The 106,595-nt window shown below is 49.3% G+C and overlaps 1 protein-coding gene across 3 annotated transcripts; it reads left to right on the top strand.

Annotated features, from left to right (window-relative positions):
* The first annotated feature begins 47,474 nt into the window (after positions 1 to 47,474).
* On the top strand, positions 47,475 to 105,046 carry NRTN (neurturin). 3 transcript variants are annotated; one of them, XM_077921838.1, is made up of 3 exons: positions 47,475 to 48,369; positions 97,504 to 97,741; positions 102,654 to 105,046. In XM_077921838.1, the coding sequence occupies exons 2-3, from the start codon at positions 97,531 to 97,533 to the stop codon at positions 103,100 to 103,102; spliced, it is 660 nt and encodes a 219-aa protein (XP_077777964.1). In that variant the 5' UTR covers positions 47,475 to 48,369; positions 97,504 to 97,530; the 3' UTR covers positions 103,103 to 105,046. The 3 variants fall into 3 exon arrangements, with proteins under 3 accessions (XP_077777964.1, XP_077777965.1, XP_028569762.2); XM_077921839.1 differs by having other exon boundaries at positions 47,475 to 48,522; positions 97,602 to 97,741; XM_028713929.2 differs by having other exon boundaries at positions 47,476 to 48,522.
* The last annotated feature ends 1,549 nt before the right edge of the window (positions 105,047 to 106,595 follow it).

Here is a 106,595-nt window from a genome sequence, read left to right as displayed (position 1 = left end):
CCACCTTAGATCAAGAACAGGACGCTAGACTAGATGGGTCTTTGGCCTGATCCTGCAAGTCTTCCTTATATCCTTATGGATACTGTGGTTGCCAATTGGAGCGCTCGCAAGCCAGTGTTTCCCGGTTGTTAGTGTTTACACTACATTTTAAAAGATTTGCCTTGAGAGAGTCTTTGAACCTCTTTTGTTGACCACCAGCATTACGCTTTCCATTTTTAAGTTCGGAATAGAGTACCGTATTTTTTGCCCTATAGGACGCACTGGCCCATAGGACACACCTAGTTTTCAGGGGGGAAATTAAGGAAAAAAATATGATCCCCCCCCCCTGCAGCTCTGGGAGCAGTGGACAGGCTGCACGCAGCCTGTGCGCTACTCCAAGACCTTCTCCCTGCTTTTGCAGGAGGTGGCGGAATTCCCCCACCTCGCGCAAAAGCCCGCAGGAGGGAGAAGGGACTGACTCTGCCAGTCAGTCCCTTCTCCCTCCTTGGGGAAAAGCCCCCAAGAGCCGCTCGCTCTTTAAAGGGTGCGCGGCTCCTGCGGGCTTTTCTAGGAGGGGGGGAACCCCCCCTCGTAGAAAAGCCAGCAGAAGCCGCGGAGCCCCTTTAAAGAGCGTGCGGCTTTTGCCTGCTTTTGCGGGAGGTGGGGGAATTCCAGTATAACGTAACTGTAACAACTTTCTAAAACTGTCCAATCACTGAACGTCACTTTCGATCCCTTAATTTGCATAGCTATCTACAGTATCCCCCTGCTGGCCGAGGGTGAGAACTTCAGTACATAACAGGGAATGAGAACCAGGGGACAGACGGAATGGAGTACTCTGGATGGAGGACATGGCCGGCTGACACTCTGAACAGAAACATGCCTTTTGAACCTCCCTTCTTGCCTCTGAAGAAAGAGGGACCTGTCCACATCGCTTGTGCAACAGTCCATCAGCTCTGCCTTCCCAGGGGCCAGGGGTTTTTGCTGCACAACATCCCAGCTGGTCCTCTGGGGGTTATTACTCCCTTGTCGTGTCAACTCTTTGCCAGATCCATCCTTCTTCCTTAGCCAGGCCTGGCTTTGCAATTCCTGCTTCCCTAGAATGCACTTAAGGGCTTTCCCCTGTTTGGAACAGCCTACTTAATCTCCTCTTCCGTGGTCCTTTCCACCTCTTCTGCTGAAATGGCCTTCGCTTCTTTTCCCACGCTTAGGACTCATCCATTCCTCAAAATGTTTACAGTCTTAAAAGCCTGCTTCTGCTCGCTTGCTTACTCTATCCTGGGCCTCCCTGCCTGAGCCATCGTGGCCGCCATTAATCCATAGCTGCCAACGTTTCCCTTTTTTAAAGGGGAATTCCCTTACTCCGAATAGGATTCCTTGCACGAAAAGGGAAAAGTTGACAGCTACGCATTGATCATTGAATTCTGGTGCTGGAGGAGACTCTTGAGAGTCCCATGGACTGCAAGAAGATCAAACCTCTCCATTCGGAAGGAAATCAGCCCTGAGCGCTCACTGGAAGGACAGATCCTGAAGCTGAGGCTCCAAGACTTTGGCCACCTCATGAGAAGAGAAGACTCCCTGGAAAAGACCCTGATGCTGGGAAAGACGGAGGGCACAAGGAGAAGGGGACGACAGAGGACGAGATGGTTGGAAAGTGTTCTGGAAGCTACCAGCATGAGTTTGACCAAACTGCGGGAGGCAGTGGAAGACAGGAGGGCCTGGCGTGCTCTGGTCCAGGGGGTCACGAAGAGTCGGACACGACTAAACAACTAAACACAACAACATGTATTGATCTCCCCTCTTTTCTGGCTCATCAGGTACAAACCACGCCCCTCATCCCCAAGTTCCCAGCTGGTTTGGCCAGTGCTCCCCGCACTCTTCGTTCCAGGACTTTGAAGCCACTGGTTCGAGTCCTACCCTCCGGCGGCAATTTTTCAGTGCGGACTCAGCAGCAAGGGCAGGAAGCTGCAAGAGAAATAAAGGAGCTGAAATATGGAGCCAGCTGTGTTCACCCTCCGAGTCTGGAGCTGATATTAATTAGCTGTTTTAATTTTAATGTTTTTACGCTGCTGCCTTCTGTGTTTGATTTTGGGGATATTATCGGAATTTATTGTTTTGGATTTTAGACGGGGTGTTTCATATGTTTGGGTTTTATCTGATGCAGGCCACCTCCAGCTTACATTTTTTGTGCTTAGAAGATCAGTAACTTGCCTTCTAGGACAATGTCCAATTTGGAAAGGAAAGCAGGGTGCAGATTATTATTAAAGTTACTATCTCGGTTGAGTCAGGATTCAGGCAGGGCTGAGATGCAGAGGCAGAAAACTAATTCTGTTTAACAAATTTCACTCGATAAGTTCAAAAACCTCTGGAAAAACCCAGAAGCAGTTCCCATAAAGCCGTGACACAGTCGTTCATGTGTTGCTTGCTTTACGGATAGACTACTGCAAGCCCCTTCATGTGGGGCTTCCCTCGCCATTGATCCAGAACTGGCAGAATGCTGCAGCACAATTGCTGACAGAAGTGAGGCCTTGTTTGAATGCAATGCCTGTGCTCAGAGATCTGCACTGCTTGTCGATTTGCTGCTGGACCAGTTTCGTGGTTTCGCTAGCAGTATATAAAGCCCTTAACAACTTGGGACCAGTTCACTTACGAGATCATAGAATCATAGAATTGTAGAGGGACCCCAAGGGCCATCTAGTCCAACCCCCTGCAAAGCAGGGATCTCAGCTAAAACATTCAGCCCAGCTGTGGGACGAGACTGCTTTAAATGTTAGGGATGCTACTGAAATACATCCCTAGAGGGCAGCATTTCTCAATCAGATTCAAAACAGGTGAGATCCCCCGAAGGACCCAGGTGCGCAGCCTGTGGGTCATTCTGTACTCACAGCTGTCCATGGAGGCGCAAGTCAATTCTGTGTCCAGGGCAGCTCCATCTGGTACGCAGGATGAGACCCTCCCTGCCCAGAGACTGCCTTGCCAGAGTGGTGCATGTTCTAGTTATCTCCTGCTTGGACTACTGCAATGCACTCTATGTAGGGCTACCTTTGAAGGTGACCCGGAAACTGCAACTAATCCAGAATATGGCAGCTAGACTGGTGGCTGGGAGTGGCCACAGAGACCACATAACACCGGTCCTGAAAGACCTACATTGGCTCCCAGTACATTTCATTATTATTTTTTTCTATCCCAGCCTTGACTCCTCCCCAAGGAGCTTGGGGGGGGGGGGAGGGAGTTAAGACCTCAAAACTGTCACCTCTGTGTCAATTTTTATTTTAACCCACTTTTAAACATTTTTGGTGCGTTGTAAATGACAGAAGGAGCACTGCTTGTGCACATTCCGTGGCAAGACAGCGCTATTCCAGAGCTCACGAAAGTCCCATAAATGGGAAGGTAAATCTGGTTTTATCCAGTATGCATCTGAAGGCAGCCCTGTATTGGGAATTTTTTGACGTCTGGCGTTTTATTACGTTTTTATATATATAAATTTCAGTTTCATTGTTCTAGTTGGGACAATGACAATAAAGATATCGTATTGTATCGTATAAGAAGACCTTAGAATTCCTATAACAGTTACCAACAGAGGCGTGACGGAAAGCACTTTTGTCCAAGAAACGGACGCTGGCCCATTCCCCTCCTCATTCGTGAGTCAAACCCTCCACAGCTGCCCCCTCCTTTCTGGCCGGCGTTGGGAGATAAGCGCTCGGCTTTGCTGAAGTGGAAGCTGGATGGAAGAAGCATGTGGCCTGGCTGCCTCTCACCCGTCACTCTCCTGCTCCAGCTTCCAGGCCTATCGCTTCACCACCTTGTAAATGTCAGCAACTCGCTCACATGTGCTTTCATTATTTCTCTCTCTCTCTCTCTCTGTGTGTGTGTGTGTGTGTGTGGTTAACTTTCCAAAATAGGCCTTGCTGCTCTGAAAGCAGAGATAGATGTGCGAAAGCCCAGCCTGTGCCAGAATGTGGCAAAGGAATTCCGGCCGCTGCCCAGCCGCATCACAGGTCAAGGTTCGGATCCGAGCTTTGTTGCTCTGGTGGCTCCCGGACAACCAAGGTGGAATCTACATGCCTATTGAAAAAAACACTGTGAAAATGTTTTGTTTTTTTAAAAAAAGTTTTGAAAAATACATCAAAATATGCGTAGCTCACTGCCGCCATCTAGTGCCAAATTTGTATATTGCACATCACATTTAGAACATTTTACTGGCTGCTGTATAGCTGAGTCCCCATTTACGGAGCATGTGACTCCACCTGTTTCATACCATCCAACATTTCTCCAATGAAAATAGGGACATCTTATTCTATTAATATATTAATATATTAATATATTAATATATTAATATATTAATATATTAATATATTAATATATTAATATATTAATATATTAATATATTAATATATTAATATATTAATATTATACCCCACCCACCTGATTGGGTTGCCCCAGCCACTCTGGGCAGATCCCAACATAGATAAAAATATAATGAGACATAAAGCATTAAAAATACTTTTCTGTACCTGGCTGCCTTCAGGTGTCTTTTACAGGTTACTTATAGTTATGTATCTCCTTGGCTTGGGGGTTGCATAATTCAGGGCTTTTTTTCAGCTGGAAGTCACCAGAACTCAGTTCCGGCACCTCTCTATGCCCTCCAACATTTATGTGATGAAAATAGTAACATCCTAAGGAAAAGGGGATGCGGGTGGCGGAGCTGGGACCGAGGAATGGGAGCTCACACCATCGCGGGGATTCGAACCGCTGACCTTCTGATCGGCAAGTCCATTTCTTCCCCTTCTATTTGCCAGGAGGTGATGGACCCAGTGGCCATGATCTTCGTTTTTTTGATGTTGAGCTTTAGACCATATTTTGCGCTCACCTCTTTCACCCTCATTAAAAGGTTCTTTAATTCCTCCTCACTTTCTGCCACCAAGGTTGTGTCATCTGCATATCTGAGGTTGTTGATATTTCTTCCGGCAATCTTAATTCCGGCTAGGGATTCAAACTTGCCCCAAACTTGGGCCTTGGCTTCCAGGATTTCCAACACGAAGAGCGCAGCTGCCCGTGTTCCCAAATGTTCCTATTATGTTATGGTTTCCTATTAGGAGCTGGCAAGTCCAGCCACTTTCCCCTGGGAGCGGACTCTGGTGTCCAGGCCTCCCACAGCGCCCTAAACAACTGCTGCCCCTTGGCAGACCTGCTGCCCCTTCATCATCTCGCTCTGGTTAATGGATTTCCCCCTTTCAAGGCTCAGAACTAAGGTTTCGCTTTCCAGATCAGAAGCCCACAAAGCAAAGCTCTCCACCCACGTCGGTTTCAGCTAGGGGTCAGCGCTGGTTGAAGACAGCTGGGGAAGGCCGGCGCTATCGTGTCCTGGGTCTCAGTGACAGGACAAGACAGAAAGCAGACAGGGCACTTGAGAATCAAAGAAGCTTCATTCATCAATGCTTATCTCCATCAGCACGTAGAGGGGGGAAGAAGTCATGTGACCCTTAATGGGATGGCGGTCAAAGATTTCCATTAGAAGCTCCTCTGAGATCTTCCATCCCAACGGCTGCTGCAGTGAGCTTTTCTCCTTGACTGACCTCCAAGGCTTATCTTGACAAGGTGATGACTGAAGTCTGGCTGGAGATCGAGGGAGGCTTCCCCGGTACATCGAAACCACACCGTGTGTGGCCTCCCCAGCACCAGCACCCATGTTCAACACAAGGCCTGATTAGATAACGTCAACATCAGAGCAAAGCCATGCTTGCTTTGACCAGCGTGGAGACAGGGCGGGATCAAGGGAGCTGCCTTGGGCTGTGGTGGAAGAAAATGTTGAAAGCAATTATTTCTATTACTATTAGAATCATAGAGTTGACAGCAAGAAGATCAAACCTCTCCATTCTGAAGGAAATCAGCCCTGAGCGCTCACTGGAAGGACAGATCCTGAAGCTGAGGCTCTAAGACTTTGGCCACCTCATGAGAAGAGAAGACTCCCTGGAAAAGATCCTGATGTTGAGAAAGATTGAGGGCACAAGGAGAAGGGGACGACAGAGGACGAGATGGTTGGACAGTCTTCTCGAAGCTTCCAGCATGAGTTTGACCAAACTGCGGGAGGCAGTGGAAGACAGGAGGGCCTGGCGTACTCTGGTCCAGGGGGTCACGAGAGGCGGACACGACTAAACGACTAAACAAAGAACTCATAACCCACCTACTTTCAGCAGCCAGAAACACCATAAGCAGACACTGGAGAGACCTGTCAGGAGTAAGCATGGACCAATGATACCAAATAGTATAGGAAACAGCCCTACTAGAAAAATTAACCAATAATCTGAAACTGACACGGGGACAAACAGAAGAAGACACCTTCCATGGAGGCTTTTAAGCAGAGGTTGGATGGCCATCTGTCTTGAATGCTTTAGCTGAGATTCCTGCATTGCAGAGGATTGGACTAGATTCCCGTTGGGTCCCTTCCAATTAAGACTGTATGATTCTTTTTAATGCTTAAGGAACAACTCTGCCCCCAAACACTCGGTAGATGTGTGTGGTGTTGTCGGCCCATCACCAACGACATTTTTAACACCCTCCATTAAAATTGTTGTTGTTTAGTCGTTTAGTCGTGTCCGCCTCTTCGTGACCCCCTGGACCAGAGCACGCCAGGCACTCCTGTCTTCCACCGCCTCCCGCAGTTTGGTCAAACTCATGCTGGTAGCTTCGAGAACACTGTCCCACCATCTCGTCCTCTGTCGTCCCCTTCTCCTTGCGCCCTCCATCTTTCCCAACATCAGGGTCTTTTCCAGGGAGTCTTCTCTTCTCATGAGGTGGCCAAAGTATTGGAGCCTCAACTTCATGACCTGTCCTTCTAGTGAGCACTCAGGGCTGATTTCCTTAAGAATGGATACGTTTGATCTTCTTGCAGTCCATGGGACTCTCAAGAGTCTCCTTCAGCACCAGAATTCAAAAGCATCAATTCTAATTAGATGTGTCTATTTTTAGATCCGCTGTGGCTGCCATCTTGTTGTGCGGAGGGGAGAGAGAAAGAGAGAGAAAATTATGACATCAGAAGTGTGTGAGCCAACGGTACGAATGAGCAAATGTTTCCGTTGTCGCCCAGTTCTAAGGCAATAACCATCGCTATTCTAACTCCGTATTTCAAAAGGGCCAATTTAATAATTCAGGGTGTTGATGGCAGGGCAGTGGCCGAAAACTCTCTTACTTCACTTTTTCGCAACATCTGTCTGGAAGGAGTGCCAAACAGACAATACAGTGGTACCTCGGGTTAAGAACTTAATTCGTTCCGGAGGTCCGTTCTTAACCTGAAACTGTTCTTAACCTGAAGCACCACTTTAGCTAATGGGGCCTCCTGCTGCTGCCGCGCCGCAGGAGCACGATTTCTGTTCTCATCCTGAAGCAAAGTCCTTAACCTGAAGCACTATTTCTGGGTTAGCGGAGTCTGTAACCTGAAGCGTCTGTAACCCGAGGTACCACTGTATATGTGGGTTGTATCCATCTAATTCAGCTTCAGAACTGAGCCCTGCCCATGGATTCCACAGGGTGAATTTGGGCAACTGGATCTAGCGACAGTCCCAGATTTACAGAAGCTGTCCTGGTTTCCGATTTGATCCCAGAATGTCCTGCTTTTCCTTAGGTAAAGGTAAAGGTAAAGGGACCCCTGACCATTAGGTCCAGTCGTGACCGACTCTGGGGTTGCGGCGCTCATCTCGCTTTATTGGTCGAGGGAGCCGGCGTACAGCTTCCAGGTCATGTGGCCAGCAGGACTAAGCTGCTTCTGGCAAACCAGAGCAGCGCACGGAAACACTGTTTACCTTTCCGCCGGAGCGGTACCTATTTATCTACTTGCACTTTGAGGTGCTTTCGAACTGCTAGGTTGGCAGGAGCAGGGACCGAGCAATGGGAGCTCACCCCGTCACGGGGATTCGAACTGCCGACCTTCTGAACGGCAAGTCCTAGGCTCTGTAGTTTAACCCACGGCATCCCTGTTGCTACTCAGCTTTAAAAAATAAAAAAAAAAGTGTCCCTGGATTCATCGAAGAAAATCTGGTAACAGCTTTGAGCCACCAGAGATCTTCAACACCCTCCAGGTGTCCCTATTTCCCAGGGACGTCTCTGATTTAGAGAAGCCGTCCCGGTTTCTGATTTGATCCCGGAAGGTCCCACTTTTCCTTAGAATGTCCCTATTTTCATCAGAGAAATGTTGGAAGGGATGGAGTTATCCGACCCCCGAGCCATCTCAAGGCAATCCTGCGTAGGGAAGCTGCTTAATGTTTTGTTAAGTTGCACTGTGGAGAGTGTATTAACTTATGGTCTGTATGTGTGCTTTGGGAGCTGCACGGCCAGGGAAAAAACAATGCTGTCTAGGGTTGCAAAGACTGCAGAGAGAATAACTGGGTGCGCTCTTCCCACCTTGGATCAAATCTATGCTTCCAGGTGCCATAAGAAAGCGGCAGAGATAGCGCAGGATAGTGTGCACCCCAGAAATGATCTCTTTCAGCTTCTGCCTTCTGGAAGAAGGTACAGGGTTATAAAGACCAAGACTAACCGCCTGAGAAACAGTTTCTACGGAAATGCAATTCTGGTTCTAAAAGCAGCATAAGGAGTCTCTATAGTATATTGTATTTTAAAATGGGGTTTCAGAGTTTTTAGGGGTTTTTGAATATCTTATGTAGATTTTTTTAATTTCATTGTTCTGTATGGGACAATGACAATAAAGATATCGCATTGTACAGTGGTGCCTCGCAAGACGAAATTAATTCGTTCCGCGAGTTTTGTCGTCTTGCGATTTTTTTCGTCTTGCGAAGCACGGTGTCGGGAAAGCTTTGGAAAAGCTTCAAAAATCACCAAATTCTTTAAAAACCTCAAAAAAGGCTACCACACCGCGTGCTATGAGTTGCTCCTCGAAGTCAAGTCGCAACTGTATTAACGGTGTTACGAAAAAGGAAACAAACTTGCAAGACGTTTCCGTCTTGCAAAGCAACTCAAAAAACAAAAAACTCTTTCGTCTAGCGAGTTTTTTGTCTTGCGAGGCATTCGTCTTGCGAGGTACCACTGTACACATTTTCTAATTTTAATATTGCATTTTATATACCCATTCTATCTCTCAAGATATCGCATTTTATTGTATATATGTTGGAAGCTGCCCAGAGCGGCTGAGGCAACCCAGTCAGATGGGCATAAATAGTAAAATAATCCTCATGGAATGGGGCATCCCTATTTTCATCGGAGAAATGTTGGAGGGTACGGTCTCCTGGTGTTCTTTACGGGCCTTGCAGGGGTGGGGGTGGGGGAAGCAGCAGGAGGAATGACGTGGCGGTAGGGTGGGGGTGTTACGCTCCCAGTCGCGAATCTTGACATCTGCCGTCCAGATGGGCGAGGGACCAGCTGAGCCGAGAGGAATTTGGCAGAAAGCGAAGGCCACTCAGCCTTCTGGGTGAAGGCAGTGATGCCCTGGTCATCTGTCCAGCTCAGTGTATGCCAGTGACATTGAGCAGTAGCCCAGAGGTGGGAGTTGGGGGGTGGGCTGTCTCAACCAGCAGGCCAGTTTTGGCCCAACAGGGCTATTGGCAAAACCTATTTGGTGTTTCGCAACTTTCTGACTTGTTGCAGGACCTTAGCCAGACCTAGCAGAGTAGACGCAGAATCCACGGAAGCAATTGGCGACTTGGCTGCAGACAGGATAGACGAAGCAGGAACCAGGAACTTGTAGTTAGGTGTTTATTATATACAGTGGACTATCTACAGGGGCATCAGGGACGCGGGTGGCGCTGTGGGTTAAACCACAGAGCCTAGGACTTGCCGATCAGAAGGTCAGCAGTTCGAATCCCCGTGACGGGGTAAGCTCCCGTTGCTCGGTCCCTGCTCCTGCCAACCTAGCAGTTCGAAAGCACGTCATGTGCAAGTAGATAAATAGGTACCGCTCCGGCAGGAAGGTAAACAGTGTTTCCGTGCATTGCTCTGGTTCGCCAGAAGTGATTTAGTCATGCTGGCCACATGACCCGGAAGCTGTCTGCGGACAAACGCCAGCTCCCTCGGCCTATAGAGCGAGATGAGCGCGCAACCCCAGAGTCGGTCACGACTGGACCTAATGGTCAGGGTTCCCTTTACCTTTTATCTACAGGAGCAGAACACAGATCTTTTGCTAGCTCTCTCTGACACGACTCACAACTCCTACACTGACACACCGAACTCTGAACACTGAAATACTGGACACTGAACTAACACATTCCACTTAGTAGGCCATTAATTATCACTCCCTTGAGAGAGCTTGACCAATCAGGGAGTTGTCTCCATGTCTCTGTTATCACCAGGCAGACTTACTCCTTCACGTGACCTTCTGGCTGTCTGCCAAACCTTAATTGACTCTATGTGAGTAGGGTGAGCCTGAAGGGACGCGGGTGGCGCTGTGGGTTAAACCGCAGAGCCTAGGACTTGCCAATCAGAAGGTTGGTGGTTTGAATCCTGCGATGGGGTGAGCTCCCGTTGCTTGGTCCCTGCTCCTGCCCACCTAGCAGTTCGAAAGCACGTCAGAGTGCAAGTAGATAAATAGGTACCGCTCCGACAGGAAGGCAAATGGCATTTCCGTGTGCTGCTCTGGTTCGCCAGAAGCGGCTTCGTCATGCTGGCCACATGACCCAGAAGCTGTACGCCGGCTCCCTTGGCCAGTAAAGCAAGATGAGCGCCGCAACCCCAGAGTGGGTCACGACTGGACCTAATGGTCAGGGGTTCCTTTACCTTTACTAGGGTGAGCCTATGACCTGGACTCAGGAACTAAAAGATTAACCATCACAGCAGACTGGCCAGGCTTCTTTTGGCTTCACGCTGGATAGGATGACTGGGCGCCATGGCAACGGTAGCACCCGAAAGGCCCTCAATCAACATCCCTGATGGTGGGTTACAACTTCTTAAGACACGTTTCTCAATTGTTATGGGAATTTTAAGGTCTCAAATATAGAACAGATATTCACAAATGCACACATATCTAAGTATATGAACCATGTGTCTGAAATAGTTTGGGAGAGCAATCCTGAAGCCATTTTGACTCTTATCAATGACCTCAAATATTCCTCTGCAAGGAGGAAGGAAATGGGAAAAGCCTTTCCATTGTCTGTTGCTTACCAGTCTTAGGTGCATATTTGTGAGCCTGGATTCAAGAACTAAAGGATTAACCATCACAGAAGAATGGCTGGGCTGCCCAGGCAATGCAATCAGTGACCATTATCGGGTATCCTGGCAGGCAGGATTTCTGCTGTAGACCGCCTCCTTCTGTGATGTATGTATGATGTTTCGGGGGGTGGTTTTGGGCGACAGGGTGGGCAATTTCAAAAGTCTATATAAGGGCTTGCTCGCCATTGTTCAGGGTTCTACTCCCTCCTGAGTGTGGGGAGTGGGGACCCTGTTGCAACAGTTAATAAAGATCAGGCTTACTGGCCGCTTTGCTTCTCAATGTTCTCTGGTTGGCCTCTGCTATTTCCTCCTACCAATAGGGAACCCACTTAAGGACTCTATACTGGCTCCGGAATACCCCATAAGGGAAAATGGAGCAGTTTTTTTCTTATAACAGTTGAATCAGGCAACAAGAGGATGCTGGACTAAGTGGACCTAATCCGACAGGCTTTTTCTCACGTTTTTAAGGGATCTCCACTGTCATTCCAGACTGTGGATCAACCAGGAGCCTCTTAGCGCGAGATCAGTTTTGTGTGGAAGATCCCTGTTGCAGAGACGCCAGGGCAGATGGTAGCTTGTAAGAGAAGACCTGTCGATCAGTTGCTGGGGACTTTTCTTCCACCCCTGTCCTCCCCTCCTGGCTCTTTTCCTCTTCAGCCGCAGATTCGTCCAATTACCAAAAAATAAACACCCCATTATAGCTGCTTCGTGCTCGCTCGCAGCTGGCTTTCATCTATGTAATCTAAACAGTTGCCGGAGCGTAAGCACACAGATAGACCAGGGCTTATTTTGAGAACCCACACTGAGAGCCAACCCTCTGGCCTCTGCAGCGTACGGGTCCCATCTCAAGCCTCCAATGTCTAAATTGCTAAACAGCCTGAGCAGGGAAGCTCACCATCTAAGTTTCTCCCTGGATTTCAGTTGATTTCTCCTCTCCGCTGCTCATTCCGAGCGAAGGTGCGTTTGCTTGGTTGCTAGCTAGCAGCCACCAGCCATCAAGGGCCGTCGATGCCCGTTGGTTGCGCTGTTGGGCATTGCCCTAAAGTGGAGCCGAGGAACTGGGATCCCTCTGTTGTTCTGCGAAAAGCAGAAAAGGAGGTCAGGCGGAAGGCTCTCCTCTGTTTTCGCAACAACTGGCTGCTTGCGAGCAGCTGTTGCGAAGCGGAAAAAACAAGGGCCCTTCCAGAATGTTCCAGCAGGGCCTCCCCAAGAAAATGCCGTCATGTTGCTTGCGGGGAAAACAACTGTTTGGAGCTGCTCTTTTGCTGTTTCAAAACCAGGAGAAATTTGACATGTGCTGGGCGGAGGAAGGGCTCAGCGTAGGGCTACTGAGGCTGGTCAGAGCCAGTGTGGTGTAGTGGTTAAGAGCAGTAGACTCGTAATCTGGTGAACCGGGTTCGCTTCCCCGCTCCTCCACCTGCAGCTGCTGGGTGACCTTGGGCCAGTCACACTTCTCTGAAGACTCTCAGCCCCACTCACCTCACAGAGTGTTTGTTGTGGGGGAGGAAGGGAAAGGAGAATGTTAGCCGCTTTGAGACTCCTTCGGGTAGTGATAAAGCGGGATATCAAATCCAAACTCTTCTTCTTCTTCTTGGCAGAGATGTGCCCCACATCCGGTGGCAATCCTGGTTCTGGGGTCCTCTTGATTGACGTGGGTCTTTTGGCTCAAGGATAAGAAGCCTTTTCACCTTCTCTTCTTATGCAGCGTGTCACACCCTTCGATTTGCGGCCTGCCTCAGAGCCAGTGTGGTGTAGTGGTTAAGAGTGATAGACTCGTAATCTGGTGAACTGGGTTCGCTTCCCTGCTCCTCCACATGCAGCTGCTGGGTGACCTTGGGCCAGTCACACTTCTCTGAAGTCTCTCAGCCCCACTCACCTCACAGAGTGTTTGTTGTGGGGGAGGAAGGGAAAGGAGAATGCTAGCCGCTTTGAGACTCCTTTGGGTAGTGATAAAGCGGGATATCAAATTCAAACTCTTCTTCTTCTTCTGCTAAACTCCTTGGCGTTAATTTGGTAAGCAAATCAAAGGTTCTTTTATGACAAGTGACAACACAACCATCTTTGCATTACCCCACAGCAGGGCAAGAACTTATTGCCTCTATTAAGACCCTAATGAACAGTACGGAATAAATAGTAAAGGTAAAGGGACACCTGACCATTAGGTCCAGTCGTGGCCGACTCTGGGGTTGTGGCGCTCATCTCGCTTTATTGGCCGAGGGAGCCAGCGTACAGCTTCCAGGTCATGTGGCCAGCAGGACGAAGCCGCTTCTGGCGAACCAGAGCAGCGCACAGAAATGCCGTTTACCTTCCTGCTATAAAGCGGTACCTATTTATCTACTTGCACTTTGACGTGCTTTTGAACTGCTAGGTTGGCAGGAGCAGGGACCGAGCAATGGGAGCTCACCCCGTTGCGGGGATTCGAACCTTCAACCTTCTCATCGGCAAGCTCTAGGCTTTGTGGTTTAGACCACAGCGCCATCCACGTCCCTTTCCACTCGCAGAGTTCAGGCAATACTGGATTTCGGCCTCAGTGTCGGCCCTTGTGGAAAGTAACTGCCCAGGTAAAAGAAGTGATTGACATTTTCCAACGTTACACCATTGAGTTGGATTTGTGGCGCTGCAGGGGGGTTGTTTTGTGCTTGTTGGAGCAGCACTAACCATTGCTCTAACCATTGCACCACCCCACCTCTAGGCACCTGCCCTCCCAGCCCCTCCTCCCTTTATTGGAGAGCAACTCCTCCAGCCCAAACACTTTGACTCCATTCCTCCGTTTGTGCGCTTCTCTCCAAAAAATAAATACAAGGGACTGTTATCCGAGACCCTTCGAGTTGCTTTTGGCAGGAGCTCTGCGCGTGAGAGAGAGCGTGTGAGCCAAAGCAAGCGTTTCTTTGCGTAATTATATCTTATTACCGCTGTGCAAATAAACAATCAAGGTTTGCGGCGGGTTGAATGACACGTGGGGGTTTTCTGGAGCGCTTGTGTGTGTTTTGCCGTCTCTGGAGATCTGTCAGCCTGAGTCTCAGAGTGGGGCAGGCTGGCTGGTGTTCGGGAAAATACCCTCCAACATTTCTCCGATGAAAACAGGGACATCCTATTCCACAACAACGGCAATATTAATTGTATTATTTCTACCTGGCCCATCTGACTGGGTTGCCCCAGCCAGTCTGGGTGGCTACCAAAATAATGAAACATTAAACATTTAAAAACCTCCTTATACAGGGCTGTCTTCTGAAGGTTGTATAATTCTTTATCTCCTTGACTTGGGGAGTGGAGAGGGTTTACATAAATCTTTGCTTTGCTTTTCAACTTTATACATTTCAATAGTTTTAACATTTGAAAACTCCACTTCCTTCCCCCCCTTTCTGCAGTTCCTTAAATTTATTTTTAACATTTTCTGCATAGCCAAATTAACTTAATTTGCTCGTATATTCATCTGCTTTAAATAAATGATCTTATAAAACTGCAGGTTGTTACAATAACCCTGCCAAGGTTCTTATCTGTTTACAGTTTGTTTGCAAATATTCTACAAACCCTTTCCGTTCTTTTATTTTAAAAGTTTGCTATCTTGATTTCTTATCTTTCCGGTGAGTTTTTCGCCATTTCTGCGTATTCCATGAGTTTCTTTTAATCTATTCTTCTTTCGCTGGGACTTCTTCTTCTTTCCATTTTTGGGCAAGTAACATTCGGGGGGGGGGGGCGTCACATAACTCCGTACCCTCCAACATTTCTCCGATGAAAATAGGGACATCCTAAGGTCCATATTGTTAAAGCTATGGTTTTCCCAGTAGTGATGTTTGGAAGTGAGAGCTGGACCATAAAGAAGGCTGATCGCCGAAGAATGGATGCTTTTGAATTCTGGTGCTGGAGGAGACTCTTGAGAGTCCCATGGACTGCAAGAAGATCAAACCTCTCCATTTGGAAGGAAATCAGCCCTGAGTGCTCACTGGAAGGACAGATCCTGAAGCTGAGGCTCCAAGACTTTAGCCACCTCATGAGAAGAGAAGACTCCCCGGAAAAGACCCTGATTCTGGGAAAGATGGAGGGCACAAGGAGAAGGGGACGACAGAGGACGAGATGGTGGGACAGTGTTCTCAAAGCGACCAACATGAGTTTGACCCAACTGCGGGAGGCAGTGGAAGACAGGAGTGCCTGGCGTGCTCTGGTCCAGGGCGTCACGAAGTGTCGGACACGACTAAATGACTAAACAACAACAAAGGACATTTTAAAGAAAAGCAGGACATTCCATGATCAAATCAGAAACCGGGATGGCTTCTGTAAATCCAGGACTGTCCTTGGAAAATAGAGAATTTTGGAGGGTCTGGGCTACTCACCACAGCTTCTCTGCTCTGCTTCCAGAGTGATGCATCTGAATATGAGTTGCTGGAAACCACAAGAAAGGACAGGGCTTTTATGCTCAAATTCTGCTTCTGGGTTTCCTACAGGTTGACATCTGGAGGTAAAGGTAAGAAGGTAAAAGACCCCGGACGGTGAAGTCCAGTCAAAGGTGACTATGGGGTTGCAGCGCTCATCTCGCTTTCAGGCCAAGGGACCCGGCATTTGTCCGCAGAAAGCTTTCCAGGTCATGTGGCCAGCAGGACTAAATCCAGGCATGTCCAAAGTCCATTTCAGGGGCCTAATCCGGCCCGCTGGTCGATTTAATCCAGCCCCTGTGGCAGTTTAGTTCCTGAGGTAAAATAATAAAAAAAACTCAACAACTTCAATCCTGAAAAAACGCTCAATAACTTTGGGTTGGGGTAAAATCATAAAAAAACCTCAACAACTTCAATCCTAAACTTCAAGCCCTTCACTTCATCCGATCTGGCCATCTTTGAAAAAAGTTTGGACGCCACTGACTAAATCGCTTGACAGGACACCATTATGGAAACCAGAGCGCATGGAAATGCTGTTTACCTTCCTGCCACAGCAGTACCTATTTATCTACTTGCACTGGTGTGCTTTCGAACTGCTAGGTTGGCAGGAGCTGGGACGGAGCAACGGGAGCTCACTTCGTCATGGGGATTCGAACCGCCGACCTTCAGATCGGTAAGCCCAAGAGGCTGAGTTGTTTAGACCACAGCGCCACTCATGCACCTAACATCTGGAGGACTGGATGCTGAACTCGATGGACCACTGGCCTGATCCTTCATGACTGTTTGATGTTTCGAAGTCACGTCCTCCTGGATGTTCCCAACCAACGTTACGACAACATTGCATAAAATCATCCTGGTTCTTAAGTCCCCTTCGTAGGAAAATGCCTGGACTTGTTGCGACACTCGGGACCTGCCGTCGGCTCTGAGCAGTCTTAGCTGGCTTGCTTGCAACGCTTTGCAGAGAGACACCTAGGAGCATTCATCGCGAGCCAAAAAGTTTCCAGGAAACGTTTTTTTAATTGCTTGGCGATTAGGGGATGCTTAATTTCTTCCTGTCAAATTTAATCCTATTTGTGATGGGTTATGTGTTCTCTTGCCCCCTCCAGACATCGCCCTGCTCTTGCCCATCTCTGCCTCCCAATATTTAATTGCTCACCTTTTCCTACAATTATCTATGGGGAATACAGACTGCCAGTTAACATATTACCTTCTTTTGGCTTCACACTGGGTAGGATGAATGGGCGCCGTGGCAACGGTAGCATCCGAAAGGCCCTCAATCAACATCCCTGGTGGTGGGTTACGACTTCTTAAGACACGTGAGAGCTGGACCATGGAAGTGAGAGCTGGACCATCAAGAAGGCTGATCGCTGAAGAATTGATGCTTTTGAATTCTGGAGCTGGAGGAGACTCTTGAGAGTCCCATGGACTGCAAGAAGATCAAACCTCTCCATTCTGAAGGAAATCAGCCCTGAGTGCTCACTGGAAGGTCAGATCCTGAAGCTGAGGCTCCAAGACTTTGGCCACCTCATGAGAAGAGAAGACTCCCTGGAAAAGACCCTGATGTTGGGAAAGATGGAGGGCACAAGGAGAAGGGGACAACAGAGGACGAGATGGTGGGACAGTGTTCTCGAAGCTACCAGCATGAGTTTGACCCAACTACGGGAGGCAGTGGAAGACAGGAGTGCCTGGCGTGCTCTGGTCCAGGGGGTCACGAAGAGGCGGACACCACTAAACAACAGCAAAGACACATTACTCAATTGTTATGGCAATTTTAAGGTCTCAAATATAGACTAAATATTCACAAATGCGCACATATCTAAGTATATGAACTATGTGTCTGAAATAGTTTGGGAGAGCAATCCTGAAGCCATTTTGACTCTCCCAGTGACCTCATATTTTCCTCTGCAGTAAGGGAGGCGCATGGGGAAAGCCTTCCCATTGTCTTTTTGCTTTTGCAAATCCTGTCCTAAGGGCGTATTTGTGAATAGTTAGGGTGAGCCTGTGACCTGGACTCAGGAACTAAAAGTATTTACCATCACAAAAGAATGGCCAGGCTGCCCAGGCAATGCAATCAGCGACCATTATCAGGTATCCTGGCAGTCAGGATTTCTGCTATAGACCGTCTCCTTCTGTGATGTATGTATGATGCTTTTGGGGGGTGGTCTTGGGTTAAACCACAGAGCCTAGGACTTGCTGATCGGAAGGTCGGTGGTTCGAATCCTCGCGACAGGGTGAGCTCCCATTGCTGGGTCCCTGCTCCTGCCAACCTAGCAGTTCAAAAGCACGTCAAAGTGCAAGTAGATAATTAGGTACCACTCCAGCGGGAAGGTAAACGGCGTTTCCATGCACTGCTCTGCTTCGCCAGAAGTGGCTTAGTCCTGCTGGCCACATACCCGGAAGCTGTACGCCGGCTCCCTCGGCCAATAAAGCAAGATGAGCGCCGCAACCCCAGAGTCGGCCACGACTGGACCTAATGGTCAGGGGTCCCTTTACCTTTACTTGGGCTCCAGGGTGGGCAATTTCAAAAGTCTATTATAAGGGCTTGCGCACCATTGTTCAGGGTCCCTCCTTCCTCCTGCGTGTGGGGAGTAGGGACCCTGTTGCAACAGTTAATAAAAATCAGGCTTAAGAGCCGCTTTGTTTTTCAATATTCTCTGGTTGGCCTCTGTTATTTTCTCCTACCGATAGGGAACCCACTTAAGGACTCCCAAATACCCCACAAGGGAAAGGGAGCAGTTTTTCTTATGGCGCAATTATCTTTCCTGGCGCAGAAGGCAGACAAGTCGGAATAGCCCGTGGCGCTGAATCCTGCCACCGTGGCTTGGAAGTTGGCACAACTTCTGTGACCTCTCTGCTTAGCTGCTTTCGCTTCCAGGGGTGGCATTTCTCGACACTGCTATCTTCATAGATCATTCTCCCATATCCCCAGTATTCAGACTGTGAGTGTAGTTGTTGATTATTATTATTACTAATTTATGTCCTGTCTTTTCCCCTGACAGGAAGTCAAGGTGGCTTACAGGTAAAAACAAAAACAACTAAAAATATGGGGGTGGAGGAAAGCATCATTAAAAAACAATTAAATATTGCTAGCAGGGGGACATCGCTATCCCTGACAACAAGTCCTAATTATTGGATTATTGCATAGATTATTGTATTTTAATATTCTGTTGGAAGGCGCCCAGAGTGGCTGGGGAAACCCAGCCAGATGGGCGGGGTATAAATAATAAATTATTAAATTATTATTCTTTTGCCCCATCTTTTTGTGCCTGCCAAACAGCCGTGTCACGCTTATGATAATATTTTATTCTCTTGTTAATTATGCTGTTTTAAATGTGCATTTTATATTTGACTTCACTTAGCAATGGTGCTGTTGTTTTTTGAAATGTATAAGTTTTTTATAACTTTGTATTCTGCAGTTGACCTTTGCAATATTTTATTTTGAAATCTTTAAGATAATATTTTAGTTTTCTGTCAATTATGTTGCTTTGACTGTATACAGTGGTACCTCGGGTTAAGTACTTAATTCGTTCAGGAGGTCCGTTCTTAACCTGAAACTGTTCTTAACCTGAAGCACCACTTTAGCTAATGGGGCCTCCTCCTGCTGCTGCGCCGCCGCTGCACAATTTCTGTTCTCATCCTGAAGCAAAGTTCTTAACCTGAAGCACTATTTCTGGGTTAGCGGAGTCTGTAACCTGAAGCGTATGTAACCTGAGGTACCACTGTACTCTATACAGAAATGTTTGATTCTGAATTGTTTTATTGATGTTTGAATGTGCCGTAAACCGCTTTGCGATGTTTCTTAAATATATTAAGTGCTATAAAAGTGAAATATAATAATAATACATATATACAGGGCTTTTTTTCAGCCAGAAGTTGCCAGAAATCAGTTCCGGCGCCTCTCAGGTGGACGCCGTTGCCATTCTAAGACAACGAGGGACACGTTCATGGTGATTTCTGGCGCCTCTTTTTCCAGAAAAACAGCTCTGCATCTATATACAGATACACACGCATTAAATCTATTAAACCCATGCGGAGAATTGCAATGAAAAGAACATGTCACCAGGCCTTTAATTGGAAGCAGTCAGTTCCCAGAAGCCCACCGGAACGAAAAAGCCTTAGAATCGTAGAATTGGGGGGCTGGGACCCCTAGATTCATCTAGTCCAGCCCTCTGCAATGAAGGAATCTCAGCTCAAGCATCCATGACAGGCGGCAAATATATATATATATATATTTGGGGGTCCGAAACTGCCTCAGCCCCTAGGAGACGGTGACTATGGCTCCTATCTTCTCGGCGTTGGTTGAGAGGGCTGCAGAATCTCTGTTTCATGTGACTCTCATCCAAGAATTTTTATTACTCCTCGCTGTTTGTAAGTATGATTGTCCCGGAATGGGCAGGGATTAATCATGACATCCTGTTAGTTCTCTGGGATTTTCTTAATGCCTTTGCTTTGATTCATCTGTTTGCGTCGCGATGTGGAGCCCGTGGGCTGATGGACATTTCAGAAGACTCAATTGCTTCATCTCTCCCTCCCCTTTTCAATGCTTGTGGACATTTGTTCCCTCCCCGTTTTGGGCGTGATAAAATGCCCTGAGCTTTTCTGACCCCCCCTTCCACCTCTTTACATACATACATACATACATACATACATACACACACAATTTTATTTGTATGTGGCCTTAGGTAAAAAGTAAAGGACCCCTGGATGGTTAAGTCCAGGCAAAGGTGACTATGGAGTTGCAACGTTCATCTCACTTTTAGACTGAGGGAGCCGGTGTTCAGAAGGTCAGAAGGTCGGTGGTTCGAATCCCCGCAACGGAGTGAGCTCCCATTGCTCGGTCCCAGCTCCTGCCAACCTAGCAGTTCTAAAGCACATCAAAGTGCAAGTAGATAAATAGGTACCACTGCGGCGGGAAGGTAAACGGCGTTTCCGTGTGTTTTGGTTTCTGTCACGGTGTCCTGTTGCACCAGAAGTGGTTTAGTCCTGCTGGCCACATGACCCAGAAAGCTGTCTGTGGACAAACGCCGGCTCCCTCGGCCCGAAAGCGAGATGAGCGCCAGAACCCCATAGTCACCTTTGGCTGGACTTAAACGTCCAGGGGTCTTTTAAAAGGTAAAGGGACCCCTGACCATTAGGTCCAGTCGTGGCCGACTTTGGAGTTGTGGTGCTCATCTTGCTTTATTGGCCGAGGGAGCCGGTGTACAGCTTCCGGGTCATGTGGCCAGCAGGACTAAGCCGCTTCTGGTGAACCAGAGCAGCGCACGGAAACGCCGTTTACCTTCCCGCCCGAGCAGTACCTATTTATCTGCTTGCACTTTGACGTGCTTTCGAACTGCTAGGTTGGCAGGAGCAGGGACCGAGCAACGGGAGCTCACCCTGTCATTGGGGGGATTCGAACCGCCGACCTTCTGATTGGCAAGTCCTAGGCTCTGTGGTTTAACCCACAGCGCCACCCGCGTCTCTCCCAGGGGTCCTTTACCTTTACCTTATTGGGGCAGATGGGAAGCAGAAGGGACACAGCTCAATTCTGGCCCATGCTGTTGACACGCCAGTAAATGGGAAAGTTGGCCTCAGTGTGGTATTTTCCATATCCCACACGATTCTCCCTCTCTCGTCTGCATCTGAGCGACATCCTCCAGGGGCAGAAAAACGTGATGTTTGGGCATCTCCTCCTTGGCCCACGCCGAAGTCTCGAAGATGCTGGCAGAGAGATGCCCCCAATGGGCAGGGGTGTGCGCATGGAGGGCGGGGCGCATGTTCCACTCGGGGCCTGTCACTTGAGCTTGCGAAAATCCGCCCTGACAACGTGTGGGAAAAGGGGCCTCCGGTTTCTTCCAGGCTCTGCGAGGGGATCAGAAAAACGTCAAGGTCAGCCGTGCTCTTCTCAGGCTCCCAGTTGGTCCTGGAAGATGCGAAGGAGACGGAATTAGACGAGGAGGCAGCGTGATTTGGGGATCAGTCACGACCAGAGCGGCAGGAAGGGAAGGTCACGCCCGCTGCCACCAGGAGATCAGACTGATAAGGGCTGGGGGGCTTTCAATATTCCGAGCTCTCTCTCACAATATAGGAGTTGGGCTGCGCCGCCGAGCCAGGCAAAAGCTTGGCTGACGGGCCGTGAGAAAGAAAACCAAATATTTCTAAACGTTCCTGCGAACCAAAGGGAGTGGGAGAGGCTTGAGTACAGTGGCAAGGGCACCTGCTTTTATTGTGGGTGGGGAATCAATGAATCTGACAGTACAATTGACTTTTGAAGATGATTACATGAATTCTGCTCCTTTAGAAGAACTTCTAAGTGTCCCTATTTTCCAGGGACAGTCCCGGATTTATAGAAGCCATCCCGGTTTCTGATTTGGTCACGGAATGTCCCTCTTTCCCTTAGGACATCTCTATTTTCACTGGAGAAATGTTGGAGGATATGGAGTTATCCGATGCCTGAGCCATCTGAAGGCAGCCCTGTATAGGGAAGTTTTTCAAAGTTATAATAATAATGTTGTTGTTGTTGTTGAATAAGGTAAAGGTAAAGGGACCCCTTTACCTGTGGGAGCCAGTGGAAGGCAGGAGTGCCTGGTGTGCTCTGGTCCATGGGGTCATGAAGAGTCGGACACGACTAAACGACTAAACAACAACAACAACAAAGGGACCCCTGGCCATTAGGTCCAGTCGTGGCCGACTCTGGGGTTGCGACGCTCATCTCGCTTTATTGGCCAAGGGAGCTGGTGCACAGCTTCCGGGTCATGTGGCCAGCATGACTAAGCCGCTTCTGGCGAACCAGAGCAGCGCACGGAAACGTCGTTTACCTTTCCGCCGCAGCGGTACCTATTTATCTACTTGCACTGGTGTGCTTTTGAACTGCTAGGTTGGCAGGAGCTGGGACCGAGCAACAGGAGCTCACCCCATCACGGGGATTCGAACCGCCGACCTTCTGATAGGCAAACCCTAGGCTCTGTGGTTTAACAGTGCCACCCGCGTCCCCTTGCTTTTCCTTAGGACGTCCCAATTTGCATCAGAGAAATGTTGGAGGGGATGGAGTTATGCGACCCCCAAGCTTAGGAGATAAGGAACTATACAACCTTTAGAAGACATCTGAAGGCAGCGCTGTATAGGGAAGGGTTTTTAATGTTCAGTGTTCATTATTTTATTATGGGCGGGGAATCAATCAATCTATCTATCTATCTATCTATCAATCTGGCAGTACAATTGACTTTTGAAGATGATTACATGAATTCCACTCCATTAGAAGAAGTTCCAAGTGTCCCTGTTTAACAGGGACAGTCCTGGATTTACAGAAGCCATCCCGGTTTCTGATTTGATCATGGAGTGTCCCGCTTTCCCTTAGGACATCTCTAATTTCACTGGAGAAATGTTGAAGGGTATGGAGTTATCTGATGCCTGAGTCATCTGAAGGCAGCCCTGCATAGGGAAGTTTCAAAGTTATACTAATAAAGTTGTTGTTGTTGTTGAATAGGACCTCCCTATTTTAATCAGAGAAATGTCGGAGGGTATGCACTTTAAAGCTGCATCGGAGCAAATGGCAAAACACCAGAAGACCAAATTGCTGTTTGTTCCAATTCAGCATTAGAGAATAGGTTTTCCTAGGGGGAAAAGGCAGTGGGGGAAGGGAAAGCACTCAGACACGGGGCTTTAAAGCACTGACCTATGCCAAAAAAATACAGGGCAAAAGGTTAAGTGTGGATGAGCCCTTTATTCTATTTTATTTTTTGCTTGGGAGAGGGCTGCAACTCAGTAATGCCGAAAACACAAATGATTCCAAGGCAAGGAGCCCTGTGCCAAACCGAGCACGCTTCAATTTTGGAAATGGATTTTCGAAATTCTTGTGGCTGAATTCAAATCTGGGAGGCGCGGAATGCAGGACAGATGCAGAGGAGCCGAAGCAATGGATTTGTCGTGGAGCAACAGGGCCTGTTGGTCAACCCTCTGTTGACCACGCTGCATAGCAGGGCCAGTGTGCTGGTCCTGGGGGGGGGGCATGGTCTGTGTCCGGTCTGAGACTGAAGCGGGGTCCAAGGCAGGGAGTCGGGCGTGGTCAGGAACTCAGGCCGAAAGCAGGACAGGGTCCGGCAGGAACAGGTAACCAACGATGTTGCTTCAGCAACCTGGGCGGCCCCGGTCCACAGGTGACTCGCCTCTCGTGGCCTGGAGGCGAGCACTCCTCCTGCAGGAACTTAGTTCCCTCTGCCTCTCTGCCCTGAGCCTCTGCAGCTCAGGAGAGGCTGGAGGGTTCCTGGACCCAGAGGCAACCTCACCTTCCCCTGACGGGGCTGAGAGTGGAGCACCTGCAGGCAATGGGTCCTCCATCCCCTCAGGAGCCAGAGCAGACTCAGCTGATGCCTGCACCTGAGGATCCAGCACAGGTGAGGACCCTTCGGGCTCAGGCCCCAGCCCCGGCTCAGCTGGTTCTGGAGGTGGGGACTCCTGTGCAGGCTGGGATTCCTCAGGTTCAGCCTCTGAATCAGATTCCCAGGCCATCACAGCCGGGCCGTTATGTGCCTCATGCACACAGAATGAAAGCCGCACGGGGCCAGCTTACGGCTTTCTCCTCTGTGCGGCATGTTCTCCCGCAGCTCAGTTTGGAGTTAGCACTCGTGGCCCCTCTGACTTTCAACATCTGCACCGAAAACATCTGGGAGTTGGTGTAGGAACTGTGGCAACACGTGTCGACATGGCTCCGATTTCCTGGCTGCGACCAGCGGCACTATAAGGGCGGGTGCGGACAGAAATCCATTGTTAACTCCCGACTTGCGGTCGCACTGCACATCGTCGGGTAGCTTTTGCAGGTGCTCAAGTTCAGAATCTGCGGCTCCGATGCTCGGCTGAACCAGGGGGACAATATTAACTCCGGTCCCCACGCTTTCATCAGGACAGGAAAGCTGCCCCCAACTACTGCTGAAAGTTCATAGAATCAGAGTTGGAATAGACCACAAGGGCCATCGAGTCCAACCCCCTGCCAAGCAGGAAGTTGTGGGTATAAATACCAGCCGGCCCAAATCTTCCTTCGCCTGGTCAGCAAAAATGGACTTAGGTCTCCAAGGATGCAAAACGTTTTCTGTGATGCATCTCATTGAAAGAAATGAGCAAACAGGATCCTCTCTCCCTTTAGGGAGAGAGCAGGGAGACCGAAAGAGAGAGAGAGAGAGAGAGAGGGGGGGGGGGGAGAGAAAGAGAGAAAGAAAGAGAGAAAGAGAGAGAGAGAGAGAGAGAGAGAGAGAGAGAGAGAAGGAGAGAGGGAGAGAAAGTCCTGCCTTGCATTGCCAAGACTCTAGTTAATTTGTGATCATGTTCCATTTAACAAGACAGCCTAAATATTTAAAATAGATTTGCGAGCGCGGGGGACGCGAGATCTGAGCGAAAGCGCGCTTTGCGAGGTCCCCCGGCTGATCGGGTTACAGCGTGCTGCAGATGGAAATTATTACGGGTCCAAGCCGGGAAAGGAGGAGAGGCACGTAGATTTTATACACTGGTGTGACAACAACAACAACAACAACATCCGGACCGTCAGGGCCCAGGCAGCTGTTTTGAAGCCTGATAATTTAATTCTGCTTCTAAAACAAAACTAATTCTGAGCAGGTGTGGTGAGTTGAGGATCATATCTCCATTGGCAAAACGACGGTCTTGGATGCTGGGAATGCTCAGAGCGCTCCCAGGCAACTGTTCCACTGAGCATCCATCCTGATTTGTTTGCAGGGAGGTTAGACGACGTTGGCAATAAATATATTGTCGGACTGTGTTATCCAGCTGCTAGTCCTGGGGCAACGTGGTGTCAGAAGTGGGATCCCTCTCTGGCCAGGCATTTTCCCCTGGTAATCTGGAGGAGCCAAACAGCAGACTCAATAAACAAATGTAACCCCCAGTTCTCCCTGTGGACGACCTCTTGTTATTAGTTATGGTGGTTGTCTGGGATCTCCCTGTACAGGAGCAGTCTACCTGTAAATGCCAAACAATGGGGGAAAGGCCAGTAGCTCAGCAGTGGAACATCTGCTTTGTGTGCAGAAGTCCTCAGGTTCAATCCTTTGCATTTTTGGGTAGGGCCAGAAAAGACTCCCTAGCAAGAAGAAGAAGAGTTTGGATTTGATATCTCGCTTTATCACTACCCGAAGGAGTCTCAAAGCGGCTAACATTCTCCTTTCCCTTCCTCCCCCACAACAAACACTCTGTGAGGTGAGTGGGGCTGAGAGACTTCAGAGAAGTGTGGGTGGCCCAAGGTCACCCAGCAGCTGCATGTGGAGGAGCGGAGACGCGAACCCAGTTCACCAGATTACGAGTCCACCGCTCTTAACCACTACACCACACTGGCTCTAAGATGCTACCAGTTGGTGCAGACAACACTCGGCTAGATGAGCAACTTCATATGTTAGTAAGAAGACTGTTGCCTTGATATTCTGGCAATGGGCTTCCCAAAAGGCATCTGATAAGCTACGGTGGTAAGCAAGGTGATAGGGTGGATCACTTGCTCTGATCCAGCAGCTCTTCACTCAGGGAGCCAATCCAGGCTCTGCTGTATGGAACCCTTTAAGCTGGAAGGAGGGGAAGTGTTTTAACCCGGGACCTTCTGCATTTCGTAGAATCATAGACAATTAGGGGTCATCTTGTCAAACCCTCTGCAATGCAAGAATCTCAGCTAAAGCATCCATGACAGATGACCATCCAACCTCTGCTTAAAAACCTCCAAGGAAGGAGAGTCCACCACTTCCCGAGGGAGACTGTTCCATTGTCATACATCTCTCACCATCAGAAAGTTCTTCTGAATGTTTAGTCAGAATCTCCTTTCTTGTAACTTGAAGCCATGGGTTCGAGTCCTACCCTCCAGAGCAGAATAAAACAAGCTTGTTCCCTCTGACAGCCCTTGAGATATTTGAAGATGGCTCTTATATCTCCTCTCAGTCTCCTCTTTTCCAGGCTAAACATACCAAACAGGCTTGGTTTCCAGACCCTTGATCATCTTGGTCACCCTCCTCTGCACACCTTCCAGCTTGTCAACATCTTAAGGGATGTTGCTGTAACACTCATAAGATCCAAGGAGTCTTTGCCCCCCAATAAAATATTTTAGGGGGCCAGGACCCCCTCCCAAGTTAATGGGCATTGCCATCCAAATGGTGTCTGTGCACGGCCTAGGACCCTTGTACCTACGGGACCGCCTCTCCTGGTATGTCCCACAGAGGAACTTATGCTCTTCAAACAAAAACATCCTGAAAGTCCCAGGTCACAGAGAGGTTAGGCTGGCCTCAACTAGAGCCAGGGCTTTTTCGGCTGTGGCTCCAATATGGTGGAACGCTCTGGTACAAGAGACTAGGGCCCTGCGGGACTTGACATCTTTCCGCAGGGCCTGCAAGACAGAGCTGTTCCACCAGGCCTTTGGCCAGGGCACAGCCTGACTCCCTCCTTTGGCAATCTTCGCAGATCTCTGGCCCAGTCATTGCCATCAGTTTGATTTGAGTTAATTTTATAATGAATGATTTTGGTATGTTGTACTATTTTATTGGGGACGCGGGTGGCGCTGTGGGTAAAAGCCTCAGCGCCTAGGGCTTGCTGATTGAAAGGTTGGCGGTTCAAATCCCCACGGCGGGGTGCACTCCCGTTGTTCAGTCCCAGCGCCTGCCAACCTAGCAGTTCGAAAGCACCCCCGGGTGCAAGTAGATAAATAGGGACTGCTTACTAGCGGGAAGGTAAACAGCGTTTCCGTGTGTGGCTCTGGCTCGCCAGAGCAGCGATGTCATGCTGGCCACGTGACCCGGAAGTGTCTCCGGACAGCGCTAGCCCCCGGCCTCTTGAGTGAGATGGGCGCACAACCCTAGAGTCTGTCAAGACTGGCCCGTACGGGCAGGGGTACCTTTACCTTTACTTACTATTTTATTGTTAGCCGCCCTGAGCCCGGCTTCGGCTGGGGAGGGCGGGATATAAATAAAATTATTATTATTATCACATCATGTGATTGATTATGCAAGACAGGGCTTACTTGCCCCAAAAATATTTTTTTCAAGTTGGCACCCCTGGTAACACTGAACAGCTTTCAGTTCCCAGTTGAAGGGAACTCTATGCTTTTCTCTATGGGGAAAAGCAACAGATTTGGCTTGGTAATAATTTAGAAAGCTTTAGATACAGAAGAACTTGGAGAACTTCCATGTTCTGAAGCAGTCTACCTCCAAACACTTGTTGTTAGGGACAAACAGCAGGGGAGAGGTGTTGCTTTCATGCTTTCCCCAGAAGCACATGCTTGGTTGCTGTGAGAAACAGGAGGCTGGGACTTAGGGTAATTCTTCAGTCATATCCAATAAGGGTCTTCTTCTGTGCTTAAGCTTGGTGGGCCATTTTTGTGGCACAGAGAACTTGTAACTGACTACTGTGGCATGTTGTGGTGGCCTGGGATTCGGACTCGGATGCTGAACCTGAGGGATCCCAGCCTGCACAGGAGTCCCCGCCTCCAGAACCAGCTGAGCCGGGGCTGGGGCTTGAGCCTGAAGGGTCCTCACCTGTGCTGGGTCCTCAGGTGAGTCTGCTCTGGCTCCTGAGGTGATGGAGGACCCATTGCCTGCAGGTGCTCCACTCTCAGCCCCATCAGAGGAAGGTGAGCCTCCCCCTGGGTCCGGTGACCCTCCAGCCTCTCCTGAGCTGCAGAGGCTCAGGGCAGAGAGGCGGAGGGAACTAAGTTCCCGCAGGAGGAGTGCTCGCCTCTAGGCCAGGAGAGGCGAGTCACCAGAGGATCAGGGCCGCCATATGCCTCAGGGCAGATAAAAGCCAGCCAGTCCTAGGTTGCGGGAGCAACATTGTTGGTTGCCAGTTCCTGCCTGAACCCTGTCCTGCTCTCCTGCCTGAGCTCCTGACCTGCCCTGGCTCCCTGCTTGCAAGCCTGTTCCTGACTTCACCCGACTCCCTGCCCTGCACCCAGCTTCAGCTACTACGGACTGCCTCCACGTTGCACCTTCGACCTCGGACTGGACTCGGACCTCGCCTCAAGGAAACCCTGGGACCAGCACACATGTAATACTTGGTCCTAATCAGTCAGTCCTTTGAAATTCAAAATTCTCTGAATTTTGCATTTCTGCCATTCACAGAATAATGGAATTGTAGAGGGGACCCGAGGGTCATCTAGTCCAACCCCCTGCAATGCAGGAACCTTTTATCTAACATGGGACTCGAACCCACAACCCTTAAGAGTACAGTGGTGCCTCGCAAGACGAAAAGACTCCGTTCCGCGAGTCTCTTCGTCTTGCGGTTTTTCGTCTTGCGAAGCAAGCCCATTAGCGGCTTAGCGGATTAGCGCTATTAGCGGCTTCGCGGGCTTAGTGATCAGCTGATAAGTGGCTTAGCGGATCAGCTGATAAGCGGCTTAGTGGATCAGCTGATAAGCGGCTTAGCGGATCAGCTGTTAAGCGGCTTAGCGGATCAGCTGATAAGCGACTTAGCGATCAGCTGTTAAACGGCTTAGCGATCAGCTGATAAGCGACTTAGCGATCAGCTGTTAAGCGGCTTAGCAGATCAGCTGATAAGCGGCTTAGTGAGTTGGGAAAAAGGGGGGGGGGAACCCTGCAGGAACTCGCAAGACATTTTTGTCTTGCGAAGCAAGCCCATAGGAAATTTGTTTTGCGAAGCACCTCCAAAACGGAAAACCCTTTCGTCTAGCGGGTTTTCCGTCTTGCGAGGCATTCGTCTTGCGGGGCACCACTGTATCACGCTCTACCGACCGAACCCTTAAGAGACTGTTAAGCAGTGTGTATAGAAACACATATTTTATTTTATTTTAATATTTAATTTAATTTAATTTAAAGAAAAGAAGGATCTATTTATCACATGTGGTGGGAATGTAAGAAAGTGAAAAGCTTCTGGGAAATGGTATATAATGAGATGAAAAAGATGTTGAAATATAACTTTATTAAAAAACCCAGAAGCATTTCTACTTGGCATTGTAGGGGAGGATATTAATAGACAGGATAATAAACTGTTTTTATATGCAATAACGGCAGCAAGAGTACTATCGGCACAGAAATGCAAACAAGAAGAACTACCGACGAAAGAGGAATGGCAGACAAAATTAATGGACTATGCAGAATTAGACAAGGTGACAGGAAGGATTCGAAACCTGCGGGATCAAAGATTTTCAGAGGACTGGAGTAAATATGTGAACTATTTGAAAAGCAATTGCAATCAGCAGATTACGCTAGTAGGACTGCAAGAAGTTTTGTAAGGAGGACTATGTGAAATATTGCAGAGAAAAGTATGAAGAGAATTAGTGAAGGACTATTAAAAGTAATAGAGGAATTAATGAAATGCAGATTAAGTGATAAAGACTGAAAAATCTTCAGATGTGTTTGATGTCCAAAACACTGAATAAGATGAGAAAATATGTTGTATTTTTTTTTTGAAATTTCATGCATAAATTAATAAATATATATATATTTTTAAAAAGAAACACTTATTTTAAATGTTCACAAAATGCATACACATTCTCACGAAAACAGCATGCCGTTTGGGGAGACCACATGCGAAAATATGTACGGCAGGACGAATCTCCACTAAAATGTTGGGGAATTTCCTTGAGGATTTGGGGGTGTGTGTATGAATTGCAAATGCGGAGAACCGAATTTCAGATCAGAAAAATGAAAAAATGGTATCATTCATATGCGTGGGATATTTGTTGGGGGTTTATTATATGCATTTTGAATTATGGTGCTGGAGGAGACTCTTGAGAGTCCCATGGACTGCAAGAAGATCAAACACATCCATTCTTAAGGAAATCAGCCCTGAGTGCTCACTGGAAGGACAGATCCTGACGCTGAGGCTCCAAGACTTTGGCCACCTCATGAGAAGAGAAGACTCCCTGGAAAAGACCCTGATGTTGGGAAAGATGGAGGGCACAAGGAGAAGGGGACGACAGAGGACCTGATGGTGGGACAGTGTTCTCGAAGCTACGAACATGAGTTTGACCAAACTGCGGGAGGCAGTGGAAGACAGGAGTGCCTGGCGTGCTCTGGTCCAGGGGGTCACGAAGAGGCGGACACAACTAAACAACAACAACAACATTATATGCATTTTCTGAAACTTGAAAAATAAGTTTTAGAAAGGAAAAAAAGAATAAAATAAATAAAATAAATAAAATAAAATAAAAATAATGAGCATGCGCCCATTTCCTTTGCCCATCCGTCAACTCTGGAGGTGCCGCAACAAAGACTTGCGAAATCTGTTTGCCAGAGGCAATATGGTGTGTACACAGCCCATGATGTCTCTATCATAGTCCTTTCAGCGCTATGAATATAAACCCGTCATCTGTCTCCAGCCATACAGATCACTCCCATGGCAGCGGACCCCATCCCCTTGCTCTCTCACGCATGCACTCCCCTCTCCTGAAAATTTATTGTCCGGCACAACTGCCCCCCCCCCCAATGCTAAGCCATCGCTTCCCAGGTTGGATTCCCCGCCCCCTTTGCTTTCTTCGTACCAATAACTCAGAGGAAATAGCAAAAAGCTTTCAAGTTTCTGTTGCTAAGGGCAACTCTTTTTATTGGGGTAGCCACATGTTGGGCACATGTGTCCAAAGCCGTGACGGTTCTCTTTGCAAAAGGAGGAAAGGAAAAGGATTGCCTTCCAGCCAAGGCCTCGTTCCCCCAGCAAAACGCCGCGGAATCGCAGGAATCTTGAGCGGCGGGGCACCTAAGGGTTCCTCTAGTCCACCCCATGGAAGACGACAAGAGAGGAACCCTGACAGACGCCCGCCAAGCCTCTACCTAGATGGGGGGCACCTGGCGTGCTAGTGGTAGACGTGAAAAGGACTTGGTGGACCACAAGATGAGTCAAGAGTGTTGATGCAACAGGAAAAAAGGCTAATGCTATTCCACGAAGATCATGGCCCCTGGTCCCATCACCTCCTGGCAAATAGAAGGGGAAGAAATGGAGGCAGTGAGAGATTTTACTTTCTTGGGCTCCATGATCACTGCAGATGGTGACAGCAGCCACGAAATTAAAAGACGCCTGCTTCTTGGGAGAAAAGCAATGACAAACCTAGACAGCATCTTAAAAAAGCAGAGACATCACCTTGCCAACAAAGGTCCGTATAGTTAAAGCTATGGTTTTCCCAGTAGTGATGTATGGAAGTGAGAGCTGGACCATAAAGAAGGGTGATCGCCGAAGAATCAATGCTTTTGAATTCTGGTGCTGGAGGAGACTCTTGAGAGTCCCATGGACTGCAAGAAGATCCAACCTCTCCATTCTTAAGGAAATCAGCCCTGAGTGCTCACGGGAAGGACAGATTGTGAAGCTGAGGCTCCAAGACTTTGGCCACCTCATGAGAAGAGAAGACTCTCTGGGAAAGACCCTGATGTTGGGAAAGATGGAGGGCACAAGGAGAAGGGGAGGACAGAGGACAAGATGGTTGCTGCGTCCAATTCTGGGCACCACAATTTAAGAAGGATGTTGACAAGCTGGAAGGTGGGCAGAGGATTAAGACCAAGATTATCAAGGGTCTGGAAAGCAAGCCTGATGAGGAACGGTTGAAGGAGCTGGGTATGTTTAGCCTGGAAAAGAGGAGACATGATAGCCTTCTTCAAATATCCGAAGGGCTGCCACATAGAAGATGGAGCAAGTTTGTTTTCTCCTGCTCTGGAGGGTAGGACTCGAACTCATGGCTTCAAGAAAGGAGATTCCGACTCAACATCAGGAAGAACTTTCTGATGGTGAGAGCCGTTTGACAGTGGAACGGTCTCCCTCAGGGGGTGAAGGACTCTCCTTCCTTGAGGTTTTTAAGCAGAGGTTGGGTGGCCATCTGTCATGGATGCTTTAGCTGAGATCCCTGCATTGCAGGGGTTGGACTAGATGGCCCTTGGGGTCCCTCTACAATTCTATGATTCTATGATCTCGTAAGTGAACTGGTCCCAAGTTGTTAAGGGCTTTATATACTGCTAGCAAAACCACGAACCTGGTCCAGCAGCAAATCGGCAAGCGGTGAAGATCTCTGAGCACAGGTATTGCATTCTAACAAGGCCTCACTTCTGTCAGCAATTGTGCTGCAGCATTCTGCCAGTTCTGGATCAGCGGCGAGGGAAGCCCCACATGAAGGGCATTGCAGTAGTCTATCCGTAAAGCAAGCAACACATGAACGACTGTGTCACGGCTTTATGGGAACTGCTTCTGGGTTTTTCCAGAGGTTTTTGAACTTATCGAGTGAAATTTGTTAAACAGAATTAGTTTTCTGCCTCTGCATCTCAGCCCTGCCTGAATCCTGACTCAACCGAGATAGTAACTTTAATAATAATCCGCACCCTGCTTTCCTTTCTAAATTGGACATTGTCCTAGAAGGCAAGTTACTGATCTTCTAAGCACAAAAAATGTAAGCTGGAAGTGGCCTGCAGTCCAAAATCCAAAACAATAAATTCCGATAATATCCCAAAAATCAAACACAGAAGGCAGCAGCGTAAAAACATTAAAATTAAAACAGCTAATTAATATCAGCTCCAGACTCGGAGGATGAACACAGCTGGCTCCATATTTCAGCTCCTTTATTTCTCTTGCAGCTTCCTGCCCTTGCTGCTGAGTCCGCACTGAAAAATTGCCGCCAGAGGGTAGGACTCGCACCAGTGGCTTCAAAGTCCTGGAACGAAGAGTGCGGGGAGCACTGGCCAAACCAGCTGGGAACTTGGGGATGAGTGGCGTGGTTTGTACCTGATGAGCAGATCTTTCTGTCCATGCTGCTGAGTCCACACTGATAAATTGCCGCGAGAAAGCAATGTTCTTGTGACCGTATGAAACGGTGGTGTCAAAATATTTTCAGGAGAGATTAGGGACCCTCAGGTCTGGGGGCCAAATGTGGTCTTCTAGACTCTTCCATCTGGCCAGCTCTCAAGTCACCCATCTCCTTCCGCATCCAGCTGCTGACACTCCAAGTGTCCTGATTTTCCAGGGACAGTCCCAAATTTACAGAAGCCGTCCCGTTTGATCTTGGAATGTCTCGCTTTTCCTTAAAGGTAAAGGGACCCCTGACCATTAGGTCCAGTCATGGCCGACTCTGGGGTTGCGACGCTCACCTCGCTTTACTGGCCGAGGGAGCCGGCATACAGCTTCCGGGTCATGTGGGCAGCATGACTAAGCCGCTTCTGGCAAACCAGAGCAGCGCACGGAAACGCCGTTTACCTTCCCGCCAGAGTGGTACCTATTTATCTACTTGCACTTTGATGTGCTTTCGAACTGCTAGGTTGGCAGGAGCTGGGACCGAGCAACGGGAGCTCACCCCGTCGCAGGGATTCAAACCGCCGACCTTCTGATCTGATTTTTTCCAATTTGCATTGGAAAAATGTTGGAGGGTATGGAGTTGTGTTACCCCCAAGCCCAGGAGATAAGGAACTATGCAGCCTTTAGAAGACATCTGAAGGCAGCCCTGTATAGGGAAGTTTTTAAACGTTCAGTGTTTTATTATGTTTTTATGTATGTTGGAAGCTGCCCAGAGTGGATGGTGCAACCCAATCAGATGACCAGAGTATAAAATTCTTACAGTGGTACCTTGGTTCTCAAACTTATTCCATTCCGGAAGTCTGTTCAAAAACAGAAGCGTTCCAAAACCAAGGCGCGCTTTACCATAGAACGTAATGCAAAACGGATTAATCCCTTCCAGACTTCTGAAAACAACCCCTAAAACAGCAATTTAACATGAATTTTACTATCTAACGAGACCATTGATCCATAAAAGGAAAGCAATAAACAATGTACTGCAGCCACACAATCAATCCATCAGTAGCTGAACTGGGTTCCACACAGTCACACACACACAAAAAGAGCCGCAAAAAGAAAACGCAAAATAAATAGCAAAAACAGACAGACCTCAGCCTAACACTTAAAATGGAAGTTTGGCACGCAAATCGGAAGCGTAACACTCAAAACGGAGCATGTTCAGCTTCTGAAAAAAGTTTGCAAACTGGAACACTTACTTCCGGGTTTGCAGTGTTTGGGTTGCAAGTTGTTTGAGCACCAAGGTGTTTGAGAACCAAGGTACCACTGTATTGTTATTGTTGTTGTTGTTCTTAGTATTAAATAGGACATTCCTATGTTCTTCAGATAAGGGATGTGGGTGGAGCTGTGGGTTAAACCACAGAGCCTAGGACTTGCCGATCAGAAGGTTGGCGGTTCGAATCCCCGCCACGGGGTGAGCTCCTGTTGCTCGGTCCCTGCTCCTCCCAACCTAGCAGTTCGAAAGCACATCAAAGTGCAAGTAGATATATAGATACCACTCCGGTGGGAAGGTAAACGGCGTTTCCGTGCGCTGCTCTGGTTCGCCAGAAGCGGCTTAGTCATGCTGGCCACGTGACCCGGACGCTGTACGCCGGCTCCCTTGGCCAATAAAGCGAGATGAGCGCCACAACCCCTGATTCGGTCACGACTGGACCTAATGGTCAGGGGTCCCTTTACCTTTAGCTTTACTTGATGCTAAAAATCCACCTGCATTTTATTCCCCCCAGGCCTTTGGTTGATCTTATTGAAATTCGACACCCTTTTAGAATGTGGCTTTTTTGGGGGGGGGGTATTGAGTTACTGCTTTCGGTTTGATTTTATATGTTGTGGTCTTCTTGTGAACTGCCCCAAGACCTCCCGGTCTAGGGCGGTGTATAAGTTAAATTAATAATAATAATAATAGGTAAAAGGTAAAGGTAAAGGACCCCAGACGGTTAAGTCCAGTCAAAGGCGACTGTGAGGTTGCAGAGCTCATCTCGTTTTACTGGCTGAGGGAGCAGACCACAGACAGCTTTCCGGGTCATGCGGCCAGCAGGACTAAACCGCTTCTGGCACAATGGGACACTGTGACGGAAACCAGAGCGCACGGAAGTGCCGTATATAGGTACCACTCCGGTGGGAAGGTAAACGGCGTTTCCATGCGCTGCTCTGGTTCGCCAGAAGCGGCTTAGTCCTGCTGGCCACATGACCCGGAAGCTGTACACCGGCTCCCTCGGCCAGTAAAGCGAGATGAGCGCCGCAACCCCAGAGTCGGCCACGACTGGACCTAATGGTCAGGGGTCCCTTTATCTTTACGACTCTTAAAGTGGTATACGAGAGCTTTACATGTATGGTATTGGATGTGATCTGGAAAGACGGAGAAGTGAATTTAAGACTGGAGACAGGAGAAAGGGAGGGGAAATGCGATGGGCAGATTTTCACCCTCTTCCCTCCCTTGCCTGGCCTAGGCAAAGTCCGGAGGGCGAGAGAGAAGGGACAGGAAGCCCACCCCCACTCCTTCTCTAAGTAATGATACATCGTTTGAGGTTCAGGGCGACTTCGTGGAGAAAAGAAATAAAATGACTCGGAGCATCAAAAGAGCAACAACAAACTGTAAAATGCAGACCATCCTGGTCAAAGCCAGTAGCTGCTAAAGCAAACATCTTAATCTGAACCAGACTCACTGCAGAAGAGAAAACATAGAAGCAGAGTGGGGAAAAGAGTTTGGAAAGCTCTTTTCACAAAAAACTGGTTCTAGTTCAGGCATAGGCAAACTGGGCCCTCCAGATGTTTTGGGACTACAACTCCCATCATCCCTGCCCACTGGCCCTGTTAGCTAGGGATGATGGGAGTTGTAGTCCCAAAACATCTGGCGGGCCGAGTTTGCCTGTGCCTGTTCTAGTTCAACCTTCCTCCAAAGGAACTACTGTATTTTTTGCTCTATAAGACTCACTTTTTCCCTCCTAAAAAGTAAGGGGAAATGTGTGTGCGTCTTATGGAGTGAATGCAGGCTGCGCAGCTATCCCAGAAGCCAGAACAGCAAGAGGGATCGCTGCTTTCGCTGCGCAGCGATCCCTCTTGCTGTTCTGGCTTCTGAGATTCAGAATATTTTTTTTCTTGATTTCCTCCTCCAAAAACTAGGTGCGTCTTGTGGTCTGGTGCGTCTTATAGAGCGAAAAATATGGTGATTCCAATTCACGTTCATCCCTTTACAAAACAAACCAGTTTGGTTCCGGTTGGGTTTGCAGTTTCCCCAGTATGGTATCCATAGGACGCACACACATTTCCCCTTCATTTTTGGAGGGGGAAGTGCGTCCTATAGAGCGAAAAATACGGTATTTGTTTGTTACATTTATGTGCCAACTTTGTCTTGGGTCTCAAGGCGGTGCCCACGGTTCTCTGCCTCCCCATTTCATCCTCTCAACAACCCTGCGAGGTAATTTAGGAGATTCTGTGACTCCGAGGTCCAGACGGATCAAGCACCATAATGTGAAATGGTTTGTTACTTACATTTCTCCACCTCCTTTTCTCTTCAAAGGTCCTATTTCGGTTTTCTTTTGCAGAAAAGGCACCCAAAACCTCTCTCCAGCGGGTACCACGAGCCCCTCCCCCTCCCCCATCTGGAAACCTTATTTTCTGGGGACAGCTGGAAAGGCTTAACTCTCAACATCTGCATTGGCGGGGCTGGCAGAGCAAAGGGATGGGCGTTGTTGACGTTTGCTTCTCGCCCCTTTGGAAAGGAAGAGACAAGTCAGTGCAAAAGAGGTGGCTGGGAATTGCAGTAGAGTGGTACCTGGGGTTACATACGCTTCAGGTTACATACGCTTCAGGTTACACACTCCGCTAACCTAGAAATAGTGCTTCAGGTTAAGAACTTTGCTTCAGGATGAGAACAGAAATCGGGCTCTGGCGGCACGGCAGCAGCAAGAGAGGCCCCATTAGCTAAAGTGGTGCTTCAGGTTAAGAACAGTTTCAGGTTAAGTACGGACCTCCGGAACGAATTAAGTACTTAACCCGAGGTACCACTGTACTTTTCTAACTCCACAGGGAGAGATGAAGGCAAGGATAATCGCAGACTCAAGGCCAGTTGCAGACTCAGTTTTTGAATGTCGCGAGGGGTGAAGTGAGGCATGGAGTAAAGTTCAGTTTTTGGATCTGCCCGGTAAGTATCTTTATACAGCGATGTTAAGTAAAACAGTGTTTGCCTCCTGTTGCTCATGAATTACATTATATACATTTCAATATATAGTGGTACCTCGGGTTACAGACGCTTCAGGTTACAGACGCTTCGGGTTACAAACTTCGCTAACCCAGAAATAGTACCTCGGGTTAAGAACTTTGCTTCAGGATGAGAACAGAAATTCACGGCGGCAGTGGGAGGCCCCATTAGCTAAAGTGGTAACTCAGGTTAAGAAAAGTTTCAGGTTAAGAGCGGACCTCCAGAACGAATTAAGTTCTTAACCAGAGGTACCTCTCTCTCTATATTTCAATATACTTTAAAAAGGTAAAGGTATAGGACCCCTGACAGTTAAGTTCAGTTGCGGATGACTCTGGGGTTGCGGCGCTCATCTCGCTTTACAGGCCGAGGGAGCCGGTGTTTGTCCACAGACAGTTTTCCAGTTTTCCTGAGTGCTGACTGGAAGGACAGATCCTGAAGCTGAGACTCCAAGACTTTGGCCACCCCATGAGAAGAGAAGACTCCCTGGAAAAGACCCTGATGTTGGGAAAGATGGAGGGCACAAGGAGAAAGGGACGGCAGAGGATGAGATGGTGGGACAGTGTTCTCGAAGCTACCAGCATGAGTTTGACCAAACTGCGGGAGGCAGTGGAAGACAGGAGTGCCTGGCGTGCTCTGGTCCAGGGGGTCACGAAGAGGCGGACACGACTAAACGACTCAACAACAACAAATTTTCATTGGAGAAATGTTGGAGGGGATAGAATAAGACATCCCTATTTTCATCAGGGAAATGTTGGAAAATATGGAATAGGATGTCCCTATTTTCAATGGCAGGACTGTAGTTTCCCATTTTACCTCAGGCGGCAAAATGGAATGGGCCACACCCGACTACGTGGGCCCAGTGGCGTAGCGTGGGGGGTGCAGGGGGGGCCGGCAGCACTGGGCGCAACATCTGGGGGTTAGGTTTAGGGGGCGCAAATCCACGGGTTAGGGGGCGCAAATTACTTGCCTTGCCCCGGGTGCTGACAACCCACGCTACGCCACTGCATGGGCCACTGGCCTGATTCAGCAAGCTGGTCTTACGATCTTAAGTCTAAAAATTTGTCAGACCCAACTGGGGAGCCTATGTAGAACTGTGTGCCTTCCCTTTGTGATGAAATACACTTTGCTGGAGCCATCAGCGCACAGCCCTGGGGCGAAATCCTGCCCCTTGCTCTCGCCCCTGCCCTGCCCCAGGAGAAAGCAAGTTGAGGAGTCCCGCCAGAACAAACCTTCTCCTGACCCAACACCTTTCCAAAACCAGAAGACGCTTTAAATGGTCAAAACTGTACCACGGGGAAACATGCCATATTAATCATAATAATCCTAAATCCAGGTCAGCTATATAAAGGCTGATGTCAAGGAATTTAAATCCTATGAAAAATATACATAGCGTCGGTGTTTCAGACCAGAGTCGCAAAAAAGCACTGAGATTTCTCTTCTTCGTACAACCCTTAGATTTACAGAAAGGTCACATGGTATGAGCTATTTTGGGGGGCGAATAGTGGCTGGACTCCAGGGAGGACTTAACGCTTTCGGGAACAATACTTGTTGCCCCTGTTGGTTTCAGTGCAGTGGTACCTGGGTTCTCAAACTTAATCCGTTCCGGAAGTCTGTTCCAAAACCAAAGCGTTCCAAAATCAAGGCACTCTTTCCCATAGAAAGCAATGCAAAATGGATTAATCCATTCCAGAATTTTAAAACCCAGCAATTTAACATGATTTTTACTATCTAACGAGACCTCTGATCCATAAAACGAAAGCAATGAACAATGTACGGCACTGTAAAATCAATAAAACAGTATTGTTAAAAATGAAAATGTAATTATTTTCCTATCTGTGATGTCTAAAGTGGCTTTGCAGCTTTTATCCGTTTCTGCAGTCATACAATTGAATCAATCAGTAGCTGAACTGGGTTCCACACAGTCACAAAAACAAATGAACCAAAAAAGCCTCAGAAACTAAATGCAAAATAAATAGCAAAAGCAGACAGACCTCAGCGTAGCACTCAATATGGAAGTGTGGCATTCAATTCCGAAGTGTAAAGCTCAAATCGGAAGCGTAACACTCAAATCGTGTCAGGAGTGCGTGCAGGAGCCAGGCCCTGTGACCAGAAGGACTTTGCAGGACTGGGGCTTTCCTAAGTTTGTTCTGAAGAGGCAAGACCCGGCCGCACAGGTGAGGCCGATTGGTAACTCACAGCACCTGGCGGCAAGAGCTGGGAAGGGATATAAGGTCAACACTTCCCTTCAGCTCTTTGCCACAGCAACACGTTCCCTGCCTTGCTGCGTTTGGCTCCTTGATTTCTTGCTTCTCGGACCCCTGACTTCGTGACTCCTTGCTTCCTGATCCTCGGACCCCTGACTTCGTGACTCCTTGCTTCCTGACCCTCGGACCCCTGAAGTCGTGACTCCTTGCTTCCTGACCCTCGGACCCTTGGCTTCTTGACTCCTTGCTTCCTGACCCTCAGACCCTTGGCTTCTTGACTCCCGGCTCTCTGACCCTCGGACTCTTGGCTTCCTGACTCCTGGCTTCTGGACCCCCGTTCCTGCTCCCACCCCACCATCTTGCCCTCGGTCCTGACGTCCCCGGCTGGGACTTCGATCGCCTGTGAACCGGACCATGACAGCACAGTTTGTACCCAGTTTGGACTGGGTGAAATCACCTCAAACTGGGCGGTGGTTATCTCCAAAAGTGCCCTCATCGGCACAGCTTGGGTTCGTCGTACCCAACCGGTCAGAATCATGCCAAAGTCATGCTTTGGTCTGCCACTTTGACTCCAAATGTCCCCCCCAGAGTCCAAACTTGTCATCCCCGTCTTGGGAGCCCCAGTGCGGGTTTTGGCGATGGCATCTTGAGAGGCAGCCGAACTGAGGCCAAAAAAATGGGCAAAGTCACACCGCAGCTGTGGTTCGGTTCAGCGTCTTGATTCAAAATGGCAGCTGGCACCCAAAGGTTGGTAAAATGGCCGCCGCCACCTCAGGAAATTGTGCGCCAAGTTTGGTGATGGTATGTCAACAGGCGTCTCAACCAATGCCCCAAAAAACCAGGCAAAGTTACATTTTAGTCTGCTATCTTGATTCTAAATGGTGCCCGGTATCCAAGCAGGGATATCGTCCACCTCCTGCGCCTCATAAACCCTCATGGATTTTTTTGCGACGATATCTCAGGAGGCATCCAACATTACAATTCTACGATTTCTGGTTGAGCACAATATCCCTAGTGCAGTTACACTATAGATTTTTATAATGGCATTATGATATTGCCAGAAAGATACTGACCCCTTTCTTAATGTTGTCCCCTATGGAAATACCCAATTTTCGCAAGTTCCAATCAGGGTTGAGGGTTCTTCATGCAGGAAAATGTCACCCTGAGGCAAGGCCTGCCTTCTATATTTATTCCGCCCCCAGCCCCCCGCCTCCCCTGCCACCATTTTCTCTGAAAAGGGAACAGTTTGGTTGAAATACTTGCTTACGGAAAACAAATGTCACATTAAATTTTAATTTTAACCATCTGGCTGAACTCGTTTTGGAACGAGTAGATGAGCGAATGTCGTGTTTGGCCCACTTTACTGACCAAGAACTGGGAATTGTATCTAATGCCAGCCCTACGCATCACAGACCCACTGAATTAATGGACAAGGCTATGGTAGGTTTGTTAATTTCAGTGGGTTTCTCCTGAGCAGAATTTAGCTTGATGGAGAGATGGCAGACGCCAGGCACTCCTGTCTTCCACTGCCTCCCGCAATTTGGTCAAACTCATGATTGTAGTTTCAAGAAGACTGTCCCACCATCTCGTCCTCTGTCGTCGCCTTCTCCTTCTTCCTCAAGTCCAGCCGAAGGCAGTCTTTTCAATCTTGCGAGAGTGAGAGCACATCTGTATTTTGGAATTGCTAAATTTCGCAAATAGGGTGCCCAAAGTGTCAAAATGACTAGGTGGGAAATAATCATACCATGGATACCTATTAAAGGTAAAGGGACCCCTGACAATTAAGTCCAGTCGCGAATGACTCTGGGTTTGCAGCGCTCATCTCGCTTTACAGGCCGAGGGAGCCGGCGTTTGTCCACTTCCACAGACTGTTTTTCCAGGTCTTGTGGCCAGCAGGACTAAGCCGCTTCTGGCAAAACCAGAGCAGCGCATGGAAACGCCGTTTACCTTCCCGCTGGAGTGGGACCTATTTATCTACTTGCACTTTGACGTGCTTTTGAACTGGTAGGTTGGCAGGAGCTGGGACCGAGCAACGGGAGCTCACCCCATCGCGGGGATTCGAACCGCCGACCTTCTGATTGGCAAGTCCTAGGCTCTGTGGTTTAACCCACAGCGCCACCCGCGTCCCACAGATACAGTCATACCTCTGGTTGCAAACATGATCCATGTGGGAGGCACGTTTGCAACCCACAGCATTCACAGCCTGAAGCGCCGCATTGATTTGGCACTTCTGTGCATGAGCGTGACATCATTTTGCGCTTCTGCGCATGCCTGAGTGCCGAAACCCATAAGTAACCCATTCCAGTACTTCCGGGTTTGGTGCGCTTTGCAACCCCAAAACACTCAACCTGTACCTATTCGGTCCATAAATTAACACATAAAAGGTAAAGGCAAAGGGACCCCTGACCATTAGGTCCAGTCGTGGCCGACTCTGGGGTTGCGGCGCTCATCTCATTTTATTGGCCGAGGGAGCCGGCGTACAGCTTCCGGGTCATGTGGCCAGCAGGACTAAGCCGCTTCTGGCGAACCAGAGCAGCGCACGGAAACACTGTTTACCTTCCAGTACCTATTTATCTACTTGCACTTTGAGGTGCTTTCGAACTGGTAGGTTGGCAGGAGCAGGGACGGAGCAACGGGAGCTCACCCCGTCACGGGGATTCGAACCGCCGACCTTCTGATCGGCAAGCCCAAGAGGCACAGTGGTTTAACCCACAGCGCCCCCCCATCCCACAGATACCTATTAGGTCCATAAATTACCATATAGCATATATCCAACACAAAAAACAGCGACAATTTGTTGTTGACAAAGGGCAGCGGGACATAGAAAGGGCCCCGTTACCTTCAGTAGCTCAGGGCCAGATTTAGGTTTGATGAGGCCCTAATGGGCATGACTACACCAGCCATCGGCATGTGAGTCGCACCCTGACCTCTCTGCGCCTCGCAACCCCCGCCCCACGCACCCGGGTCCCCACCTTTGCCTTGGGGGCTGATGGCTGATGGATGGCCTCTCGTCTTTCGCTGACATCTGGTTTGCAAGCCGGAATTTGTTTTACTGCTGATGACTCAGGGCTCGGGCTGGGCGTCCCCGAGGTGATGCTGAGGTATTAAAGGGGCCTTAGGTGGAAGCCGCGGAAAAGCCGGGATGATCCAAGAAGCCTCCTCTGAGAGGAGGCCGACAGGATGTGAGGGCAGCGGGGAGATAACCAGACACAGCTTGCTGGTTCGGAATCTGTTGTCGTTCTATTCCCATCACCCCTCCACCTTCCTGTTGCAGAAGCGAAGGCTGCCGGCGTGCCAAAATGCACCAGAGCTCCGTTGCTTTGAGCAAAGCACTGGATTTATGAAGTGGAGTCCTTCCACAGTAGGAAGGGAGGAATAAATTTATTTATTTATTTTTTAAAAAGATTTTTATTAAAGTTTTCAAAGTATTACAAAAAGAAAAAATACAAAATAAAAACAGTTAAAAACAATTCAATCTTTTCATGTCTTATCTTTCATTCGCTTGTTCCCCAGACCTCCTCACACCTCCCTTTTTTGTATCTAGTTCAATTGGTTGGTTCAGCAAATCCTTTCCCTCTTTATTTTTATCCTAATCTTTAATCTTAATATATTATAACTTTAAATTATCCCCTGTTAACAGTCCATTTTTACACATCTTTATAACATTACTGCTGAAAACCACTTAGCTTCAATCCTACATCGTTCTAACATTCATTAATTTTGCAATATATCTGTAAATAATCTTTAAATTTCTTCCAATCTTCTTCCACCGACTCTTCTCCCTGGTCTCGGATTCTGCTGGTCATTTCCGCCAATTCCATATAGTCCATCACCTTCATCTGCCATTCTTCCAGGGTGGCTAGATCTTGTGTCTTCCAATACTTTGCGATAAGTATTCTTGCTGCTGTTGTGGCATACATAAAGAAAGTTCTATCCTTCTTTAGCACCAATTGGCCGACCATGCCCAGGAGAAAGGCCTCTGGTTTCTTCAGGAAGGTATATTTAAATATCTTTTTCATTTCATTATATATCATCTCCCAGAAAGCCTTAATCGGAAGGGAGGAAGGGAGGAATAAATTTAGCCACTAAGCCTCTTGGGCTTGCCAATCGGAAGGTCGGCGGTTCGAATCCGCACAACACGGTGAGCTCCCATTGCTCTGTCCCAGCTCCCGCCAACCTAGCAGTTCGAAAGCACACCAGCGCAAGTAGATAAATAGGTACAGCTGTGGCGGGAGTCTCCGTGTGCTCTGGTTTCCGTCACGGTGTCCCGCGGAGGCCAATTCTGGATCTACATGTCCTTCCACAGTGTGGACATAGGTTTCTGGGCAGGAGTTGATCCTGGTGATGGTTTGCCAAGCGTGCCTTCCTCTTAGCACGTTCCCCCTTTTCGCCCTGAGTTCGCGCTTCTTCAAAGCCCAGGATTTTAAAAAAACAACGAAAAAGAAGCTTGGAAAAAGAGAAATGGAGGAAAACCAAAACTGGTAGGTCCCTCTTCCACAGTCAGCCTTGTGACTTTCTGGCATGGGAGCCTGCTATCCTCTGGGTTCCCTGCCATTTCATTTTGTAGTCGTGGCTTCTTGTCTAAATTTATGTGAAACGGGCCTCCGTTAAGGTTAAAAAGCTCCCCAGCTAAAATGTCATAAAACACAATTACAACCATAAAACCCTTAATAACAGCCAGACATAAAAAAATGATGTTAACATCCAGCACAAGCCGCACCCACTCGATATATGTAAAGCACATTGAATGCACATGGCTTGCCCCTAAAGGATCATGGGAACTGTAGTTTTCTTCTTCTTCACAGAGCCACCACCCCAGCACCCTTGGCAAACAGTTCCTAGAATCATAGAATCATAGAATCATAGAGTTGGAAGAGACCACAAGGGCCATCGAGTCCAACCCCCTGCCAAGCAGGAAACACCATCAGAGCACTCCTGACATATGGTTGTCAAGCCTCTGCTTAAAGACCTCCAAAGAAGGAGACTCCACCACACTCCTTGGCAGCAAATTCCACTGTCGAACAGCTCTTACTGTCAGGAAGTTCTTCCTCATGTTTAGGTGGAATCTTCTTTCTTGTAGTTTGGATCCATTGCTCTGTGTCCACTTCTCTGGAGCAGCAGAAAACAACCTTTCTCCCTCCTCTATGTGACCTCCTTTTATATATTTGAACATGGCTATCATATCACCCCTTAACCTCCTCTTCTCCAGGCTAAACATGCCCAGCTCCCTTAGCCGTTCCTCATAAGGCATCGTTTCCAGGCCTTTGACCATTTTGGTTGCCCTCCTCTGGACACGTTCCAGTTTGTCAGTGTCCTTCTTGAACTGTGGTGCCCAGAACTGGACACAGTACTCCAGGTGAGGTCTGACCAGAGCAGAATACGGCCGTTGGAGCAAAGCCATGAGTTTCACGCCGGCTTTAACTGTCTGGTGTGGGTGTGCCGAATGGGTTACCTGACTACGACCCAACCTTTCAACAGCACAAGAAAGACACAACTTGGGAGCATTCAGACTAAACCAGAGGAACCCAGAATGCCGAAACATTCAGTGGATGGGGGCTCTTGGGACATGGCTGGTCCAGTGCTCCAGGGAGACATGGTGCTGCTGCAGATACGGATGCGGGTCTCGCTGTGGTCTAAACCTCTGAACCTCTTGGGCTTGCCGATCGGAAGGTCGGCGGTTCGAATCCCCACGACAGAGTGAGCTCCCGTTGCTCCGTCCCAGCTCCTGCCAACCTAGCAGTTCGAAAGCACACCAGTGCAAGTAGATAAATAGGTACCACACCGGCGGGAAGGTAAATGGCATTTCCGTGCGCTCTGGTTTCCGTCATGGTGTCCCATTGCACCATTTAGTTCTGCTGGCCACATGACTTGGAAAGCTGTCTGTGGACAAACACTGGCTCCCTCAGCACTGGCTCCCTCAAAATAAGAAGTCTTCCCCTGCTATAATCTTTAGTTTCCCTTTAACCCTGGGCACCTGCATTTCTCCACAGTTCTATCAGAGAACTGGATTGCAAAATTCAGAGAAGTGTAAATGTCAAAGGATGGCTGTTTTTCGATCCACGTATTGCAAGGATGAATGCAAACTGTGCAACTATCACCATTTCCTTCGCGAGAATTGCTCAGGCGTGAAGGAAAGGCACTCTGCACATGCCCAGGAATATTGCATTTTTTGTTTTTGTTTTTATGATATAATGTTGCATCTCCAAATATTGGCTGTGTGAGAAAGCCACTTCCACCTTCAGGAAGGAGGTGGGTTGCAGGCTTCACGGCCCCTCCACACGCATGGTTGGTGGAGGCCAGCCCCGCACAATTGGGGGGATTCCCGGCCGCGTCACCGCCTAGCCGGCCAATTGGCTGGCTCTGGGGGCGTGGCCTGCCTTATTTAAACCAGGACGTGGCCGGGTATCTCCCTCTTTGCCACTCGCCAGCTGTTCCTGTTTTCCCACCCTATAAGATTTTCGTTCCTTGACCTTGCTATGGACTTCGGTTGGTCGCCGTTGAGGGGCCTGGTAGGAATTTTCCCACTTGGCAAATTGGCACCAGCCGCTTGGTTTTCGCCAACCTCGTATCAAATCGCCACGACTTTCTGGGTATTGGCAGTTAGGCATTGGTATATTTCTGTAGATGGAAGAGGGGAGGTAGTGCCATCACCTGCCCCACATATTGAAGGGCAGTCCGTTAAAGGATTCCAGGGGGCGTGGCCCTGTCCGAAGCCTAGGGAGGTGGGGGCCTAAGGCACGCCCCCTATCGGTGACCCTGGGGGACTTCCTAGTTGATGTGCATCAGCAGAACTCCCCCTACTGGTGGTTAACCCTTCCCGGACTTCAAGCAGACGGGTTGGAGTCTGATATAGTCGGTTAGGACCAATGCCTAAGCCAATATCGTTCATCACCTGTAACCAATGAAGTTGTGGCCTTTTTTTTAGCCCATTAACCTTAATAATTGCTTCATGTGTCATTATTTCCACCTGGGGAACGCTTCATGCAATGCTGGGGTCAAATCACTTGTGGCTTCCTGGGACAGCTCAGCAGGCAGAGCCCCAAGACTCTTAATCTCAGGGCTGTGGGTTCCAGCCCCACCCTGGGCAAAAGATTCCTGCACCGCAGGGGTTGGTCTGGATGACCCTTGGGGTCTCTTTCTACAATTCTATGAGTCTATGAAAGAAAAGTAGAGCAGAACAAGCAGGTCCTGTACAACACTTTCGTCCTTTCTGCCTTCCTTCAAATCACTCTTCAATTTGCGGACTTCCCTGTGTGGCCTTCCTTTCTGAAAATCACCGCTCCAAATTTTGACTGCCCTCGTCTGTATCCATCCACTCCCTGGTTTTCCCCCCATGCCCTCCCCCACAGTCTCGTTTGCTTATTTTACTTTGTAGGCTCCTAGGAGGCGGAGAGCCGTCTTCCACATTTTTGCCTCCGCGAGGAAGACAGCATGCGAATCGATGATGTCTACAAAAAGTGCCTCTGAAACGGCAGACGCCCGCATGACATCCTCGCTGAGCTATTTCAAATAAAATGTCCTCACCTGGTACTTAAAATAAAATCTCTCCTCTCGTCTCTCCACACCCCCTCCCCTCCCCCTGACATCTAGATTTTCCAGCCCTCTCATCCTTCTCTCTTCCCATGGTTTTGGAGAAGCAGCACTGATCGTCTCAGGAAAGACACGCTTAATCTTTTGGGCACTGGGGGGAAATTTGACACCCTCAGCCTTGGTGATGGAGGGCGGGGCTTGGTGAAACCCCTCCCCTCGTGCATTTGGCTCTGTGGACTGCACCTTCTCCGCCCCCCTCCTTTCACCCCCCCCCCAGAAAAAGAGTTGGAAGGCAGGAACAGATCCACCAAACCCTTTTACTGTTCCCCCTAGAGAAGCTCCAAGGTGAATGTGAAAAATGCAAAGTAGAGGAGAAGGAAAATAGCCGCTGAGGAAGGAGATAATCTCTTGAAAAGTGACATAACCAGAAGCCTTGGGGTTGTTTTTTTTGGTGTGTGGGGTTTCCCCCCCCTTCCATGTGTGCTTCTCGCTTGCTTTCTCTCCCCCCCACTGCAACCCTGCTGTTCCGTCTCCAAAGGATTGCTGAGTTGAGGCTGGCAGCTGGCTAGGAAGAGGAGGAAAAGTCGGCGTTTATGCACACCAGACACACCAGTGCAAAGAGACTCCAGCTGCGGCCGGGAGAAGCGCTTCGGAAAGGGCATCTGAGTGACCTTTGGAGGCCCGAAGGCCGCCACCTTCCTCGCAGGGGGAGGCAAGAAGAAGTGGCAGGGACTTAGCCAGCTGGGGGAGACTGATTCGCCAGGTGCCCACAGGGAGGCTCCGCTGGCGAGGATCACACCTGGCCCAGGGGCAGAGGTGGGCGGCAGGAGCCACGTGCAGAAGTCCACCTGCTTGACCTCCTCCCAGAGGACCTCTTCTCCCTCGGGGCGAGGCGCAGGAGGAAGGCCCAGGTCAGCAGAGGGAGCGTCCTCCGCCGCCGAGAGCCACAAAAACTTCTGGAATCTGCATCTGGGTGGTGTCGTCCCCCGGACCGTTTCTGATGTCCTTCAAAGTCTGGATCTCCAGGGAGCGAGAAGATGGGTTTTGGTAGCAGAGCTGCCCTGGTTTGGCAGAAGGCAGAAAGCGGAATGAGGTTTTGCAGGGCGGTTGGTGGTCAGAAGGAGGATTAACCCAAAGTCGGGTGTGGAGGTTTTCTGGAGTTGCCGCTGAATTCTTTTTGGACTTTCCTGGATGAGATGGGCCCTTTGAGGTGATTTGTGTTCCCACCCCTCGTGTTTTTGTGGGTTGTTTGTTTTGTTATTGCAAGGATGACTGGCCTTGTGGGTTTTGATTCTTTCGGAAATCTCTGCTTTTCTGGGGAGGCTTTTTGACGGATGATTTTCGGAGAGACTGGACTGCGAAGGTAAGAGGACGGGGGGTTCTTCCCATTGTTTTCTGGGCTGTTAGGGAAGGGTGAAATCCTGCTTTCCAGGGGAGGTGGAAGTTTGAGGACATGCAGAGTTTTCGGACAACTTGCTGAGATCATTTTAACAACCAGATCAAGAGGAGAAGCTTCTTAAATGTGGGAGGGTGACGGAAGATGTGTACATTTCCTCCTTTCCCCCCAGTGCCATCTCAAATCAGATCTGTCCCTGCAGCAGAATGAGGTGGTCGGATCCTGAGGAAGTAGAATGGATTTATACCCCTTCAGGCTGCACGGAGTGGCAGGGGGCATAGAAAATTATACATTGGTTTATTTACTCTCCAGTGTTTCACACAGGGGGGTCATTTGCAGTCCCCCCTAGAGATGACAAGGATTGAATCCTGGCATCCAAAACAGTTGCCCTACCCCTGGGCTCCATCCCTTCACCAGCCACAGTTTTGAGCATTCCCCCTTATTAAAATGAAAGCAAAGCAAAATGCCCCGCAAGCAGAAATCTAGCACAGCACACAGAGGGCAAGGTTTTTCTCCTTGCGGTCAAACAAGGAGCTTTCTTCTTCTTTTTTTCCATTTTACAAGGCAGGAGGCATTTGAGCATTTCCCCCCCACCTTGAAAGCAGCATAGTCAGTGGCGTAGCGTGGGAGGTGCAAGGGGGGCCGGCTGCACCGGGCGCAACATCTGGGGGTTAGGGTTAGGGGGCGCAAATCCACGGGTTAGGGGGCGCAAATTACTTGCCTTGCCCCGGGTGCTGACAAACCACGCTACGCCACTGAGCATAGTCCACTACTCTTTTCCTCCTCAGGGCCATGCGATTGGGCAAAGTGGAAATTCTACTTTTTGAACACAGGACCGGAGTCGGGAATTTATTTCTGGGCGGCTTCATGTAGCCTACGGTGAACGAACTTTACAAATTTGGGTGGCTCTCAGATGCTGGATAGACAAAACAATTTTTTTTTCCCTTCCAGTATCCAGTAGCACCTTAAAGACCAACTAAGTTAGTTCTTGGTATGAGCTTTCGTGTGCATGCACACTTCTTCAGATACACTGAAACAGAAGTTGCCAGATCCTTCTATATAGTGAGAAGGTGGGGAGGGGTATTACTCAGAAGGGTGGTGGGAATGGGTGATTGGCAGATAGCTGTGATGAGCCTGTTGACGACTCTTAACGACTGCAGTAGGTCTTACAGGAAAAAGCAAGGGGTGAGAAGGTGAAAAATGGCTTTGTCATGTACAATGAGATAAGAATCCAATGTCTTTGTTCAGGCCAGGTCTCTCCATGGTTTTAAGTTTGGTAATGAGTTGCAATTCAGCAGCTTCTCTTTCCAGTCTATTTCTGAAATTCCTTTGTAGTAAAACAGCTACTTTGAGATCTTGTATAGAATGTCCTGGGAGATTGAAGTGTTCTCCTACTGGTTTCTCTGGTGCTGGATAGAGAATAGTTTCCATATCTCTTGTTAGAGGGGTAGGGCAGTGCCAAATACTCAGCTAATTGGGACTAAGAGTTTATCCCTAGATTTAAATATTTGGTTTTTTTTAAAGGGGAATACCAAGAACACTGATATACCAACTATTTCAACTGCTTCATTCACTAATTAATGAATGGCACATCTCCCCAGCGTTGACAGGGACGTGCAAAGTTAAACTCCCCAGGGAAGAATTTTGCACGTGAAATAACGGCTCGGCGCACATGTTTCAACAGTGCGTAAACCAGCAACTCAAGACTAACTCTCCCTCTAGAGTTAGTGCAGGGCAGGGAAATGAGGGCAGGGCATATTCCTCCGTTTTCGCGAATACATAAATGAGTATCAGATCAGCCGCTCGCATCAACTATGAACTCGTTTCCAGAACTGCCCAACTTCTACTTACGGGAGCAAAACTGCATAGCCGACTATAGCAAACTCGGAATTTATTTATTTAGCGAAATCTAGCTTTGGGATACAAGGTGATTTCCTCAATCGCTGGCGACAAGAGCATGAAGCTTGCACATTGTAATCGGTATGCCTAGGCGCACATTTAGAAATACCGTATTTTTTGCTCTATAAGGCTCACTTTTTCCCTCCTAAAAGCAAGGGGAAATGTGTGTGTGTCTTATGGAGCGAATGCAGGCTGCGCAGCTATCCCAGAAGCCAGAACAGCAAGAGGGATTGCTGCTTTCACTGCGCAGCGATCCCTCTTGCTGTTCTGGCTTCTGAGATTCAGAATATTTTTTTTCTTGTTTTCCTCCTCCAAAAACTAGGTGCGTCTTGTGGTCTGGTGCGTCTTATGGAGCGAAAAATATGGTAATTGCAAAGGTTTATATAGAGGTGCGTTTCATTTCCTGGGCATGGGGAAGACTGACAAGGCGACTTGTATTCTGCATCTGTAAGCTGCCTTGAGTCTTTGTCTGGGAAAAAAACAAGGAATAAATATATCATCATCATCACCAATATCACACTCTGTTGTTGATGTGCTCACTGTGGATGGGAAGCGTGGAAATATTTTCAGATCTGCCTTCTTGGCGTTCTTTGGCAGTGTTCAGACCAGTGCCGGATTTACGTATAAGCTAAACAAGCTATAGCTTAGGGCCCCACTCTCTTGGGGGCCCCAAAAAATTAAAGGAAAAGTAAACACTGGATGTACATTTCCAAAATATAAGATAAAAAACAAACCAATAATATAGGACCTACATACAGCAGCAGTGCTTTGTGTTGTGTAGGCTCCTATCATGTAAGTCTGCTCCCTAAAATATATCTGGTTTGCTCCTTTCTATATATAGGGTGCCTACATTCTACATGGACTGGTTGCATGGCAATATGGCTTGAGATACCTATGAGGTCCATAAATGACCATATAGCATATATTCAACACAAAAAAAATAGCAACAATTTGTTGTTGCTGGAGCCACACAGAGCAGCTGGGGAAACCCAGTCAGATGGGCAGGGTATAAATTATTATTATTATTATTATTATTATTATTATTATTATTATTATTGACAAAGGACAGCTGGACATATAAAGGGCCCCATTACCTTCAGCCTCATCAAACCTAAACCCAGCCCTGGTTCAGACTGTACATTTAAATACATACGATTGGTTCCTGACGTTTACCCACTACAGAGCTACATTTCCCAGCACCCATAGCAAACTACAGTCCCCAGGATTCCTTTGGCGGGGGGAAGTCATGTGCTTTATGTGTGTGTGTCCAGCCTTTGTCTCTAAACTAGGCTTCGGCTGCACAGCCGCCCAGACAGAGAGCAGACCCTCCAAGCTTCTCTGTTTTCCAGGGACAGCCCCGGATTTACGGAAGCCGCCCCGGTTTCTGATCTGATCCTGGAACGTCCCGCTTTTCCTTAGGGCGTCCCTATTTTCATCGGAAAAACGTTGGAGGGTATGGAGTTATGTGACTGCCCGCCCCCAAGCCAAGGAGATAAGTCACAATACAACCTTTAGAGAAGACATCTGGATAGGGAGGCTTCTTAATGTTCTATATTTTATTATGTTTTCATCTATGTTGGAAGCTGCCCAGAGTGACTGGTAAGGTAAAGGTAAAGGTACCCCTGCCCGTACGGGCCAGTCTTGACAGACTCTGGGGTTGTGCGCCCATCTCACTCAAGAGGCTGGGGGCCAGCGCTGTCCAGAGACACTTCCAGGTCACGTGGCCAGCGTGACATCGCTGCTCTGGCGAGCCAGAGCCGCACACGGAAACGCCGTTTACCTTCCCGCTGGTAAGTGGTCCCTATTTATCTACTTGCACCCGGGGGTGCTTTCGAACTGCTAGGTTGGCAGGCTCTGGGACCGAGCAGCAGGAGCGCACCCCGCCACGGGGATTCGAACCGCCGACCTTTCGATTGGCAAGCCCTAGGCGCTGAGGCTTTAACCCACAGCGCCACCCGCGTCCCAAGAGTGACTGGAGCAACCCATAAATAACGAAGTTGTTTGTTGTTGTTGTTGTTGTTGTTGTTGTTGTTGTTGTTCTTCTTCTTCTTCTTCTTCTTCTTCTTCTTCTTCTTCTTCTTCTTCTTCTTCTTCTTCTTCTTCTTCTTCTTGTTATTAATTTTATTATCGGTGTTCCAGTCAGACAAGCGAACTGCTAGGTTGGCAGGAACTGGGACTGAGCAATGAGAGCTACCCCGTCGTGGGAATTTGAACCGCCAACCTTCTGATTGGCAAGCCCTAGGCTTTCCCGTGTCCCTAAAGGTAATGGTAAAGGGACCATTGACCGTTAGGTCCAGTCACGGATGATTCTGGGGCTCGCTTTATTGGCCAAGGGAGCCGGCGTACAGCTTCCGGGTCATGTGGCCAGCAGGACTAAGCCGCTTCTGGCGAACCAGAGCAGCGCACAGAAACGCCGTTTACCTTCCCACCGGAGCGGTACCTATTTATCTACTTGTGCTGGTGTGCTTTCGAACTGCTATGTTGGCAGGAGCAGGGACTGAGCAACGGGAGCTCACCCCGTCCATCGCGGGGATTCGAACCGCCGACCTTCTGATCGGCAAGCCCTAGGCTCTGTGATTCTGTGATCCTGAACTCAGCTTCAAGGTTCCATCTCTCTCTCTCTATAGATCACTCTCTTGTTTAGGCTTCCTCAAATACCTCTGGCCGCTTGCTCTTTCGAGACGCTGCCAGGCGCCGTGGAGTGTCTTAAGTCATATAAATTTTTACTGTATTGCAATCTCAAGTGCCTTCTGGAGAAGCAGAGGACGGCTGCCAAGCCGCTTCACGAGAAAACTTTGTTTAGGGAAGCGTGTTTATTCCAAGGCCCTGCTCCTCCCCTCCCGGTTCTGCATGCTGTGGCCGCATTTCCCCCCAAGCGCGCATGCTCTCCTTGACTGAGATGGTTGTTCCTGAACCATGCGCTGAGTGGTGGCTGGTGCTCCTTGCGACCGGACCCAGAGGCAAGGACGAGGCAGGGCCTAACCATTCTAGTTTGCTCTCCCTCCTCTTCCCTCCTGAGTTCAACAAGACCTTGGGTCTTTAGGAGCTGGAGGAAGCTGGAAGGAAGCATCTCCCTCTAGTTTGGCTGAAAGTAACCAAAGTCCGTATAGTTAAAGCTATGGTTTTCCCAGTAGTGATGTATGGAAGTGAGAGCTGGACCATAAAGAAGGCTGATCGCCGAAGAATGGATGCTTTTGAATTCTGGTGCTGGAGGAGACTCTTGAGAGTCCCATGGACTGCAAGAAGACCAAACACATCCATTCTGAAGGAAATCAGCCCTGAGTGCTCACTGGAAGGACAGATCCTGAAGCTGAGGCTCCAAGACTTTGGCCACCTCATGAGAAGAGAAGACTCCCTGGAAAAGACCCTGATGTTGGGAAAGATGGAGGGCACAATGAGAAGGGGACGACAGAGGACCAGATGGTTGGACAGTGTTCTCGAAGCTTCCAGCATGAGTTTGACCAAACTGCGGGAGGCAGTGGAAGACAGGAGTGCCTGGCGTGCTCTGGTCCAGGGGGTCACGAAGAGTTGGACACAACTAAACGACTAAACAACAACAAAGGATCTAGTGGCTGGCTGAGGGCATACATAGAACACCGGTCCTGAAAGACCTCCATTGGATTCCAGTACGTTTCTGAGCACAATTCAAAGTGTTGGTGCTGACCTTGAAAGCCCTAAACGACCCAGTATACCTGAAGGAGCGTCTCCACCTCCATTGTTCCGCCCGGACACTGAGGTCCAGTGTTGAGGGCCTTCTGGCGGTTCCCTCCCTGCGAAAAGTGAGGTTACAGGGAACCAGGCAGAGGGCCTTCTCAGTGCTGGTGCCCTCCCATCAGATGTCAAGGAAATAAACAACTATCTGACTTTCAGAAGACATCTGAAGGCAGCCCTGTTTAGGGAAGCTTTTTAATGTTTGGTGTTTGATGTGTTTTGAATATCCTGTTGGAAGCTGCCCAGAGTGACTGGGGAGACCCGGCCAGAGGGGCGGGGTATAAGTAATAAATTATTATTATTATTATTATTATTATTATTATTATTATTATGTGTTTGGGCACACTGAGCTAATTCTGTTTCAGGGACTAAGTATCAGTCGTCAACTTCTGGGGCAATGTCTGGAGAATTGAGAAGTTGTCTACCTTTGCCTTGTCGAAAAGGAATCCCTGAGCTTCCTGTTCAATGAATACTCCTTCCTGCTGTGGCTACCATTTGCGGGAGATATTTTAGCAGCGTCTGGTTGTTCGTCTGTCGGGGATGCTGTGCCTTAATGAAGGGAGGTTGCGATTTCTGCTTGATTCATCTTCCTCACAGCTGTTTCTGTTCTGCTGCGATTCGGTTCCGCCAAATGCCACATTCCTCTGTCTCCCTGCCTGCTATTTAACGCAACCTCGGCGATTGTTTGCATATGTTACCCTAAGCTGTGAATTCCATGGAACTAAGGGCATAATTATTTCTACCCCCTCCGCTGAAATGCAAAGGAAGCGCGATTTAAACGGGGGAAAGTAATCAGTTACAGGCAGAAAACAACAGCAGCGAACCTCTAAACATCTCCAGCACTGCACCCTTTTCTTGCAGGGCTCCACTCGCTTGATTGTTTTGCTGTCCCTTTTCCAAACCTTTTCCAAACTCTTCGATGTCCTTTTTGAGCTACGGCGAACAGAAATATACGTCGTGCATCTGCACGAGGGCATTGTGATATGGACAGTTTTATTTTCAATTCCTTTCCTAATGATCCCTAGCGTGGAATTTGCCTTTTGCAAGACCACTACACACCTGATCTATTTAGCTCAGTTGTTGTCTCCACAGACAGGCAGCGAGTCTCTGGGGATCTGGTCATTTAGGGCTTCCTGACGCTGTGGGTTAAACCACAAAGCCTTGCCAATCAGAAGGTCGGCTGTTTGAATCCCCGCAATGACGGGGTGAGCTCCCGTTGCTCGGTCCCTGCTCCTGCCAACCTAGCAGTTCGAAAGCACGTCAAAGTGCAAGTAGATAAATAGGTACCGCTCCGGCGGGAAGGTAAACGGCGTTTCCGTGCGCTGCTCTGGTTTGCCAGAAGCGGCTTAGTCATGCTGGCCACATGACCCGGAAGCTGTACGCCGGCTCCCTCGGCCGGCTCCCTCCCTCTAATCTTCCCACTTGTCCATATCGGTCTCTTGGCCACCATTAGGGCGTGAAGAATCCATTTCCGCTGTCCTGTTGTCAATTTCCATACAATGGGTATATCGTTCAAGAGCCTATGCACTTCTGAAAATCTTTATTTTTTTCTCCGTAGAGTCTTGTTTCTATAGTCCAGCACTTTCCCCAAAAACTTATTAAAAGCGTATGTTTCAGAGAAGCTAAAGGTAAAGGACCCCTGGACGGTTAAGTCCAGTCAAAGGCGACTATGGGGTTGCGGCGCTCATCTTGCTTTCAGGCCGAGGGATCCGGCGTTTGTCTACAGACAGCTTTCTGGGTCATGTGGCCAGCAGGACTCAACCGTTTCTGGCGCAACGGGATACCGTGACGGAAACCAGAGTGCACAGAAACGCTGTTTACCTTCCCGCCACAGTGGTACCTATTTATCTACTTGCACTGGTGTGCTTTCGAACTGCTAGGTTGGCAGGAGCTGGGACAAAGCAATGGGAGCTCTCCCCATTGCGGGGATTCGAACCGTCGACCTTCCGATCGGCAAGCCCAAGAGGCCCAGTGGTTTAGACCACAGCGCCACCCGTGTGCATTGTTCCATATTACATCTCCAGCGAAGAGCTACATTGGATAGTCCTTTCTTCTACAAACATAAGGGAGTCCAGTAGATTCTAATTAGCATCAAGGGTGGATCCACTTAGAAACATGGTGCAGAAATCTGAACTGCCCTCACATCCTCTTGCATTGAAGCATGCAAAGGCTATTTGCCATTTTTTTTGCTCTGTAAGACTCACTTTTCCCCTCCTAAAAAGTAAGGGGAAATGTGTGTGCGTCTTAGGTAGCGAATGCAGGCTGTGCAGCTATCCCAGAAGCCAGAACAGCAAGGGGGATTGCTGCTTTCGCTACGCAGCGATCCCTCTTGCTGTTCTGGCTTCTGAGATTAAGAATATTTTTTCCCTTGTTTTCCTCCTCCAAAAACTAGGTGCGCCTTGTGGTCTGGTGCGTCTTATAGAGCGAAAAATACAGTATGCGCTCTCTCTGGCGCATGGATTCATATCCTAAACCTGTGCCAAAATCAGCATCCCTCCTCCTTAATGCAAATTGAAGAAATGTGCACAGTGCTTCTTATTTTGCATAATTCTGGTTTTCCTGGTTGAGGCAGGTGGGAGAGCCAATCTTCCCCCTCTCCTCCCCGGTTGCTGGAAAACTGCAGCCAATTTTTGGTCTTGAAGCAGCTACTGAACCTCTCTCCTGCTTCTGGAAATCCCAGTCTAGCGACAAGGCAGTACGAGTCGCCGTTGAGGCAGACGGGCTGTGGGACGCCTTCTTCTCCCTTGTTAACTGGGAGAGGCAAGCGGTGATATATAAAGCATTATATGCACATCCTCTGAATGGCTTTTGCGCACATGGACTGAATATTTCCCAGAACCCCCCCCTCTCTCTCCTTAAGTAAAGCAAGCTGAGATTCTCAGGAAGTTGAGTTCTGGGGTCAAAGCTGCCTTCTGTGATTTTTACGGTGCTCCTGGAGAATCGCAGCGTCTAAACGCAGCCCTGGATTAGACCCATTTCCTGCTCTGTGAAGTAAGGTGGAACTCAGGAGGCTGGCGGTGAATGGAAAGAGGTCAGCTTTCTCCGTTCCTGAAATAACCTGCTTCCTTTGGGTTCTCCCGCACACCTCTATTTTATTGCCCTCCCCGTGCTCATAAAGACTTCACAATTCTCTCTCTATTCAAGTTGGAAGAGGATTTTGGAGGGGCACTCACACTCTGCAATTTGCTTTTGCATTTTGTTTCGGGAATATTTTATTTCTTCCTCCCAACTAGTCAGTCAGCCAGTCCGTTTTATTGCACGTAGCCAAAGGCTGCCACAATGTACACAGAATTATTTGACAATTAAAAGAAAATATACTGAAAGGCTTAAAACATTTATATTATCAAAACATTACGTACTCTAAACAGAGCTATAAAAGCACCCCAATGTACAAAACAATAAAATTCATAAGCTAAAATCACCACACGGCCACTAATGTTAAAAGCAATGTCAGTTAATACAGTGTGCAATTTATACTCGGAGTTTGGTGACAAAGATAGAGCATAGCCTGAGGTAGATAGATAGGATCAAATAAATTCATCTCCTTTACAGTTAATGGCTACCTTGGTTATATAATTTGCTCTAATTTTCCTAGCAGCAGTTGTAAAAAGTGCTACACGCTATTAGGAAGAACTTACTGATGACATGAGGTGTTTGACTGTGCGGACGGACCCTCCTTAGAATCATAGAATCACAGGGTTGGAAGGGACCGGGGGGGGGGGGGTCATCTTGCACAATCCCCTGCAATGCAGGAAAATATGCAGCTGTCACATGCGGGCATCGAACCTGCAACCTTGGGGTCTTCAGCACCGCGCTCTAACCGACTGAGCTATCCAGACTGCACTGGACTTCCTCAGAGACTTTTAAAACTAGGCTGGTCGCCTACCTGTCAGGGGGGATGAATTTGGTTTCGCTGATATTTTAATGCAAACCCACCTGATTCACAATTTCTGAAACAATAAGTTGTTATTTAGTCGCTTAGTCGTGTCCGGCTCTTCGTGACGCCCTGGACCAGAGCACGCCAGGCCCTCCTGTCTTCCACTGCCTCCCGCAGTTTGGTCAAACTCATGTTAGTAGCTTGGAGAACACTGTCCCACCACCTCGTCCTCTGTCGTCTCCTTCTCCTTGCGCCCTTCATCTTTCCCAACATCAGGGTCTTTTCCAGGGAGTCTTCTCTTCTCATGAGGTGGCCAAAGTCTTGGAGCCTCAGCCTCAGGATCTGTCCTTCCAGTGAGCACTCAGGGCTGATTTCCTTCAGAATGGAGGGGCTGGATCTTCTTGCAGTCCATGGGACTCTCCAGAGTCTCCTCCAGCACCATAATTCAAAAGCATCCATTCTTCGGCGACCAGCCTTCTTTATGGTCCAGCTCTCACTTCCATACAACACTGCTGGGAAAACCAGAGCTTTAACTATACGGACCTTTGTCGGCAAGGTGATGTCTCTGCTTTTTTAAGATGCTGTCTAGGTTTGTCATTGCTTTTCTCCCAAGAAGCAGGCGTCTTTTAATTTCGTGACTGTTGTCATCATCTGCAGTGATCATGGAGCCCAAAAAAGTCAAATCTCTCACTGCCTCCATTTCTTCCCCTTCTATTTGCCAGGAGGTGATGGGCCCAGTGGCTATGATCTTAGTTTTTTTGCTGTTGAGCTTCAGACCATATTTTGCTCTCTCCTTTTTCACCCTCATTAAAAGGTTCTTTAATTCCTCCTCACTTTCTGCCATCAAAGTTGTGTCATCTGTATATCTGAGGTTGTTGATATTTCTTCTGGCAATCTTAATTCCAGTTTAGGATTTATCCAGTCCAGCCTTTGAAATGCAGCCATCTTTCTGAATTCTCGCCCGTCCCTGAATTTTGTAATACAGCTCTACAGCCAAGAGCCGTGTACAAAAAAAGGCACATACTAAGGGGATGTGTACATAAAAATATTGGTGAAAAAGGACCAATAGTGCATTGCATGGGGGGGGGGAACAGCTTTGTAAATAATGTGTAGCTTGGGAGAATTTAGCACTGAACCGTTGATGAATTTTAACAACTTTATGATACTGCACATTGCTGCAGAAATGTGGAGAACTGAATTTAATTGAGGGTGTGTGTGTGAGAAACTGAGAGAAACCATAATTGTCAGATTCCCCCCCTTAGTCTAAGGAGATCCCTTTCACTTCTGCGGTTCTGTGATAAATCTCCACCACCCCAGCCCCATCCATGTGTAGGATCTGAAACACAGGTAAACACAGATTCATATCAGGCCAAGGTTACTCAGAAGCAAGCCCTGTTGGGTCCGGTAAGGCCTACTCTCTAGTCTAGTAAGTAGCGATTGGGGATAAATTTGGTACCAGCAATCCTTCAAAATCTTCACCTACCTCGCGTCCAAAAATAACCCCCAAAGTGTCATACCGTAATAAAATAACAATTCACAGGGAGACAGCAAACTAAGTCATACTGAATTTAATGGGCTAGGGATGCGGGTGGCGCTGTGGGTTAAACCACGGAGCCTAAGACTTGCCAATCAGAAGGTCGGCGGTTCGAATCCCCGCAATGACGGGGTGAGCTCCCGTTGCTCGGTCCCTGCTCCTGCCCACCTAGCAGTTCAAAAGCACGTCAAAGTGCAAGTAGATAAATAGGTACCACTCCGGCGGGAAGCTAAACGGCGTTTCCGTGTGCTGCTCTGGTTCGCCAGAAGTGGCTTAGTCCTGCTGGCCACACAACCCGGAAGCTGTACGCCGGCTCCCTCGGCCAGTAAAGCGAGATGAGCGCCGCAACCCCAGAGTCGGCCACGACTGGATCTAACAGTCAGGGGTCCCTTTACCTTTTAACTTTAACTCCATTGATATCAATAGGTCATCTCTATGACTAACATTCAATGATACCCACATTGGGGTTTTTTTAAAATAATAATAAGACAGCTTTAGGGCTTGTTTGGTTTCTTAAACCACTTAATACAACCAACTAAAACAAACAGAGGCAGAAGGATTTATTTATTCAAAGAGCAGTGCCTTGAAGAAGTAATGGTTGTCAGTATATTGTTATAAGCACTTCTCTGAATGGGGAGATATCCTAAAATAAGCGCTGCTGCAGCCCTTAGGAACCCAGAGAGCTCCTTATATGGGCTGCTTAGATGGAATCAGACCATTGGCCCATTTAGTCCAGTATTGGCTGCACGGGCTGGCAGCAGCAGCTCTCCAGGATTCCAGACAGTGTGGTGTAGTGGTTAAGACTGGTGGACTCGTAATCTGGTGAACCGGGTTCGCTTCCCCGCTCCTCCACATGCAGCTGCTGGGTGACTTGGGCTAGTCACACTTCTCTGAAGTCTCTCAGCCCCACTCACCTCACAGAGTGTTTGTTGTCGGGGAGGAAAGGAAAGGAGAATGCTAGCCGCTTTGAGACTCCTTCGGGTGGTGATAAAGTGGGATATCAAATCCAAACTCTTCTTCTTCTTCTAGCTGAACACAAGGTGTTCTCAGGAATCGTTTGTAAGGCGAGTGTTCACATAACAAGTTGATAATTTCCATTGATTCCTATGGGGAAATTTCTAATGTGTTCCCAGCCATGGAATTTTGACACCCCCCCCCCAAAAAAATGCCTCAGGCATCATCTGAGCCAAGTCTAGGGCCTGATCCTGAAGAGCCCCAGTCTGCACAGGTTCCCCTGCAACAACAACAACAACAATTTATTATTTATACCCCGCCCATCTGGCTGGGCTTCCCCAGCCACTCTGGGCGGCTTCAAAAAAAAATATTAAAATACTATAATACATCAAACATTAAAAGCTTTCCTAAACAGGGCTGCCTTCCGATGTCTTCTAAAAGTCTGGTGGTAGTTCTCTTTGACATCTGGTGGGAGGGCGTTCCAGAGGGCAGGTGCCACTACCGAGAAGGCCCTCTGCCTGGTTCCCTGTAACTTGGCTTCTCGCAGTGAGGGAACCGCCAGAAGGCCCTTGGCGCTAGACCTCAGTTTCCAGGCAGAACGATGGGGGTGGAGACGCTCCTTCAGGTATACTGGGCCGTTTAGGGCTTTCAAGGTCAGCACCAACACTTTGAATTGTGCTCGGAAACGTACTGGGAGCCAATGTAGCACCAGCTGGGCCGAGTCAGGGGCCTGAGCCTGCCCTGGCTCCAGATGCGGGGATGACCTCGTTGCCTCCAGCTGGGCCATCGCTTACAGCTGCTCCACTACCGATTGGGTCAGAGGAGGCTGAGGTGGCCCCTGGGTCTAGTAACCCACTGACGTCTCCCGAGCTGCAGAGACTGAGGTCTGAGAGAAGGAGAGACCTGAGTTCTTGCAGGAGGAGTGCTCGCCTTCGGGCGAAACAGGGAGGTGAATCGCTGGGGGATCAGGACCGGCCGTTACCCCAACAAAGATAAAAGCCTGTTGGACCCTGCCCCAGATTGTGGGAGCAACATTGCTGTATGCTAGATCCTGCCTGAGATCCTGTACCTGTCCTTGCCTGGTTTCCTGCCTCGTGTCCTGCCTCGACCCTGTCGGACTGACTCCTAGAGGAACCTTTGGATTCGGGACCACACCTGGACTGTGTTGTTCGGGTTACCCCTAGGGCCAGCATAAAAGGTAAAGGGACCCCTGACCATTAGGTCCAGTCGTAGCCGGCTCTGGGGTTGCGGCGCTCATCTCGCTTTATTGGCTGAGGAAGCCGGACTACAGCTTCCGGGTCATGTGGCCAGCATGACTAAGCCGCTTCTGGCGAACCAGAGCAGCGCACGGAAACGCCGTTTACCTTCCCGCTGGAGCGGTACCTATTTATCTACTTGCACTTTGACGTGCTTTCAAACTGCTAGGTTGGCAGGAGCAGGGACCGAGCAACGGGAGCTCACCCCGTCACTGCGGGGATTCGAACCGCCAACCTTCTGATCGGCAAGTCCTAGGCTCTGTGGCTTAACCCACAGCGCCACCCGCGTCCCAGGGCCAGCATACTTACGCCCTTATTTGTGACTGTCCCGTGATGTGCCTGCGGTCGCGGGCATCCGGAACGAGAGGCCCTGCGCTTGAACCTGCGTTCTGCTGCTTCAGAACTGGACCCAGTCCAGAGCAGTGGAATCTTCCACGGGATAAAGGAAAGTATGTGAAGCATCTTTTCTCCCTTCCTCTGACTAACTCCAGCTGGGTTCGGAGCGGCCCCGTTCCCTTTCACGGCTGTTTTCAGCGCCGGAGAGAGAGAGAGAGAGAGAGCAAGGAAATGCGTTTGGTTTCACCTCTGCGTTTGGGAAGCGAGAAGAGTTATCCCTCTCCCCACTCGCATTTTCTTCTTTAGAAAAAGAACACACACACACACACACACACACACACCCTGTTGTGTTCTTGTGACTTTTATGAAGTGTTTCGCTCCGCTGTGCAGGCGGTCCCATTCCTGCAGAAAGAGGAGGAGGGAAAGTCTTGGGGGGGCGGGCGGCTGTGGGCCCTGGGGGGGGGGCCAGCACTGCCCCCATTGTAGGGGCGAGGACACAAAGCTTGTTAAATGTTCCATGTGTGACTTTTTGTACATATATGGTAGCTTGGAAGGAAGAGGGAAAGAGGAAGGAGCGACAGGGGAAACTCATTAGCACGCCCTGTCTTCAGCCCAAAACCGGGAACTGCTTTGAAGATAATAATACCTTTATTGTCAATGTACAACCTGTGTACAATGAAATTAACTGAGCCTCCCCTCACTCCACAAACACTCAATCTCATTGCACTCTGTGTGCTTGTCGTACAACACACCAACCCCGAAAGTCAGTTGCACTATATTATTTTCCATTCAGCAGCCTAACGGCCCATGGACAGAAACTGTTTTTTAGCCTGTTGGTACGACTGGGTGGCGCTGTGGCTTAAACCACAGAGCCTAGGACTTGCCAATCAGAAGGTCGGCGATTCGAATCCCTGCGACCGGGTGAGCTCTCATTGCTCGGTCCCTGCTCCTGCCAACCTAGCAGTTCAAAAGCACGTCAAGTGCAAGTAGATAAATAGGTAGCACTCTGGCAGGAAGGTCAACGGCGTTTCCGTGCGCTGCTCTGGTTCGCCAGAAGCGGCTTAGTCCTGCTGGCCACATGACCCAGAAGCTGTACGCCGGCTCCCTCGGCCAGTAAAGCGAGATGAGCGCCGCAACCCCAGAGTCGGCCACGACTGGACCTAATGGTCAGGGGTCCCTTTACCTTACGACTGATTATACTTCTATATCTCTTGCCCGAGGGTAGAAGATTAAAGAGGTGCTGGCCGGGGTGTTAATCGTCCCTGAGAATTTTCCTCGCTCTCCTAAGGCAACGATCCCTTGCAATGTCATCTATGGGGCAGCTCATGATATCATGTGCTGTGTTCACAACCCTCTGTAGAGACTTTCTGTCCGTGGCTGTCACGCCAACGTACCACACTGTGATACAATATGAGAGGGCGCTTTCTATTGTGGACCGGTCGAAGGAGGTCATCACACCCTATTCATATCTTAAATGTGTCCTTAGACAGGATTTGTGAGGAAAGAGACAATGGGGAGGTTTCCCACTTTGACCTTGCAGAGAAAACATTTGGTCAGTTTAGGAGTCAAAATGGTTCCAGGTTAGTCTTCCTGTGCTGATCTATGTACGTGCTTGGTTGGTACACTTATGAACATTACCATATATCTAAGACAATAAAATTCTTATCACAATATACACCCCTGCACACATGGAGGGGGGTCATGAGAGCGCGCAACCCCACCTCCTCCTTAAGGCGGAAGTGGCTTTCTCGGCCAGCAGCCAGCAAGGTCCGTTGCTGATCACCTGATCTCAAATCTCTCTGGGGATCTGCAGCAGGAGGTCGGATCACCAGAGAAGAACCGGCCTCGCCTGTGACTCACTGGTCTCCGCTCCTCAGACCACCTGCACAGCGGGCAGGACCCAGGGAGTGTGCAAAATAGGTGAAAGGAGGATTTGCCCAGCGGGGTTGGTTAATGAACCAGCCGCTCTGCTCTCGTTGACTCATTCGTCAAAAAAAAAGAACGGGTCAGAAAAGAGCAGACAGAGGGTTGGCTTGTCTGAAAGCATCTATACATGCCCCGTGAAATTACTTTCTTGAACGCCCTTCTCCTTTGTTTCGCTCCTCTCTTTCGCTTCCCGTTTGTTCTGGGGAGGCTGTTTCTGGTCCTCACATCAGGGGGTTACCCAACTACAGTGATACCTTGGGTTACATACGCTTCAGGTTACATATGCTTCAGGTTACAGACTCTGCTAACCCAGAAATAGTACCTCGGGTTAAGAACTTTGCTTCAGCATGAGAACAGAAATCGTGTTCCGGCGGCGCGGCAGCAGTGGGAAGCCCCAAAGTGGTGCTTCAGGTTAAGAACGGACCTCCGGAACGAATTAAGTACAGTGGTACCTCAGGTTAAGTACTTAATTCGTTCTGGAGGTCCGTACTTAACCTGAAACTGTTCTTAACCTGAAGCACCACTTTAGCTAATGGGGCCTCCTGCTGCCGCCGTGCCCGATTTCTGTTCTTATCCTGAAGCAAAGTTCTTAACCTGAAGCACTATTTCTGGGTTAGCCGAGTCTGTAACCTGAAGCGTATGTAACCTGAAGCGTATGTAACCTGAGGTACCACTGTACTCAAGAGGTACACGGGTAGACAAAACTGTGGAAACCTTTTGGGAAATTTCTGAGGTTTGATGTCTCATAACACCACTTTTTTGGGGAACAATACCGTAAAATTACATTATCAATGGAAAGAAAATTTAATGGAGAATGTAACGCAATGAAGTTTGTTCAGTTATCTGTATTCTATCAAAAGTTATAGCCAAATAACCAGAAAAAGGAAACACAACTTGCTTAGGCTGATACGCAGTAGATTTCCTTCATTTGAATGCAGCCAATGAGCACGAGTGTTTAGAGAGCCAATCAGGTGTTATGAGCCATCAAACCTTGGAAATGCACTTTCCCCAAAAGGTTTCCGTCTTGTCATCTTGTTTTGGCAATGAGCCAATCAGGTCACAGTAGGATTCGGCTATTGATGTTATGTCCTGGAGATGAGGGGACGCGGGTGGCGCTGTGGGTTAAACCACAGAGCCTAGGACTTACCGATCAGAAAGTCAGCAGTTCGAATCCCTGTGACGGGGTGAGCTCCCGTTGCTCGGTCCCTGCTCCTGCCAACCTAGCAGTTCGAAAGCACATCAAAGTGCAAGTAGATAAATAGGTACTGCTCTGGCAGGAAGGTAAATGGCGTTTCCGTGCGCTGCTCTGGTTCGCCAGAAGCGGCTTAGTCATGCTGGCCACATGACCCGGAAGCTGTACGCCAGCTCCCTCAGCCAATAAAGCGAGATGAGTGCCGCAACCCCAGAGTCGGCCACGACTGGACCTAATGGTCAGGGGTCCCTTTACCTTTACTGCAGCTGAGAGGAGGGCGTTTGTCAGAGTGTTAGGTGCTTGCTATCAAGTTCGTTGTTTTTCGTTCTTTCATTTAGTGAGCTTGTAAAACGTAATACAAATTAAAGAAATGGCACAAAGAGTTGACTGGTCACTCAAAAAGCGATGTAATTACTTCTGCATGCCAGTTCTGCACCAGCTGATGGGCAGGAGGTTAAATCCTGCTCCGTTTGGCAGGATTCAGTGCAATCCAGAAGGGGGTCACGTTGAAACGCCTGATAAAAAATGAGGACTCTTGCTTTTGCAAGGTGCTTTGACGTCCCGACTTTGGGACGTCAAAGTGCCGAAACACCTGATGTCATTGTCGCTTCCAGCCCCACCCACCTATCCAATTTGGTCCATGAGGCCGGTCCTAATAAAGATCTGGTCCGTGGAGCCAAAGAAGCCCGCCATCCATGGGATAGAGAGTTCCCAAGCGAAGCTGAGCCCCCGTACCTTTCTCTCACAATCTTTGGGACCATTGAGCTCTCATTCCCGAAGCAAGCTTCTGTGCAAAGCTTGGTGGCTTCATGGCCCTTTTAACAATGTTGGTTTTGGCATGGGATGCTAGGACGACTCTTGGACTATTTATTGCAAACTCTTGTTGACTTCTGACCCAGTCCTATAAATGAGGGAAGTCGTTTGAAAACAGAGGGAGGGACTGAAGATGATCTCTTCTCTCTTTTGCATCAGTCCATGCTTCTGGGAGAAAAGGTCCACTTTCTGTGGAGTCATACCTTTGTGTGTGTAATTGGTGGGTTTTGTTGGAAAGTAGGGATGCGGGTGGCTCTGTGGGTTAAACCACAGAGCCTAGGACTTGCCGATCAGAAGGTCGGCGGTTCGAATCCCCGCGACGGGGTGAGCTCCTGTTGCTCTGTCCCTGCTCCTGCCAACCTAGCAGTTCGAAAGCACGTCATGTGCAAGTAGATAAATAGATACCACTCCAGCGGGAAGGTAAATGGCGCTTCTGTGCGCTGCTCTGGTTATTGCCAGAAGCGGCTTAGTCCTGCTGGCCACATGACCCGGAAGCTGTACGCCGGCTCCTTCGGCCAATAAAGCAAGATGAGCGCTGCAACCCCAGAGCCAGCCATGACTGGACCTTAATGGTCAGGGGTCCCTTTACCTTAGGGCTCATTCCATGCCCACCCCAACCCTGGTATTTCATTTATTTACGTGCACAAATTGAAAAATGAATAGATGATGATAGTAATAATAATAATAATAATAATAATAATAATAATAATACAGTCATACCTCGGCTTCCGAGTGCCTTGGGAGTCAAACATTTTCAAATGTTCTTTTGGAACTCGAATGTCCGACGGGGCTGCCACGGCTTCTGATTGGCTGCAGGAGCTTCCTGTAACCAATCAGGAGCTGCGTTTTGGAAGCCGCACATTTCGGAAGTCGAACGGACTTCTGGAACAGATTCTATTCGACTTCCGAGGTACGACTGTAATAACACTAATATTAATTTATTACTTATACCCCTCCCATGTGACCAGGCCTCCCCAGCCACTCCGGGCAGCTTCCAACAGAATATTCAAAACACAATAAAACATCAAACATTAAAAAGTTCCCTAAACAGGTACAAGTAGCACCCAGATGTGTATGAAGACCCTCCAACATTCCTCTGATGAGAATGGGAATATTTCCCACCCAACCCCCTTGCAACTGACCCTTCTTGACCTCGGCGTTTCTCGCTGTCTCCCCACCATAGAGAATTTCCTATCAGAAGATGGGTGAATGCCAACACCATGGGTAGGCAAACTTAAGGCCCGGGGGCCGGATCCGGCCCACTCACCTTCTAAATCTGGCCCACAGGCGGTCCGGGAATCAGCGTGTTTTCACATGAGTAGAATATGTCCTTTTATTTAAAAGGCATCTCTGGGTTATTTGTGGGGCCTGCCTGGTGTTTTTACATGAGTAGAATGTGTCCTTTTATTTAAAATGCACCTCTGGGTTATTTGTGGGGCATAGGAATTCGTTCCCTCCCCCCAAAAAATATAGTCTGGCCCCTCACAAGGTCTGAGGGACAGTGGACCGGCACCCTGCTGGAAAAATTTGCTGACCCCTGCTGTAGAGGACCTCGCCGGTCCGGGTTCTCCCTTCCTCTCTCTGCCTGAGATCTTGGGGAGCTAAGAATGGATGCTTTTGAATTCTGGTGCTGGAGGAGACTCTGGAGAGTCCCATGGACTGCAAGAAGATCAAACCTCTCCATTCTGAAGGAAATCAGCCCTGAGTGCTCACTGGAAGGACAGATCCTGAAGCTGAGGCTCCAATACTTAGGCCACCTCATGAGAAGAGAAGACTCCCTGGAAAAGACCCTGATGTTGGGAAAGATGGAGGGCACGAGGAGAAGGGGACGACAGAGGATGAGATGGCTGGAGACTGTTCTCGAAGGGACCAGCATGAGTTTGACCAAACTGCGGGAGGCAGTGGAAGACAGGAGTGCCTGGCGTGCTCTGGTCCAGGGGGTCACGAAGAGGCGGACACGACTAAACGACTAAACAACAACAATTCTGAGCAGGCAGTTTCCAATGCTTGGCTTCTACTCGACTGGGTTGTATAATCTCCCAAAGGGCGCCCATCTCAAGCCTCTCCTTGCAGGCCCCTGCTTGCACACTTCTCCGGCAAGCTTTTCATGAGCGTGGAAACTTGCCAGAAAGATAATGAGCTGGCGTTAATTAAGATGAACCCTCGCCCTTTTTAACATCTCCATCAACATCTCAGGAAGGTGAATGTGAACCTGGATTGACAAACCATCGTGTCTTGGAAACCGAGGTGGATAAAAAAGATAGCCGAGGGCCCTTTGGAATAGTTTTGAAAGCACCCGAGACTCTCCTCTTTTGCAGCAAAGGGAGCAGAGGTGTTTTGCTCCCTCGGGTTAACCGAATACTTTGATTTTGCCATCTCCCTTTGTGCCAAAGAGCCTGGAGGAATAATTCTCTGAACCATTGACATAATCATTACTATCTCGCTAATGCTCATTTTATTTTTATTTATACCCAGCGGTGGGAGAGAGATCAAATTCGGTTTGCAGCTACAGGAAAACCTGCCAAATCTGCCCTTTCCGAAACAGCACGAGAAGCGAAGCACAGAACCATCTTTCGAAATGCACGCTTCTCCGAAATTTACAGCCGTGCAACGTGTAGAGAAACAGGCGCCTTTCAGGGCCGAGTGCGCACAGAAATACTTATGTTAGTAAATACAAAAATGCATTTATTTGTGGAAACTGCTTTGCAAAAGTACACACACACACACACACACACACACACACACACACACAGAGTGGTACCTCGGTTTAAGAACAGCCCTTTTTACAAACGATTCATTTTGCAAACTCTGCAAAACGGAAGTAGTGTCCCGGTTTGCGAACTTTACCTCGGTCTAAGAACGGAATCCAAATGGTGGGAGCCGCTTCTGACGAACCAGAGCAGTGCACAGAAACGCCGTTTAGCGGGGTATAAATAATAAATTATTATTATTATTAGGACACAGGTGGAGGACCCGAATCCCGACTGCCCCACACATTTGACATGTGGGCCGTGCTGATATTATGACATCAGATGATGACATCAGAAGGGTTTCGTTGCCAGTGCAAAGCAGCACCGACAGCAAGCCCCGATTTGCATGTTTGCAGCAAGAGTTTGCTGCGGCGTTTTCTGGTCGCAAGACAGCAACAGAGGGAGGGAGAGAGAGAGAGAGAGTGAGAGAGAGAGTGCACCAGTGGAAAACTGGCAGGTGGCTATCACTTTGCAGAGCGCTTTGTGGTACCCAAAGGATGTTGACTTGTTCTCTTGGGCTAGAGCGAAGCCTTGGAACACAGTAGAAGTTGGGTTTTGCATGACTTTCCACGCATATATATACTCACAAAGGATACTTCTGTTGCGATCAGGGCTTTTGCCAAACTTCAGACTCATGTCCCCCTGGGCATTTGAAGTGCTGATAGTAATGTCATTCTAATTTTTTACAGTTGTGCCCTTCCCTCAGTTTAATTAACTTTTCCTCCTTCGGAATGACATTTCTCCAGAGGCGTTTGTTCATTTGGCTGGCGTTGTATGTGTGTGTGCTGAAAGGCTTTCTGTGACCAGTGACATAGCATAAGTTGCTGGTGCCCGGGGCAAAGCAAGGGTTGCTCCCTCCTGGTAGACTGGGCAGTTGGGTTGGAGGCATGTGTGTCCCAGCCTGGGCACATCTTGCCTCCTTGCAGCTTAAGAAGATGGCGGGAGTTCAGCCATGCAGTCTCAATAAGAGAACCTGTCATGGGGGCACCTAGTTGTGCCCCTCTCAGAATTTTGCGCCTGGGACCACCACCCCCTCTGTCCCTCCACGCTATGCCACTGCTGTGAACATAATGCAGACTGCACACTCAAATCAACCAGCTTTATTTACATCTTATTCTTACATATTGTATTTTTCGCTCTGTAAGACGCACCAGACCACACGACGCACCTAGTTTTTAGAGGAGGAAAACAAGAAAAAAAATATTCTGAATCTCAGAAGCCAGAACAGCAAGAGGGATCGCTGCGCAGTGAAAGCAGCAATCCCTCTTGCTGTTCTGGCTTCTGGGATAGCTGCACAGCCTGCATTCGCTCCATGAGACGCACACACATTTCCCCTTACTTTTTAGGAGGGGAAAAGTGAGTCTTACAGAGCAAAAAATACGGTACTCTTAGTCTTACATGTTCTCTTACACTTAACATGCTCTGTGAATAAGGACTTTGTCCTGAATCTTCTGGTGTCCAGCTTCACTGGATTTCCACAGGTTCTAGTGTTAGGACACAGAGAATCATAGAACTGTAGAGTTGGAGGGTCCCCTTGCGGTCATCTAGTCCAACCCTTTACAATGCAGCTCAAACATCCAGGACAGATGGCCATCCAATCTCTGCTTTAGAAACCTCCAAGGAAGGAGAGTCCACAACCTCCCAAGGGAGAGCGTTCCGCTGAGAAAAACATAATTTTGATTACCTCTGTCATGTGCCTATTTACTCACTTTCCCTCCAAATTCTGGGCACAATTCAAAGTATGCCGGTGTATACCTGAAGGAGCATCTCCACTCCCTTCGTTCAGCCCAGACACTGAGGTCCAGCTCCGAGGGCCTTCTGGTGGTTCCCTCCCTGAGAGAAGTGAGGTTACAGGGAACCAGGCAGAGGGCCTTCTCGGTGGTGGCACCCTCCCTGTGTCACGCCCTCCTGTCAGATGTCAAGGAAATAAACAATCTGGTTTTTGGAAGACATCTGAAGGCAGCCCTGTTTAGGGAAGCTTTTTTTAATGTGTAGTGTTTTATTATGCTTTTGTAGTTTGGAAGCCGACCAGAGCAGCTGAGGCAACCCGGTCAGATGGGTAGGGTACAAATAAAATGAAATATAAAATAAGCCCCAAATGTCTCAGCCTTTCCTCAGAGGGGTTTGCTCCACCTGCTTGATCCCCAGCAAACAACAGGATCTCTTCCCTCCTTGCTAGATCATCCCTCACAGCCTCCCTTTCCCTCGGATCCGGTTGAGTTCCAGCAGTTCCAGGCTGGAGGTACAGTGGTACCTCGGGTTAAGTACTTAATTCGTTCCGGAGGTCCGTTCTTAACCTGAAACTGTTCTTAACCTGAAGCACCACTTTAGCTAATGGGGCCTCCTGCTGCTGCTGCCGTGCTGCCGGAGCATGATTTCTGTTCTCATCCTGAAGCAAAGTTCTTAACCTGAAACACTATTTCTGGGTTAGCGGAGTCTGTAACCTGAAGTGTATGTAACCTGAGGTACCACTGTACGGTCCACACTTTAAACCTCCGTGTCCAAGCTACCCCCTTTTCCCCCCTGCAAAAATCTACTCCTTAAAGCTGAATCACAGTAAACGTTGATCCACCGAAACCCCAGATTGCCATTTGCTCCAATGGGGCATTTATATCCCTGTTGCCTTTGTCCATGGAGTTTTCTTGGCAAGCATACTGGAGTGGCTTGCCGGTTCCTCCTCCAGGTGGATCACGTTTGGTCAAATCTCTCCACTATGACCTGTTCATCTTGTGTGCCCTGCTCGGCGTAGTTCATAGCTTCTCTGAGTTCTTCAAGCCCCTTCGCCACGGCAAGGCAGTGATCCAACTGCGGGAGGTAGTGGAGGACAGAGGTGCCTGGCGTGCTCTGGTCCAGGGGGTCACGAAGTGTCGGACACGACTAAACAACTAAACAACAACAACAAAATGGGGCATTAAAGAACAGGCTTTCGCAGAGCTTTCAAGTGCTTCCCTGTTCCTAGAAAGAGCAGAGCTAAAACTTAAGTACAGCTAAATCCTGCTAAAGGTAAAGGTAAAGGGTACCACTGTATAGACAACCCTCAGCTAGATAGACCTCTTATGTTCCTTTGGTAGCCCACAGACTCAGGACACCCCTCTGGGCAAAAGCAGCAGAGTCCAAGATACGCCAGAGGGCTGTGATTCACATCCCCTTGCCCCAGAGCTGTGCTGAGTGCCTCGCTCTCCCCCCCAAAGAGAAGGACTTTGTGCCTCCGCAGGGGAGATTTAGTAGCAGAGGCTCTGACGGCAGAAAAACAGCTGCCGAGCGGGGAGGGGGCGACTCTCGAGTCCCCAGCGCCTGCATATTTCTGCCTCATTAGCGAAATAAGAAACAGTTCCGAACCACCGAGGAAGGAGCAGGAGAGAGGAGTTAATATGGCCTCTTCCCGGAGAGCATCGCTCAATCCCTGATCTTTCCTGCCAACTGCACATTTGGGAAAGATGCTGAGTGACAGGCACTCAGCTCCTCGCCACGGGCGGCTCTGCCTCGGCGGACCTCGGATTCCCCGCTCCAGCCTTCGCTGCTCTTCGGGACACAATTGCGTCGGGCAGTGGGAAAAAATGGGGCGCCAGTCATCGGACGCAGCATTTCATCAGCCCTAGGAGAGGCTGGAGGGACGTGGGTGGCGCTGTGGGTTAAACCACAGAGCCTAGGACTTGCCGATCAGAAGGTCGGCGGTTCAAATCCCCGCAATGACGGGGTGAGCTCCTGTTGCTTGGTCCCTGCTCCTGCCAACCTAGCAGTTTGAAAGCACGTCAAAGTGCAGGTAGATAAATAGGTACCACACCGGTGGGAAGGAAAACAGTGTTTCCATGCGCTGCTCTGGTTCGCCAGAAGCGGCTTAGTCCTGCTGGCCACATGACCAGCTCCCTCGGCCAATAAAGTGAGATGAGCGCGCAACCCCAGAGTCGGCCACGACTGGACCTAATGGTCAGGGGTCCTTTTACCTTTATGAGAAGCTGGCCCAATGTCCAGACAGGAGCCTTCCACCAAGGATCCATCTGGCCTGTAATTCTGTTTCACACGGTAACCAAAAACACCTACAAATATGTCAATGTTTGGCCCTAGGGCAAGGCCGAGTGAGGAGGCAGCTGGTTCTGATGTGGGGGGAGTGTCCAGTGTTTGAGTGCCATGTGACCTGCCCTACACCTGCTAAGCTAAAGGGACGCAGGTGGCGCTGTGGTCTAAACCACTGAGCCTCTTGGGCTTGCCGATCAGAAGGTCAGCAGTTTGAATCCCCACGACGGAGTGAGCTCCCATTGCTCTGTCCCAGATCCTGCCAACCTAGCAGTTCGAAAGCACACCAGTGCAAGTAGATAAATAGGTGCCGCTGCGGCGGGAAGGTAAATGGCGTTTCTGTGTGCTCTGGTTTCCATCACGGTGTCCCATTGCACCAGAAGTGGTTGAGTCATGCTGGCCACATGACCCGGAAAGCTGTGTGCGGACAAACACTGGCTCCCTCGGCCTGAAAGCGAGATGAGCGCCACAACTCCAGAGTCGCCTTTGACTGGACTTAACCATTCAGGGGTCCTTTACCTTTTTACCTGCTAAGCTAGCCTGTTGCCCATCATCATCATCATCATCATCATCATCATCATCATCAAATAAGTCGCTATCCTTTCGCCAGAATTGGAGTAAGATTCGAATACCTGTCCAATTGACTTCTGTATGTGCCTTTTTAATTTCTGCGATGAATTTCGACAACCGGTTGGCATGTAAAGGGCAAAATACCTCCCACATTAGTCACTGCAGGCTGGGATATTATTATGAAGGTTGAGGATAATAGTTTGTGAAGTTAGAAATGGTTCGCAGTAGTAAATAGACTCTGCTATAACAAGTACATCTGTTTGCTGGCTCATTTTTGAGTTTCAGGTCTGAATGGGTCATGGCGAAAGAGAGAATTGTATTGTCATGAATTAAATTCGGATACTGCCCTTCCTCTGAAGTTCACAGGGTGACTCACCACCTGAAAATGCACAGAGAGAACACAAAATACATAATGAAAACAAAAAAACTCCAATAACCCTCCTGACAGAAACACGTTTAAAGGAATGGCTCAGGACTGCAAAGACCGCCTCTCTCTATATGACCCTACCCAGACCCTGAAATCATCCTCTGAGACCCTTGTTTGTGTGCCTCCTCCACGAGAGACCTGGTGGGTGGCAACATGAGAACAGGGCCTTTTCTGCAGTGGCTCCCCGTTTGTGGAATACTCGCCCCAGAGAGGGCACCTTCATAGGCACTGGGTGAAAACGTTCCTCTTTAACCAGGCCTTTTTAAATGCGTTGTGAGATTGGAGATGGTTGGGTTGTCTTTGCTTCTATCTTTATTATGTATTTTGTGTACTTTATGTTGTGATTTTATGTTCTGAACTTCCCCGAGATCTACAGGTCTAGGGCAAAAATAATAATGATAACTGGGAGATTGCAACATCTTGCCCTTTGCCTCAGGCGGCAAAATGTCTTGAGCAGGCCCTGGTACAGTGGCACCTTGGTTCTCAAACGCCTCGGTACTCAAACAGCTTGGAACCTAAACACTGCAAACCCGGAAGTAAGTGTTCCGGTTTGCGAACTTTTTTCGGAAGCCGAACGTGCTCCATTTTTAGTGTTACACTTCGGATTTGAGTGTTACTCTGAGGTCTGTCTGTTTTTGCTATTTATTTTTGCGTTTTTGTTTTTGTGGCTTTTTTTTGTTTTGTTTTTGTGACTGCGTGGAACCCAGTTCAGCTACTGACTGATTGATTGATTGATAGATAGATAGATAGATAGATTGATTGATTGATTGCATGACTGCAGTACAGTGGTACCTCAGGTTACAGACTTCGCTAACCCAGAAATAGTACCTCAGGTTAAGAACTTTTCTTCAGGATGAGAACAGAAATTGCATGGCGGCGGCGGAGGTCCCATTAGCTAAAGTGGTGTTTCAGGTTAAGAACAGTTTCAGGTTAAGAATGGACCTCCAGAACAAATTAAGTTCTTAACCCGAGGTACCACTGTACATTGTTTATTGCTTTCGTTTTATGGATCAGTGGTCTCGTTAGATAGTAAAAATTCATGTTAAACTGCTGTTTCAGGGGTTGTTTTTAAAAGCCTGGAACGGATTAATCCGTTTTGCATGACTTTCTATGGGAAAGCGCGCCTCGGTTTTGGAACGCTTTGGTTTTGGAACGGACGTCCGGAACGGATTAAGTTTGAGAACCAAGGTACTACTGTATATACTTTGTGCTCCAAAGAACAAACAGATAAAAACAGAATCCTGTTCGTGCTTTGCACCCTTCCATGTTTTGCAACATGGTCTCATCAGAGTGGTGCATTCTCTGTTTATCTCCCGCTTGAACTACTGCAATGCGCTCTACGTGGGGCTACCTTTGAAGGTGACCCGGAAACTACAACTAATCCAGAATGCGACAGCTAGACTGGTAACTGGGAGCGGCCGCCGAGACCATATAACACCGGTCTTGAAAGACCTACATTGGCTCCCAGTACGTTTCTGAGCACAATTCAAAGTGTTGGTGCTGACCTTTCAAGCCCTAAACGGCCTTGGTCCAGTATATCTGAAGGAGCGTCTCCACCCCCATCGTTCTGCCCGAACACTGAGGTCCAGCTCCAAGGGCCTTCTGGCGGTTCCCTCCCTGCAAGAAGCAAAGCTACAGGGAACCAGGCAGAGGGCCTTCTCGGTAGTGGCGCCCGCCCTGTGGAACGCCCTCCCATCAGATGTCAAAGCGATAAACAACTACCTGACATTCAGAAGACATCTGAAGGCAGCCCTGTTCAGGGAAGTTTTTAATATGTGACATTTTAGTTTATTTTTCATCTTTGTTGGAAGCCGCCCAGAGTGGCTGGGGAAACCCAGCCAGATGGGCGGGGTACAAATAATAAATAATTATTATTATTATTATTATTATTATTATTATTATTATTATTATTATTATTATCATCCATAGATTCCTCTCCCCCCCCCCCGCCGCCCGGCTCTTTGCTGGTCATGAGCTTGCAGTTGAATAAAACCAATTTCAGGACTGAGCAGCAGCGACAGGAGCAGACTGGGAGCATAGCACATCTTTGCTTCAGAACCCAGACACAGCTGTTTGCTGTGTGTCACTTTCTTTGCCATATCTACCCCGGCTCAAGCAGAGATAATCCCGACAGGGCACTCTCTCCCCTTTGTTTCCTGGGACGGAGGGGGCTGGGGGTTGGCTTTTCCTCTTCCGAAGCTGTAAACCAGACCTACTGTGATCCTCCAGCGCATGTGAAATTTTGTGGCAGCTGTGCTCTTCCGTCTTTGTCCCCTGAACGGCGTTCCCATCCCACTTGGAATGCCAGAAATCTTGCTTGCATAGCTGTGGTTCCTCTGCCCCCTAAGCGTGTAGGGAGTTTGTCCACAAAGACGAATGGTACCTGAGACAGACAGACGGACAGGCGGACCCTGCTCCGGCCGGCCGTTCCGTTCCCTCCCTCCCTGACACCCGTTTACCGTTTTTCTCCTCCAACCGACTCACAACGTTCTGTGTGAGGATGCTAGAAAAAATGGGAAGTTGCCAACAATTGCTTATACCCAGAACGGAAATCAACCCGGCGATCGATTATTGCAATTGTTGCTTTCGATTTGCAAATGGCACGTAATTTATTATTCCCTCCCTCACCCCGCCCCAATTTAATAATAATAATATTTTTTTATTTATACCCCGCCCTCCCCAGCCAAGGCCGGGCTCAGGGCGGCTAACAAGCAATAATAAAAACAAGTTGAATGATTACAACTTAAAACAAAATTAAAATACAACATTAAAACATTGAAGCATTAAATATTAAAATGCCTCATTAAAATGCCTCATCCAGTGGCGTAGCGTGGGTTGTCAGCACCCGGGGCAAGGCAAGTAATTTGCGCCCCCTAACCCGTGGATTTGCGCCCCCTAACCTGTGGATTTGCCCTAACCCCAGATGTTGCACCCGGCCCCCCCCCTGCTACGCCACTGGGGCTGGGGGCGAGCGAAGGAGCCAAGGACCCCCCCCAAGGCTCAGCAGGAATTTATTAAATTTATTATTTGTGGAGCCCCTGTGGGCCGAGGCAGCCAAAGCCCCCTCCCCTCGGGTGCCTCCCCGCCCACTCCTCTCCTTGGGCTGTAGGTGGAGCTCCAGATCTGGGCTTGGCAAGCGCCTCTCCTCCTCTCGGCTGGGTCCGGGGGCTTCCAGCCGTGCTCCGTCCTCGCCCACCCCCCCCGCGGCTGAGACTTGCGCTGAGAGCCGGAGCTAGCGGCGCCCCCTTCCGCCGGGAGACCCTCGCCCGCCCGCCGGCTTCCTCTCGGAGGGTTTTGGGGAGCGCAGGGCGCGGCGAGGCCCCTCGGAGCTCTCCTCCCTCCCAGTTGTCAGAAGCAGCCGCCGCCTGTGGCTGGGCCGAGGGGATGGCGGCGGCGGTGGGGTGCGGAGGCTGCCCGTGCCCGGCCAGGCGTCGGTGGCGGCGTCGGCGCTGCTGCAGCGGCTGCCCCTCCTGCGAGCAGTGAGTGGAGCGCAGCCGTAGCGGCGGCGGGGGGCGCTCGCGCACTAGGGCGCGAGGCTGGCTGTGGCGGCGGGGAGCCCGGCAGAGGAAGGAACTTGTCCCTTCCCTCTGGACTCGCCCCCCCCAGATGTTGCGCCCGGTGCGGCTGGCACCCCTGGCACCCCCTACGCTGCGCCACTGGCCTCATCGCAGGAGGAGAAGGAAAAGAAAAAAGAAAGAGAGGGAGGGAGGGAATCAAATTGGCTCCAAGCCAAAGGCCAAGCAGAACAACTCTATCTTACAGGCCCTCCAAAAAGAAATCAGATCCTTCAGGGCCCTGGTCTCATGAGGCAGAGTGTTCCACCAGGCCGGGGCCAGTGTTGAAAAGGCCCTGGCTCTGGTTGAAGCTAATCTAACTTCCTTAGGGCCCGGGACCACTAGGGTGTTGCTATATATGGACCTTGAGGCTCTCCGTGGGGCAGACCAGGAGAGGCGGTCCCGTAGGTACGAGGGTCCTAGGCCGTGAGGGGCTTGAAAGGTCAAAAGCAGCACCTTAAATCTCATCCTGTACTCCACCGGGAGCGAGTGCAGCTGGAAAAGCACTGGGTGAATATGCTCCCATGGCAGAGACCCCGTGAGGAGCCTCTCTGCAGCATTCTGCACCCGCTGGAGTTTCTGGGAAAGCTTCAAGGGCAGCCCCGCGTAGAGCGAATTACAGTAGTCAAGCAATTACAAGTAGTCAATTTGTGTTGCATTTGCTTTGAACAAATTGTGGAATGGTGTAGCAATGGTGTAATTAATTATGTAAAATTCTATCACAGGAGACAGGAGAATGACACAGCATTTGACAGAAGCCCAACTGCAGCAGAATCGAAACATCGCTGCCTGGGAAGGGAAAGAGATCAGACCAGAAACTTTTGACTTCTTCCATTCCTAACTCTCTGGCTACTAACCATACTTAATTCTCCATGGGTGCTGTGTGTGTGTGTGTTTTCCCCACCCAACCCCTATTTAAACTTTTAAAAAATATTTGGGTTCCTCTATAGATGCTGCTAGGGACGCGGGTGGCGCTGTGGGTTAAACCACAGAGCCTAGGGCTTGCCGATCAGAAGGTCGGCGGTTCGAATCCCCGCAATGACGGGGTGAGCTCCCGTTGCTCGGTCCCTGCTCCTGCCAACCTAGCAGTTCGAAAGCACATCAAAGTGCAAGTAGATAAATAGGTACCGCTCCGGCGGGAAGATAAACGGCGTTTCCGTGCGCTGCTCTGGTTCGCCAGAAGCGGCTTAGTCCTGCTGGCCACATGACCCGGAAGCTGTACGCCGGCTCCCGCGGCCAATAAAGCGAGATGAGCGCCACAACCCCAGAGTCGGCCACGACTGGACCTAATGGTCAGGGGTCCCTTTACCTTAACCTTATAGATGCTGCTACAATATTCTCGTTTCCCTTTCTTATTTCTCACTGGTGTTGGTTGGTTTAATTCCTGTTGGCCTTCACTACCTAAGTTCGTGATTAGAAGAAGTGGTGATTTGCCACCCCTCCCGAAGAACTGAAGAAGGAAAAGTGTGTTTGTGTTTGTGTGTGTTTGTGTGTTTCTTTGCCTGTGAAACTGAAGAGCGCTAGGAAAAAGTGGACCTGCGTTCTGGTGGGAATTGGGTTATGCATGAGGATATATTTTTTTTGACAGCAAAGCAGAACCATCTGGAGGCAAAGAGGATAGCTCTGGTTTTGCTTACAGCTTGGATAGAGGTGCATGAGAAGGAAAATAAGAAACAGAAGCAGCCTGTTAATAATAACAATGTTAATTGGATGCTGCGCCAACGATGTCCAGAAAATCTTGTCTCCTGGCAAAGAGTCGCTCGCTCTTTCGGGCCGTTAGAGAAATCTCCTGGTGATATGACAAGAAAACGTTGCAAATGTCGGATCCTTCCTGCGCGCGTTTGTTATGCCTGGAAAAGAAAGGATGTGGTTGACAGCTTTGCAGAGCACGGATCTGGTTTATAAGGCCGAAAGTGTACTGGCGAGAAGTTTGTAAGAGTTGGACTCTGGCACCCAATTCAGTGTGTCTGGTTGTCAGATAGCACTGGAGAATCGCCCAGTGAAATGGCCAATTCAGCAGATTCACAGAGGTTCAGGCTATTAACCTCGGGATTTATCTTGCTTATTCCGAGGGAGTCTATAAGGTAAAGGTAAAGGGACCCCTGACCACTAGGTCCAGTCGTGACCAACTCTGGGGTTGCGGCGCTCATCTCACTTTACTGGCCAAGGGAGCTGGCGTACAGCTTCCGGGTCATGTGGCCAGCATGAGTAAGCCGCTTCTGGCGAACCAGAGCAGTGCATGGAAACGCTGTTTACCTTCCTGCCGGAGTGGTACCTACTTATCTACTTGCACTTTGATGTGCTTTCAAACTGCTAGGCTGGCAGGAGCAGGGACTGAGCAACGGGAGCTCACCCCGTCACGGGGTTTGGAACTGCCAACCTTCTGATCGGCAAGTCCTAGGCTCTGTGGTTTAAGCAACAGCAGTGGCCCCAAAAATAGTCATGCAGTTGAACCAATGAGACTCTTCGCAACAGATTATATGGGTACACATAACTAACATGCCACTAAGTGGCAGTCAGATTTTGGGCGTCAGATGAAAGGATTATTTGCGAATGATGACAGTGAACCTGAGTCAAGAACAACGAAAGTGGATTCCGCACCAGGCTACCTACTTTTGAGCCACCTTGCAAATCCTATTTTGTGTTACTGGGTGGCCAATCGCATGAATACATGTGTGCTTCATCTCTTAATCGTAGGCCTCCCATAGCCTCAGCGCTCTTCTTCCTTCCTCAGGGAGAGCAGGCCCACCAATGATAGCTGCTAGCCATGGCAGTTGAACAGAACTTCCATGTTCCAGAGCAGTCTACCACTGAATTGTAAAAGGACATGGGTGGCGCTGTGATCTAAACCGCTCAGCCTCTTGGGCTTGCTGATCGGAAGGTCGGCGGTTCACGATGGGGTGAGCTCCCATTGCTCCGTCCCAGCTCCTGCCAACCTAGCAGTTCGAAAGCACACCAGCACAAGTAGATAAATAGGTATCTCTGCGGCGGGAAGGTAAACGGTTTTTTTGTGTGTGTTCTGGTTTCCGTCATGGTGTCCCATTGTGCCAGAAGCAGTTTAGTCCTGCTGGCCACATGATCTGGAAAGCTGTCTGTGGACAAACGCCGGCTCCCTTGGCCTGAAAGCGAGATGAGCGCCGCAACCCCAGAGTCGCCTTTGACTGGACTTAACCGTCCAGGGGTCCTTTACCTTTTACCACTAAATGCAAGATATTGTGGGCAAACCATAAGAGAGGGCTGTTAATGTCCTGCTTGTTAATGTACCTTTGGAGCATGTGAACGGTCTCGGCTGCAAAAAATAAAAGAGAAACGGATGCTGGCACAGATTGGCATTTGGTTCCATCGTCGGTGAGAGTGACCATTTTGGGCAGCAGCTACTCTTGTGTAGGCAGGCAGGGGGTGGCAGCTTGATGGCAGAGCCGTAGGTGCCGTGCACTCATACCTGTTCAGAGAGAGGTTGCTTTCAATCAGAGGACGGTCCAGTTCGGTTCTTCACAATTTGCAAATTTGCAACATTTTGCAAAATCTTCACGAAATTTGCAATTTGCAATTTGCAAACTCTTCACGAAAATTCACCTGCGTTGTAATGCAAATTTCTTCTGATAATTGCGTTTTTGTACGCGACTAACACACACGTTTCTGCAAGTTGTTGTTGTTTAGTCATTTAGTCGTGTCCGACTCTTCGTGACCCCCTGGACCAGAGCACGCCAGGCCCTCCTGTCTTCCACTGCCTCCCCCAGTTTGGTCAAACTCATGCTGGTAGCTTCGAGAACACTGTCCCGCCATCTCGTCCTCCGTCGTCCCCTTCGCCTTGCGCCCTCCATCTTTCCCAGCATCAGGGTCTTTTCCAGGGAGTCTTCTCTTCTCATGAGGTGGCCAAAGTCTTGGAGTTTCAGCTTCAGGATCTGTCCTTCTATTGAGCACTCAGGGCTGATTTCCTTCAGAATGGAGAGGTTTGATCTGCAAGTGGTTTTCCCTAATAGGGTGCTTTTGCGTGCGCTGTTTCACACTGTGTTCATTTGCACGGGAACTCTCTGTATGCACGCTTTACTTGCATTCCTTGGCTGGAGAACTGACCCTTGCAGAATTTGGAGACGTGTGATTCTTAACTCATGGCTGTGTCGCATTCCTCCTCTTGTTCTGGAAAGTGTGAATTGGGGAGATTTGCCCTTAAATGCTAACGGATCTGGATTTCTTCCCCTGCTCCCGACTTCGGTCACCCTGAGAACAAATGAAGATCCCATTTAGCTGAGCATCCTGTTGTCACGCTCACCAGCTAGATGCCTCTGGGTGACCCAAACGCAGCACTTGAACGGGACTTATGTTACAAGACAAGAGAGTCCGACTAAACATAAGAAAAAAACTTTCTGACAGTAAGAGCTGTTCAACTAATAATAATAATAATAAATTTTATTTATACCTCACCCTCCCCAGCCAAGACCAGACACAGGGCGGCTAACACCAGGTGTAAAAATAATTGATTAAAATACAACTTAAAAACATGATTAAAATACAACATTAAAATGCAGCCTCATTTCAGGAGAAACTCAAATCAAAAACTTTTTGGGGATGAAGACGTCCAATCTTCACCAAGGCCAACTATCTATACTGGTCCTACTTGGGCCAGAAAAAAGCCAGGGAAGTCCCCAAATAGGAGTTCCATCGCAGAAGGAGAAAGGAAAAAGGAAAGAGGGTAAGGGGATCAATTTGATTCCAAGCCAAAGGCCAGGCGGAACAGCTCTGTCTTACAGGCCCTGCGGAAAGAAATCAGATCCTGCAGGGCCCTGGTCTCATGAGGCAGAGTGTTCCACAAGGCCGGGGCCAGTGTTGAGAAGGCCCTGGCTCTGGTTGAGGCTAACCTGACTTCTTTAGGACCCGGGACCTCTAGGGTGTTGCTATTTATGGACCTTAAGGTCCTCCATGGGGCATACCAGGAGAGGCGGTCCCGTAGGTACGAGGGTCCTAGACCGTGGAACAGTCTCCCTTGGGAGGTTGTGGGCTCTCCTCCCTTGGAGGTTTTTAAGCAGAGGTTGCGTGGCTATCTGCTGCGATTCCTGCATTGCATGGGGGTTGGACTAGATGACCTTTGGGAGGTCCCTTCCAGCTCTGTGATTCTAGCCGGGTCTCTTGGTTTCTACTCCAGAAGCTTTTGCACCTCGTAGTATAACAGCAGCGGCGATAAGAGAAGGGCGGAGGGAAACACGGAAGCGTTTTTGGCAGTGACACCCTCCTCCTCTTCGCGAGGGCCGCCAAGAACACTTCACCAATTATTGGCCAGCGGATTGAAGATAAATCTCCGTTTCCTGATGGCTTCCATCCCCTCGGCTTTGCCAAGACAAACTTGGGAGTGGGGATCTTTCGCTCTCTCTCCGACTCCCCACCCCCCCACCCCGGCCCCCAACTGGGTAACTTCGGAGATTCGTCCTCTATACCCCAACCCAAGTTTGGAGAAATGTCGCCAAAGGACCCGCCGACAAAACAAGTGGCGCTTTTTCCGTTGTTTTTGAGAGCTGGATATGATTCAGAGCAGTACCGGGAGGAAAGGGGGAAAACAGCCGTAATAATCTCTGTGTCAGGACAAAGATCAGCATGTGTTTTCGAAGCTGCACAAAGATGCGAGTGTCCCTTTTGACGGTGTGCACAGTAGAAGTTGAGCCCGAGGCGTGTTGGAACCGGGGACAGAAATTCTGGCCATGTTAAGAGTCTCGGAATTGCTTCACGGCATCAACGCAAAGGCTGGTTTGTCCCATCCTCCTGCCTCCGCCAGATGCCCCTAGGACGTTTGCAAGTGCGACCCACTCTTGTTTATAAGTCCTTGTTGATCGCCCAGCTTCTGGTATTGAGAGGCCGCTTATTTTTAGACAGCAGAGGCTCAACAGGGCTGTCATAGTTCAACTAGGCACGGGAACAAAATCCAGTCCGGTTTGCATTCAGAGGAGAACTTACCTTCGTGCTTTCCAAAACACATCGCAAACCCAACCCATTCTTCAAAATTCACACTTCGGCAGATGCCATAGTGAAGATCCCCAGGCAGGTAAAGGTAAAGGGACCCATGACCATTAGATCCAGTCGTGACCGACTCTGGGGTTGCGGTGCTCATCTCGCTTTATTGGCCGAGGGAGCCGGCGTACAGCTTCCGGGTCATGTGGCCAGCAGGACTAAGCCGCTTCTGGCGAACCAGAGAAGCGCACGGAAACGCTGTTTACCTTCCCGCTGGAGTGGTACCTATTTATCTACTTGCACTTTGACGTGCTTTCGAACTGCTAGGTTGGCAGGAGCAGGGACAGAGCAATGGGAGCTCACCACGTCATTGCGGGGATTTGATCTGCCAACCTTCTGATCTGCAAGTCCTAGACTCTGTGGTTTAACCCACAGCGCCACCCGTGTCCCATCCCCAGGCAGGTAATATGTGCCAAAAAGAGGGGTACAGTGGTACCTCGGGTTAAGAACGTAATTCGTTCCAGAGGCCCGTTCTTAACCTGAAACTGTTCTTAACCTGAGGTACCACTTTAGCTAAAGGGGCCTCCCGCTGCCGCCACCGCTGCGCGATTTCTGTTTTCATCCTGAAGCAAAGTTCTTAACCCGAGGTACTATTTCTGGGTTAGCGGAGTCTGTAACCTGAAGTGTCTGTAACCTGAGGTACCACTGTATATCAGTGCAGATTGATATGAAAACTCTCCAATTCACCCATCCCTAAGTTAAGTTTTTAAAAAGGTAAAGGACCCCTGAATGGTTCAGTCCAGTCAAAGGCGACTATGGGGTTGCCGCGCTCATCTCGCTTTCAGGCCAAGGGAGCCGGCGTTTGTCTGCAGACAGCTTTCCGGGTCATGTGGCCAGCAGGACTAAACCACTTCTGGTGCAATGGGACACTGTGACGGAAACCACAGTGCACGGAAACGCCATTTACCTTCCCGCCACAGTGGTACCTATTTATCTACTTGCACTGGCGTGCTCTCTGGGAACCTTCTGGGGCAGCATGCCAACGGCAGGCAGGGCCAAATCAGTGGGTGGAGCCAAACCAACACCTGCCCACCCTCACTGGCTGCCAACGGTAGGGCAGGTTAGTCCCACCGGAGGCCCTGTGAGCATGTACAGAGGGCTTTCCTTTTCTCTGATCAGGGGAAATTCCGTTGCTCTGGATTGGGGCAGGGGTTGCAGAATTCTAGATCAGACAATTTGGCTCCTATATCGGGCCTGCTTGAGTCTTTATGGAAGAATGCAGTATCTCCCCCCCCCCCCCGCAAAGATCCTGAGAACCGTCACGGGGGGGGGGAGGTCGGCGGCTCTGAAACCCCTCCAATAACAACTGGTTCCACTTACATGCTCATTCTGTGTGTATGTTGAAATTGAAAGAATAAGCTTGTTTTGCTTTCGTGCAAGAGACTCTCTCTTCTCCCTGCCCCCCCCCCGAAAGCACGGCTTGTTTTTGCAAAAACCTCCTTTAAGCCTTCTAATCCAGGCCTTCCCTAAACATCTTGACAATGTCTCTTTAACAGACAGCCCAGCGCTGTGTGTCGGAGGGGGCAAATTGCAAAAACAGACCCTCGCTCCTTCCGCCAGCCTCCTCCGCCAAAGGCAGGCTGCTGTTTGGCTGGAAAAGCCCTCCTAAAGTTTTATGGGTTTTAAATAAAAAAGTGGTTTTGGGGGGGGGTGAGAGAGGCCTAAGCCCCCTCCCCTCACAATCGCCGCCCATGCCCAATCTGTCTGGTTGCATAGTTGCACATGCAAGCGAACTGCAGCGGAAACCCTTAGGGATTTGACATCTGCAGCCCACGTTGGGCAAGGATTTGGCAGCGGCAAGGTGCAATCCTGCTGCTGCATGGATTCCTTCAGCGCCTAGGCATTTGCAGAGAGCAGCCCCTCACTGCAAGGGCTGTCAGAACACACATCTCTATCTGATAGGGCTGGGGTGGGAAATCCGATCCCCTATGTGTTCAAAGGCTGATGTGGGTTAAACCACAGAGCCTAGGACTTGCCGATCAGAAGGTCGGCGGTTCGAATCCCTGCGACGGGGTGAGCTCCCGTTGCTCGGTCCCTGCTCCTGCCAACCTAGCAGTTGGAAAGCACGTCAAAGTGCAAGTAGATAAATAGGTACCACTCCGGCGGGAAGGTAAATGGCGTTTCTGCGCGCTGCTCTGATTCGCCAGAAGCGGCTTAGTCCTGCTGGCCACATGACCCAGAAGCTGTACGCCGGCTCCCTCGGCCAGTAAAGCGAGATGAGCGCCACAACCCCAGAGTCGGTCACGACTGGACCTAATGGTCAGGGGTCCCTTTACCTTAAAGGTAAAGGTAAAAGTACCCCTGCCCGTACAGGCCAGTCTTGACAGACTCTGGGGTTGTGCGCCCATCTCACTCAAGAGGCCGGGGGCCAGCGCTGTCCGGAGACACTTCCGGGTCACGTGGCCAGCGTGACATCGCTGCTCTGGCGAGCCAGAGCCGCACACGGAAACGCCGTTTACCTTCCCGCTAGTAAGCGGTCCCTATTTATCTACTTGCACCCGGGAGTGCTTTCGAACTGCTAGGTTGGCAGGCGCTGGGACCGAACGACGGGAGCGCACCCCACCGTGGGAATTCGAACCGCTGACCATGCGATCAGCAAGTCCTAGGCACTGAGGTTTTACCCACAGCACCACCCGCGTCCCATCAAAATATTGTTAGTATTGTTAATAATAATATTTATTAAATTTATACAACAACAACAACAACAACATTATTACAGTCGTACATCACAAGTTGAACGGAAGTCCGTTCGACTTCCAAAACTTTTGGAAACCAAGGTGCAGTTTCCGATTGGCTGCAGGAAGCTCCTGCAGCCAATCAGAAGCCCCGTTGGGTGTTCGGGTTCCAAAAAACGTTTGCAAACCAGGACAGTCACTTCTGGGTTTGCAGCATTCGGGAGCCAAAACGTTCGGCTCACAAGTCGTTCATCAACCAAGGTATCACTGAATTTCTATTCTGCCTATCCAGCTGGGTTTCCCCAGGCACCCTGGGCGGCTCACAACACATAAAAAATGGTAAAACATTAGACATTACAAAATTTCCCAATACAGGGTTGCCTCCAGGTACCCACCTTCACCCGTAGATCTCAGGGTGGTTTGCAACATAAAAATGCAATACTGTATATATAAAAGAACACAAAATAGACGCGGGTGGCGCTGTGGGTTAAACCACTGAGCCTAGGGCTTGCCGATCAGAAGGTTGGTGGCTCGAATCCCCACAACGGGGTGAGCTCCCGTTGCTCGGTCCCAGCTCCTGCCAACCTAGCAGTTCGAAAGCACCTCAAAGTGCAAGTAGATAAATAGGTACCGCTCTGGCGGGAAGGTAAACGGTGTTTCCGTGCGCTGCTCTGGTTTGCCAGAAGCGGCTTAGTCATGCTGGCCAGATGACCTGGAAGCTGTACGCCGGCTCCCTCGGCCAATAAAGCGAGATGAGCGCCGCAACCCCAGAGTCGTCCACGACTGGACCTAACGGTCAGGGGTCCCTTTACCTTTAGGCACATGTGACTCTAAGTAACAGGCCAACATTGGGGGAAATTGCTTTGAAAACCTGCGTACATTAGGCAGTCAGTCTACAGGGGAAGTCCCTCGCGGAGAGGATTGCAGCAGTCTAGTCAATCAAGGAGTGGCTGTAGCTGTTGCAGTAGCTGGTGCTCCTAGCCTCTGAAGAGGGCCTTGGGGGACAAAGATGGATCTGGAAGTATTCCCAAGCCATGTACTTGCTCTGTCAGAAAAGAGTGTGCTCCCTGACACAGAAGAATTGCCTGGCCAGTTTCCCGGACCAGGAAAATGCTCCCTTCCGCGCAAGCCTCTGTCCCGCCATAAACTTCAGGGTCACGTTTGATTCAGAGGTTGTTTTTATTTTGAGACATTCACATACCACATGGTTGCAATAAAACTTCAAAGCGGTTCGCAAGGAAAGACTAAAACGATAACATTATGATAACATTATCAGTAAAAAGAAAAGTTAAAACCTTTTTTTTAAAACCCCAATTAAAATCAACTGTAAGCTACAGACCAAATGCATGCCAGCATCCGGCATTCGAACACATGTCTGGATCGACTTTCCTGAGCAATAATGTTTTTAGCAAGCGCCAAAAGGATACAGTGAAAGGGCCGGCTTGCTTTCAATAGGCAGGGAGTTCCACGCTTCCCACAAGTATTATGTGGTGCCCGTAACAGGGCCAGTTCCACAGGCTGAAGCTGTCGCGTGGGCACTTATGGGTTAAGGTGATTTTGCAGGTACAGTGGTGCCTCGCAAGACGAAATTAATTCGTTCCGCAAGTCTCTTCGTCTTGCGGTTTTTTCGTCTTGCGATGCACGGTTTCCCATAGGAATGCATTGAAAATCAATTAATGCGTTCCTAGGGAAACCGCCTTCAGACCAGGTCCGGGGACAGTCTGTCCCCCGACCTCTTCTGAAGGCTGGGGGGGGGGGGGAAAGGGCTTTTCTTCCCACTGCCAGCCTTCAGAAGGCTGTTCTGAAGGCTGGCGGTGGGAAGAAAAGCCCTTCTTCCCACCTCCCGCCCCGCAAGCTCCGGGAACAGGAGGGCTTTGCTGCCGACTGCCAGCATTTTAAAAGCCCCTGCTGTCCCGGGGCGATTTTAAAATGCTGGCGGGCGGGAGCGAAGTCTCCGCTGCCCCGAGGAGATTTTAAAATGCTGGGGGTCGGCAGCGAACGCTTCGCTCCCGCCCGCCAGCATTTTAAGATCGCCCGGGGCAGCGGAGAAGTCTCCGCTGTCCCGGGAAGGCAGGCGGGGGGAGCAAAGACTTTTGCCCCCGCCTGCCTTCAGAAGAGGTCCAGGACCTTGTTCCGATGCCCGACGGCGGGGTGAAAGGTTCCCGCCCCCCCGCCCCGCTTCGGAGCACCGGGAGAAGCGATCTCCCCGCAGCCCCTTGCTTCAAAAGAGGTCCGGGGGCAGCGGGAAGCGCTTCCCGCTGTCCCCGGACCTGGGGCTGCGGGGAGAAGATCGCTTCTCCCTGCCGCCCCTTGCTTCAAAAGAGAAGACCCGCTGTCCCCTGGGCAAGCTTCGTTTTGCGAAGCAAGCCCATAGGGAAATTCGTCTTGCGAGGCAACTCGAAAACGAAAAAACCTTTCGTTTTGCGAGTTTTTCGTCTCGCGAGGCGTTCGTCTTGCGGGGTACCACTGTAATCTGTTGTGATTCAAGGACCTGCCAACCGCTTGGGGATAAAGACACATGGACACAGTATATTAGGTTAAAGGGCTAAAAAAGGCCACAACTTTATTGATTACAGCATGTGAGAGGTATTGGCTTAGGCATTGGATAAAACAACAGAGCGTGACTCCACCCCCTCAGGGAGGGGTGAGTCTAGCAAGGGTTAACCACCAGTGGGAGGAGCCTGTTGATGCAAATACAACTGAAAGCTCCCCCTGATGTCACCGGGGGTCGTGCCATGGCCCTAGCCACCAGCAAGGGCGTCACACAGGATCCACGACTGCGGAATTCCTTTAACGGAATACCCATAAAGTGGAGGGGTAGGCGATGGCCACACCCTGCCCTCCAATACACAAACATATTCCAATGCCTAACCGCCAATACCTAAAAGTTGTGACGATTTGCTACGAGGTAGGCAAAAAAACCTTGCAAGAAGATCAAACCTATCTATTCTTAAGGAAATCAGCCCTGAGTGCTCACTGGAAGGACAGACCATGAAGCTGAGGCTCCAAGACTTTGGCCACCTTAGGAGAAGAGAAGACTCCCTGGAAAAGACCCTGATGTTGGCACAAGGAGAAGGGGATGACGGAGGACGAGATGGTGGGACAGTGTTCTCGAAGCGACCAGCATGAGTTTGACCAAACTGCGGGAGGCAGTGGAAGACAGGAGGGCCTGGCGTGCTCTGGTCCAGGGGGTCACAAAGAGTCGGACATGACTAAACGACTAAACAACAACAAGGCAAAAAAACCAAGTGGCCGGTGCCAATTTGCCAGTTGGATAAAAATTCCTACCAGGCCCCTTGGACAACCAAGGCGACCAACCACAGGTCCACACAATGTCAAGAGCCAAGCAATGAACTAAGGGAGAGTGGGTGGGCAATCCAACGAAAACCAGCAGCGGAATGAAAGGGGAGTGCTGCCGCTGCCACGTTTGAGCGGCAAAACCCCGCCCTCAAGCCTCCACCTGGTTGGTTGGCTACCTGGGGGCGCGGGAAACGCCCCCTGCCAACGCGGGAAACGGCCCCTGCTCACAACACCTCCCCTCTGTAAGGAGGAGTGGCTCTTTCAAACAGAGCAGCAGAAAACACGCTTGCTCCATCTTCCAGCCCTTGGGATATTTGAAGATACTCTCAAGATACTCTCATATCTCCTCTCAGTCTCCTCTTTTCCAGGCTAAACATACTCTGCTCTGATCCTCTTTCAAATCCATCTAACTGCTGGCCATCACTGCCTCCTGGGGGGAGCAAATTCCATCACTTAACTACGTGCTGAATGAAGAAGTCCTTACTTTTATCCACCCCAAATCTTCCAGCCCTTTGCAGGATTAGCCTTTGCACACTCAACTCTGCCTTGACCAAATTGGGTAGCACTTATCAGCCCCAGAATCGCCTTGCGAAAAGTTGAAGGAGCCCATATTTGGCTGTTTCGCTCTGTCCCCAATCCCTGTCACCTCTCGGGAGATTTTGCACAATAACAAACTCAGCTGCGTCGTGTTTTGGCACTGACGGTTTGCTAGGCGGGCACTGAGTCTTGCGGCAGCGCTGGGAGAGAGTCACACAATGCCTAACATGTTGTAAAAGGCCATTAAAAAAGGGAAAGGACTGGATTTCCTAGAAGTGTCTGTTTCTGCCAGAAAAAGCTTGATTTGGGACCGCTCTCCTGTTCTGTCCGGCTCATTCCACCAAATTGCTAACAGATCCTGCAAAACATAGTGCTGCGTTTAAAGCTTTCTTTGTGATAGGTTTCGTTCAGGGATGAAAGGAGACGGCAAATTCCTTGGCGTTCGTCACAATCTGCGCTTCTTCCTTTCCACTGCGGTTCGGGTTCTGCTAAGACTTACTCTGTTTGTCTCGCTATCCGCTATTGCCAAAACGGACGCAATGAATTATGGTGCGTTTTGCTGAAAGGGAAATGTCAAAAGCGATGCAGCAAATAATGTAATCATTCACATAATATTTGTGGGCAACAGCGAATGCTTGCCCGGTTTCCATTCCTGACATTGGATGAGCAGGCGAACTGCAGCAAATTTCTGCTCCCAATTCCATTTGTGACTGAGTGATCTGACATCTCTAAATAGTACAATGGTACCTCTAGTTGTGTTCCACTCTGGTTACGGACTTTCAGCTTACGAACGCAGCAAACCCAGAAGTGTTTACTTCCGGGTTCGCCATGTGTGCATGCGCAGAAGCGATCTGTGTGCTTCTCGCATGCGCAAAAGCGATCTGCACGCTTCTTGCATGTGCAAAAGTGATCTGCGTGCTTCTCGCATGCGCAAAAGCGATCTGAACGCTTCTCGCATGCGCAAAAGCGATCTGCGTGCTTCTCGCATGCGCAAAAAGGATCTGCATGCTTCTTGCATGTGCAAAAGCGATCTGCATGCTTCTCGCATGCGCAAAAGCGATCTGTGCGCTTCTCTCATGCGCAAAAGCGATTTGTGCGCTTCTCGCATGCGCAAAAGCAATCTGCGCGCTTATCGCATGCACAAAAGTGATCAGCGTGCCTCTCGCATGCGCAAAAGTGATCTGTCCAAATCACGCTTGCGCAGAAGCACTCGGTCAAGCTGCACACATGCGCGGAAGAGGCGCTATAGTTACGGACTTTTCAGGGTGCGAATGGCACCCCAAAACGAATTAAGTCTGCAGCTAGAGGTACCACTGTGCCTCTGTTTTGCATGTCACAAGATTCCTTTGCTGGTTCATACCTGGCGACCGGTCTTCCACAGTCATGCTCCATTGCGAAGCTCCTAAGCAGGGCAGGAGGGATGGCCAGGGATGGGAATTCATGCAACCCACCATTTTAATATAAACTGACTTAATTCGCATTTCCTGAACTCAGATGTGAGCCAAAACCCAGCTCTCCTGCACATGAACATTCTCATAGTCTGGAAATGGGGGGAACAGAGTCGCATTTGGGAAGCGAGAGCAAGGCATTCTGAACTCCAGAACTCATAGAATCAGAGAATTCTGGAGTTGGAAGGGACCCGAGGGTCATCTAGTCCAACCCCCTGCAATGCAGGAATTTCAGCTAAAGCATCCATGACAGATGGCCATCCAACCATAGCTGTCAACGTTTCCCTTTTCTTGCGAGGAATCCTATTGGGAATAAGGGAATTTCCCTTTAAAAAAGGGAAATGTTGACAGCCATGCATCCAACCTTGGCTTAAAAACCTCCAAGGATGGAGAGTTCATGATCTGAGCACTCGTGGCTCAAAGGCAATGAATCATGGTGCAACAGCCCTTTGAACTTCGGGCACCAATTCTGTTCCTCCCAACTTTTTGATGTCTCCATCCTTGCGAGCTGTTGGCACCTGCACCCTCCCATCGCCCACCGCGACGTCACAATTTCAACAGGCGGGGACGGATGATTTAGTCTGCGTCTAGACATGAAGGAAGGAGGGCGCATCTCAAAAGTTCGCAAATATCCATCAGCGCTTGCTGTAAGAAATGTCTGCTTTCAGTTCCGCGAGACAGTTTGGCCTGCTGGCAAGGCTTCCTTTAGTCCTCCTCAAATCTATAAGGAGAGACCAGCAGGGACACATTAAAATGGGTACATCTGATGGCACGCAGCTTGCTTGCTTCCCCCTAGCCCAGCAAATGGTGTTCAAAGATAAACCATTTAAAAATAAAATAAAATACAGTGGTACCTCGGGTTACATACTGTCAGGGAACTGCCATCAGTGCCGGAGGGAGAGAGCAAAATCCAGAGGGATTCCAGAGAGCGTCCCGGGAGTGGGAGAGGCAGCCCATCTTCTGGGGAAGGGAATCAGCGTAGCACCAGTGGAGAAGGGGGGCAGATGGGGGAATCGGCAAGGCGGTCCGATGACTCCTTGCCAGGGACCAGCGGGGAGAGTAAGGGTCCTCCGCTGCCTACGCCCTCCTTGCGCAGAAGGCTTCCGCGCAGAGAGAGTAGGAGGAGACTAGGCGTCAAAGAGCTTCTTTGCTGGAAGAAGTTTAAGAAACGCCCACTGACGGATTCTGCCAGCGATTGAGACAGCCACGGGAGAGTGGCTGTCCGGACAGAAAAGGTTCACTCAGGCAACCCAGCCAGGTGTTTGCACTGGCTTACGCACGAGCAACCCCAAGAACCACTACACATACGCTTCAGGTTACAGACTCTGCTAACCCAGAAATATTACCTCGGGTTAAGAACTTTGCTTCAGGAGGAGAACAGAAATCGTTCTCTGGCGGTGTGGCAGCAGCAGGAGGACCCATTAGCTAAAATGGTGCTTCAGGTTAAGAACAGTTTCAGGTTAAGAATGGACCTCCAGAACGAATTAAGTACCGTATTTTCCCCTCTATAAGACTCACTTTTTCCCTCCTAAAAAGTAAGGGGAAATGTGTGTGCGTCTTATGGAGCGAATGCAGGCTGCGCAGCTATCCCAGAAGCCAGAACAGGAAGAGGGATTGCTGCTTTCACTGCGCAGCGATCCCTCTTGCTGTTCTGGCTTCTGAGATTCAGAATATTTTTTTTTCTTGTTTTGCTCCTCCAAAAACTAGGTGCGTCTTGTGGTCTGGTGTGTCTTATAGAGTGAAAAATACGGCACTTAACCCAAGATACCACTGTCCAGACTTTTATCATAAGATAAACCATTCTTGAAGCCATTGAGAGGCCTTGCCTCCTCCGCTTCCTCCTTTCTCCAAAGGTTTGTGGGACCCTGTTGGTTATATCCAGGCAATTTCCCCTGACAGGGACTCAAGGCACACTAGAGCTACAATTTTCCTTCATTCCCTTTATCTGTCGAAGCTTTTGTACGAGATCCCTTCCCTCACACATTTTTTTCTTCACAACGATCCTGCAAGGTCGGTGAGGCAGAGAGGTTGCAATTGGCTCAAGGGGACCGATGTTGATGTTCAGACGACGTCTATGGGGAGAGAGATCAAATGCAGGAGAAGTTTCCTGATGGAGAATAGGACGCCCCTGTTTTCATTGCAGAAACGTTGGAGGGGATGGAATAGGATGTCCCTATTTTCATCAGGGAAATGTTGGAGGGGATGGAATAGGATGTCCCTATTTTCATGGGAGAAACGTTGGAGGGGATGGAATAGGACATCCCTATTTTCATGGGAGAAACGTTGGAGGGGATGGAATAGGACGTCCCTATTTTCATGGGAGAAATATTGGAGGGGATGGAATAGGACGTCCCTATTTTCATCAGGGAAATGTTGGAGGGGATGGAATAGGACGTCCCTATTTTCATCAGGGAAATCTTGGAGGGGATGGAATAGGACGTCCCTATTTTCATCAGGGAAATGTTGGAGGGGATGGAATAGGACATCCCTATTTTCCTCCGAGTAATGCTGGTGAGAGATTTTACTTTCTTGGGCTCCATGATCACTGCAGATGGTGACAGCAGCCACGAAATTAAAAGACGCCTGCTTCTTGAGACATCACCTTGACAACAAAGGTCCGTATAATAAAAGCTATGGTTTTCCCAGTAGTGATGTATGGAAGTGAGAGCTGGACCATAAAGAAGGCTGATTGCCGAAAAATGGATGTTTTTGAATTCTGGTGCTGGAGGAGACTCTTGAGAGTCCCATGGACTGCAAGAAGATCAAACCTCTCCATTCTGAAGGAAATCACTCCTGAGTGCTCACTGGAAGGACAGATCCTAAAGCTGAGACTCCAATACTTTGGCCACCTCATGAGAAGAAAAGACTCCCTGGAAAAGACCCTGATGTTGGGAAAGATGGAGGGCGCAAGGAGAAGGGGACGACAGAGGACGAGATGGTGGGACAGTGTTCTCGAAGCGACCAACATGAGTTTGACCAAACTGCGGGAGGCAGTGGAAGACAGGAGGGCCTGGCGTGCTCTGGTCCAGGGGGTCACGAAGAGTCGGACACGACTAAACGACTAAACAACAACAATGCTGGTGGATATGTAGAAAATAAGAAACTGATTCATCTGTAGCATTCAAGGCTTTGAGATGGCTCCACCAATTTTCCAGGCTGCTGGTGGAGAACTCCCTGTCCCCCCTCCAAATCTGGGGAGCCCTGGAAAGAGCAGAAACAGCGTCACCCTATGCAGCAAGTCAGCACAAGGGCCGGGTGCTGATTTAATTTGGATACGAGTCACGAGATGCTGCCATAGGGAGCAAGCTGGGCGTGCCACGCCGAACGGGCTCACCGTGGGGTGTGGGGAAATGACATCGCTTGGGGAGTGGTGTGTGTCAGAGGCATGGGGAACACTGCCTCCTTTCTCCTTTCAGTTCCCAAATGCCTTCGCGTCTTTCATTTCGGTTTTCCCCCCTCCAGGGCAATAATTAAGCTGGCACACGGAGATCCTCGCCCGCCTTGTCTTTGGGGCATGTCTTAATCATCAGAATAATTGCTGCTTATCATTTGATGGGAGAGATTGACGGGCCTCGGGCAAATGGCGTGTGTGCATGTGTGTGTGTGTGCGCGCATGCATGCAATGTTTGGTTGGCAACAGAAGGGCCTCATCGTCGGCAACAAGAACATTAATTTCTGGCAAGGCTATCTCCCCAGCGGAGAAATCCGTGCTTTTGCCAGTTTCTCCCTAAACTTCTGGCTGTTTTGCTCAAGATCATTCACCGTATTTTTCGCTGTATAACACACACCTGACCATAACACGCACGTAGTTTTTAGAGGAGGAAAACAAGGAAAAAAATATTCAGATGTTGTACTAAACTATTTAATAAACAACCGGTATATCAGAATCATATTACAACCATGTAAAGTGAACAGCCTAGGTGCCTTCACCCCCCCATTAAATATTTGAGGGAGTCATCCCCCACCCCCCATAGTGGTATGGGAGGTGCGGCTTGCCTGGCCGCCCGCCAATATTTTTTGAAGTTCTTGTTTCCCTCCTCCAAAAACTAGGCGCATCTTATGCTCTTATAGAGCGAAAAATACAGTAATTTCTGGCCCTTCCCTAAACAAGGAAGGATTAATGTTATTAGCTCCCTGGTAGGGTGATAACGGTAAGATTTGGTGGGAAGCAAACTCTGCTTGCCAAAACGAACCATTTTCGTAATTCTCAGTCTCAGAGTCTCTGCTTAACATCAGGAGTTGCTTTTCGAGTCGAAGCGGATGTAACGAGGGGATCTGCTGTGCTGACATTTTTATTAGCGAATTTTAACCGAGAGCAAGCATGGTTATGAGTTACTGGTCTGGAACCTGGCAGCAAGCCTAAGACCGTGAATCATACAGAGAAACAACGGTCAGCGTTCTCCGTCGCGTAGAGCTCACGCAAGATCCATTTATTGTTTTTAACTGACTGGTTTCTTGTGGGACACCATTTGGGCAGCTACTGCTTTCAGAAAATTCTGCAGCGCTGACGGGTTGGCTGCTAGGATCAGCTAATTTTTTGTTGCTTCCCCTATTTATAACGTTCCTGCGTTTGAAAGTATAGCGATTGCAAAGTTTGTTTGCTTCTAATAAAGGTAAAGGGACCCCTGACCATTAGGGCCAGTCGTGGCCGACTCTGGGGTTGCAGCGCTCATCTCACTTTACTGGCCGAGGGAGCTGGCGTACAGCTTCCGGGTCATGTGGCCAGCATGACTAAGCCGCTTCTGGCGAACCAGAGCAGCGCACGGAAACGCCATTTACCTTCCCGCCAGAGCGGTACCTATTTATCTACTTGCACTTTGACGTGCTTTCCAACTACTAGGTTGGCAGGAGCAGGGACCGAGCAACGGGAGCTCACCCCATCGCGGGGATTCGAACTGCCGACCTTCCGATCGGCATGCCCAAGAGGCTCAGTGTTTGCTGTACGCCGGCTCCCTCGGCCAGTAAAGCGAGATGAGCGCCGCAACCCCAGAGTCGGCCACGACTGGACCTAATGGTCAGGGGTCCCTTTACCTTTACCTTTGCCAGGACTTAGCTGTACTTAATTTTTAGCTCTGCTGAGAGCCAGTGTGGTGGTTAAGAGCTATAGACTCATAATCTGGTGAACCGGGTTCGCTTCCCCGCTCCTTCACATGCAGCTGCTGGGTGACCTTGGGCCAGTCATACTTCTCTGAAGTCTCTCAGCCCCACTCACCTCACAGAGTGGTTGCTGTGGGGGAGGAGGGAAAAGGAGAACGTTAGCCGCTTTGAGACTCCTTCAGGTAGTGATAAAGAGGGATATCAAATCCAAACTCCTCCTCCTCCTCCTCCTCCTCCTCCTCCTCCTCCTCCTCCTCCTCCTCTTCTTCTTCTTCTTCTTCTTCTTCTTCTTCTTCTTCTTCTTCTTCTTCTTTCTTCTTCTTCTTCTTCTCTTTCTAGGAACAGGGAAGCACTTGAAAGCTCTGTAAAACCCTGTTCTTTAGCGCTCCATCAGAGCAAATGGCAATCTGGGTTTTTGGTGGATTGATGTTTACTCTGATTCAGCTTTAAGGAGTGGGTTTTTGCAGGGAAAGTTACAAAGCAAAAAGGGGGGCGGGACATGAACACAGTTGAAAGTGTGGACCATGTCTGGAAGGGAGTGGAGGAAAGGTAAATATGGATAGTTCGTTGCTTTAAATGTGTGTTAAACATATGGTACTCTGTCTTGCTCGTGTCCCTACAGTGGTACCTTGGTTCTCAAACTTAATCCGTTCCGGAAGTCTGTTCCAAAACCAAAGCGTTCCAAAACCAATGCTCGCTTTCCCATAGAAAGTAATGCAAAACGGATTAATCCATTCCAGACTTTTAAAAATAACCCCTAAAACAGCAATTTTACTATCTAACGAGACCATTGATCCATAGAATGAAAGCAATAATCAATGCACCATACTATAAAATAAATAAGACAGTATGGTAGATGATAAAAATTAAAAATGAATCTTTTTCCCTTACCTGCGCTGATGATAGTCATTCTTTGGATAGGAGGCTTTTATCCATTTCTGCATTTTTCGGAGGAGGAGAAGCCCCCCCCATGCCACGTGCGCCTCTTTCGAATGCTATTGCAGAAGGTCTGGGTGGGTCAGGGATACCAGGGGCCAGGCCGGTGTAATAAAGACTGTCGTTTTTGCCTGTTTTGCAGAGTTTCAATGTTCTGACTTGGTCTAAGATGAAGGTATGGAAGCTGGCAGCTATAGCCTCGATGCTCTTCAGTTCCATGTTGTCCGTTTTGGTTTGTAGAGACTTGTTCACCAGGAGCCAGGAGCACACCCTCTTCTCCTCGTCGCTGTTTTCGAGAACCTCGTCGTCTTCCTCGCTCGCCGACGGCCACAGGAGGCACCCAAGGGCTCTGGGACGCCGCGGGTCGCTGATCTCCCAGTGTAAGCTTGTGCGCACAACTTCCTTCTCCCGGTGGAAAATGAGTAGGCTTGTTTGGGAGGGTCCACTAGTGCTTATGAGACAGAGCTGGGTGTGAGCTTAAGGTGGTCTCAATGTGGCCGCCCAGGCCTCTTTAGGTGGTTCCTCAAGTGTGGCACTGTGGGTTAAACCACAGAGCCTCTTGGGCTTGCCGATCAGAAGGTCGGCGGTTCGAATCCCTGCAACAACGGAGTGAGCGCCCGTTGTTCGGTCCCTGCTCCTGCCAGCTTAGCAGTTCGAAAGCACATCAAAGTGCAAGTAGATAAATAGGTACCACACTGGCGGGAAGGTAAACGGCGTTTCTGTGCGCTGCTCTGGTTCGCTTAGTCCTGCTGGCCACATGACCCGGAAGCTGTACGCCAGCTCCCTCAGCCAGTAAAGCGAGATGAGCGCTGAAACCCCAGAGTTGTCCGGGACTGGACCTAATGGTCAGGGACCCCTTTACCTTTACCTTGATGATTATAAACATGGGCTTCTATGCAGCATATCCTGGTGTAAAACTCTCTCCCGAACAGAGATCCTAAACTCGAGACTAAATCGACTCATCACACATGCACGCAAAATGTATACGATTGCACACATGCGCGCAAAATTGATGTAATTGCATCTGCAAATCCCCGCTTAGAAAACTGTGTATGGTAGCATGAGATTTCCTATGATAGCATAGAATCAAATCCAGACCCGTCCTACCGAGCTGGGATGGGGAGATTAGATGAATTTTGGGGACTGTTTGACTGGAACATGGTTGCTTCTGAGATTGGTTACATTTGGCTACCCCCACCTCCTGAAAAAATGGATTTAATTGCACATTTGTCTATGGATTAGAATTCTTTCAAAGGCAGTTGATTGGGGTGGGTTTGTGTATACGATTAGATCAGGCTTTTTGCGGTTATCGGATGCCTCCAAATTCCAGCTGCGAAGGAAAGAGGGTGACTTTGATGGGGGCCACCAGGCTAAGGGGAGACAGAGTGCTGCCAGACCAGTTCTGGGTCCCTCGCTTTAAGAAGGGCATGGGGATACGGGAGGAAGAAACCAAAATTCAGCCCGCAAGGCACTCCCTCTTAGGGATGGGTGAAGAAGGGCTTGGTCTAGCTCTATCTAGGCATTCCTGTGGAGGGACACGGGTGGCACTGTGGGTTAAACCACAGAGCCTAGGACTTGCCGATCAGAAGGTTGGCGGTTCGAATCCCCGCGACAGGGTGAGCTCCCGTTGCTCAGTCCCTGCTCCTGCCCACCTAGCAGTTTGAAAGCACACTGGTGCAAGTAGATAAATAGGTACTGCTCCGGCGGGAAGGTAAACGGCGTTTCCATGCGCTGCTCTGGTTCGCCAGAAGCGGCTTCGTCATGCTGGCCACATGACCCGGAAGCTGTACGCCGGCTCCCTCGGCCAATAAAGCAAGATGAGCGCCGCAACCCCAGAGTCGGTCACGACTGGACCTAATGGTCAGGGGTCTCTTTACCTTTACCTTTAGGCATTCCTGTAAGCTACCAATTGCACACACCGGGAGAAGAGTGAAGTGCTCCAACCCCCACCTCCATCCCATCACCCTCAGGTTGCTCTCAGGTTGCGAACGTGATCCGTGCGGGAGGAAGGTTCGCAACCCGCAGCGCCGCGTCTGCACACACTTGGGTTGCGATTCAGCGCTTCTGCGCATGCGCAAAGCCCGATGTAGCGCTTCTCTGCATGCGCGGCCCCCGAAACCTGGAAGTAACCCATTCCGTTACTTCCGGGTTTCGGCGTGTCCGTAACCCGAAGAAAACGCAACATTGAGCGTCTGTAACCCGAGGTATGACTGTATGTTGGAAGCTATCCAGAGTCACTTGGGGCAACCCAGTCAGATAGGATGGGGAATAATAATAATAATAATAATAATAATAATAATAATAATACAGTCGTCCCTTGGATCCAGAACGCCTTGTGAGTCGAATGTTTTGGCTCCCGAATGCTGCAAACCCAGAAATGAGTGTTCCGGTTTGCGAACTATTTTTGGAACCCGAATGTCAGATGCGGCTCCCAATCGGGTGTGGGAGTTTCAGCGGGGAGAGGGAAGGAGAACAACAGCAAAAAAAAAAAGGGAGGTCAAGGAGGTTCAGTTGGCTGGGGGAGGGAGTGAGAAATGTCTCTATTCTTATCTGAGGAGTGTTGGAGGGTATGTAAGGAGGAGAAGGAAGCTGACAGAAGAGGGGCTGCTTGGAAGTAAGAAGGCGAGCAGGTGGGGGGCTGGCTGGCTGAACGAACTTGGAGGGGCAGTGCTAACTTTGCCCTAATGGGGTCACCTTCCCCAACGAGAAGGGAAAACCCAGCCAAATGGGCAGGGTATAAATAATAAATTGTTGTTGGGTCGTTTAGTCATGTCCGCCTCTTCGTGACCCCATGGACCAGAGCACGCCAGGCACTTCTGTCCTCCACTGCCTCCCGCAGTTTGATCAAACTCATGCTGGTAGCTTCGAGAACACTGTCCCACCATCTCGTCCTCTGTCGTCCCCTTCTCCTTGTGCCCTCTATCTTTCCCAACACCAGGGTCTTTTCCAGGGAGTCTTCTCTTCTCATGAGGTGGCCCAAGTCTTGGAGCCTCAGCTTCAGGATCTGTCCTTCCAGTGAGCACTCAGGGCTGATTTCCTTCCGAATGGAGAGGTTGGATCTCCTTGCAGTCCATGGGACTCTCAAGAGTCTCCTCCAGCACCAGAATTCAAAAGCATCCATTCTTCGACGATCTGCCTTCTTTATGGTCCAGCTCTCACTTCCATACATCACTACGGGGAAAACCAGAGCTTGAACTAGACGGACCTTTGTTGGCAAAATAATAAATTATTATTATTATTATCATTAGGACGATGTGCCAAGCAAGCAAGCAAACCCCGACTGTTTCAAACCGAGCCTTCTGGGCCCTTCCCCAAATTGGCGCCAGCGAATTACTGGCGGCGAATGGTCATTGGAATCAAATGCTGCTCTCCCCTTTTGTTCTTTCCTGCCTGGGAACGGAATAAAAGCCTCTGGCCGCTGGGTCCTTTAAAGGCCCTCGGAGGCTTCGTGGAGGCTGTTAAATCCAGGTTGCAAGCGGAGGCCAAGTTGCCTTCGTGGAAAAACGCTGGATGCTCGGAGCGTGCTAAACAGCACACCGGGTTGTGGGGTGTGGAGGGTATTTAATGCAAAAATAAAACTAGAGGGCTGCGCCCCATGTTTGTGGCGGTGGGCGGGAGAGTTTTGGGTTCTTTTTAAAGAAAAAAAACTTTTACCATATCCATATATGAGATTCTCTGAATCTCACAATGTCCCCTGCATGGGTCCTTAACATAATTATTCTAGATACAGGTAGGTAGCCGTGTTGGTCTGCCGTAGTCTAAATAAAATTAAAAAATTCCTTCCAGTAGCACCTTAGAGACTAACTAAGTTTGTTATTGGTATGAGCTTTCATGTGCATGCACACTTCTTCAGGTATCTGAAGGTATTTGAAGAAGTGTGCATGCACACGAAAGCTCATACCAATAGCAAACTTAATTGGTTTCTAAGGTGCTACTGGAAGGAATAATTATTCTAAAACTACATACCATTGCGTTCTCCACAGTTTTCATCTCTTTGAATTATCCATCCCACCCCCCATTTCTTTACAAGTTGTTTTTAAAGTCCAGCTCACATTTTTATTTGTTTAACAATGGTCTCCTAAATAAGTTATAAGTTCTTCCCATTCTTTTTTTAAAGTCATTATCTTCTTGATTCCTGAGTCGCATGGTCAGTTTTGCCATTTCAGTATAGTCCTTACGGTCTTCAAACAAAAACATCTTGGAGGTCCCAGGCCACAGGGAGGTTAGGCTGGCCTCAACCAGAGCCAGGGCTTTTTCGGTTGTGGCCCCAACTTGGTGGAACGCTCTGTCGCAAGAGACCAGGGCCCTGCGGGACTTGACATCTTTCCACAGGGCCTGCAAGATGGAGCTGTTCCACCAGGCCTTTGGCCAAGGTACAGTCTGACCCCTCCTTTGGTAATCCTCACCGAACTCTAGTCCAATGGTTGCCATTAATCTGATTTTGAATTGATTTTAAAATGAATTGATTTTAGAATGCTATCTTACTTTTATTGTTGTTGGCCGCTCTGAGCCCGGCTTCGGCTGGGGAGGGCGGGATATAAATAAAATTTTATTATTATATTATTAAGGTAAAGGGACCTCTGACCCTTAGGTCCAGTCATGACCGACTCTGGGGTTGTGGCGCTCATCTCGCTTTACTGGGCAAGGGAGCTGGTGTACAGCTTCCAGGTCATGTGGCCAGCAGGACTAAGCCGCTTCTGGAGAACCAGAGCGCATGGAAACGCTGTTTACCTTCCCGCCGGAGCGGTACCTATTTATCTACTTGTACCGGTGTGCTTTTGAACTGCTAGGTTGGCAGGAGCAGGGACCGAGCAACGGGAGCTCACCCCGTCATTGCGGGGATTCGAACCGCCGATCTTCTGATCGGCAAGTCCTAGGCTCTGTGGTTTAACCCACAGCGTCCCATAATCACTCGTACCAACAGGCTAAAAAACAGATTCTGTCCATGGGCTGTTAGGCTGCTGAACGGAAAATAATATAGTGCAAGTCCTAGGCTCTGTGCAATATAGGCAAGTCCTAGGCTCTGAAGGTTTGGTAGAAATATTGTTTAAATAACATGGTAAGATAAGATATACATAGTGCAATATAAATGAAGAAATGTGAAGATATGTAATAACTACGGAAAATTATCAGACATGTTGATGGAAGTCTAAAAGAAAAAAGGCGTGTGGTGAATTCCTAATGTTTAATTGTGTTATAAATTTGTTTTTATTGGAAAATTAATAAAAATTATATACAAAAATTATTATTATAATTATTCTAATTTTCTGTCGTTTCTTTAAAAAATTCCAGACAGCACGTTGTTCGAGAGCTACACGGAGGGAGAAATCCGCCACCTCATCTCCACGCTGATCGAGAGGTACAGCCAGTCCATGAATTCGGGGGGGCACGAACTGCCGCTCTTTGCCAAAGCCGGCAACCGGATGAAACGCGCCAAGGCCCGCCACAAGCCCTGCTCCCTCAAGGAGCTGGAGGTGACTGTCAGCGAGTTGGGCCTGGGCTACAAGTCGGACGAGACGGTCCTCTTCCGCTACTGCAGCGGCACCTGCGACTCGGCCGTGCGCAACTACGACCTGTCCCTCAAGAACGTGAGGAGCATGCGGAAGATCAAGAAGGAGAAGGTGAGGGCCCGGCCGTGCTGCCGCCCCCTGTCGTACGACGACGACGTCTCCTTCTTGGACGCGGGGAACCGCTACTACACGGTGAACGAGGTGTCGGCCAAAGAGTGCGGCTGCGTGTGATGGAGCAAAGGTTGGAAGAGGAGGGGCCTGGCTGCGCACCCAGCGGTGCCCAGAGGCTGCTGGCGTGTGGGTGGTTGTCCGAAGGTGGAAGAGGACGCGAGGAGAAGACCGCCAGGACATCCCCGCTTGGAGCAGCCAAGGAGGCAACTGGATTTTAAGTCTACCTCAGGGCCGTCAACGGAGGCCAAGGGAAGCCAACGTCTCGTTGGGGGCCTCCTCAACTGGTGGGGAGCCGGGGGAGCTCTTGATTCCAGCGGTGCAAGGAATCCTGTCAAGGGCCTCGCCAGAACAGCCCGCCGCGCTGCCGCGATGGAGGAACCGGCGCACTCTCGACGCAGCTGGCTGGAGGAACGTCGTGGATCGAAAACAAGAGAGATCTCTTGCTTGGTGGTCTTCTGGAGGAGGCACCGCCCCATGGGCGATGCCCGCTTTGCCCAAGCTTGAGATCTTTACGGGGATGGTTCCACGTGGGGCCCGGGTGCCAGGGGCCGTTCCTGCCCGCGCCGCGCCTTCTGAATCCTGCGGGCGAAGAAGGGTTGAGAGATTGAGGAGCGCTCCTCCCATACTTGCAGGGGAGCCATCCTGCCGCCATCTTAAAGTACACGCACCGTTATAACAGTGCTGTGTAAAATGTATGTTTGTATATACATGTAGACATAGGTTTAAAGTATTGACAAATGTGTACAAAAAGGCTGACGTTCCTTTCCAGGCATTGCATCAAATTCTTAACGGAATCGGCGGCGTCCGGTGGATTCTGAAACCTGAGCTCAAATATTCCACATTAAACATTGGAGGGATGTTGGAGTTTGGTGGCAGAGTTTTGCAGGTTTCAATTCCTGACGCTTCCAGTTATGTCTGAAATCATGGAGAGCCTCTGCCAGCAGGTTGGGCCAACATGGAGCGCTGTGGACCTGACTCAGTTTTAAGGCACCTGCGCTGCTGTTTCAATCTGCTCAGAACCATGAGGACTAGGTGCTTAAATGGATTTTACGGGAAAGAGGCATCGTTGTATGCAGGCGGTCCAAAGTTCGATCTCTGGGATCTTGAGGTAGTTCAGGGAAGGGCTGTGGAGAACTGTTGATGGTTTAGTGTAGAGAGAATCATAGAATGGTCAAGTTGGAAGGGACCCTGGGGTCATCTAGTCCAACCCCCTGCGATGAAGGAACCTCAACACGCAGTCATCCCCCCATCCTGTTTGAAATCATACCAGACCCTGCTCATGTGCTAGCTGTTTTATTGGGACAATAATCCTCAGATCGCCTACTCCTGAGAAATGGAGCAGGCCAGTGTTTCCCAAACTTGGGTCTCCAGCTGTTCTTGGACTACGACTCCCATCATCCCTAGCTAGCAGGACCAGTGGTCAGGGATGATGGGAACTGTAGTCCAAAAACAGCTGGAAAGAGATCCAAGTTTGGGAAATCCTGGACGAGGCAGTGTGTGAGCTGCTAAAGCTCTGGCCAAGGCAACCTCCTAATTGTCTCCAGACTTTGTGAGGGGCCATAATTTTTGGAAGCAGAACGTCCTGAGTTCAAATCTCTGGAATTGCCTGCTTTCCAAAAGGTGTCAGGTTCCAGGTTCCATCTTTGCCTCAGGGAGAACTGCAGGAGCCACAGCCAATCAGAGGAGAGCAGCCTCCCCCAAACTGGTGCCCTCTGGACATCACAGAACTAGAACTTCCAACTGTCCCTGCCATCTTAGCGAAGGGTTAGGGATGGTGGGCATTGCAGTCCTATAACATCTGGAGATGGTTACAGTACATAATAATCCACTAGATGAATCAATGAACTGACTTGGCGTTAAGGCAACTCTCTCTCTGTTCTGTCAAATAATGGAAATCGTGACAGTCAAAACAAGTTTTAATTTGCAGTGTCTACTGTGCTTCCCAAAGCGAGGTTGATGGCTTCTCTACTGAAGAAGGAACTAGATATTCAGCCTTAAGAGGCATTTGCTGTGAGGAGGGAGATAAATTTAATTCAGTTACCATTTAATGGCAAATTAACAAACAACAACAACAGCTTATTATTTATACCCCGCCCATCTGGCTGGGTTTCCCCAGCCACTCTGGGCAGCTCACAACAAAATATTAAAAACAAGATAAAACATCAAACCTTAAAATCTTCCCTAAACAGGGCTGCCTTCAGATGTCTTGGAAAAGTCGGAGAGTTGCTTATTTCCTTGACATCTGATGGAAGGGCGTTCCACAGGGAGGGTGCCACCACCGAGAAGGCCCTCTGCCTGGTTCCCTGCAACCTCACTTCTCGCAGGGAGGGAACTGCCAGAAGGCCCTCGGAGCTGGACCTCAGTGTCCGGGCTGAACGATGGGGGTGGAGACGCTCCTTCAGGTATACTGGATTCACATGTCCCCGAAACATTATGGGAGCCAAGGCAGCTGTCCTTCTCCGAATTTTGCAATGAGATTCTCCAGCCAAGTAAACTGCAAATGAATATACATATCCTAGGGTTAAATGTGCATACAAATGCATATGAGGTACAAAAATCCATTGCACTAGGTGCATATATTAGGGAGGTGTTCCAAATTTGCAATCGAATACTCATTAATTTTCATGAGGACTTTCCCCCAAGAAAAATTGCAAACTAGTGCGGAAATGTGATGGAACTGAACTTAAGATTGGGAAAAATAATAATCAGAAACCGGGACATAGATGCCCATCCATACTTCTGGCGAAAGGGACACAGGTGGCACTGTGGGTTAAACCACAGAGTCTAGGGCTTGGCGATCAGAAGGTCAGCGGTTTGAATCCCTGTGACAGGGTGAGCTCCCGTTGTTTGGTCCCAGCTCCTGCCAACCTAGCAGTTCGAAAGCACCTCAAAGTGCAAGTAGATAAATAGGGAAGGTAAACAGCGTTTCCGTGCACTGCTCTGGTTCACCAGAAGCAGCTTAGTCCTGCTGGCCACATACCTGGAAGCTGTACGCCGGTTCCCTCGGCCAATAAAGCGAGATGAGTACCGCAACCCCAGAGTCGGTCACGACTGGACCTAATGGTCAGGGGTCCCTTTACCTTTTCTTCTGGCACGGCAGGAACCAAATTGGCAGATGGAAGGAGCTTAACTGTCTTGCACCCAAAACCTTTTCCTGAGAGTACCTGCCCATTCTTTCTCTGGCTACATTGCTCTCCGGTCTCGTCTCAGAGACCACATCCAAACCCAATAAGGGGGAAAGTGGCTGCAGGGAGAAGAGGGTTTGGGAGGCTGAAAGGCAGGTAAACAGCTCCCCGAACCTGTGACGCCCGCCAAAATATCCCCTCCACCAACAACTTGGATGGCGTTAAAATAAGATAGACAAAATTACATGGGAGAGGACTATCAGTGGCTACTAAACATGGACCCGCCTCTGCAGTTGGAGGCAGCAGAAATGCTTTGAAACAGGGGCATAGCATAGGGGAGATCAGATCCCAAACTTGCAAAGCAGCTCGTGGAGGGTGGTGTGATAATGATGATGATGATGATAATAATAATAATAATAATAATAATA

The sequence above is a fragment of the Podarcis muralis genome, chromosome 18 (assembly GCF_964188315.1).
Source record: "Podarcis muralis chromosome 18, rPodMur119.hap1.1, whole genome shotgun sequence".
NCBI lineage: Eukaryota > Metazoa > Chordata > Lepidosauria > Squamata > Lacertidae > Podarcis > Podarcis muralis.
The sequence above is the reverse complement of the archived record's forward strand: the minus strand, read 5'-3'. Positions and strand labels throughout refer to the sequence as shown.

What these genes read in the sequence shown, in the direction of transcription:
- NRTN (XM_077921838.1), top strand. Translation starts at nt 97,531, where the DNA reads ATGAAGGTATGGAAGCTGGCAGCTATAGCCTCGATGCTCTTCAGTTCC. An exon ending in CGGGTCGCTGATCTCCCAGT is followed by an intron (nt 97,742 to 102,653) that starts GTAAGCTTGTGC and finishes AAAAAATTCCAG; the next exon opens with ACAGCACGTTGTTCGAGAGC.